Source organism: Polypterus senegalus, chromosome 4 (assembly GCF_016835505.1).
Source record: "Polypterus senegalus isolate Bchr_013 chromosome 4, ASM1683550v1, whole genome shotgun sequence".
NCBI lineage: Eukaryota > Metazoa > Chordata > Cladistia > Polypteriformes > Polypteridae > Polypterus > Polypterus senegalus.
Window position 1 is genome coordinate 232,825,485 of NC_053157.1, and position 117,753 is coordinate 232,943,237.

The 117,753-nt window shown below is 43.0% G+C and overlaps 3 protein-coding genes across 3 annotated transcripts in view; 1 reads left to right on the top strand and 2 right to left on the bottom strand.

The window, feature by feature from the left end:
• The window catches only part of LOC120528146 (zinc finger protein 239-like), a 30,969-nt gene extending 10,635 nt beyond the window's left edge, over positions 1–20,334 (bottom strand). The window contains exon 1 of the mRNA XM_039752207.1: positions 20,218–20,334. The gene's annotated coding sequence lies outside the window, so the exon portion shown is untranslated. The remainder of the gene's footprint in view (positions 1–20,217) is intronic.
• Positions 20,335–32,564: 12,230 nt separating this feature from the next.
• On the bottom strand, positions 32,565–90,748 carry LOC120528895 (zinc finger protein 420-like). Its single transcript, XM_039752971.1, has 5 exons — positions 90,646–90,748; positions 69,451–69,993; positions 56,624–57,511; positions 41,499–41,939; positions 32,565–34,942 (listed from the first exon to the last, which is right to left on the bottom strand). The coding sequence occupies exons 2-5, from the start codon at positions 69,869–69,871 to the stop codon at positions 34,032–34,034; spliced, it is 2,661 nt and encodes an 886-aa protein (XP_039608905.1). The 5' UTR covers positions 69,872–69,993; positions 90,646–90,748; the 3' UTR covers positions 32,565–34,031.
• Positions 90,749–93,184: 2,436 nt separating this feature from the next.
• Positions 93,185–117,549, top strand: LOC120528137 (zinc finger protein 501-like). The gene is made up of 3 exons (XM_039752195.1): positions 93,185–93,221; positions 107,952–108,490; positions 115,190–117,549. Exons 2-3 carry the CDS (start codon positions 108,097–108,099, stop codon positions 116,278–116,280), a joined length of 1,485 nt encoding a protein of 494 aa, XP_039608129.1. The 5' UTR covers positions 93,185–93,221; positions 107,952–108,096; the 3' UTR covers positions 116,281–117,549.
• The last annotated feature ends 204 nt before the right edge of the window (positions 117,550–117,753 follow it).

Sequence of the window (117,753 nt, forward strand, 5' to 3'; positions counted from 1 at the left end):
CGAACCTGTGCTGCTTGAGCCTCCTCCATGTGACTTTTAAGGACAGGCGAATCTTTCCAAATCTATCGCGAACTGCGATATACTCCAGTATGTTAGTGGTGGGAAGAGCCTCTTCTTCCCAGCCTTCTTTCAAAATATCCAATTTGCCCCGAGGTTGTCGCCCATACAGTAGTTCAAAGGGGGAGAACCCCGTGGAGGCTTGTGGGACTTCCCGATAGGCAAAAAGGACGAGGGGGAGGAGCTGATCCCAGTTCCTTCCATCCTCGCTGACCACCTTACGTAGCATTTGCTTGAGAGTTTGATTAAACCTCTCTACTAATCCGTCGGTTTGAGGATGATACACCGAGGTTTTAAATGCTTTATTTTCAGTAATCTGGCAGTCTCCTTGAACGTCTCCGAGGTGAAGGGGGTCCCCTGGTCTGTCAAGACTTCTTTGGGGATCCCCACGCGCCAATACCCCTAGTAATTCCCGTGCGATGGCTTTAGAGGTAGCTGAGCGCAACGGAACAGCTTCGGGGTATCGTGTAGCATAATCCACGAGGACTAAAATGTACTTGTGTCCTCGGGCTGAGGGCTCTAGAGGTCCCACCAGGTCGACCCGATTCTGTGGAAGGGAACGCCAATCAAGGGAATAGGAACAAGAGGAGCACGGTCCCTCCTAGGAATCTGTCGCAGTTGACACTCCGGGCAGGAAGCGCCAAAGCGGCGAACCTCCTCATTAATTCCTGGCCAGTAAAACCGGAGCTTGATCCGCTCCAGAGTTTTTTCGGTGCCCAGGTGGCCACCTAGGAGGTGGGCGTGTGCTAGCTCGCAGACCTGCCGCCGAAGGTACGCTGCACTAGCAGCAGCCTCGTCTCCTGCCCGTCATGCATTGCTACACGGTAAAGGAGGTCATTATCTAACACAAAGTAGGGGCCCTGTGGCATCGACTGACTAGTGCGCTGGCCATTGACAAGGACCACTGCATTTTTTACAAACTTCAGGGAGTCGCCATTCCATTGCTCCCTTTGAAAGAAGCCGGCGTCTTTTAAATTGAAACCGCAACACGGAGAGAGGGTCAGCGCCGACCTCAATGGGCGTGGTTTCCTCCCGCCGCCGCGGCGTTGGTGGATGACGTGTCAGCCTGCGGCGCCGGAGTTGCCACGTCAGCCAGGGGCTGCTTCACCTCTCTGCCGGCTGATTACACGGCGTGGAGGCAGCTTGAGACGGTTCATCTCCGTCCATAACGAGGCCCAACTTAACCCCGGAGTGGTATGTGTCTCACCGCTTTTAATGTCAGACCAGTCCCGCCCTAGTATCACCGGGTGTGGAGGATCAGGAAGGATTGCCACGGTTACTTTCTGGACTGATCCTCCGTAGCTAATGACACAAGCGGCGGTGCTGTACCAGCGGGTTTCCCCGTGGACACAGGTTATACTGGTCTTGAATTTTAGCCATTGTCGCGTAGCACAAAGCGGCGGGCAACAATGGAAATGTTGCTGCGGAATCGAGCAGAGCGGAAGTTTTAAACCCGCTAACGATCACCACGCCTGTATGCGGGACCGCCAACGGGTTTGTCAGAGCACACCAAGCCCTCCTCCCCTCCACCTGCATTCCTCCTCGCCTCCAAGCGGTTTTGCGTGCCAGCGCGCGCGACGCCGATGCAAGCTCCGGGTTATACAGGGAGGGGCTAGGTCTTGGGACATACCCGGCTGAGTTTGGCAGAAGGACGGTTCTGCTCTCCCAGAGTGTGAGGCCGCCTCTGTGTTTCCAGAAGCTCTATGAGCCCTGACATGTTCAAACTGCACGCCCCAGACCGGCTGGGTGAAGCCCTGGGGAAGTGCTTTCAGGAGCAGATAGCAGCTACCTGCTCAATGACCTGGTAGGGCTTGTTTTCCAAGGGCCGTAGCCACTGCCATACTTTTGCCCATAAGGACCAGGCTTGTTTACTGGTCGGCCTCTCAGGGTCCAACCTCCACTTCGTTCTTTTACTCACCTGCCCGTCTGGGGCACCCCAAGGTGGTAAAGGGGCTGTGGTTTCACTGGGGGCAGGCACTCTCCCCAAGAGAGCATACTGAGTCCCTCTTGTCTCCCCCCAGGGCAGCCCACTGGTGAGCCCCACCCGCACACTCCCTGGCCTCTCTAGATGGCCTAGTTCTGCGTGCTGGGAGCGGAGCCCGCACCGGTCTCGCCGAACCACGGGCACCCTCCCGCCTGAATACTCGGCCCGCACGCTCCCACCTGGGTGTTTTGCAGGTCCTGTCCCCTTCTCTTCTGGGACTTCTCCATCCTGCCGACTATGCCACTGTCACAAAACGAGACAAAGACAGAAAAAGGTTTGGGGCAGCCACCCATGTAATTCGGTATCCTGGCTGCAACTTCGTTTTTCCTTTAAATACCAGCACTGAAGTGCTTACAACAGAGTCCAAAACAAGACTGACACAGAAGGGAAAAGGGAAGGCTTTTAAAGGGGGAGACAGGAAGTGAGGTCATAAGGGTCGGGCACGTGTTCATCGTTCATTGGTTTAGTCCCGGATGTGACATCAGGGGCGGAGCTGGCAAGGTCTGTCTCCATTGGCTCGGTCCCAGAAGTGACGTCCAGAGAGACAGGTGGAACCTCCCGGGTTAGGTCTACAGGGAAGTGAGAAAGAGAGTTAGTGCGCTCTGCCACATCCCGGCATGGCTCAGAACTGCCTTCACTCGAGCCCTTTAGCTGCCTCCCATGCGCGTGTGTGACAATATATATATATATATATATACTCACCTAAAGCATTATTAGGAACACCTGTTTAATTTCTTATAAACAGTTAATAATTTTATATATGCAGTGGCTTGCAAAAGTATTCGGCCCCCTTGAACTTTTCCACATTTTGTCACATTACAGCCACAAACATGAATCAATTATATTGGAATTCCACGGAAAGACCAATACAAAGTGGTGTACACTTGAGAAGTGGAACGAAAATCATACGTGATTCCAAACATTTTTTACAAATAAATAACTGCAAAGTGGGGTGTGCATAATTATTCAGCCCCCTTTGGTCCGAGTGCAGTCAGTTGCCCATAGACTTTGCCTGATGAGTGCTAATGACTAAATAGAGTGCACCTGTGTGTAATCGAATGTCAGTACCAATACAGCTGCTCTGTGACGGCCTCAGAGGTTGTCTAAGAGAATATTGGGAGCAACAACATCATGAAGTCCAAAGAACACACCAGACAGGTCAGGGATAAAGTTATTGAGAAATTTAAAGCAGGCTTAGGCTACAAAAAGATTTCCAAAGCCTTGAACATCCCACGGAGCACTGTTCAAGCGATCATTCAGAAATGGAAGGAGTACGGCACAACTGTAAACCTACTAAGACAAGGCCGTCCACCTAAACTCACAGGCCGAACAAGAGGAGCGCTGATCAGAAATGCAGCCAAGAGGCCCATGGTGACTCTGGACGAGTTGCAGAGATCTACAGCTCAGGTGGGGGAATCTGTCCATAGGACAACTATTAGTCATGCACTGCACAAAGTTGGCCTTTATGGAAGAGTGGCAAGAAGAAAGCCATTGTTAACAGAATACCATAAGAAGTCCCGTTTGCAGTTTGCCACAAGCCATGTGGGGGACACAGCAAACATGTGGAAGAAGGTGCTCTGGTCAGATGAGACCAAAATGGAGCTTTGGTGAAAATGCAAAATGCTATGTGTGGCGGAAAACTAACACTGCACATCACTCTGAACACACTATCCCCACTGTGAAATATGGTGGTGGCAGCATCATGCTCTGGGGTGCTTCTCTTCAGCAGGGACAGGGAGGCTGGTCAGAGTTGATGGGAAGATGGATGGAGGCAAATACAGGGCAATCTTGGAAGAAAACCTCTTGGAGTCTGCAAAAGACTTGAGACTGGGGCAGAGGTTCACCTTCCAGCAGGACAACGACCCTAAACATAAAGCCAGGGCAACAATGGGATGGTTTAAAACAAAACATATCCATGTGTTAGAATGGCCCAGTCAAAGTCCAGATCTAAATCCAATCAAGAATCTGTGGCAAGATCTGAAAACTGCTGTTCACAAACGCTGTCCATCTAATCTGACTGAGCTGGAGCTGCTTTGCAAAGAAGAATGGGCAAGGATTTCAGTCTCTAGATGTGCAAAGCTGGTAGAGACATACCCTACAAGACTGGCAGCTGTAATTGCAGCAAAAGGTGGTTCTACAAAGTATTGACTCAGGGGGCTGAATAATTACGCACACCCCACTTTTCAGTTATTATTTGTAAAAAATGTTTGGAATCATGTATGATTTTCGTTCCACTTCTCACGTGTACACCACTTTGTATTGGTCTTTCACGTGGAATTCCAATGAAATTGATTCATGTTTGTGGCTGTAATGTGACAAAATGTGGAAAAGTTCAAGGGGGCCGAATACTTTTGCAAGCCACTGTATGAGAGGGAAGAGAATTCCCAAGTTGAGGAGCACTAGGAGAGACGCTCGAGCTCCCATAGTACAGAATTTGATGTGTGGTACAGAAAGTCGAGCTGCAGATGAGGATCTGAGTGAACGAGAGGATTGTCAGTCTGGAGGAGATCAGTGATGTATGGAGGAGCTTTAAATGTTCAGAGCGGTATTTAGTATTGTATTCTGTAGTGAACAGGGAGCCAGTGAAGTTGAGAGAGAATCGGTGTGATATGTTCAGTGGGTTCAGAACAGCAGGTTATTATCCTGGCAGCAGAATTTTGAATATGTTGTAAGCCATGGATACATTTTTGTGGGATGCCAGATAGAATAGCATTACAGTAATCTATACGTGAGGTGACTCGGGCATTAACCGATACTTCGCTATGCATTCATGTGCTCAAGTGAGCCTCCAAACAACATTTTGGCTAAACGTATTTAGTCATTAACTATGTAGATTGTTGTTAGCTGTTAACGTTTCTCAAACTTGATGTTTTTTCTCTCAAGGAGCACATCGAGGAAACAGTTTGAAATTGACAACCATCATTTTATACTCATGTCTTCAGTTGTGTCTGTCTTCTACAAACTAAGGCTGCACCATATTGCCAGACTGAATCCTCTCAAATTACAGGATCTGAGTGAACAAGAGGAGTGTCAGTCTGTAGGAGATCAGTGAGGTTGTGGAGAGCTTTAAATGTTCAGAGCGGTATTTAGTATTGTATTCTGTAGTTAACAGGGAGCCAGTGAAGTTGAGAGAGAATCGGTGTAAATATATTCAGTGGATTTAGAACAGCAGGTTATTATCCTGGAAGCAGAATTTTGAAGAAGTTGTAAGCGATGCTTGCGTTTTGTGGGATGCCAGATAGAATAGCATTACAGTAATCTATACGTGAGGTGACTCGGGCATTAACCGATACTTCAATACTGTGTTGTGTAAGAACAGGACAGAGTCTAGAAATGTTTCAGAGATGGAAGAAGGCAGTCTGAGAAATGTTACTTATATGGGAGGAAAAAGAGAGAGTACTGTCAAGAATAATGCCCAGACTCTTAACTTGGGAAGAAATATTCGTGTTAATATTGTTAATTAAAAGAGAAGAATGGTTAACCTTAGCAAGTGTAGATTTAGAGCCAATGAGGAGCACCTCAGTTTTATTGCTGTATAGTTGGAGGAAACTGTGAGTCATCCATGTCTTTATGTCTTGGAGACATGCCATAAGGCTGCGGTGGGTTGGCACCCTGCCCAGGATTGGTTCCTGCCTTGTGCCCTGTGTTGGCAGGGATTGGCTCCAGCAGACCCCCGTGACCCTGTATTCGGATTCAGCGGGTAAGAAAATGGATGGATGGACATGCCATAAGGGCATCTGGAGGGAAAACAGAAGCAGATTTAGTGGATAGATATAGCTGTGTGTCATCAGCATAGCAATGAAACTTAATATCATGGTGCCGAAAGATATAAATGAGAAAAAGAAGCGGCCCCCAAAACAGAACCCTGCGGATCTCCCTGAGTAACGACTGCGTTCTCAGATTTAAAGCTTCTCAGATTTAAAGCCCTTTATTTGAAAAAAATTGCTTCCTATCAGTGAGGTAGGAAGAAAACCACCGAGAGTCCAAGACTAGCTAGATGTTTCAAAAGTATCTGGCGAGATATGGTGCCGAATGCAGAGCTGAGGTCAAGAAGCACAAGAATTGATAAAAGTCCCATGTCAGCTGTCTGGAAAGGATCATTTGCGATTTTCACCAGGGCAGTTTCTGTGCTGTGTTTAAGGCGAAACCCTGATTGAAACGGTTCAAAAAAGGGTATTTTTTGAAAGGTGGGACTGGAGTTAGGAGGCAACTATCCTTTCCAGAATTTTGGACATAAATGGAACATTTGAAATAGGCCGATAATTGTTAAGAATATTTGGGTCTAAACTACAATTGGAGTAATTGAGGCTGTTTTTAGTGAGAGGGGGACCGTGCCTGTGGTAAGGGAAGAGTTAACTATAGTAGTTATCATGGGGGATATAGGAGACAGACAAGACTTAACAAAGCTTGTAGGTATCGGATCTAATTGGCATGTTGAAGAATTAGATTTTGTTACAAGCTCCGAGATATTATTTTCAGCTGGTAAACTGAAATCTGAGAATAGGGTGGTTGGTAAGTCTTTTTTTTTTTTTTCTCTAGAAGCTCTTATATATTAATAAAGAAACAACATTTCTGAACGTACTTCATACAGTTTTAAACATTAAACTGACATAAACGGTTGCCTGAACACGTGAGTAAAGCATGATTAAGAGCTTTATCATTACTTGCAGAATAACGATTACATTTCTAATAAAATTAACAGCAAAGCGTATAACTTACAAACGGACGCGCACAAAGTCAAACAATTGAAAAAATGCGGCAACGTGCAGACTCCTTCTGCGTATCAGATACAGAAATAACACGTGCGCATGCTCACGCATAACCTGCGAGCGTGATGACGCAACAGACACAGCGTGATGACGCAACAGACAGAGCGCTCCGACTTTTGCACACCTTCTCTTCCCTCCCCCGCTCTCTGTTCACGAGGCGATGCGCTGCCATCCAGTCCACGATCTCCGTATCTCAGAATTAATTCCTGTTTGCTGTGGCGTGGAATGGGCAGTGGCACAACACGGGGTTTCATTCGGTGCAATCCCGGCTGGGTTCATCCGGTTTCAGTCATGGCGTTTTTTTTTAACAAGATCCTACGAGTCGAGCTTTGATCAAGCAGGGGACTACCAATCTGAGAAACAGAGTGTCAGCAGAGGAAGACGTGCCGGTGGCAGCGCATGAAGATCAATGGCATATCGGACAAAAGAGGAGCAACAGCACGGGCAGCAGCTGCCAAGGAAAATTAGACCAGTGGTGGAATATCTCGGGTACAGCAAATGTGTAAAACACTTAAAACAGTGGAATCTGTGTAAACGTTGTGTGGTAAAATTGTTGCATTGTGCAAGAAATGTTATATGCCCTCAAGTAAGCGTTGTATGCCATTTTGAATATCGATGACGGCAAAAAATAAGTGTCAATAAGTGTTGCCGTTGTTATTGTGAGAGGCACTGAATGTCCACCTACTTTGTGACGTCCGATAATTACAGGCCCAAAGAAACCAAACATTTATGGCTTTCATGTAATAATAATAGTACATTTTATATAGCGCCTTTCCCATGCTCAAGGCACTTCACAGAGTTTAAGAAGAACGGCAGGGTATACAGTATATAGCATTGTACAAACCAAATAAAGTGCAGGATTAAGGCGAATTCATGTACAAATCTGCCCCGAAGATTTCCAGTTCCCACTCTCTGAATGATAAGTTACCCTGTTCAAACCCGACACCCTGGATATTTGGCCTCAACACATGAGGTTTGGCGAGCATGCACTGATACTGCACCCACGGCACAACGAACCAGTTCAGGGTTCCAAATTAGAACCTGAGTTTAGCCGTGCAATGGATGACACCTCAGCACCACACTACTTTGAATGGAGGTTTCTTGCAGTGGCTGGAATGCCATTCCTGCCACCTACCCTACAGCCACCGTGCCGACTCAACATATGTACAGTAATTATGTGTGTGGCATCTCAGTATATCATAAGAAGGGATGAGGAGGGCACACTGACATTTGTACATACAAATTTGTGAAAACCATTAGACAAATGAACTACAAAACAATCCTGTTCATCTCTTTTGGGTGCCCGGTATATCAAAGTGGCCAGCGATCTCAATTCACGTCTTAGCATTAGGGAGGCGGAGGTGCACTGCGTGGACTCTCATACATCCAATCCATTCGCTAACGGCAGCAAATTCTAAAAATATAATGAAATATGGCCAACACACGAACTTGTTCTTCAGTGTATTGCACTTCTTAGGTTTAACACAAGGTGGAGCTACTGTCTTGATCAAGGCAGCGTCTTCACAAACAAGCACAACCAAAGAACAATTTTACAACGGGTGACCAAAAATGGCAGAACCAAAGAAACGCACGACAGCAAGTGAGTGCAAAAAATTGCGGACACGGTGGGAAAATGAAGTCAAAGGCAAGTGTGTCTATTTGATTTGCAATGAAACTATTGCAGCGATGAAAGAGTATAATGTGTGTCGACACTACGACACCAAACATCCGACCTACACCGGTGCCGAGCGAGAACACAAAGTTAAGCAAATGGCAGGCAGTCTGCTAGCTCAACAACTGGATTTTTTTATCCATTCTTACAAAAACACAAGAAAAATGAAACTTTAGCCAGTTACGAGGTCGCGCAACTCACTTCCCGTCACGGGAAACCTTTCTCAGCTGGTGACGTCATAAAACAGCGCCTCACTAAAGTCGCAGGAATAATGTGTCCGGAGGAAATGCAGCAATTCAACAACGTGCGCTTGGCCAGAAACGCAGTTGTGCGACGAATTAAAGATTTGTCAGCTAACTTAAAACATCAAGTGTCAGATAAAGCTTTTGCGCAAGCACTTTGAAATACAATAAATGAAAACCCGTTAATGGTGAGCTGTGATGTTGATCTTTAAGCATATTCAATTATGAAGCATAATATATTTGATTAGTTTTGCTAGCTTAATACACGAGGTAGGGCAATATACTGCAGCTCACATCTAGTGGGTGGCCTAGCCCTTCATAGATTGCTCTGTATGTGGCCCCCAGTGTAAAAAAAACTTTGGACACCCCTGCGCTAGGACGACGGTGGGGGTTGGGGTTGTTCAAGAACTGCTCTCAGTCCAGCTGGTGCGAACTAATGATAACGTGGACACTAACGGTCAATAGTTTTAGAAAACCTCAGTTTTTCTTCAAACATAATCAGCCCAAATGCAATCAATGACCTGAAATGGTGAAAAGGTAAGCAGTATATACCTTTGCCTTCAGTGTGACACAACACTCCTCATGAGGTTAGGGACATTACAAATTGTTACATATTTCTAGAGCAGGGGTCCCCAACTCCGGTCCTGGAGGGCCCAGAAAATAGTGCCGAGCAGCAGCAGGTACAAGAACAGAAGAGGTCCCAGGGTGGAGCCCTGTGGTACACCCTTAGAGGTGGAAGTAACATCATCAATGCTGACACAAAAACGTCTACCTGAGAGATAGGTTCAGCTCTCCAATGGTTTAGGTCCTGTGATGCCCACCCACTGCTCCAGCCTGGAGATGAGGATCTCATGGTCTATAGCAGGGGTCCCCAACTCCAGTCCTGGAGGACCACCATCAGTGCAGGTTTTCATTCTAACCCTTTTCTTAATTAGTGACCTGTTTTTGCTGCTAATTAACTTCTTTTGAATCAGTTTTAATTGACTTGCTTTTTTAAGATTTGTTCCCCTGAATTTCTTCATTTCTTTCCTTAAACAGAAATGAAATGTGAAGTGAATGAGCCAACTAAGTCAGGGCCTCAAACACCAACCAATTTCACGCCAACCGGTTGCTTAATTAGGTGCGGATTCTTGTCATTAATTAAACCCGTTCTTAATTCCATGGCTTGTTGCTGCTCTCATTATGCAAAAGGCATACATTTCTGAAATTGTTGATTTTCTTTTTTCTAAGAGCACTGTTAAAATGTTTTTATGAGACCTTCATCTTTCTTTATTTTCAGATATAGTATGATGGACACACTTTGTTGGTCATGTTTTGGCTCATTTTGTATCTCATAATTGTTTGGCAACTAATTAAGGAAAAATAAACAATTAAGGGATCTAATTCTTCGAGAGCAAGTTGATTACAATGAATTCAAAAGAAGTTCATTATGAGCAAAAAACAGGTCACTAATTAAGAAAAAGGGTTAGAATGAAAACCTGCAGCCACTGGGGCCCTCCAGGACCGAAGTTGGGGACCCCTGTTCTAGAGAACGTTGAGTGAAAGTCATACTTAAATAAAGAAGCTAAATGGACCCTATAGTTTCATATTATTATTTTTGAGTAAATAAATATGAAAAATTATCATCTTTAAAAAAAAAACACTTGCTTAGGGTAGATGAGGAAGAAAGTGCAGAAGAGGACAGTGGCACTGGCACACTCACCCTGTAACATAACTGTTTAGTTAGCCTGTATGAACCCTGCAAAAACATGAAATCTAAACAAGTGGAAAAGTATTTATATCAAGACATTAAATCTTGCTTTGCTTATTGTATTGTGTTGTATTATTAACTTATACATATTGTCATGGGTGACCGGAGCCCCTGCCCGGCCCTTACGCCTCTGCCTTGGAAAGACCGGGGAAGCAAGTGTGGACAGAGCATCACCTCCCCCGGAATGCTAGATGGCAGCAACACCTCAGACTCCTGCAGTGCTTCATGGGAGTTGGAGTTTGTTACAGCCCTGTTGAGATCCCGGGGTGCCACCAGGATGTGCTGCAGCTGTCCCTTAGCCTGTGTGAGCGGTTCATCTGCCACACCCAGAAATGCTGCCATTAACGGGTCGACGAGCACTTCTGGGTGACCTAGCTAAGGGACCAGCAGATACTACTCTGGAGTCGGGAGGACATGGACTAAGCTTGCCAGAGAGGAATGCAGGAGGTGCTTTGGGACTTTGTTGTACCTGTGGGAACAGGGAATGCATTGCCCACAGGAGAGGAAAAATAAAACATTTATTTGTTTTATAAGTGTGCCTCCTGTGTCGGGTCAGGCATTGATACAGCGCCATTGATACCATATATATATATATATATATATATATATATATATATATATATATATATATATATATATATAAAATGTATTGATGATTATTTAGCTTCCTTTAAGAAATCTTGTCAAGTAAATTTTGCTTACCCCGTTGACAGATTTGTTTGCTAAATGAAAGCAAAACAACTCCCATTTAAAGCTTTTAAGTCTAGTTTTTGCAGTGTACCCATATTTCTATTATGCCCAGAATTATTTGTAATAAATACTCTTCTTAAAAATATATATTACTCCTGCATAAAAACTGACAACTTAAAAGAATTTATTTATATAAATGTAAAAGGTCTGTTCCAACTTTTATAGTTACATTTAAAACGACAATTTAAAACAGGACCTCATATATTCTAAAACAATCTCTCTTAAAATTTAAGATTAAAACCATTAAAAATGCAAAAGGATTTTTTTTTTTTTATTTAAATGTCTACGTGTCTGTCTGGCCTAGAAGTGAGAAGTGGAGTCGGGGTAGAAGCTCCACCTCCGAGGAAACAGAAAACTCACTTAGCCAATAATGACAAGAGCGAGGCGAGCACATCGGTAAAAACGAAACCTCCGAGGAGACAGAAACTCAGCCTCTAATGCACAACTGAGGCAAGCATGTTGGCATAACAAAAACTCCGAGGAAAGACACAGTCGCTTAGCCGCGAATGCACAAGAAATGCCGGCACATCGGCAACACTAATCCTCCTAGGAGAGAGAGACTGAGACAGAGACGCCCAGAGTAGTTCCTTTCAATTACCGGACATCTCTACGTTTCAATTTTCTTTCCGACGACTCCAAGTGTGGAAGCCGTCACCGTGAACTCCCAATATGAGGACCAAAGAGCTGCCCATGCAAATAAAAACAGGCCATCATTAGGGGGAGAAGATAAAATAAACCCATCACAGAGAGAAACAGCAGAGACACCAGGGGCCTCATGCATAACGCCGTGCGTAGAACTCGCACTATAATATGACGTAAGCACAAAAGCCTAAATGTGCTTACGCACAGAAAAATCCAGATGCAGGAATCTCTGCGTACTCCAACTTCCGCGTTCTTCCGCTCCATAAATTCCGGTCAGCGTGAAAAGTAATGCACATGCACGCACCTTCTGTCCCGCCCCCAACTCCTCCCAGAATTACACCTCTTTGAATATGCAGATCAATATAAATAGCCCTTAAGCTCAGCCTTCTGTGAAAAGACAATGGGAAAAGCACGAAGGAAAATGGAAGAATTTCAGCGAATACCAAGTGGAGGCAATGAAAAACATACTATTTGTTGGTTTAAAAAGTGGTATAAACAACAAGAGGAAGCCGATCGCCTGACATAGTCGCACAGTGCCCAAAATAAAAAAAAAGTTGTCACATATCAAAGTCGCCGTGAAAAGGCGAGTTGTAGCCCACCGTCTAAGTGTCGTATGAAAGCTTATTAGGGTACAGAGAACAAAAAAAACAAAAAAGGCACAGTGGGGGAAAAAAGCACGAAATGTCAACTTCAATCTCAAAATTTTTTACTAAAGTAGAATATCATACACTTCATCTTAAAATGACTAGTTTCTCAGATACCCATCGTAACTAAAGTAGCACGTTAAATGCTTTGTTTTGTATTTGATCTTCTATGTGTCTATGTGTGTGAATCACTACGTGCTTCTTAAACCGGCTTTCTCTTCCTCCGACAGGACACAGAATCAATTACATTCGTGATATTACAGCTGTCTGCATAATTAAAATACTGAGATGTATACGTGATATCTTTTTCATGATGATTGGAATGAAAGCATGTTATTAAACAGGGGAACACGGTGCGTGATTGTGCACAATCTTCGATGAGATTATTGTAGCAGTGCTGTCTCTTTCAAATGTACTAAACTCCAATTCCTGTCCTTCCTTTTCTTTCTCCAAATACTCAATCGCCACACAATCAGCTCTAGTTAGAGACGTTAAGCCATCTGTAAGTTTACAACGATGATTCTTGAGAACTTTTAAGGAACACTGAAATCTCTCCGTAGTACGTGTTTAATTATTCTATCCATCTATCCTTCCAGTGTCGCATCAGCCCCAGAAAGAATACAGCGCAAGGTAGGATCAATCTGTGAACTTGCTAGCACTGCAGAACCGCGTCCTCACATGTTTAATTATTAACAATACAGATTATTTAAATGAAGTTAAAGTTTTATCTGTATAATATAATAAACATATTTTGCTGCATTTCATCTTAAAAATGATATTGTCATCATATGTAAATACGCGCTTTATAACTGTAGTGCAAGTTTACAGTGCTGCAGTGGGTTGGCACCCTGCCCGGGATTGGTTCCTGCCTTGTGCCCTGTGTTGGCTGGGAATGGCTCCAGCAGACCCCCGTGACCCTGTGTTCGGATTCAGCGGGTTTGGAAAATGGATGGATGGAAGTTTACAGTGAGGTGATTGTACTTATAAGTACAAACCGTTCTACAAGGAGCACTTGATGGACTGATTGACTGTTTATAGTTCCTGGGATGAAACTGTTTGTGAACCGCGAGGTCCGTACAGGAAAGGCTTTAAAACATTTTGCAGTGGCTGAGGTAGCTTGTCCTTAAAGCTGTATACCGATAATTCTCTTTCCGATCAGCTGCTGCTGTGATTCACACTCAGATACAGTGATATAAATACTCTGAGTGGTGCAGCGAGAGTAATATGGAAAAAGATGATCCGCTGTGGCAACTCCTAACAGGAGCAGCTGAAAGAAGAAGAAGAAGGTGCAGTGAGAGTAACAACGCTAAAGCAGTTATGGTATTTGAATACTATGGCTATTCCCTGGACCATTATATTCTTACGAGTTAATTACAATCAGATGCGTTACACTAATAAACAATATGCGGTTAGTTTCGGTGTATTTATAAAGCTGCGTCAGGAAAATAAAAGAGTAACCACACAGGAACAGTAGCATTGCTTTGACGCTGGGTGCCGCCAGTCTGCAAAACCGAGCGGAGAACTTGCGTACGACAAGGCATGAGGTACCGTGGAAAAGTGCGTGGCTTTACGCCAAGTGTAGGTTTTATACATCGCGATTTGAACGTGGAAACGTTCTTACGCAACATTTCTGTGCGTACGCACCGTTTATACATGAGGCCCCAGGAGTGGTCAACTCAACCATCTGGTAGATTCTTAAAGAGAAGGAACACACAGGTGAGCTCAGCAACACCAGAAGGTCTGGACAACCACAGAAGATGACCGTGCTGGATGATCACAGAATTCTGTCCTTGGTGAAACCGAACCCCTTCATGACATTTAGCTAGCTAAACCAAGACCAGTCTCTGGAAGGAAGACCTGTCATTGGCAAAGTCTACAATCAGGAGAAGACGCCATGACAGTAAAAGATAGAGGGTTTACCACAAGATGCAGACCACTGCTGAGTCTCAAGCATAGAAAGGACAGGTTAGACTTTGCCAGAAAACATTTTTTTAAAAACCTGTCCAGTTCTGTGACAATTTTCTGTGGACAAATGAAACTCAGATCAATACGTACCAGAATGGTGGAAAGAGAAGAGTATGGAGGAGAGAAGAAACGGCTCATGATCCAATGAATAGCACATCACCTGTGAGACATGGTGCATGTCGTCTTATGTTCTAATCATCATGGCTGCCAATGGAAGTCGCTCACTGGTGTTAATTGATGACGTGACTGCTGGCAGAAGCAGCAGGATGAATTCGGAGGTGTGCAGGGCGCTATACTGTCTGCTCAGATTGAGACAAATGCTACAAAACTGAGAGGACGACACGTCACAGTACAAATGGACAAGGAGACAAAACACACTGGGACAGCAAACCAGGGGCTTTACAACACAAAGAAGTGGAATATTCATCAATGGCCAAGTCAGTCAACTGACCTCAACCCAACTGGACATGCAGTTCACTTGCTGAACACAAAACGGATGTCCAACGAAGAAGCAGCACCTGAAGCACTTGGAGATGGCCGTGGGTTCAGACTTGAGGCGGTCACTGACTGGAAAGGACTTTCAATATTGAAAATAATTGTTATATATTTATGATTGTGTTAGCTTGTCCAAATACTTTTGAGCCCATGAAAATAGGGGGTCGGTGTATAAAAATGGCTGTCGTTTCTAAACAGCTCAAACAATAAAACTGCAAGTCTACACTTCAATCACGTGTGGATTGCTTTGTCTCAGATCCATTGTGGTGCCGCACAGAGCCAGAGTTATGAAGATTGTGTCACTGTCCAAAATACTTATGGACAGAACAGTAACCCCACCCCAGTGCAGATCTCAGGAGCCTGCTGGTTATTTCTAAAAGACTTGGACTCGTCTGCCTCTACGTCCCTCCACTGCTCTAACAAAACATTTCCTCATATCCTTGAGATCTGATGATTGAGTGGGATGGCAACTACTCAAACAAGATCTAAAAGTTACACATCAGTGAGAATGTAGTTATTTTTTAAGATATGCTCTAGATAGGAGAGGAATGAAGGTCAGCAGGACAACCAAGACAGAATACATGTGTGTGAATGAGAGGGAGGTCAGTGGAATGGTGAGGATGAAGAGAGCAGAGTTGATGAAGGTGGAGGAGTTTAAATACTTGGTTTTAAAAGTACAGAGTAATGGGGATTGTGGAAGAGAGGTGAAGAAGAGAGTGCAGGCAGGGTGGAGAAGAGTGTCAGGAGTGATTTGTGACAGACAGGTATCAGCAAGAGTGAAAGGGAAGGTCTACAGGACGGTAGTGAGACCAGCTGTGTTATATGGGCTGGAGACGGTGGCACAGGGGACAGAGCTGGAGGTGGCAGAGTTAAAGATGTTGAGATTTGCATTGGGTGTGATGAGGCAGGATTAGAAATGAGGACATTAGAGGGGAGACAAAGTCAGAGAGGTGAGATTGTGTTGGTTTGGACATGTGCAGAGGAGAGATGCTGGTTATACTGGGAGAAGGATGCTAAGGATAGAGCTGCCAGGGAAAAGGAAGAGAGGAAGGCCTAAGAGAAGGTTTATGGATGTGGTGAGAGAGAACATGCAGGTGATGGGTGTGAAAGAGCAAGATGACGAGGACAGGAAGAGATGGAAGAAGATGATCCACTGTGGCAACCTCTAATGTGATTAGCCAAAAGAAGAAGACCACCACAGCTGTCCTTTTGTCTCACTGCCTTGTCTCTCTTCCCCCAGACATTCTCTGCTCCGGTGGTGCACCCCTTTGAAGAGGAAGATTTTCTGTTCTTTTGATTGAGAGTCAGAGTTGTGGTGTCCGGGTTGACACTGGGCCCGGATCACACCTGAAAGAGACTAATGTTTGTTTGAAGTGTTTGAATAAAGTTTTTCGTCTCTGGAAATCCCCGAGTGTATCTGTGCAACTTTGTAGCCTAAGCGTGACACTATACGTCTGTATTTGTCCAGTTAAGGCGGAAGAGAATTAAGACCCTTTTTTTTTTTTTGGACAATTACCACAACTTGCCTGTGTGGGTTATTTTTCCACCAGGAAAAGGACTTTACAGTATACACAAATGCCTTTTTAAAAATTCACGTTGGCAAAATGAGCTGGATGGCCATGCCGCCGATACTGGCACACTTTTGAGTTCCAGCGAGTCCAGTCACATGACATAACAGCAAACAGAGTTTAGGTGAGCATTGCGGTCTATGAATACAGCACGTGTTAAAACTGGGCGACTGTTCTGGTGCGACATGTTTGTATTTCCAATTAGGCAGTGATGTTACTGTGATATATTGTGAATTAAGCTTTTAAATAAAGGTTTAATGAACCAAGACCCAGGTTCGCTTCCCAGGTCCTCCCTGCGTGGAGTTTGCATGTTCTCCCCGTGTCTGCGTGGGTTTCCTCCCAGAGTCCAAAGACATGCAGGTTAGGTAGACTGGCGATCCTAAATTGTCCCTGTGTGAGCGCCCTGCCTGGGGTTTGTTCCTGCCTTGCACCCTGTGTTGGCTGGGGTTGGCTCCAGCAGACCCCCGTGACCCTGTAAGTTAGGATATAGCGGGTTGGATAATGAATGGATGGATGTGAATATATTTGAAATGTTCACCAGATATAAACAGTATCTGTGGTGGGTTTGTGTCCTGCCTTGCGCCCTGTGTTGGCTGGGGTTGGCTCCAGCAGACCCCCGTGAACCTGTAGTTAGGATATAGTGGGTTGGATAATGGATGGGTGGATGTTATGAACCAGATAACCAAGATAAATATATGAATAAATAAGGAAAGTGGTTATTAACAGAGAGTAATGGAGATGGGCATTTTTTTGTAAAGTTCTGTTTCATGTGCTCTAATAAATTAAATGCTTTTCCGAATTAACCATCTGCCTTACACTGAATCATTTACGGAAGCTTCCAGAGCAAAATAAAGAATATTACAGTTACACTTGTTTATTTAATCTTTGCGATGTGCAGTGAGAAGGTGGATGTTGCGGACCCTCATCTATGGACCTACTGGTGTTGTAGGCAGATTTGTTGATTCAAGTGTTTTGGGTACGGAAATCTTGCATCTCCTGTGGTTCTTCGTCATCAGCTCTCTTAACCGCAGTCCTTTTGACGGAGTGGAGCAGACCGTTGTCGTCAAATGCATATTTTGCAGTTGCCATTTTCATGAATGTGGCGACCAATTATGATTCTGACACCATTGTCGTTACGGTGAACAACAAAGAGCACACACTGCACCTGCGACAACCTATCATTCACATTTACCACTCGTCCATTGATTTCGAGAAGTGCCACTGGACAGTCTGATGCTACACAAGGGTTCTTCCCTTGCAACCGTTTGTTCATTTTTAAAACCTGCAAAGTACTGTAATATTTTTTTAGGAGGCTGCTCAGCTGAAAATAGTTCATCGGAACCACTTTAATGTGCGCACCTCTGAACTTTGTGCGTTCAAAATCATAGGCATTGAATAACTAGACGCCTCATGACCAGCAGAATCGCACTTCAACGGCGCCGCCATATTGTTAGTGGCACTGCTGTGGAGTGAAGTAATGGATAAGATGCCTCACACATGTGCTGCTTGGGATTGTGCAAACCGCTGTACGCTCTAAATCAGATCCCGGGGGATTACAATTCATAGGTAAGGTTGAACAATTGTTTTGGTTATAGTTGACCATTAGAAAATCCTGTTTTATAATCTTAACTTCAGCTACGCCAGGCTAAGATAGCAAAGCTATGCATTCATGTGCTCAAGTGAGCCTCCAAACAACATTTTGGCTAAACGTATTTAGTCACTAACTATGTAGATTGTTGTTAGCTGTTAACGTTTCTCAAACTTGATGTTTTTTTCTCAAGGAGCACATCGAGGAAACACAGTTTGAAACTGACAACCATCATTTTATGCTCATGTCTTCAGTTGTGTCTGTCTTCTACAAACTAAGGCTGCACCATATTGCCAGACTGAATCCTCTCAAATTACAGGATCTGAGTGGACGAGAGGAGTGCCAGTCTGTAGGAGATCAGTGAGGTTGTGGAGAGCTTTAAATGTTCAGAGCGGTGTTTAGTATCGTATTCTGTAGTTAACAGGGAGCCAGTGAAGCTGAGAGAGAATCGGTATAAATATATTCAGTGGATTTAGGGCAGCAGGTTATTATCCTGGCAGCAGAATTTTGAAGTTGTAAGTGATGGATAAGTTTTTGTGAGATGCCAGATAGAATAGCATTACAGTAATCTATACGTGAGGTGACCAATACTTCAGTACTGTGTTGCGTAAGAACAGGACGAAGTCTAGAAATGTTCCGGAGATGGAAGAAGGCAGACTGAGAAATGGTACTTGTATGGGAGGAATTATTTAAAAATAATTATTATTATTTAATAATTGCCATTATTAGTGTATAAATGGATATAAATAATTGCATGTAAACGATTCGCCAAAATCTGTTGTATGTAAACGATACTGTTTAAAACGTTATTGTTTTTTCATCAGAAAACCCGGTTTCCACGTCTACCAGTGTTAGTTTAAACGGCACTTTTGCCACTCGCAATAAGGCTGACGTATCGTATCGACTGGAAAACGCGTGAATGCGGCGTCTATCTATGTATGTCTATGTTCGAAATCCCTGCCCCTATTGTGAGCTCCGCCTTTATTAGCCATTGGATTGGCTCAGAGATGTGACACTTAGTGTGTCGTCTACGGTTTCCTGGTAGTTGTCGTCTCGCTGATGTCCGCCATATAATATATTGTAATGACCCGGCAGTCAGCGCTGGCGGCATGGTGCATTGTGGGTAATTCTCTAACGTTCACTCTTTGCGCTGGGCAAGCAAGGCAGTCGATTTCCTTTTGTATTGGGAATGTATATGTGTATTGTGTTGCAGTTGCTTGGGGGGGTTGGGACATTTGTAGCCCAAGTATAATAAGTGTAACAGTTACCATCAATGAGAAAGATGTCTTCAGAAATGCCCTTGCAATATGTTGAGCTTTGTTTCTGACTATCTGCTCTAATAAAGAGATACAAAAGGGCAGAGCTGTGTGTTGCTAGATTCCATCTATGCAATTATGTACGGAGACATTTGGGGTCGTGCGGTGTATGGGACACGAGTGTTCGCTTGCTTAATGAGCTAGGTACAGCTGCGTGCATGGCGCTGGCATTCCGCTGGCCGACCAGCTTGGGGGAAGTGCGCAGTAGAGTTCGGCTCCGAGAACTTCAATACTCAACCACGGGTTGCTACAATATGAACCTGGAGACATCAAGTCAGACTACAATTTCAAAATATCTTTACGGTTTCTTTTCACTAAAGCGCTACTGTGTATACTTACATTTAGCATAATTTTAACAGCAAAGCCGTGCGCCCTTCCACTCTCTTATCCAATCGGTTTAAGCTCATGCATTAAACCGGATCTGTTCCTATCTTATGTCCTCCGATGCTCAATTTGTATTGCAAACGCTATTCGGGAGAAAATTCTTGAGAAACCCGGAGTCTCTGATTTTTGCGACTTCCTTCGCATTCTAAACTAGGGCTGAATAAAGAGCACGGACGGGGCAGCTTGGAGGTGCGTGCAGCACCAAACTGGACTTGTGTATACTGCCGCGACTCTCTATCTCTCACGCTTTTCCTCTCTATCATCTTTTTTATGATCATCTCTCCTGATTTTTAAACAGCCCCGTTTTCTATCGCCCAGGTCCTTCTCCACTTTCCTTTCCTCTGCTCTCCCACACGGCCCTCCGTCCCCCACTCGATGACACGTTGCTTACCGACACTCCTCCTCTTCACCGTTCTTTCATTCCTCGTCTGTTTTCCTCTTTTTTCACCCCTTCTTCTGTTCGCCTTTGTCTAAACACCGCACACACGAGTGCCGAATGGCCAAAAGAATCCTGCTGATGACATCATCGGCTCCGCTCCGTAGACGAGCCAATCAAAACGCACGTCTTCTTGGCACACATGAATGACGTCACAAGCGAGAAAAACATTCTGTCAAAATAAAAGCCGTCGATAGCCGTTCACGTTATTTCAGTGAAAACCGTGATAACAAGCAGCTGGCAAAATAACGTACAATTCACACCTGGCACTGCTTTATTCGACTTTTTATTATTATTTAACTATTTCATTTATACAATGGTAAAATACAGAGGATGAAATGAAAATAAATACAACAAATTAAATACGTTTCATATTTTAAACGCATATATTGAACTTCACCTGTTTAAAAATGTTGTCAATAAAGTTGTATTTATAATTGTGACAGTTTGCAAAACGAGAGGATTTCTTTAGCCACTAAATGTTTAAAGAATAGCGAGAGCCGATTTAAAATATATCTCTGATAAAACTACTTGGACAAAAGTATATTCCTAACATAGATGTAAGACCAGTTTGTGTTTAAAATGCTTAGCTCAAATGTTTCCTTTCGTTTTTTACAAGATTTTTAAATTAGCATAAGTTTTATTTCTCTTACATATATATATTAACCATATATTAAGAAGATGGTTAGAATGAAAACTTGCAGCCACCGCGGCCATCCAGGACAGGAGTTTGACACCTGTGTTCTAATACAAATAAATAAAATACATTTGTTATCACCAATTATTTTGTAGTGCCAAACATTTTGTGGAAGAACTGGTGTATTATTTGGAAAACTGTAGCAGCACCAATACATACGAGGGGGAGTCAAGCTAAAGTTAGAAAATGGGACGAACCTTAAGAAAGCTGATGGTGTCATTTCTCAATGTCATCTCCACCCTTCTCAATACACTTGTGCCACCTGCCTGGCAGTGCCAGCAGAATAAAAGGTTCTGTCTCGTCCTCACCACCACTCATGCACCGAGTTCTTGTCAAACACAACATGCCGAGGGGGTCCTCCAGTCACTAGTGCAAGTTACCGTGACTTGCTGGAGACCGATGTGAAGCCTGCTATTCGATCCAAGTGGTGGGGACTGCAGTCTCAAGGAGTCCTTTTGCTGCCAGACAATGACACCTGCACTGCTAAGAACACCAAGGGGCTTGTCTGGAGAAACTAAAGTTTGAGGTGTTGCCACATCCTCCTTAATCGCCAGATTTGGCAACTGTGTGATGTTCACCTTTTATGGAGCACTAAAAAAATAAATAAATAAAAATCTGAGTGGTCATCGATTCAAGACAGATGACGATGTGAAGAAAGCGATGCACAAGTGGTTGGGCGGAGAAGACAAAACCTTTTTATTCTACGGGTACTTCCAGGCAGGTGGCACAGGTCCATTGAGAAGATTGGAGACCACATTGAGAAATGACAGCATCAGTTTTGTTAAGGTTTGTGCCATTTTCTAACTTTAGCTTGACTCCTAGGGCTATCTTAACAGCATTATAGACCCCCGGGTAAAGCAGTGCACTGTGGCCCCCTACTTACACAACCACTTAGCAAGTCACAACAAACAAAGATTAGCATGGGGCCCCTGTGCTCGTGATGCCCCCGGGCAAATGTCCAGCGTCCCCATGTGCTAAGACGGCCCTGTTGACTCGTTTATTTCCCTTGTCTCAATCTACGGGGCAGGGGGGAAGAATGACAATATGGGTTATTAAAATAATCATAAAAATAGAAAAATGTATTCTTCTTAAGAGTTACTAATAAAATCAAAAATAGACTTTGGGGTGGCACAGTGGCCTCAGAGCAAGGAGACCAGGGTTCACATCTTCTCCATGTGAAGTTGGCATGTTCTCCCTGGGCTTTTCCTCCCACTGTCCAAAGACATGTAGGTTAGGTGAAGTGGTGCTGCTACATTGGCCCTGGTGTGTTTTTGCCCTGCCATGAACTGGCACCCTGTCCAAGTTTCATTGCTGGCTTGTGCCCTATGCCAGTTGGGATAGGTTGTGATGGGTGTCTGGTCACACTTATTTGTAATTGAACCTAAACACAGTCTGACTACGCCATCCAGTTTTATTGAGAGTCTGGGAAACTCGTGAACTTTAAAGATAATCAACAACAACATTTATTTCTATTGCACATTTTCATTCAAATAATGTAGCTCAAAGTGCTTTACATGATGAAGAAAAGATACAAAAGATAAAAGACAAAGTAAGAATTAAAATAAGACAACGCTAATTAACATAGAATAAGAGTAAGGTCCGATGGCCAGGAAGGACAGAAAAAAAAAAAAAACTCAAGACGCCTGGAGAGAAAAAATAAAATCTGCAGGGGTTCATGGCCATGAGACCACCCAGCCCCCTCTAGGCATTCTACCCAAGATAAATGATCAGTCCTCGTGGTATTCGGGGTTCTCATGGAAGGACTTGATGATGATGGTCACGTCATAATTAATAATTATAATAATTGATTATTGGAGGGACATCACAGTGCTTTGATCAGGTGGTGGTGGCACAGATCAGCATCACAGAATAACTGGAAAAAGAACAGAAGAGAAAGTAGAGGTGAGTATGGATTGTGGAGCCACCAGGAATGATAATGATAATTACTTGAATATTCAGAGCATCAGGATTAAACTAAAATGAAGCTCTGAGAAAGCCATGTTAAAGTAATGTGTTTTCAGCAGTTTTTTAAAGTGCTCCACCGTATCAGCCTGGTGAATTTCTATTGGTCGGCTATTCCAGATTTTAGGTGCATAACAGCAGAAGGCCGCCTCACCTCTTCTTTTAAGTTTAGCTTTTGGAATTCTAAGGAGACACTCATTTGAGGATCTAAGGTTACGATTTGTAATATAAGATGTCAGACACTCCAAAATATAAGATTGAGCAGATTATTTAAGGATTTGTAAACCATAAACAGTATTTTAAAGTCAATTCTAAATGGCACCGGTAACCAGTGTAGTGACGCTACGACTGGGGTGATGTGCTCAGATTTTCTTTTCCTAGTTAAGATTCTAGCAGCTCCATTCTGCACTTGTTGCAATCAATTGATGTCTTTTTTTGGGTGGTTCTGAGAGGATTGCGTTACAGTAATCTAGTCGACTGAAAAGAAAAGCGCAAACTAATTTCTCAGCATCTTTCAGTGATATAAGAGGTCTAACTTTAGCTATGTTTCTTAAGTGAAAAAAATGCTGTCCTAATGATCTGATTAACATGTGATTTAAAATTCAGGTCACAGTCAACAGTTACCCCTAAGCTTTTTACCTCCGTCTTGACTTTTAATCCTGATGGATCAGGTTTATTTCTAACTAGCAAAATACCCGGGCTTCGCTGCGGCGAAGTACTGCCTTAAAATTTTTATTAAGAAGAAAATTAAACCTTTTTAAACTGAGGGAAAATATACCAATAATTATTTGTTAAGGATCTCTTTGTATACCACATTGTGAGTTCGGCCCTCCGGTTGTAATATGACCAAGCTGTGCGCTGAGCTTACTCTTGAGCATGTAACGTACAGTTGGCCATGTGAACAGTAATCTTGTCTCAAATCTCACAGCTTGGATTGCTGCTGTCATAATCGGTTTGAGTTTCATGGTTTGTTTCAATGACGACAGTATTTGTAGGACTTGTGTTGAAGTGACATTCAGCATCTGTCAAGCGTTGTAAGTATACAACCAGTTTCATTGATAAAATCACATCCAGCTTTTGAGAGTTTAAACATTCATAAATATCAAAGTGTCCACTACTGAAACCGTCACCTGTGAATTTTTTTTTTTTTTTACATTTTTGGTATTGGTAATCTAGTCTGCTAAACTGTTTAAACTTAGATGAGTATGAATTTGAACTTTCATCTGCTTGTCTTTTTTCAAGATTTTTTGGTTGAATTTCACTCTGGTATAAAAAAGAAACATCACAGCTGCTACTCTTGAAGAGACAATCATCTGGCTTGTACCAAGAAAATCACAAAAAAACAAAATGTCTTTTCTACGATAAGTCCCTTTGGAATACGTCAGTTCAACCATACAAACAGTGTTTTAATCCTCCAGTACACACATGCGTAACAGTTTTATATATAGATTTGTTTGGAGGCTCTTCTCTTTTTTGTCTTTCTTGCAGATTCAGATACAATTTGAAACCTATAGATGAGAATCAAAAACACATTACTTTTTTGCACATACTTTTGCATTTGAGCAAATTTTGAGGTTCAGATTTTCATCAGGAAAATTTCTCATTTTAAATTTGAAAACATCACCTTGAAAAACACAACCACACTATTTTGGCAGTTGGCTGTGTCTTTCTTAAATGTCTTCATACCTCATGCAGCCCACATCTTAGAAATGAATGATTAGTATTATACAGTTGTTATTCATTTATGTCGTTAAAATAAAAAGTTTTTTTTTTTAATTATGTGTAAGCAAAAGGCAATTTTTAAACAAGAATAGACCTTAAGTGTCTTTTCAGTGTCTCTTGCTACCATAATTCTTGAGGTTTTCAAGGTTACAGAATTCCTATTTGTACTTGCATTTTTATATATCTTTTCATTTTGAACAAGTTACTTTTAACATCTTATTTATAACATTTTCATTTAATCATTTCCCATTGTCCTTAGACTATTTTTTTTTAATGGCTGTTGGGATTGTTGCTGTTAGTATCACGTGAGGACTGTGCTGCTGTTAAAGTCTACACTAACTGTATACTTGTGAGAAATGCATTTAGTTATTCAAATCTTTATTCAGATTATCTCAATAATGTAGTGAATCTGCGGTGTTTAAAATTAATTTCTTACGATGTGAATGGTTTCTGTTAAATCTATACATGAGATTCTTAGTTATTTTTCCAAGAACATTTCTAGAGTTGTGTATTTGTTATTGGAGTTTTTTTTACTTTTATTTTGTTTACTGTTACTGTTAATCATGGGTGCTGATATTTTGTTATCAACTCAGTTCCGGGTTGCTGGGGGATGAGGCTTTGCGTGTCACAACATCACCTCAGGGATGCATGAAACACTGGCATGGCACATCCTTAACCATTTGTGATTTGAACAGACTAAGAAAACCTTAGTGCGTGTGTATCATTGTCATTCTGGTTTTGATTACTTTAGCAATTCTGTTTTGACTCAAACTTCCAGTAAGTTTTCAGATTTTTGGTGAAAGATGGCTTTTTTGGTCCACTTTGACTTTGATTTAAATTTCTTGGTCCAATGTTTTAATTCTTGAGCTGCTGAGTTCATTGGCAGTTCAACCAAGAAATTACTCTTGGCACTTCTTCTTTTGGCTGCTCCTGTTATGGGTCACCACAGCGGATCATCTTTTTCCATAACTTCCTGTCCTCTGCCTCTTGCTGTGTTACACCCATCACCTGAGTCAACTCCAGATCTGCGGAGATGGTGCCCGATCTGAGGGAGTCCAAGCCGGGGGGTAGAGGGTGAGGACAGGGGAAGAGCAGGTTGAAGCCACTGGTGCGCCTGATCTACGAGACACCAAATCACAGAGCCACCTTGTAGCGGCTCGGAAAACGGACTTGTAATACAGCCCGCATGCAGGCGGGCTTTCAACTTGATCGCGAATCCTCCCCTGCATCCACGTTTCCTCCTGCGTTTTCTCCGAATTGAATTAAGATGTTTAAGAGGCATTGGCGGTTGTCTAAAGGTGTAAAATATTTGGCCATTTCGGTACACTTGAAAGCGACAACCGAACAATTCAGCGGCAGCCATCAACTCACATGCAGATCCATAGGTGAAGGGCTTAAGCATTTCACTCTTCTAGTGCTCCTGTGTAGTCTAATTATCTCCTGTACCGTCATCAGTCCACACCTTGAACCTGTCCCAGTCATTCAATACATAAGACACAATGTTCCTCCGGATATCAAGAGTGAGCCTGATATGGCCGTGCAATATGTAACACAGAGAATGGAAAAGGTAGGTGCCATCTCTGGGCATGGAAACCACTCGGTAAGTGACAGTTCTGTGATCGATGGTGATCACCTCGATAGACCTGTTAATGGGGGTACGGTTGGAACGATAAAGGAAATGGGTACCTGAACAATGTAAAGTAAGTCTAAAATACCTACACAATAACTATAATTGTAATAAATGAACAATAAAACAGCGGAGAAGCCGTGGATTAAATAAAATGGCTGTAGTTACCAGCAGGGAGACGTGAATCCTGTGGCGAAGCAAGGAAGGAAATGTAGAGACTGGAGCGACGGACGGCCTTATATAGGCAGGCAGCCAACAACGTGGGAGGCGTTGGGATGGGGGACCCAACGCCACCTCACACGGTGACTGAGCTGCAGGCTATGGACGTATATATGTACGTAAGTAGGATTCAGTTAGCGTTGGGAACCCGTGTACCAAATTTCTTGAAGATGGGCCCATAAGTAACAAAGACTGTTGGAAAGTTCAATATGGCGGCCGACAGTGGCATCATACCACCGAAATAAGTACATGCATTGGTTTCGGTTAGTGCAGGGAAGCCGCCTACCAAATTTCAAGAAGATGGGGCCATGAAAAAGAAAGTTCAATATGGTGGACATTGTTGACCGTTATGTCCGTTACGCGTAGAATTTCGAAATGAAACCTGCCTAACTTTTGTAAGTAAGCTGTAAGGAATGAGCCTGCCAAATTTCAGCCTTCTACCTACACGGGAAGTTGGAGAATTAGTGACGTTGGAAAGTTCAATATGGCGGCCGACAGTGGCGTCATACCACCGAAATAAGTACGTACATCGGTTTCGATTAGCGCAGGAAGCCGCCTACCAAATTTCGTGAAGATGGGGCCATAAATACGAAAGTTCAATATGGCGGACATTGTTGACCGTTATGTCCGTTACGTGTAGAATTTCGAAATGAAACCTGCATAACTTTTGTAAGGATGCTGTAAGGAATAAGCCTGCCAAATTTCAGCCTTCTACCTACACGGGAAGTTGGAGAATTAGTGACGAGTGAGTGAGTGAGTGAGTCAGTGAGGGCTTTGCCTTTTGTTAGTGTAGATAACCTCATTATATCCATTTTTGCCAATCACTAAAATTTCAGTGTTCTCTTTAGTTTCAGAAAATTACTACTTATCCATTCAGAAACACAAGTAATTGTGTTAGTGAAACAACAGAGTCGGGGTCATCAGGCGCTATTGATAAATACAGTTGTGTGTCATCAGCATAGCTGTGGTAGTTAATGTTATGCCTTGAGATAATCTGACCTGATGGAAGCAAGGAGATCGAAAAGAGCAGCGGACTCAGGATAGAGCCTTGTGGAACACCATATAGAATATCATGTGTCATCGAAGTACAATCACCACAACTATCAAAGAATTTTCTACCTGCCAGGTAGGATTCAAACCCATTTAAGACCCGGCCAGAGAGGCCCACCTACTGACTAAGGCGATTACTAAGAATAGCACACAGATTTCTTTAACTCGTGAGTAAACACACAACGGGAGACACGGCAGTGATTTCAAGAGAAACAGCAGTAACTTGTATTACACCATCCATCCATTATCCAACCCGCCACATCCCAACTACAGGGTCACGGGGGTCTGCTGGAGCCAACCCCAGCCAACTGAAGGGCACACATCCACATACCAAGCACACACTAGGGACAATTTAGGATCGCCACAGTCTCTGGACTGTGGGAGGAAACCAGAGAACCCGGAAGAAACCCATGCAGACACAGGGAGAACATGCAAACTCCACGCAGGGAGTACCTGGGAAGTGAACCAAGGTCTCCTTACTGCGAGGCAGCAGCGCTACCCGCTGCGCCACCGTGCCTCCCTGTATTACACTAGAACATATAACATCCACCGAGAAGATGAAACAAGATAAAGAGGAATGAAAACCTTTTAAAAGGAGAGCAAACAGTCCACAGTTTCAAAGTCCGTTAAAACGTAACAAAGACGGCGCCTGGCTCTGTGTTATCAGAACAATTAACCTTCTGTCTCACTGAAACTCCTCTCTTCACCGAGTGCTTGTTTCCAAACAGAAGTCTTGCTTCTTTTCCACTGGTCTTCCTTGATCCTCTCGTGAGTCTTCTCTCTCTCTCGCCGGACCCAGCGCCGCTCCGGTGTCACCGCCTATGTGCCTTGCATCCTGTCCGCCACATGGCCTCGTCTGCCTGCGAGTTCCTGCGCTCAGTGTGAGTGGTCTTGACAGCGCTCTCGGTGTACCATCTCCCCCTCTCCCAGAAGAATATGACTGTTTCAGTCTCTGCCTGGATCAATATGAATGATTAAACAATGGTATATATCGAGTTCCTTACATTATCAATAGTGATAACGCATTTTCATTGTTAAAAATAATAAAAAAAAAAAAGTATTGTTGTAGACGTCCATATACCACTGTATGACGAGATACAAAAGCAGTTAAATCTTTAAAGCCGGCGACTCTCTTGCAAGCAGTGACGTGCGGTGAGGTTCATGGCTGGTGAGGCACTGAGTCGGATTTACAAATATATGAACCCCAAAGAGTAGCTTACTGACTATTCAACTGGCAGCCAGCATGAACATTGACTACTGGTTATATTTCATATCTCATCAGCATTCTTTACACACACATTTGGATAGGAAAGGACGTTACATTTATAGCGGTGAGAGAGAGAGCGAGCGGAGAGAGCGCATTTGCTCCTCACCCTCCATGTGTTCTAAATTTGCCGTTGCAATTCCACAATTCACACTCATTCAATACAAATGAAAGTATAGAGTGGTGTACATTAAAAAACGGATTTTAATTTCGACCTTAATTGAAATATTTAGTTGTTTTTAAAAGCGTTTAATTCTGATGCTTTAATCATTTTAATAAGACTGTTCAATAAAAGGATAACAAGAGAAACAAAAGAATATTTTATTTAAAGTCAAAATTAACTTTTTAAATATTGGATTTTTTATTTTCTTAGTCTTATTCCGTTTTTTATAAAATTGAAAAACATTTATGGTCTTACCTTTATTTGTCAATGAAGTCCATCCAACTATACGTCCCTTTCTTGTAAAAGTCCTACTTATTTTCCTTTAGTTTTAAAAGTTTTAATCTTCCATTTTGGCAGTCAGTCGGAACAAAAAATAAAAATTAACGGCCCGCTGCAGTGCGCTTGACTTACCGATATCGCTAACTTATTGGCGTCTCTGCGTAGTAGAACAGCAGCGAGCACCTGTTTGGCTCACATGCGCCCCCTACAGGGCGGCACAGTACTGTCTGCTCACCTTGTGCCTTTTCACTGCGGTTTTATGTCCGATCAGCGAGACTCAATCTGTCACACACATTCATTAAAGATATTAGCCCGACTAAGGAGACTCGGGATGTATAATAAAAGTGTCTGCAGACCTTACATTGGCGACATACAGAGAGACAGAAACAGGCACGCACCAATTGCAGGCATCAACCCCGTGTGTGAGGAGAGGCTCGTCGCTACCGCACCTCGCGTTTCTACGCTGTATTGGAACAGGAAATGCGCCAATTCAGTGATTTTGACTATAAAAATGATCAAAATTATTGGAATGATACAGAAAAATGTAGAGCACAAACCAGTGGACACATTTATTTTATCATTAAAGTTTTATTTTCTTACGTTTCATACCTCCCCTGACGCTCGTCACTGCTTGCAAGACAGGTAAACATCTATGTCTTGCAGACAGACCTCAACAATAACCTGTAGCTAGAATTATTCAGGAGATTTGCCTTTTCAAGTTTCACTCCGGTCTCAACAAAGGGTGCCTTTTGTCTCTTTATCTATTGGCTTTTTACAATTATTATTTTTTTGCCTAAGAGAAAAAGAAGACCACCCAATGTACCACAAATGCCCTCCCTATGACATAGGCTCGCAGCACACCGGGACTCTCTGGATTAAGTGGGTTAGAAAATGTCATAAAAGTTTTAAATTCACAAGCTCAAAATGGTTCTCGAGATGTTTGCGTTATTATCAAGGGATAGCTTGCTGGACAATGTGATTTAATGTCGCATATGGCAACATGACCACTTACTGTGTGTGTCAAAGCGGGGTCCGTAGCGCTTGTGTCGTTTTCAAACAAATTGAATTGAAAGCGGCGCGGCCAGGCTACGGCCTTATGGATGCGCGAACTCGTGTCGCGGGGAGTTTAGAGCGCGCATCGAATTGATTGTCGGTTGCGCGCCAGTGCAGTCGACTCAGCTGTGGACTCTCAGCGTCTCGTTAGGCGGAGCACCTGCGCCCCCCACTGGTAGAGAAGAGAGTAGGGAGAGAAAGAGAAAATTCGGGAGTACACTCAGATATGAGGATGGATATTTGAAGGAGTAAACTGCAAAACAATGATTTTTATATTATGTACACTGTAAAAAATACTGCGTTAAACTTACTTAAAAAAATAAGGCAACAAATTACAAGCAATATTTTTGAGTAGATTTAATATACTGCACTATTGAGTAAACTTAATTTATTAATTAACTCAAATTTACCTAAAATAAATGAGTTTGATTAAATATAAGTAGTGGCAAAAATGGTTTCATTTTACTCCGATTTTTATTTGAATTAAAGTACTCAAAAAAAGTGAGTATGCAACGCTGGACAGTAATGACTTAACAAATACATGCTAAAAATCCATATATCTTTATTTGAACATACAGAGATAGTCACAACAACGGAGTTATGTTTTCAAAGGAAAATTAAATCAAATGTCTGAGGATAATTTTTACTGAATTACTGACATTCAAATGTCAATGAAAATTGTCTTTTCTTTTTTTAAACTTTCTTCAAAAAGTATATCTCAATCAAATAATGTCCCAGGAATGAGTGGTAAACGGGAAGGAAACAGAGAGTGAAATCCTGCGGCAGTTGCCGCTCTTCAAACACGTCCTGCATTTACGCCAACATGTCCTCTTAAATGAATGGCCGCCTTTTCACTACTTTTCAGGATGCGATAGCGAAAATCCTGAAATAAAATAGGAAATCAAACATCGCTAAATAAATCAAAATGTTAAAAATTAACCAGAAAATACATGGCCTATGTAGAACACTAATTAAATAAGAGGTCAAATAATACCGTGACGGTTAGGCAAACGTCTTTACACGTTGTTTACAGGTCGTAGTTTAGGACAAACGCCATATCGTTCTCAAACTTATCTCAAAGTGTCATTTTCTTTTTCTGTGTAAAATAAAAGTTTTAAATGATAAAAAAAAAACATATGAACATACGTAACTATCCGAGAAATGTGCTTGCTTTTTAAAGCAAATCAACGAGGTAAGTTGTTAGAAAGACGCTACCTTGCTCGCCATGTTTCCCACATGAAGGGAAAGTTTTCGTGAAAACAACAATGCTTACATCTGTAACTATATGAGATGAAATACTAGTTATTCATTACGGAATTAATATGCTTTATACTTACACATTCGTAGTAAAATAGCTCTTATTATGGATAAGCGTTACAGCTGAATGCGTTGTTGTAAAGACCAGGAAATCAATGTAATGACACGGCACTTCCTCTTACATTTCGATGTGAGAGGAAGTGCCCTGTCATTAAATTTAACTTAACTTAAATGTGTTCAATTCACAGTATATTTTTTTTTACATAGAATAAGTTATAAAAAATGTTTACATTTTAAGAAATATAATAAGTTAACATTATTCTTAATTTTTTTATTGAATTAGAATTAAAATAATCAAGAAAAAGGGTAAAACCCATTTTTATTACTTAAGGTAATGATTATTTTGCGTATAGTTAGCTATTTTTTATTATTATTTTTCACACATGCAAGATTTATTTTTTACAGTGTACATTAAAGAACCATCAACAACAAATTAAATTAATGATATATTGAACAATTATTATAAAAGTAAAGTTGAATAAATGGGACACTGCACCTGCAAGAATAAAAGGTAAAGTACCACTTCCGGTTAGCTGAAATAGCCCAAAAGTTGATAAAAAATCTACGTTATATACCTAATACTTGTATGCAAAATTTGGTTGTCCGAAGTGAAAGCGTACTCAAGTTATTCTGTTTACACACACATGCAGGCCCTCGGACATAATTCCAAAAATGGTGTTTTCAGACTCAGGGAGGTCTAAAATGTCGAGATTCATCAAAAGTTGGACAGCAGATCTTTGGACGATTACAATACTTTCCCAATATGAGAAAGTAAAAAGGCACCCAAAATTGCAGAGCCATCCATTATCCGACCCGCTATATCCTAACATGGGGGTCCCAGCCAACACAGGGTGCAAGGCAGGTACAAATCCCCAGGCAGGGCGCCAGCCCACTGCAGGACACAGACCAAGGACAATTTAGGATCGCCAATGCACCTAACCTGCATGTCTTTGGACTGTGGGAGGAACATGCAAACTCCACGCAGGGTGGATCCAGGAAGCGAACCCAGGTCTCCTTACTATGAGTTACATAGCAGATCCAGTCCACCAGCCAGCAGTTTTCCCATCATTTTGCTGCACATTTGGCACTTCTTTGATTAAGACTGCTGCTTTGGGAGAATTTTCTGCCACATTCAGAAGATAACTGGATGTGAAGAAAACTGGAGAACCTCAGGGCAAACCCATAGAGACAGGACGACAACATGCAATCTCCACACAGACTACAGCTGGCCACAGGAGTGAATGCTGAACCTGCAATTCTGCTACCTCATGAGCCACCACAGCATCCTCATTATCTTATCTTATCTTTTGCTCATTCCAGCTGATGAGCAGATGAAGATTAGGCAATGAGGATGACAACAAACAAAGCATCTGGAAGGGTTTACAACACTAAAGCTGGTATCAGTTGACGTGTCTGCTTCTCCGGTTTCCCTTTGATTCCATCAGTTTGTGAACACTAAATTTAGTATAAATTAGCTCTTGGCTCCTAGTAAGGCTTCCTTCGAGGATCTGGAAAATGGTAGGATACGACAATAGGCCTGACAGATCAGTGGCATTAGTCATGTAGATGCCAACACAACAGACTCAGTTTCACTTGTTGTCTAATTGCATTTCTTATGACTGTATTACTTTTTCACCATTTAGGACTAAAGCTTCAGTTATCAAGGCTTTCTTGGACTGATTTTGTTCAGTAGCAATATGCAATTCCCTGGCGTGACAAAAGATGTGTGGTTGTTTCCCACGTGGTCTGGCAGAAGCAGCACTTATCTGTGGTGACGTTCCCAAAAAACCCAAAAGACGCCTTAAACCGTTTTGTGTGCAGGTCGCTTGTCCTGCTTAGCCATGGTTAGATGTTCCAATATGGATTGGTTTGTGGCTCTAAAGACTACTTAATTATGAGAATCCTTTACCACAGTCCTGACAGCAGTGAGTTTTCTCTCAATGGTTCATTTCTTCATAATGGTTATTTGTGATTCTAGTCGAGAAAGGAGTGACATCTCATCGTATTTTTGTTCTCTTAAACCAGCGTTGTCCCGAGTACTGTCTGCTTTTGTAAACCTCGTGGGCAGACACTAATACACAGGATTGTCAAGATGGCCTTGGTCATTTTTTTTGTATTAGTCCTCTGGATCCCAGCACTATTTCCATTATTTTGCTGCACATTTGGCACTTCTCTTATTAAGAGTGCTGCTTTGGGAGAATTTTCTGCCACATTCAGATGTTCACTGGATGTGAGGAAAACTGGAGAACCTCAGGACAAACCCATAGAGACAGGAGGACAACATGCAATCTCCACACAGACAACAGCTGGCCACAGGAGTGAACGCTGGACCTGCAACTCTGCTCACCGGGTTTTCTTTCCAGTGTGATTTTCTGAGTGGCGGTGAATATTTACTTTTGAAAACCTTTGTTCACATTCAGAGCAGCAATATGGCTTCTCCAGTGTGAAATTTTGTGTGATGCCGAAGACTGCTACTGTCAGAGAATCGTTTGCCACACTCGCCGCACACATACGGCTTTTCTCCAGTATGAATTCTTGTGTGTCTTTGGAGGCTGCTACTGGCAGAAAATTGTTTGCCGCACTCCAAACAGCCATATGGCTTCTCTCCCGTATGAATCCGTGTGTGTTGCTGTAGAGCGATACTGTCGGAGAATCGTTTCCCACAGTCAGCACAACCATATGGCTTTTCTCCGGTGTGAGTTCGTGTGTGTCTTTGCAGGTTACTGCTGCTGGAGAATTGTTTTCCACATTCAAAACAGCAGTACGGCTTCTCTCCAGTGTGAATTCTCATGTGTCTTTGGAGATTGGTGCAGTGAGAAAACCGTTTGCCACATTCAGAGCAGCACTGAGGCTTCTCTCTAGTATGGATTCGTGAGTGGCTTTGAAGATTACCTTTTCGTGAAAAATGTTTGCCACATTTTGGACAGCAATAGGGCTTCTCGCCATTGTGAATGCGTTTGTGCAAGTAAAGACTGTGTCTGCGTGAAAATAAATTGCCACATTCAGAACAGGAATATGGCTTCTGTTTGGAGTCAGTCCACTTTTCATCTGTACAGGCAGATTTGTTTTTGGAAGCGTTTCTGCACTTTCCGCTGGTATGCAAGGCCTCTTGATCTGTAGTAGGTACGTCGTCATCATCATCATCATCATCGATGGCTTCTGTCTGTGTTGGTTCGGAAGCAGGAACAGAATTGCACTGGGAGGAGGCTGCTGTCACATATTCTGATCCTATTGTTTCTATTTGTTTGTATTTTTTCCTCTTCTCATGGTCTTGAAGACAGGTCTGAACAAATGAAGATATGGAGAGACTGCTGTTCTCTTGTGCATCTGAAATAACAGAAACAGTTTAGTTAAATGTTATAAAATAACTGAGCTATTACAAAGAGATGGGTTGGTTGGTGTTGGTGTCTCAGCCCTTGGTTCAGTTACTACTGATGTCACAATGTGTGTGGCCTTCTACGTTCTCCTCCTACCTGTTCAGTTTCTCCATCGTCCTCTCATATCTCACAAATGTGTCTGCTGTGTTAATCACTGTCTGGTGTCACAGAGTGTGGATGTGTGTGCCTCACTGCAGACCGGCGTCCATTTTCCAATTGATATCAAAGCTGATTTCAACGGAAGGATTAGAATGGGATCTGACCATTGAAGCTGGTGAAATCAGCCAGACTTCTTCTTCTTCTTCTTTCGGTAGCTTCTGTTAAGGGTCGTCAGAGCAGATCGTCTTTTTCCATCTCTTGTCCTCATCATCTTGCTGTGTCACACCCATCACCCGCATGTTCTCCATAAACCTCCTCTTAGGCCTTCCTCTGTTCCTCTTACCTGGTAGCTCTATCTTTAACACCCTTCTCCCAGTATACCCAGCATCTCTCCTCTGCACATCTCCAAACCAATGCAATCTCGCCTCTCTGACTTTGTCTCCCAACCGTCCAACCTGAGCTGACCCTCTAACGTCCTCATTTCTAATCCTGTCCATCCTTGTCACACCCAAAATAAATCTTAACATCTTGGAAGATGGGAACCTTGGACTGTAAGAAAGTATAAAGTCTCTGGTAATTGCCCTGAACATTAGAGCTCACCTAAAGATAGATGGAAGCACATCACTCCTGCCCGTACCTAGGAAACACGCCGACTGCACTCGCAAAGTGGCCAGGAACCCCACGACGGCATCGCGCTTCTCTCCAGTAGCTCTCCTTCAAAAATTGTGTTATTGCGAGTGTCCAGCCAATGTTAACAGAAGCCAAGTGTATCCTTTCTGTAGAGTTATTTTTCTTTCTTCATCTTAGATTCACTGCCGTATCACTAGGCAATGATAACATATTTTATATTTATTACATACTTAGTTCTGAATCACAATCTGATTATTTAGGTTGGTTACCTGCCAGGTTATGCTTGTGTTTAGTAGGCCATTCAGCAAACATCCGCCATGTCCTCTCAGTTGCGAGAAGATCATCATACACATGTCATACAGTACCTGCTAAATAATACAAAGAATACACGACATGTGTTTCACCCTAATTGGGGCTCGTTGGGTGTTGCATTTCTGCATCTCCTTACAGGGATTGAACCTCGGATGTCAGCACCTGAGGCGAACCCTCTGATGTTGTGCCACGGCGGCTGGTTCACTTACTCGTCGGGGTGAAGATCGGAGGATTACATTCCTAGGCCTGAGTCACAATCTGATTATTGAGGTGCTTACCCACCAGGTAACGCTTGTGGTTGGTCGGCCAGTCGGCAATCATCTGCCACGTCCTCTCATTTGCGAGAGGCGCAGATTATAGATATGTGATACAGTACCTGCCATATAATACCAATCCAAATAACCAGATTGCGATTCAGACCTATAAATGTAATAGTCCGCTCTTCACCCTGTCAAGTAAGCAAACCAGCCACCGTGATGCAATGTCAGAAGTTTCACCTCAAGATTCGATCTCAGTAAGGTGATGCAAAGGTGCGTACGCCTGACGAGCCCCAATTAGGGCGAAACACGTGTCGTGTCCTCTTTGTATTACTTGGCAGATGCTGTATCACATATCTATGATATTCTTCTCGCAATTGAGAAGATGTGGCGGATTTTTGCTGACTGGCCGACCAACCACAAGCGTTACTCGGTAGTTAATCACCAAAATAATCCGATTGTTTGATTCAGACCTACGAATGTAATACTCCGATCTTCACCTGGTCAAGGAAGCAACGTCAGAGGTTTTGCCTCAGGCGCCGATATCCGAGGTTCAATCCCTGTAAGGCAAAACACGTGTCGTGCACTCTTTGTATTATTTGGTAGATAGTGTGAATGTGTGTGTGTGTATATATATATGTTATAGTAACTGATATACAGTGGTGTGAAAAACTATTTACCCCCTTCCTGATTTCTTATGCTTTTGCATGTCACACAAAATGTTTCTGATCATCAAACACATTTAACCATTAGTCAAATATAACACAAGTAAACACAAAATGCAGTTTTTAAATGATGGTTTTGATTATTTAGGGAGAAAAAAAATCCAAACCTACATGGCCCTGTGTGAAAAAGTAATTGCCCCCTGAACCTAATAACTGGTTGGGCCACCCTTAGCAGCAATAACTGCAATCAAGCGTTTGCGATAACTTGCAATGAGTCTTTTACAGCGCTCTGGAGGAATTTTGGCCCACTCATCTTTGCAGAATTGTTGTAATTCAGCTTTATTTGAGGGTTTTCTAGCATGAAGCGCCTTTTTAAGGTCATGCCATAGCATCTCAATTGGATTCAGGTCAGGACTTTGACTAGGCCACTCCAAAGTCTTCATTTTGTTTTTCTTCAGCCATTCAGAGGTGGATTTGCTGGTGTGTTTTGGGTCATTGTCCTGTTGCAGCACCCAAGATCGCTTCAGCTTGAGTTGACGAACAGATGGCCGGACATTCTCCTTCAGGATTTTTTGGTAGACAGTAGATTTCATGGTTCCATCTATCACAGCAAGCCTTCCAGGTCCTGAAGCAGCAAAACAACCGCATACCATCACACTACCACCACCATATTTTACTGTTGGTATGATGTTCTTTTTCTGAAATGCTGTGTTCCTTTTACGCCAGATGTAACGGACATTTGCCTTCAAAAAGTTCAACTTTTGTCTCATCAGTCCACAAGGTATTTTCCCAAAAGTCTTGCCAATCATTGAGATGTTTCTTAGCAAAATTGAGACGAGCCCTAATGTTCTTTTTGCTTAACAGTGGTTTGCGTCTTGGAAATCTGCCATGCAGGCCGTTTTTGCAGGCCAGTCTCTTTCTTATGGTGGAGTCGTGAACACTGACCTTAATTGAGGCAAGTGATGCCTGCAGTTCTTTAGACGTTGTCCTGGGGTCTTTTGTGACCTCTCGGATGAGTCGTCTCTGCGCTCTTGGGGTAATTTTGGTCAGCCAGCCACTCCTGGGAAGGTTCACCACTGTTCCATGTTTTTGCCATTTGTGGATAATGGCTCTCACTGTGGTTCGCTGGAGTCCCAAAGCTTTAGAAATGGCTTTATAACCTTTACCAGACTGATAGATCTCAATGACTTCTGTTCTCATTTGTTCCTGAATTTCTTTGGATCTTGGCCTGATGTCTAGCTTTTGAGGTGCTTTTGGTCTACTTCTCTGTGTCAGGCAGCTCCTATTGAAGTGATTTCTTGATTGAAACAGGTGTGGCAGTAATCAGGCCTGGGGGTGGCTACGGAAATTGAACTCAGGTGTGATACACCACAGTTAGGTGATTTTTGAACAAGGGGGCAATTACTTTTTCACACAGGGCCATGTAGGTTTGGTAAATAATAAAAACCATCATTTAAAAACTGCATTTTGTGTTTACTTGTGTTATATTTGACTAATGGTTAAATGTGTTTGATGATCAGAAACATTTTGTGTGACAAACATGCAAAAGAATAAGAAATCAGGAAGGGGGCAAATAGTTTTTCACACCACTGTATTTCGTCCAATTGCTTTTGTATTCATGTATTTTAGCATTAAGCAGTGTTTAAATCTTATACAACCCCATCAATGTATAATATGCCAATAATAATAGGATTTTTTTTTTTTTGGGGAACAGATTAATCATTTTTCCATTATTTCTTATGGGAAAAATGTGTTTGGTATATGTCCTGTTTGGTATAAGTCAAAGGATCAGGAACGGATTAAGGACGTATACCGAGGTACCACTGTATACTGAAAAAACTGAGTGATTAATAGTGAGTTTTTTCTGTGACTATTGTATAGTTGTCTGAAGAAAAGTGAGACTCCAGTTCACATTTGAGTAGCAACACGCCATACATGCAGTAGCTGCTATACTCAAATCATATTTCTTTTCTTTCTAAGAGGCTTCCCAGTACTGGCCAAGCACCACATTCAATCAGTCCATGCATTTTCACAAACAAAGCCCACTGTTTATTCCTCTTCTTCTTTATACCGCCATACGCTGTGCTGTGTCAGAAGGCAACAGAATGCCCTCTCCCCATCACACGCGTCTCCTCGGCACCACTACCAAAGGCGGCTTCCTGATGTGCTAAAGCACGGTAAAGATAATGTAGAAAATGTCTCCTACTGGTGTCTCGTTTCTACTGTCCCACTGTGCACCACTAGCATTAATCATTAACTCTTTATGTTTTTGCTGCATCTTTCGAGAATAAAGTATATTTCTTTATTTTATTCATAACTGAGAGAATCTGTTTTGATGTTAATTTTGAGTTGAAAACTTCCCAAGAACACTCATATTTATATAAACTTCTCAAAAAAATTAAAGGAACACTTTGAAAACACATCAGATCTCAATGGGAAAAAGAAATCCTCCTGGTTATCTATACTGATATAGACTGGGTAATGTGTTAGGAACGAAAGGATGCCACATCGTTTGATGGAAATGAAAATGATCAACCTACAGAGCCCTGAATTCAAAGACGCCCCAAAAATCAGAGTGAAAAAATGATGTGGCAGGCTAGTCCATTTTGCCAAAATTTAATTGCAGCAACTCCAAATTGTACGCAGCACTTTGTATGGCCCCTGTGTTCTTGTATACATGCCTGACAACATCGGTGCATGCTTCTAATGAGATGACAGATGGTGTTGTGGGGGATCTCCTCCCAGATCTGGACCAGGGCATCACTGAGCTCCTGGACAGTCTGAGGTACAACCTGGTGGCATTGGATGGACCAAAACATAATGTCCCAGAGGTGTTCTATTGGATTTAGGTCAGGAAAGTGTGGTGTCCAGTCAATGGTATCAATTCCTTCATCCTCCAGGAACTGCCTGCATACTCTCACCACATGAGGCCAGGAATTGTCGTGCACCAGGAGCCACTGTACCAGCATAGGGTCTGACAATGGGTCCAAGGATTTCATCCTGATACCTAATGGCAGCCAAGGTGCCTTTGTCAAGCCTGTAGCGGTCTGTGTGACCCTCCATGGATATGCCTCCCCAGACAATCATTAACCCACCACCAAACTGCTCATGCTGAATGATGTTACAGGCAGCATAATGTTCTCCATGGCTTCTCCAGACCCTTTCACTTCTGTCACGTGCTCAGGGTGAACCTGCTCTCATCTGTAAAAAGCACAGGGCACCAGTGGTCCATCTGCCAATTCTGGTATTCTATGGCGAATGCCAATCAAGCTGCATGCTGCTGGGCAGAGAGCTCAGGGCCCATTAGAGGACATGGGGCCCTTGGGTCACCCTCATGAAGACTTTCTGGTTGTTTGGTCAGAGACCACTGCCTGGTTGCCGGTCCACAGTGCCGGTCGACCGAATCTTTCGTAGCAGCACATCGAGGCCGTTTTTGTTCCAACCTTTCTGTGGGAACTCTTTTATCAGTCGACGACTGCTGTAACCCTTTAGCAGAACCAGATTCTTAATAAAAATTCGGTCTTCTGTGCTGAAACCCATTTTTATCTGCAAATTTAGCAAGGGTCAAACTTGTTTACAAACTTTGTCGTCTGCGTTCGCACGTATCCATGGCAACCAAATTTATAAATAAGTAAGATCTTATACAGCTTTGACACAAGTTTATACAATGTTTTAAATTTTATCAAAATCGGCCGACTATTGTTGAAGACTATTGTTCCACTCACAGTGGAAAAAAGACTACTTTATTAGTCTTTTTGCACAACCTTTTGGGGTCAGATATATTTGTTAGTATATTATGATGTATGGGGTGTGGACTATGGCCGGACATTCATCCCGGCCAATAGCCCCAGGCTGCCAGAGGGAGCCATCCCTGCAACATGGAGATGCCCCGAATTCCAGCAGGGCATCATGGACATTGGAGTTTTCCTGTACAGCCCTGCCGGATAAGGTCGCGGCCGACAGGGGACGCTGCAGGAAGGCTCAGAGACTTCCATTTTACCTCTAATCCGGACGGAAGTACGTCTTAGTCACAGCGGCAGAAGAAATGACGTACTTCCGGGATGAAAAGAAGAGTTTTGATCTGACCCGGAAGTGCTAGGAAGTCACATGGCCTGTGGGTTCAGAAGCACTTCCGGGTCAAGGACTATATAAAGGACTGTGGGAGATCCCAGGGTTGAGCCGAGTCGCGAGGAAGGGTGGTAACTCATCTGGGAGTTGGAGGATTGTATTGATTATTGATTGGAGTATTGTGATTTGTACGAGTATAGTGGAGTGGAGGGTGCTTTGTGCACTGTATAGTACAAATAAAGTCAATTATTGGACTTTTATCTCATGTCTGGCGTCTGATCTGATGGTTCACGGGGACGACAGCGCCCCCTCTCTGTCACAGGGCTAAAAATTATTAGCTTTGAGCAGATTTACACAACCCTGAACACAACTTCATTGCAGAGTCTGTGGACAGGATGACCCAAAAACAAATGGCCCCATCTGAATGAAAGCTGGCACATCAGCATCAGAGTACAACAGAAACTGCAGTACTTACTTTTTCCAATACTACTACCTGACTGCGGTTCTTCTCCTTCACTCATTTCCGATAACTCAGGCTTCAGTTCCATACAATTCCACTGGGTGGCCAGTTGTCCTGTATTGGTGAACCAGGGCTGTGAACTGCAAGGATATTCTTCACCAATATCTGGCTTGAGAATGTTCCCCGTTTCCTGTTTTTGACATTCGAGACTGCCTGAGAAATCTTTTGAATCTTCGAGTTTAATGTCAACAATTTTTACCTCAAATTCCTCCTCTTTAAAAGCTAAATGGTGCTCTTTACAATTCCCTGGTGCACCCCACTCACAGTCCTCTTCTTTAATGTGCGCCAGTCCTTCGTCCATGCCATCCTCTTTGACCGAGGCCATGTTCCGTGTGAAACTCTTCTCTCTCCTTTTCACATGGGCAGCTCTGACCTCGAGGCCATTAGGCACCTCGCCTCATCACCATGGAAACCTCTACTCCCTGTGAAAACAAAAGTGACAGAATTACTTGATAAAAGTCACCAAGAGGATCCTGAGCACATTCTGGGCTTAACTAAGGTTTTGACAACACAGGAAGCTACACACAAACCTTTTATGAGAGATTTGAAATTCTGTGATCCCAACATGTTTAATGAAAGCCGACAGTGCTTGTATCATTTGTTACAAATGTTAATCCATCATCACATTGAGTGCACAGACCTCCAATATCTCAGCACAATGGCTTCCACCATATACGCTCACTACTCATTTTAAGTCATAGATTTGTTCTTATTCTGAAACCGTTGTAAGATCTAGGATGGGTGATTGCTCTTTCTCAATATAAAGATATGTGCATTGTAGTACAAACAGACACTGCTGTTCTCTACTTTGAATTAAATATAATTGCAGCAGATCCTAATGTAAGAACAATACTTTGAACAAAATCCTCCATGTTAGCCTAAGAAGCACATGGCAGATTTAGAGTGAAAGCCTACTTGATCCGGAGACGAAATTCAGCCGATTGAGGCAAAGCCAAGAGCAATGAAAATGAAGGAAGTTTCCTAATTCATACTGACAGCACAGAATCACCAAATGACCAGAGGCTGGGTCTGATCTGAACTAAGGCCACCATTTAAAAAAAAAAAAACGGCCTGTGAGACATTGATGTGCCACAGGAAAAATGACAGCAACACACATTGAGGAAAACCCGCCCAGCAGAAACGCGTTCCGAGTCACGTTTCACTGCCATTAAAACAAACCAACCTTTCAGCCTCAGTGGGCCTACCTGAATGACCCCCATTTATCATGAAAGGCAGCTCATCCACCTCTCCACGGCTTCAACTACTAAAGCACTCCTCTTATCACTCCTCTTATTACTCCTCTCTCTCTTTCTGCAGCTTAGCTCTCCACTTTAGACTAAATATACTTTTGGGTGCAGAGATGATTTAAATGCCCCCCAAAAAAACGCCCCCCCAAATATCCATTCCCCCCGAGCCCCTCTCCCACCGGATTGTGAATTTTTTTTTTAGTGGCTAGACTGTCCAGTGGCTGACCCTCATGTCTCCACATCCATAAGCTTTTACTGAAAAAGCCTATAAAGGGCCAGTGCTGCCTTCGCGCTCCCTTATTTAAAGGTCCCAATAGTTGCGTCTAATTTATTTCCACCTATTGGATACAAAAAAAAAAAAAAAGGGCTCTTTTTAACCTTTTAAATTTCCATAACCAGACACCCTTGTCAAATTAACAAAATTCAGTTAGTTTAGGAAGAAGGTGCTTTGTGCCACCACTTACCTGATGGTAGCTATTAATGCCATCACCACAAGCCTACATTGAAAGTTTAGAATGCCGGCCTCTTGAAAATATTGAGGGGCGATAAAATGAGCGTAGGAGGCCGGATCCAGCCCCCCCGGGCACACAAACTCTAAGAGACGAGAGACGCCCCACCAGTCTGAATGTTTCAATGAAGGTTCTGAAGGCGGCTTGTGTTCCAATATGTTTGCTCACTTGAAAAACCGGGTGGCTTAAAGCAAAACGTGCTCTGCTCTGTGCTGTTTAACACATCCAGATGTAAAATCCAGAGAATAAAAGCGGAAACTCGGATCTCTCTTCTCATATTCATCCTTTGATCTCGCACACAAATGACTTCAGTGCACAGCAAAAACACATTCATTGGCCTTCTGTTCTGTTCCAGTACTTTTAGAGGGGACCGTACGCAAGCATCAGCACACGTGATATTCTCACTGGTTTATCGCACTCAGGAGGCTCATTTCTAACTCTGCTTTGGTCGCTTGTGGTCTCATGTTTTTAATTGGCTCCTTCATCTTTCCGCCAACATCGCAATCACCCGCGTGTCCAGTTCACTGCCAGCTGTAAACTGACCAGCGATGCCCGAGTGTGGCCTGTGATGGACCGGTGCACCCCCTGCAGGGTTGGGTGGTCCCTGCCTTGCTTCCCATTGCTGCCTGTGTCCGCTGTAACCCCGAAACTGAATGAACTGGCTGTCATAATGGAGGGATGGCTAGCAGTTCATAGGGTGATCGATTTCTACCCGCAGGACTGTGGCTCACCTGCCATATTAATACTCACCATCAGAGATGTCAAATAATGAAATACAGCTACTTTGTTACTTTAGTTAAGTACTTTTATCAACTACCTTCAATTTACTTGATTACATTTCATTCAAGGCAACTGTCACTTTTACCCCACTACAGTTTTACATCAAAGGCAACACTTTTTACTTTATTACATCTTCCAGGAAGTCCTCGTTAGTCGTTACACAGACCACACTACAATCAATTATTAAATGAGAACCATCAGGCGTGTTCTCAACTAAGGGATTACATCCTGGCGTTGCTCATACACAGCCGACTGAATGCGTACACCATTCAACAATAAAAGTGCTGTAGCGCCTCCCAATGCTCATTTGGTGGGTCGATCCCCATGAACGTGTCTTTTCCCCCCAAGGGCAACACTTTTTACTTCATTAAATCTTCCAGGAAGTCCTTGTAAGTCGTTACACCGACCACACTATAATCAAATCATAAGTGAGCACCATCAGGCGTGTTCAAATTAACGTGACAACTGTAATAACTGCCATTATAAAATCTATCTTTACTAACTGCGGCATCATAATATAATCAATCTGTGTTGACTTTCAATTCGTTTTTTTTTTTATTGTGTATCTATTTAAGTGATAAGATTTGTGAGATATTCCCTAAACTTTTATTTTTTCCCTTATATTTCAGTGGTAGCGCTACTGCTTTGCAGTAATGGAGATTGTGGGATCGCTTCCCGGGTTCTCTCCCTGTGTGAGGAGTTCCTTGATTAGTGAGAAAAGCACTATATAAATGTAAATAATTATTATTATTTATTTGATTCTTCTTCTTTCTGGAATAGGGGCCTTTCATCTCCCAGTGTAAGTCATATTCCCACCCACCAGTATTGCCACACTTCTAGTCTTTATCCTCGTGACACTAATCCAAGCCTGGGGGTCCCGGCTGTCTGTATACCAAGTATGTGTAGCATGGATGCGAGGGGCATAATGATGAGGGGACAGGGACCAAAGCCCCCCCCCAAATCTTTGGTGTTCCTGCCATTCAGCCATTTTTGGTCATAAATAACCCTACTAGGTGGTCAAAGTGCTGCTCTCTACATTAAAATGTTTTTGTTTATTGATGCGTCTTTTAATTAATGACAGTAATATGCATTTTTTTCTTGAATTGGCTGAAGAATGAAAGTAAACAATCATTTATTCGTTATTATTCTTATCTCAGTTCTCCTGATCTACATTTAATTTGGTTTTGTTTACATGCAACTACTTTGTTGTAAAGCACTTGGAGTGTCATCCTTTGTATGAACATGTGCTATAGAAAGAAATTGTGTTGCTGGTACTTCAGTGAAAATAAAAATTGGACAAAGTACTTCTACTTTTACTCAACTATCACTTTCAAGTATTTTTTCAAACTCTGCCCACCGTGTTATCAGAGTTCCTCAGTGTCATTTCTGCCTTGTTTAAGATGAACTCCTTCATATTCTTCTCTTGTTTAGCATCGTCACTAAAGTCTTCTGGGTGTCTTTTTTTTTAATTTGATGACTCATTTTTTTGGAAGCCCAAACATGAGTGAGGGGGCGGGTGAGCGTGTCCCGTGATAGACTGGCACTCTGCCCGGGGTTCTATCCGATATTACATGGCTGAGCTACGGGCCCTCTACACTTGCCCTCCCCATGCCCACGCGACACTCCCTTCGGTATTCTATTCCTATTCTATGTAACGCTACCGGGCAGCCTTTTTTTTGTGAAACTTCAACGCGGAGTCTTAGAATTTACTTATTTAGATTTGAATATTTTAGAAGAATACCTTTATGCTGGGAGTCCTGTCACTCATTCCGAACAGTGCCGTTGCTCTCACGTTGGACTTTACTTATTTGACAGAATCAAAGTTACCGAGGGTCTCGTATTTATCGCCGCCGCGCCTTATCTTGGTATGTTCAGCTCACTCTGCTAAGGAATGCTCGCACCACTGTGCTGCTTTCAGCTTTTCGGTAGTCTGAGAATTTTGTGAATCCCTACGCACATTAAACACAGGCTGAATGACAATCGGGAACAGGGGTGGCAAGCGGCTTACATGGCAGACTGGAGACCTGGGCCAGCGTTAACATAAACGATGTGCCGCTCACCACTAAAACTGACGGACCTACGCTTTAATTATTATCCCCTATCTTTCTTCTTGTCTCACTCTCTCCTGAATCATCGCCTCCACGCTGCTCGACCTGGGGTGTATTTCTCTCTCCCAGATATCCCTGTGAGGTCCGCATTCAGTTCCCTCTTCTTTTTTCTTGTCTCCCATCCGACTTACTCACCCCTCACCCGATGCTCTAGTTGCTCACCGACACTCCTCGTCCTGTTCGCCTCCCTTTCTACTCTTTTTGCAAACCCGCGCCACGCATGGCAGTCGGGGCAGTCTGAGAGCAGGGAGTCCTACCACTGCGCCTGCGCCGGGGAGTGGGGCGGGGTTACGAATCCTCGTCGCATGCTGATGACGTCTCTTTGTGTAGTTTGTTTTCTTTCTCCATAACGGCATCTGGCTGCTGCTGACTATTATCTCGAGTCTAGGCACTCGCCTCCCGTGCCGGTTCGACACGCGTTTTCAGACTCCTTTCAGACCACAGGCACTAAGAAAAAGTGTGGAAGGCGAGTATGGGCAGGAATCAGGACAGGGTAACGCTTTGACGGGCCTTAGATTTTAGGTGACGCCGGACTTGACGTGATTTGGTGACAAAGAGGGAGACGCGTGCTTCGTGAGCTGACTGAATTTTCTGACTCGATGTTCAGGGTCTCTGTGTTTCATACGGACTAACTGTTATTGCTATACTTAACTTCTTGCTCGTGCACCTTTACGCGCCACTTCTCCAGGTGCCGGCCTCATGCACGCGCAGCCGCTCGCTCCACTGTACGGTCTATCGCCGCAAAATCCGCACGCTGATTCGGCGCGTGGATCCTGTCTCGTGATGACATTAGTGTCCGTAATATTAAATGTCCATTCTCTTCTTTTGACCATTCATGCTGTCGGGGTCACGTCTTTACTCTGGTAATACCGGTAAATGATTTAATTCACTACTCAAAGCGCTTTACACAGTGAGTGTGGAGCCACTTCAGCCACATCCACCCCTATGATACGATGGCAGCCATTTTTTGCCACAGTACACTCACCACACGATCTGCGCTGAACTGGGCACAGGGGATGATTAGAGGGCCAGAATGACTAGGCCATGGAGGTCAGTTTAGCCAAGGAAATCGGGATACACCCTGCTCTTTATGAAGGATGCCCAGGGATCTTTTATGAGCACAGAGTGTCAGGACCTCGGTTTTACGTTTCATCCGAAAGACGGCGCTATTTTTTTTTTTTTACTGCAATGGGGCATTGGAATCCTCATTCAGAGCACAGGGTTGGCGCCCCCTACTGGCTTCACCAGCACTTCTTCAATCAGTAACGCGAGCTTTTCCTGTTTGGACTCCCCGCCTAGTACGGGCCGGGCTTGAACGTGCTTAAGCTTCAGGTGAATGACCTCTTCTGAGATGTATGTGGTATGGCTACCTGCAAAATGAAAACCCGGCTAGACCGAAATGTGGAATATGCACAGATTCTTTAATCCGGTTATTGGCAGCCCTTAAGAACACTTTTATCTCCTCTGTGCCACCCAGCACGTCTTCGAGACGGGACGCTAGTTTTCACAGCCGGAATTTTAACGTGAAAATGTGTGTCCCATTCTGCAGCCTGCAAAACAAATACTGGATGCGTTAAACTAGCCACAATCTTTTTAAAAGGTCACACGCAGTCTTTAATAGTGCATTATTCTGTACTGCTATTCTGTTTGCTAAAGGGGCACACGTTTTTTTCAAGGATGGTCTTTTGCTGTGGATCTGTGTCCCGTGTCTGATGCTTCGATGTTTAGTGAACATTGTATGGGTTGTCCAAAATAATCGTTTAAAGACTGTAGGAGGCCTTTTGTAGCAAGTTCGTGTCTGTTCTTTCACATGGGGGGGCGGGGGCTTTGGGGGGGGGTTCACTCTTTTCTGCGACTGAGCATTGACGAGATAATGGATGCCCCCTGTCTCCTGAATGTAAAGTGAATACTGGGCATAACAAATTGGCAACAATCCACTTTAAAAGCTTTCAGGCAATATTAAAAAGTACATTCTTCAATTTTGCGCCCCTCTTTTCTGTCCACTGGAGGAGGCGGGTGGGCAATCATTCCCACGATTAGGCTAACCTTTGGTATTCTGTTTCCTTTCTAAAAGATTACAATTTAGTGCTGTATGCGTTGAAAATGTGCAAGAGTTTCCAGAGTCTCCAATGCAGTTGTAAACGTCGCGGGAGTTAAGTTTTGTCTTTATTTGGTTTTATCAAATGCACGTTTTACGCTTGAATTACGGAGCAGAAGCACCAAATTATATTCAGGCATCATTAGTTAGGCCAACATTGTAAGAAAAACCATAAACAATAAAAGAATTGGGACACCCGTAAGTGAAACAAAACGCGAGTCAAAAACGTCTTCAGCGACGCGAGTGTCTGGATCAAAAAGGCGGATCTTCTGATAAAATGCACTACTGGCATGAAAAGGCGGGTGCAGGTGGGCGGACACCGGACGTGACGTAAATTGTGGCAGAGCCGTCAATCTGGCAGACTGCGGAGAGAGGAAGAGACGAAGGGGTTAGTAAATAGCGCCATCTAGTGTTGCTATTCGGGAAATTACCATCACCCGAGCCCTTCATGGAATTGTCAATAAAAGCCTTTGAAACTTCTGAAATGTTTGTAATTCTACTTCAGTGTACCATAGAAACATCTGACAGAAAGATCTAAAAACACTGAAGCTTAGTGAAAACGACTGTACCATTGACCAAAAGACCACAGACACCCTTTAAGCCGATGGTATTCCCTGATGACAGTGGCCTCTTTCAGCAGGATAACGTGCCCCAATCACACAGTAAAAATCGCTCAGAGATGGATTGATAAACATGACAAAGAGTTCAAGGTGTTAACTTGGCCTTCAAATCCCCCAGATGACAACCTAATCGAGCCGGGAGAAACGAGTCCAACCCATGGAGACCCCACCTCACAACTTAAAAGATCCGCTGCTGATGTCTTGGTGCAGATACCACAGGGCACTTTGTGGAGTTAATGCCAGACACAAGGGGGTACTACATGATATTTGGCAGGTGGTTTGTTGTGGCTGATCGATGTGTGTGTGGGTGTGTATTAATATAGTGCCCTCCATAATATTTGAGACAAATGCACCTGTACCCTTGATGGTCTCCTCTGCCCCACAGTTTAATAATACAAATCAAACAATTTGGTGTCTCAAGGAGGATCCACACAATATTAGGTGGATGGTTTTAATGTTGTGGCTGATTGGTGTGGGAGTGTGCGTACATACAGTATACGTATTTATATTTAAACCATATATGGCTATTTATGTAAAAAAAAAAACTGCTCCAAAAAATGAAAGGAACACTTTGAAAACGCACCAGATCTCAATGAGATCTCAATGCTGGCTCTCCCTACTGCTATGGACTGATATAATGATGTGTGAGGAACGAAAGGATGGAAATGAAGATGATCAACCTACATAGAGAGGGCTGAATTCAAAGACACCCCGAAAATCAAAGGGAAAAAATGATACAGCGGCAGGCAGGCAGGCAAGTCCATTTGGCCAAAATTGAAGCAACTCCAAATCGTACTCATTAGTTTTGTATGACCCCCGTGTTCTTGTATGCATGCCTGACAACATCTGAATGAGAAGACAGATGGTATCCTGGGGGATCTCCTCCCAGATCTGGACCAGGACATCACTGAGCTAATGGACAGTCTGAGGCGTCAGATGAACCCAAACATAATGTCCCACCCAGAGATGTTCTATTGGAAATAAGGTCAGGCGATTGAGTGGGGGTTTTGGGGGGGCTAGTCAATGGGATCAATTCCTTCTTCATCTCGCAAACACATGAGGCCGGGCATTGTGGTGCACCAGGAAGAACCCAGGAGCCACTGCACCAGCATTAGGTCTGACATTGGGCCAAGGATTTCATCCTGATACCTAATGGCAGTCAAGGTGCCGTTGTCTAGCCTGTAGAGGTCTGTACGTCCCTCCATGGAAATGCCTCCCCAGATATACCATCAGTGACCCCCCACCAAAGCGGTCATGGTGAACGATGTTACAAGCAGCATAATGTTCTCCACGGCTTCTCCAGACCCTTTCATGTCTGTAACATGTGCTCAGGGTGAACCTGCTCTCATCTGTGAAAAGCAAAGGACGCCCTCCAGTGGTGGACCTGTCAATTCTGGTATTCTATGGCAAATGCCAATTGAGCTCCACGGGGCCCACTAGAGGACGTCCGGCCTTCAGGCCACCCTCATGAAGTCTGTTTCTGATAGTTTGGTCAGAGACATTCACACCAGTGGCCTGGTGGAGGTCATTTTGTAGGCTCTGGCAGTGCTCATCCTGTTCCTCCTTGCTCAATGGAGCAGATAGTGGTGGGTCCTGCTGATGGGTTAAGGACCTTCTATGAGGGGCCCTGTCCAGCTCTCCTCAAGAAACTGCCTGCCTCCTCCTGGAATCTTCTACATGCCCTTGAGACTGTGCTGGGAGACACAGCAGACCTTCTGGCAATGGGAGACACGTATTGATGTGCCTGTCATCCTGGAGAAGTTGGACTACCTGTGCCACCAAACTCTGTAGGGTCCAGGTATGGCCTCATGGTACCAGTAGTGACACTGACCATAGCCAAATGCAAAACGAGTGACAAAACAGAGGAGGAGGGAAAAATGTCAGTGGCCTCCCTCCAGGTGTGAAACCATTCATTGCTGTTTTGGGGGTCGTCTTATTGTTGCCCCTCTAATGCACCTCTTGGTCATTTCATGAACACCAAAGCAACTGAAACTGATGAACAAGCCCCTCTGCTACTTAACTGACCAGATCTGAACAGTAATTTGCTCTGATTTTTTTGATAAGTATATATATATATATATTTATATATATATATATATATATATATATATATATATATATACATATATCCATCCATCCATCCATTATCCATCCTGCTATATCCTAACTACAGGGTCATGGGGGTCTGCTGGAGCCAATCCCAGCCAACACAGGGCGCAAGGCAGGGCATCAGCCCACCGCAGGGTGGACACACACACACACTAGGGACAATTTAGAATCGCCAATGCGCCTAACCTGCATGTCTTTGGAGTGTGGGAGGAAACCCACGCAGACATGGGGAGAACGTGCAAACTACACGAAGGGTGAACCCGGGACTCCTAACTGTGAGCCCATATATATATATATAATGTATGCAGTATATATCTCAGGACACCAGAAGTACTTCTGGGTTTTGTATAAGAGGAGCAGGCTTCCTCAATCGGAGAGGAGGAGGAGGACAAAGTTTGCTAACAGGAGTGGACGATGAGTTATAGAGAGTGGAAGAAACAGATTTATGGTCATGGTGTGGGAAACTGTTATTGTAAGAGTTTCACACAATAAAAAAACACATTGTTTCATTTCAACTTGTGTCGGAGCCTGTTGATTTTTCCAAGTTTGGGGATCTACAGCACCCCCTGGGGACCACAGTGGGATTCTAACAGGTTAGATGCTCCAGAAAATGCAGAATCACATATAAAGCAACTGACCAAACCCTGTAGGTGCTCACAGGTGACCAGGCTGAGGAGACCCTGACCACAAGCGCCTTACAAATGGGAAAGGTGCTATATACATAAAATGTATTCTAATACATTGAGCAGTCATCATTAACATAAAAAGGCATTGATCCTCATTCAATGGATTGTCAAGGACAGAGATTTGGGTCATTGTGTGAGTATTAGAGGGGCCCACTTGAAGTAAAAAGAGAAGGCGGCAGCTGGATAATGGAGACAGTCCAGGAGACGAATTGTGACTTGGTCAGTTTAAAGGAAGGCAACGTGTGGGCTTGGACTGAACGTCCATTAAAAGTGTTAAGTGAGGTCAGGATATACAGAGAAGGTGGCTGGAGACAACTGAGGGAGTTCATTTGGGGGGGCACACTGACCTTATTTACCAATATTCACGCTAGCATGGGTGCGATAGAGAGACACAGAGAGTGAAGGGAGTTCAAATAGTGCATAACCAGCAGGACTTTAAGGGTTAAGAACGCGAGAAAACACAAATGCAGCAAACAGATCACCAGTACGCACAGTAAGGAATCCATGAAAAAAAAAAAAGAAAAAAAAAAAATAGGAAGAGAATTTGAGCAGGAGTCAGCTGAATGGGATAAACATGGCAACCACTGAAACATTTTATTAATATTTATAAAAAAAAAACAAATAGAAAGTACAGCATTATAACATAAAGCAGAAGAGAAAATGATTCAACCCTGACAGTATATTGTAATGAAAAGACGATAAACATATTCAGCCTACGCACACTCAGCCCGCGATCTCCTTTAAACCACCGCTGGCCTCAAATCAGACACGTCCACCACGTGTGCTTAGCAGATCCGTGCATCCCTCGACTCGCCGCCAGGACGCTCGTGCAGGTTGGCATCTCCTCTCTCAGCTTTACTCCACAAACGTATGCCATCTGGGGCAGCTTTTAAAAATGTAAAGCAGGGGTGGGCAATGTCGGTCCTGGAGGGCAGCAGTGGCTGCAGGTTTTTGTTCCAACCCAGTTTTTTTAATGAGAAGTCAATTATTGCTACTGAAGCCCTTATTGCTCAAGTGACATATTGATGCTTCATTTTAGTGTTCTCGCTTGTTAAGGTTCCCCTCTCTTAATTGATTATTTCAAACTTAAACATCTGCATTGTGTTTTAATGGCTCCTTAACAGCAATAGCTTGTTTCCATTTACAGCTGTGTGTGTGTTCATCACGCACTATTTGATTTAATAAAACGATTAATAGAAAAATGTGACAGACAGAAAATGACCTGTTATAGGCTTCAAATCATTTGGATGATATCCTTGGAGAGTAAAAAAATCTCTGATATCCATCCATCCATCCATTATCCAACCCACTAAATCCTAACTACAGGGTCTCGGGGGTCTGCTGGAGCCAGTCCCAGCCAACACAGGGTGCAAGGCAGGAAACAAACCCCGGGCAGGGTGCCAGCCCACCGCAGGGCACACACTAAAAACAATTTAGGATCGCCAATGCACCTAACCTGCATGTCTTCGGACTGTGGGAGGAAACGCCACGCAGACCCGGGGAGAACATGCAAACTCCAAGCAGGGAGGACCCGGGAAGCGAACCCGGGTCTCCTAACTGCGTGGCAGGAGTGCTACCGCTGTACCACCGTAACGCCCATCTCTGACATAAGAACTTTCATTTGCAGACGAACAAGCCATACAATTAAATGAGGTCTGGGATTGGTTTCTAATTAAGCAGTTGGGTTGGAATGAAAACTTGAAGCCACTGTGGCCCTCCAGGACCGACATTGCCCACCCCTGGTGTAAAGCCTGGCCTGGCCAGGCCAATAGCATGGAGGGCTGAATACCAAAATGATGCTGAGATGCCCATCAGTGTGTCTTCTACTTGAAGCATTTCCGGTAGAAAATTGTCTTTCCTTATTTTTATGACAATGTTTTCTTATTGAAATAGTCCTGGACTTGTTACTCATCACTGGCTTGTCTTGACTGAGACGACCTCAGACTGTAAGTGTGAATGAATGAAAAGGACGACTGTGGAGCTCTTTTGTTTTTGTTCTGCTGACAATACAATTGGGTGTATAGCCGTTGGACCCCCTCGACATTTAGGAAAGCTGCAGTTGCATACGTGCACATGCATGTCAGGTTATCAGGAAAATAATGCAGGGTCCATATTACTAAGGAGCCACCATCAGGCAGGCAGCACCACATGGGAAGGTCATTTCACAGTCTGTTATAGATAAGAAAATGCATTCCGTAGTACATGGTGGGAAATAAGAAAAAATAAAATACAAGGGGGGAGTCAAGCTATAGTTAGAAAATGGACCGAACCTTAACAAATCTGATATGCCATTTCTCAAAGCACTTGTGCCACTTGCCTGGAAGTTTCCTGCAGAATAAAAGGTTTTGTCTCGCCCTCACCACCACTCGTGCACCCGAGTTCTTGTCGAACATTACGTGCCGAGGGGCACTACAGTCAATAGTGCAAGTTGGAGACCAATGTGAAGCCTGCTATTCGATCCAAGCGGCGGGGACTGCTGTCCCAAGGGGTCCAGTTGCTGCTAGAAAATGAAACACTCTTTGTCTGGAGAAAGTGAAGCTGAAGGGATTGCCACATCCTCCTTATTATCCAGATTTGGCACTGTGCAATTTGCACCTTTATGGACCACTAAAAATAAAAATAGAAAAACATCTGGGAGGTTGTTGATTCGAGAAATATGACGACGTGAAGAAAGTGATGCCCGAGTGGTCACGAGGACAAGACCAAACCTTTTATTCTGCTGGCATCTGGGCACTGCCTGACAAGTGGCACAAGTACATTGAGAAATGACATGATCAGCTTTGTTCCATTTTCTAACTTTAGCTTGACTCCCCCTCGTAATAGAGATGAACTAGCCGAGTTTGCTGGCACTAAGGGTGTTCTACTGTGTTAGCCATTATGAACGTAGATAGATAGATAGATACTTTATTAATCCCAAGGGGGAAATTCACATAATCCAGCAGCAGTATAGTGAAAAGTCAAGCAAAATGACACCTTTTATTGGCAAACTAAAAAGATTACAATAAGCAAGCTTTCGAGGGAACTCCGGCCCCTTCTTCAGGCGAGATGTAAATATTTACACAAGTTGAACTTACTGAGCGAAGCTTTGTAAAACAGCGCCCTCTGCTGGAAATCGGGGGTTGGTGCCGCACTGGCTCCTAACACAGAGGTGCCGCTAATGTTCGGAGATGACGCGTCCACTACGGAGTTCTTTTTTGGACCGTTTATATACTACGTACTGTAAAGTCCCGCTTGTACTTGGGCGCAGACAGCGGAAGATACCGTTGCTCACCGCAGATGCACACCCCGGTCCGTTTATAGCTCAAGCATTTAGTGAGCGACAATGCGCATTTACAAAATCCGTAGACTTTTCCCCTCAAGATTTTTCTTTTCTCTTTACAAAATGTTCAGCTTTTCTCAGGGTCTGGGAGATTCTCGCCATGCACCTATGCACATTTTGGCTTTCTTTGTGTACTGTTGGATTGCATGAATGTGGGAAGAAACGAATCACGTCATGCAACTCTTCCTCGAATGAGCCCTTATTTTCTTGTCTGGCGCGGTTGACGCACACAGACGCCCACGGGGCCGCACCGTCACAATATTCTGAAACTACGCGATCCAGGACTGCTGATAAAATTTATGTCACGCGGAGTACAAAGTATAAAAACAGCAGGTTTACCTTAGCGAGATGTGGCGTACTGATGATAACGGTACCGATTAGTGATGATTAGCGAACCCCATCTCAAGTTGTGAGAAGTCGCAGAAATGTTTCAAAACTTGCCGAACATGGCAAAATGCACCGAAGTCAACGGGGAAGGGAAAACCAAACTCGTTTTGAGTGAATTATAATGGTGCAGTGGTCTTTAAAGTGTTCACGAGAGATAAGAAAACTGGCTGCTAATGATGCTGGACTGATTATTGTGGCCAAACATGTGATCTGAGCCATGAGGCAGCGGTGCTAACTACTGCACCACTGAGCTTCCCTGAGATAAAATGAATACAATTAAATGTTAGAACAGTTAGTTTTTTTTTTTTTTTTGCAGACAGGAAGCACAGATTTACTGAGGCCTACATCCCTCAGATTTGGTAGCAGGTACTCAAACTCTTATGAAATGAAAGCTTAAATTTTCCCCACACTGCTGCTTTTGCACAACATGAAATGCCATGGATTCTTCACTCCTTCCTGTTGCATCAGCTGCACAGCACTCTGGGTAATATTACTCAAGGGGTACGCACAGGTCACACACAAGTCTGTACACAAAGACATTACCTTTAAGACATGAAAGCACTGACACCTTTCCTGTTTCCTTCTGCTTGTTAACATGTATTGTCTGCTAATTTTTAAGTCCACTACTAGGATCAGCATTCTATGTTGGGGTTCTGTGTCATCCACTATCGGCTGTTACACCCGTGTGAAGTCGCGCCAGCCTGACAAAGCATTATGGGGCTCTGGGGGAGGAGTAAAAAAAAAAAAAAAAAAAAGTTTGTTTAAGCCAGCCCCACTGTGAATTTTCAGGAAAACGTTTGGCAAACTCGGTCTATTCTCTGCGAAAAACCACTTTGGTGAATTTCACTCATTGTAAGACCCCCCTCACTTATGAGAGTTTGCTTTGAAAGCTTCCCTTACTCTCTAGCTTAGTCTTTCAGGGTTACTCCATTGTGGCCATTAAGACTCCTGCTGTCTGAGAAACACTTGCCACATCCATAATTGTAAATTATGGTATGGTTATGAAGTCCATTGTCATTTCAGAATCGTTTACCACAACTCAGTATAATAATAACTTGTCGCTCCCTTGTGGATTCTTAATTGTTCATGAACATTACTTAAAAAGTGAGAATATTTTACCTCATTTAAAGCCGCAATAAGATGTTTCCTCAGCATAAATTTCTATCTATTTGCTATGGGAAAATCGACTGCCACATTCAGAGCAGCAGTAAGGTTTTATTTAGGTTTCCCTTGAGTGTGAATTCTTATGTGGTTCTGTAATCTGTTGTTATGGGGGAATCTCTTGCCACACTCAGAACAGCAATATGGCTTTCCTCCGGTATGGACTTGCGTGTGATAGTTAAGAGCACTGCCATCAGAGAATCTTTTCCCACACTCAGAACAGCTATATGGCTTTTCTCCAGTGTGGATTCTTGTATGTCTTTGCAGAGTGCATTTATGGGGGAATCTTTTACCACATTCAGAACAGCAGTATGGCTTTTCTCCTGTATGAATCCGCATGTGCTGCCGCAGATTGCAGACGTTGGTGAACAGTTTCCCACACTCAGAACAGGAATATGGCTTTTCTCCAGTATGAATTCGTGTGTGCTGCTTAAGGTTGCTGCTGTCAATAAATCGTTTGCCACATTCAGCGCAGCCATAGGGCTTCTCTCCGGTGTGGACTCTTCGATGCCTGTGCAGACTACTACTGGATGAGAACTGTTTGCCACACTCCGAACAGCAATGAGGTTTTTCTCCAGTATGAATTCTTATGTGTAATTGAATACTGTGGTTATGGAGGAATATTTTGCCACATTCAGAACAGGCAAATAGCTTTTCTCTCGCATGAATCGACTTCTGGTTTTTGGAGGTTTTTCTGCACTTTCGGCCAGTATACAAAGCCTCTTTATCCGTGTTATGCATTTGTGGCTGGTCAGTGTCGACGGCTTCTACCTGTGCTTCCTTCACAGCAGAATCAGAACTACACTGCAACAAGGCTGCTGTCAAATCCTCCGGTGCACCTGAAGCACTCAACTTCTTCTCCTTGCTCTGTCTTGGTTGCAGTCTGCCATGAAGAGAGGGCTGAGCAAACGGAGGCGGGGAGAAGCTGCCACTTGCTTGGAAATCTGCAATAACACAAAGAGATCAGTCTGATATTTTTATATAAATTCATTATTGTAACGAGAGAGGAGGCACACTGATTGGGGTGGCTGCTGCACACGGAGGTTTAATTCCTGTGTGTTTGGACTTTCATGTTCGCCTGGTATCTGTTCAGTTTCACCATCTTCCTCTCATATCCTACAGATCTCTGTCTGGTATGACAGAGTGTGAATGTGTGTGTGCCAGTGTGTACCCTCCATTATCATGGAGATGTCTACCTTACTTCAAAACCTACCTGAGACCACAGCAAGGGGGGCAAATTGTCAGATGTCTAGGACTACTGTGGTATAGCGCAGGCATGTCAAACACGCGGCCCGCATGACAGGGTTAGCACTGAACTTGTACAAAATGATTACTATCGTTTGTGATTGAATCATTCTGCGTCTTCAGCGTTACTTATTGACTTTTCTTACTTATGCCTTCTGACAAAAGCCCGTTTTCCCATGGCATTACGGTACCGGAAACGTCATCTGCTAGTATAGCCACGAACCTTGACCAAAGTTAATGAGCCGCAATGTCGCAACTGAAGTGCTAGGCTGAAGCAGGGGTGGCCTTAGGCACCTGCACAGGGCCGCCATGCCAATATATATTGAATATAAAACAGAAAGAGAAAATAATGACACAGCTGACGGCAATGTGGCCGAAAAACATTGCGTTTCTTGTTAATTAGTACGCTGTATTTACTAATATCGCGCGAGTCAGAGCAGTAAGCTATATGTAGTATTATAATGTTCTGCCGTAATGAGAATATCATGGGCCGCCACTTGGTTTTCAAGTTACGGATACGTGCATACAGGGAGCGCAGAATTATTAGGCAAGTTGTATTTTTGAGGATTAATTTTAATATGGAACAAACACAGTGCTATCAGTCAATCCAAAATGTTAATAAACCTGAAACCTGAATGTTTCACAACGGAAATGTGAGTGTGAACATCATCAGGGGAATACATATGTACGCACAATTATTAGGCAACTATTAGTGTGCAGATTTATTATGCAACTAAAGGAAAAATGAAAATTTTCCCATCTCACTTGTTTATTTTCATCTGTTATAGTGAGAATAATAAACAAACACCTCAAAATTTACAAATAAACATCTCTGACATTTAAAAAATCAATCAATCAATCAATGACCAATATAGCCACCCTTCTTTCCAATAACAGTCCTAAGCCTTTCCATTCATGGAGTCTGTCAGTTTCTTGATCTGTTGACGATCAGCTTTTTGTGGAGCAGTGACTACAGCCTCCCAGACACTCTTCAGAGAGGTGGATTGTTTTTCTCCCCCGTAAATCTAGCGTTTAAGAAGTGCCCACAAGTTCTCGATAGGGTTTAGGTCAGATGAGGAAGGGGCCATGTCATTATTCCTTCATCTTTAAGGCCTTTACTGGCTGGCCACGCAGTGGAGAACTTCGATGCAAGTGATGGAGCATTGGCCTGCATAAAAATCATGGTCGTCTTCCTGTATCACTGTTTGAAGAAAGTGTCTTCAAAAACTGGCAGTAGGTTTGGGAGTTGATTTTGAGTTCATCTTCAATGCAAAAGGTCCAACTAGCTCATCTTTAAAAATACCAGCTCATACCAGTACCCCACCTCCACGTTGGAGTGGAGCTCTGTGCCCATTACTGATCCACAGGTCCATCCATCTGGTCCATCAAGAGTCACTCTCATCTCATCGGTCCATAAAACCTTTGAAAAAAATCTGTCTTCAGATATTTCTTGGCCCAGTTTTGACGTTTCAACTTATGTTTCTTGTTCAGTGGTGGTTGGGTTTCAGCCCTCCTTACCTTGGCCATGTCTTTGAGCACTGAACACCTTGTACTTCTGGGCACTCCAGGTAGGTTGCAGCTCTGGAATATGAAAGTACTGGAGGATAATGGGTTCCTGGTAGCTTCACGTTTGATTCTTCTCAAATCTTTGGCAGCTAATTTGCGTCTTTTGTTCTCAACACGTTTCTTGCGACCCTGTTGACTATTTGCAACAAAATGTTTGATGGTTCTGTGATCACACACCAATATCTTAGCAATTCCAAAAGTGCTGCATCCCTCTGAAAGACTTTTTACAATTTTTGACTTTTCAGAGTCAGTTAAATCTCTTTTTGGCCCATTTTGCCCGAGGAAAACTAGCTGCCTAATAATTCTGCACACCTTGATATAGGGTGTTGATCTCCTTAGGCCACACCCTCCCTCATTACACAAATACACATCACCTGACGTGCTTAAATCCAATAAGCATTCAAGTTAATACAGCTTGGAGTTGGAATATACGCATTAAAAATGATGATATGGTCAAAATACTCACTTGCCTAATAATTGTGCACACAGTGTATAGAAGTGTGTCATGAGCACGAGGCGACAATGCAGTGTCCGCAACGGACGTTGCCATCCGCCGTGCATAAGATGCCATATTGACATTGGCTGGCGAAGGGGCCACCGATTCTTTCTCTGCCCAGGGCCGCCCCTGCTAGACTACAGTACTGGCTGGGCTGCTGAGACTGGCCACTGGGCAGAACTGGCCATCACGAGTAGTAATAACCCGTATATTTTCACGTTTTTTTGCTCTAGTTTTTATGTAATTATATGCTAGTATTGTAACAAACAGTTAGTGCAGACCACAGCTGAAGATCTGAAGTGGACGCGAGAAGTTGGTGAGTTGTTTATTAACATATTTTTGTGATTTTTGAGTTTGTACAATTAGTGTAGGTCAGGGGGCTTTTTGCATATCGGCTTATTTTACAATATAAACTTTGAAGTAAACTTAGTAAAGTAAAATTCGATTTTTGGAGGATTTGTTTTCCAACCTGAATTAGCGAGCGTTTTCGTGATTTCAGTTCACACGAACAGGACTGCGCCCGAGAATATCCAAATGGAGTGGATTGAACTGCAGTCCGAGTCTATTCTGAAGGCAAAATACAACGAAGTTGGTGTGCCAGGCTTGTATGCTTACCTGCCACCCTCGTATGTGCAGTTGGCATCGAGAGTACTGTCTACGTTCGGAAGCACTTACCTTTGTGAGCAATTGTTTTCGTTAATGAAAGCTACCAAAACCCCACATCGCTCAAGACTTTCTGTCGAGCGCCTTTCATCCCTCATAAAAGTTGCACAAGATTGACGAACTGGTCACTAACAAGAGATGCCAAGTGTCGGGACAAAAGAAATAGATCTCCTATATAAGCAATGAATATAAAATAATAATATAAGGACCTAGCTAAGAGGCTAAGACTCAAATTGTACGCTCTTGTACGGAGAGTGTATGGAAATAAATTGCTTTTCTGTAAACTTTAAGTGTTACATTTTTTAAAGTTTTCAGTATTGGAAAGAAAGCTACAGTAACTTTGTATAATATTATTTGCTACAGTGCGGCCCTGCTGACGCACGTATGGCAGTCGAAGCGGCCCACCAATGGTGTGAGTTTGACATGCCTGGTATACTGGGACCGCGGCTTCAAAAACAAAGGCCAGGTTTTAAATCCGTAGAGCCGTGTCGTTCTCCGTGGGCGCGATTGCACGGCCGCGGGAAGTTAATGAGGTGGTTGGAGCGAGTCGCACCTGCACGTGTGGGTGCGGTCGTCCTCGATTGTCTCATTGGCTTCCTGCGGCATGTAATTAAGGCGCTGCGCCCACGGAGACGCACGGAGGTATGTATATATATATACAGGTCAACACCGGGGTTTGGAGAGGAATCGAAAGGAGCGATGAACAGAGAGATCAAGGAGGAGGAGGAGGAGAAGAAGTTGTTAAAAGGACATTTACCATCACTATGGTGGAGTAACAGAGAAGACCTGGGTGGGCAAATGACCTACAGGAATGACAATCTGGGCCTCAACCCTTTGCTGTGATTTACTTGATAAAGTTGGAATGCTTTTAAAACCCAATTTATATTTAAAAATAAATCCATCCACCATGCTGTGAAAACGTATTTGCCCCCTTCCTAACCTGCACTACTTTCACGGCACTTGTTTCTGATCTCCTTGCAGAATTTACAGAATTCAAAAGACAACCCAAGTAAGCACAATACACGTTTTTTTCACATGATAATTTGGATTACTGAAGGAAAAAAAATAAACAGTCTACCAAGATCTTTATCACCCTTGTGGAAAAGTACTTACTCAGACAATGAACCACCATTCAGTGATAACGGGTGAAATGAGACTAGATACAGCGCAGCTTGATGGCTGCCAGTCCTATGGAATAATCTGAGCATCACTTCAACAGAACAGTTCCAGCAATGTCAAGTTGGAGAAAAGGTCTCCACAAGCAGCACTCCATGCTTCAGAGAGAGAAGTAAGGAGCACACGCTGATAGAGCGCACTGCCTCACCCACCACATGACAAAGCAACTCAGGATCCCAGATTAGGACCCGAGTGCAGCCAGCCATACAATGGGTGACACCTCAACACCACACTATTGTGAAGTTTTATATGGCGGCTGGAGTGCTAACTCTGCCATCAACCCCCAGGTTTTTCACTGCAGGTTGGACGGCCTACATGCAGGGCTGGATGCAGATTAACGTCATACCCGGGACACAGCAATTGCAGGTTAAGGGCTTTGCTCGAGGGCTCAAAAGAGTAGACTAGTCACTTTTGGTGTTTACGAGGATTCGAGCCAGCAATTCTTGCCAGTGCAGATCCCAAGCCTCACAGCCACCACTCCGTGCCTCGAGCAAAAGAAATTCTAGAAGACCCAAGAAAGAAAGTTACTGAAACACAGCAGTCAGGACAGAGCCACAAGGCAACCTCCAAAACCCTGGGGGGGCTCCAGTGAACCACCATGAGTGGCAATAGTCTCCAAATGAATAAAACTAAAAGCAGTTGGAAATCTGCCCAGGAGTTGTTGGCCTAGAACAGGGGTGGGCAATGTCGGTCCTGGAGGGCCACAGAGGCTGCAGGTCTTTGGTTCCAACCCAATTTCTTAATGAGAAGTCAGTTATTGCTCAAAGAGACCTTCTGATGCTTCATAGTAGTGGTCTCGCTTGTTAAGGTTGCCCACTGTCAGAGCCATTTGCTAGTTATTGAGGTTATGTCAAGTTGATAGAAGGATTTGCTTATTTGTTAAGCTGTGTAAGCTCGCGTTGTAGAAAGCCCGGGGTCCTAAAAACTATTGAAACCGTAAGAAGAAAAAAAAAAAATCGAAATGTCAGGTAATTGAAAGGAACTCCTCTGGGCGTCTCGTTATAACCGATGTGCTCGCCTCACTTGTGTTATTAGCGGCTAAGCGAGTTTTCTGTTTCCTCTTACCCTGACTCCGCCTCTCACTATCGGGCCGGTCAGACACACACACTTCCACGTGTAGACATTTATGTAGAAGACTAGGGGGCTCCGCTCCCTGCCTGCTTCACTCGCCCACCCCAGGGTTTAGTTAACCGCATATACAATTTAAAGAGATTGTTATTTTCATGGGAATTGTTACATATACATTATGTCCATTTTTACTTTAAAACTTTAGTAAAAACAATACTTGGAATTAACTTTTCATCAACATCGCGTCAAATTCTGATTCCGTGTTTGGACTTACATCGTGACCACGCAATGTATAACTGCCCGTGAGTGCATATCGTTTATTTATCTCTAATAAGTTACCCAAATTTTTCGAATGTTTGTCCATGCTCTTTTATCTTCGCTTAGTCGTTGACATGTCATCTAGAACATATAAAATGATGGTTCTGATAAAATTTATAAGAGCTGAGAGCGCAGGAAGTGTGTTTGCCAAAAGTGATAGATAAGTAGATAGATTACATACATACACACAGTCCCTGACAAAAGTCTTGTCGCTTGTGTAGAAATTGACCTGAAGTGCTGCTAAAATATATTTCTAATCAAGATTTTTTTACAATAAATGGGTCATTTCAATCCCATCAGCTTTTGTAATAATGTTTCAGTGCAAAACGAAACTGACAAAAAGTATTCTAATATTCACAGCTTGGTAAAGCCCATTGAGTCAATTTTTGGCAGGACATAAGTGTTGTCCCCTTGTCATATGAGCTTCACCTGTGACTAATAATGGATCAATTAGGTCTCAGGTGTGTATAAAAAGAACCCCAGTACACTAGACCTTCACATCAACTGCAACTAGACCTCTGCAAGCATGCTTAAGATTCATCCTGAGACTAAAGTGTTGATTATCAAGAGGCTGAAGACCAAATCCACTGCTGATGTGGCAAACACCTTCAATGTGTCTCAGCCTCAAATTCAGAGGATAAAAAAAAAGATTTGAAGAGACTGGAGACGTTTTTGACAAGCCCAGGTCAGGAAGACCCCGCAAGACAACTGCTCGAGAGGACCGTTTGTTGGCTCGAAAATCCAAGGCCAGCCCATTTTCCACTGCAGCAGAGCTTTACGAGACCTGGTCACCTGAAGTCCCTGTGTCAACCAGAACAGTTTCTCGGAACAACAAGGGGAAATTCACATACTCCAGTAGCAGCATACTGATAAAAACAATATTAAATTAAAGAGTGATAACAATGAAGGTATAACAGACAATAACTTTGTATAATGTTATTGTTCATCCCCCAGGTGGAATTGAAGAGTCGCATAGTGTAGAGGAGGAGCGATCTCCTCAGTCTGTCAGTGGTGCAGGATAGTAACAGCAGTCTGTCGCCGAAGCTACTCCTCTGTCTGGAGATGATCCTGTTCAGTGGATGCAGTGGATTCTCCATGATTGAAAGGAGTCTGCTCAGCGCCCGTCGCTCTGCCACGAATGTCAATCTGTCCAGCTCCGTGCCTACAATAGAGCCTGCCTTCCTCACCAGCTTGTCCAGGCGTGAGGCATCCCTCTTCTTTATGCTGCCTCCCCACCACACCACCACGTAGAAGAGGGCGCTCACCACAACCGTCTGGTAGAACATCTGCAGCATCTTATTGCAGATGTTGAAGGACGCCAGCCTTCTAAGGAAGTATAGTCAGTGAGAACACTGTGGTCTTGTTTGAAAATGGTCTTAAGTTGGGCGTGACTTGAAAGAATCTTATGTTAAAAGTCTCCGTCTCGTGGGACTTCCTTTCAAAAAGTCACATCTCCTCCCCAAATTTTTTTATTATAATAGAGAGATGTTTGCCTATAGATTAGTGTATAGTCTAAGAGAGGTCCTTATAACCCACAAGCCGAATTGAGTTAGTGTACTCTGTTTCTTGTCCCTTCGACTACAGTTAGTGACCTGCCTTCCTGAAAGTAAGGCATGGAGGGCACACGGTTTCAAAGCGCGCCTTACCGTGCCCAGTTGCATGTAACTTAACGTGCTCTACTGAACGTGCAGCGCCATACGTTTAGCACGTATCGAAGGGGAAGTAAAGCATCCTTTAGTGCAGATAACAACTAAAGTTGACCAAGAAAAGGCTACGTTTAAGGAAGAGACTTTCCCCCCAGAAGCAGAACAGTAAGACCACGTGTTAATGGCTGAAAAAGATGGTGTATCGGCCCAGTTAAAGTCTGGACATGGACCCTGTCACACACGTGCGAATGGGAGGCAACTAAAGGGTTTGAATAACGACAATTCCATGCCAGTCCAGGGGGTGGCGAGCTGCACAGACTTTCTCTCTTGATCCTCTGCAGACCATTCATAGGAAATCTCACAAGCGCCCACGATGATGTCACTTCTGGTTTTGGGCTTTAAAGCCGACATCTTTATGAAAACTGCTCATAAAAAAAATGAAAGGAACACATTTTAATGAGAGTTTGGCATCAAGTCCATGAAACTTGTGAGCTGTTGATCTGGTCAGTGAAGTAGCAGAGGGGCTTGTTCATCAGTTTCAGCTGCTTTGGTGTTAATGAAATGACCAAGAGGTGCACTAGAGGGGCAAGAATGAGACGACCCCCAAAATAGGAATGAATGGTTTCACACCTGGAGGAAGGCCACTGACATCTCTCCCTCCTCATCTGTTTTGCATTTGTCACTGGTCAGTGTCACTACTGGTAGCATGAGGCCATACCTGGACTCTACAGAGTTTGGGGGCACAGATAGACCAACTTCTCAATACGTGCCTCCCATTGCCAGAAGGTCTGCTGTGTCTCCCAGCACAGTCTCAAGGGCATGGAGGAGATTCCATGAGACAGACAGGCAGTTACTCTAGGACAGCTGGACATGGCCCTTCATAGAAGGTCCTTAACCAATCAGCAGGACCTACCGCTATCTGCTCCTTTGGGTGAGGAGGAACAGGATGAGCACTGCCAGAGCCTACAAAATGACCTCCAGCAGGCAGGCCACTGGTGTGAATGTCTCTGACCAAACAATCAGAAACAGACTTCATGAGGGTGGCCTGAGAACCCGACGTTTTCTTGTGGGCACCGTGGAGCTTGATTGGCATTTGCCATAGAATACTAGAATTGGCAGGTCCACCAAGGTGGGCGCCCTGTGCTTTTCACAGATGAGAGCAGTTTCACCCTGAGCACATCTGACAGACATCAAAGGGTCTGGAGAAGCCGTGGAGAACATTATGCTGCCTGTGACATTGTTCTGCATGACTGCTTTGGTGGTGGGTCAGAGATGGTAAATCTGGGGAGGGAGGCGTATCCTACAGGCTAGACAACTGTACTTTGACTGCCATTAGGTATCAGGAAGACTTCTTTGGACCCCTTGTCAGACCCTACGCTGGTGCAGTGGCTCCTGGTGCACAACAATGCCGGGCCTCACGTGACGAGAGGAATTGATACCATTGACTGGCCCCCACGCTCACTCGCCAGACCTCAATCCAATAGAACAACTCTGGGTGGGACATTATGTTTGGGTCCATCCAACGCCTCAGACTGTCCATGAGATCAGTGATGTCCAGATCTGGGAGGAGATTTCCTCAGGACATCATCTGTTATCTCATTAGGATATTGTCAGGCATGCATAAAAGCATGTTGGCATACAAACTACTGAGTACGATTTGGAGTTGCTGCAATGAAATTTCGTCAAAATGGATGCGCCTGCCTACCTGCCGCTGTATCGTTTTTTCCCTTTGATTTTCAGGGTGTCATTGAATTCAGCCCTCTCTCTCTCTGTCAGTTGATCATTTTCATTTCCATCCTTTCGTTCCTAACACATCACCATATCAGTCCATAGCATTAGAGAGAGCCAGCAGTACTTCATCCCCCCAATCTGACGTGTTTTCAAAGTGTTCCTTTAATTTTTTGAGCAGTTTATTTGAATCATTTCTATTTTGGACTTGAACCTGGACACAACTCAGCAGAGATGTGCCCATTTTGCAGCCAGGGCATATTATACGGGTGGCTGCCCCAAACCTTCTTGATCTCTCTTGTTAGTTCTTGTTACAACCCCCTTGGAGATGCTGTGGCAGGACCCTAAACAGGCAGATCATAGTCAAAAACCTTCCAATGTGGCTGAATCAAAACGACGCTGCAGAGACGAGTGGGCCAAAGGTCGACTTCCTGTTACTAGAAGCTTTAGCGTGCATTTACTGCTGCTATTGGATACATTTTGGAAGGCAATTACTTTTTCACACGGGCGTCACAGGTGAACTTTTCTCCTTCAGATCAAGCACATGACCATTTAAATTTGACTGGAGATCAGAAACATTTATGTGGTTTTATGAGCGAGCAAAAAACAGAGGAAATTGGGAAGAGGGAAGAGTTTTTCACAGCACAGTATCTTTTCTCATCCATTAGTAAAGCATGGTGGTGCAATGATTAGCACAGCTGCTCTTGGTTCCAGGTGGGGGAGTATGGTCTGCAGTGGAATCTGAAAAGTCAAGTTTGGTCTTTGATTGATTTGATGAAATTTAGATGCTTTAAGGACCTCAAGTTTATAAACAGATGCCTATGCATTAGGGTAGCATAGCACCAACCATCCTTAACCCTGCACCCAGACGTTGCCCACATGGGTTCTGCAAGGTTCCTACAAGGTTTCTCCATCTCTCTCTGTGATTTTCTTAAGAGACTCCAGTTCTTCTGCCACATCTCATAAAGGTGCCATGCTGGTGAACTGGTGTGACTAAGCTGGCACTGTGGGGCTGAATGTGCCCTGAAATGGACTGGCACCCTATCCAATGGCATCTTGCCTCTTTTCACTGCTGCTGAGCCCAACTCTGGCCTCTCACACATTACCCTGAATTGGACAGAGCGTGTTTGAGAATATTATGGTATGTCGCATTTACATTACAGTCCTGTGTGCATGGCTTCTGTAAGCGATTTGGACGTTACGAAGAGGTGATGAATCAACCTTCGGAGTAAATGTCACGTCAGAAGATATTCATGTGATGGTGTGTTATAGTGGGTCCACAGCTCGCTCAGCAAAGGCCAGTTGTTTTAAATAAATAATCACCGCACTCGCGGCGGCTTAACGAGGGGGCGTGGTGGCTGTAGCGAGCCGCAGGGCGATCTGCGGTGCGGGCGTTTCTCACCCAGTGCACACAGGTGAGGGACTGCCCGCATCCGTGATTGTTCCTGTGGCCAATGTGCTGCAGCTGCTATGTCCTCTCTGCATATATAGAGAAGTGCGAGTCAGTCAGGGAGAACGGAGTAAAAAAAAAAGAACAAGGGAGAGAGAGAAAGACGGAGATGGCTGGAGAAAGAGAGAGACGGTGCGAGTGGGTGAGCGAGCGAACAAGCACTCGCAAGCAGCTGTGTGGAAGCCTGGGTGTTAGGCCGACACCGGGAGTCGAAGTAGAAGTCGCTCCCGCTGAGTGATCATGTAGCGGAAGTGACCAATGAAGAAGTGACTGTCCACATAAGGCCAGGGCGGCAGCGGGAGTCGGGAGGCTTGGAGGTGAAGTCCTTGGTGTGGGCGTCCTGGATGCCAAGGTTTCCAAGTCTCGGGCCTGGGATGAGTGCCAGACCGAAGCCAAGATCGGGAGGACCCCAGATGTGTGTGTGTGTGTGTGTGTGGGAGAAAGAACGGGCAGCTGCTGAGAGAGCGTCTCACCTGCTGTAAAGCCCAACCGGAAGAAGCAGGTGAGACGCTAGTTGAAAAGAGGCACCGGGCTAATTGATTTTAGAAGACTGCTTCCAGCGATGTTTTAACCTCTGGTTTTTATTTTTTTAAGGATTGTTCTATTTATTGATTTTTTTTACCCCCTGGTTTTATTAGATTATTTATTTAATGACTCTTAATGAAAACGACTTTGGGAACTACTGCACCATTTAATTGAACACTTTGTTTTTGTTTTGATAATTTTAATAAAAGCACCGTGCACTTTTATACATCATCCCCTTGCTCTATTGCTATTGTTGCTTCACTGTCTAGCTCACCTCGGTTATATCTATCGACGGTGTTGGGTTCAAGGGCTCCCGAACAGCGATGGGAGCATGGAGCTGAACCCACATCGTCACAGACAGTCCTCGACAACAAAATCACGGGGCCCCTTAAGGAATCAAAACTAAAACAGTGGTGAGCACGATAAAAATTTGCCCATAAAACACCACAGCAAGGATGTTGCAAAACAAAAGACAAATGTAAAACTACAGATAAATATTGCTTTACGCAAATTTGCAAAACAAAAAAATCAATTAAAACAGATTAGAGGGACAGCTCAGGTTGCACGGTTGGGAGACAAAGTCAGAGAGGCGAGATTACATTGGTTTGGACATGTGCAGAGGAGAGATGCTGAGTACAATGAGTGAAGGATGCCAAGGGTAGAGCTGCCAGAAAAGGGGAACATAGGAAGACCTAAGAGAAGGTTTATGGATGTGGTGAGAGAGGACATGCAGGTGATGAGTGTGACAGATCAAGATGACAAGGACAGGACGATATGGAAGAAGATGATCCACTGTGGCGACCCCTAACAGGAGCAGCCAAAAGAAGAAGTAATTGCTATTACTTTTGTCGAGCCAAAAAGAAGTTGGGTCTCTGTTAGATTTGAGTCAATCCTACATCCCATTCCCAGTTCCACCTACTAAAAAAACAAGACCAGGAAACCGTAACAGAATTGTGGATGTTCTCACCGTTACATTCTCCTATATATAATTACATTACTTACTCAATCCCACACTCCTAGATGACTTCTGCTCTTCTCCTTTACTCCCGTTTCCTTCACCGACTCTCACGTCAATTTCAGAGAACTCCGATTTCATGTCCATAGAATTCTGCTGGGAGGCCAGTTGTCCAATGTTAGTGAACCAGGGCTGTAAACTGGAATGAGATTCTTCACCAACATCTTGCTTGAAAGTAGTTCGAGCCTCATGCTTTTGCAGCTCCAGACTGACTGACAAATCCTCCGATTGCTCGACTTTAATGTCGACAGTACCCTCCTCTAACTCCTCTTCTTTAAAAATGGAAATTCTTCCCTCACAATCCTCCGCCTTCACGCACACATCTGCTGGCGCCACCCACTCACAGACCTCTTGTTTAATGTGTGCCAGCCTTTCACCCATAGCTTCATCATCGACGGAGGCCATCATCCATGTAAAACTCTTCTCTCTTCACTCGGGTGTCTGCTTTTCTCTTCTACAATTTCCCTCTCACGTGGCCATTAGACATCTCACTGAATGGCCATGTGAACTGGGAAGGAGGATCCTTTGCTCTGTGAAATAAAAATGAGATAATTACTTAAAATAGTTGTTAAAATAACTGGAGCACATTCCAGGATTCATGACTAGACAAACATAGAAAACTACCAAGTACAATATTAAAAGGTGCCAGAATGGTTCTTCAGTGCAATGACATAAGAGAACCATTTTTTGTTCCCAAAACACCCATCCAGGCGAACTTTCCAGAAAGAGCCTTTATGTATGTACATCTTTAACAAAACCATCCAGTAAATAACCATGAAGAGATGGTAACAGGCGGGTGAAATACCAACGGCTTCCGGGTTTTTGCTATTAGGTACCCTACTATACACAGATGGATGGATAGATAGATAAAGGCACAGATAGACAGATAGATAAAGGGACAGACAGACGGCACAGACAGACAGACAGACAGACGGCACAGACAGACAGACAGACAGACAGACAGACAGACAGACAGACAGACAGACAGACAGACAGATAGACAGATAGATAACTTTATTAATCCCAAGGGGAAATTCACATAATCCAGCAGCAGTATACTGATACAAAAAAATATATATATATAAATTGAAATAAAAATGCATGTAAAAGCAGACAATAACTTTAAATAATGTTAGCATTTACTCCCCCGGGTGGAATTGAAGAGTCGCATAGTGTGGGGTCTCCTCAGTCTGTCAGTGGAGCAGGACGGTGACAAGTCTGTCACTGAAGCTGCTCCTCTGTCTGGAGATGATCCTGTTCAGTGGATGCAGTGGATTCTCCATGATTGACAGGAGTTTGCTCAGCGCCCGTCGCTCTGCCACAGATGTTAAACTGTCCAACTTTAATCCTACAATGGAGCCTGCCTTCTTAACAAGTTTGTCCAGGTCTGAGGCGTCTTTCATCTTTATACTGCCTCCTCAGCACACCACCGCATAGAAGAGGGCACTCGCCACAACCGTCTGGTAGAACATCTGCAGCATCTTACTGCAGATGTTGAAGGATGCCAACCTTCTAAGAAAGTATTGTCTGCTCTGACCTTTCTTACACAGAGCATCAGTATTGGCAGTCCAGTCCAATTTGTCATCTAGCTGCACTCCCAGGTATTTATAGGTCTGTACCCTCTGCACAGACACCTCTGATGATCACGGGGTCCATGAGGGGCCTGGGCCTCCTAAAATCCACCACCAGCTCCTTGGTTTTGCTGGTGTTCAGGTGTAAGTGGTTTGAGTCACACCATTTAACAAAGTCTTTGATTAGCTTCCTGTACTCCTCCTCCTGCCCACTCCTGATGCAGCCCACAATAGCAGTGTCATCAGCTTAACTTTTGCACGTGGCAGGACTCGAGTCATATTGGAAGTCTGATGTATATAGGCTGAACAGGACCAAAGAAAGTCCAGTCCCCTGCAGCGCCCCTGTATTGCTGAACACAATGTCAGACCTGCAGTTCCCAAGACGCACATACTGAGGTCTGTCTGTAAGATAGTCCACGATCCATGCCACCAGGTGTGAGTCTACTCCCATCTCAGTCAGCTTGTCTCTAAGGAGCAGAGGTTGGATGGTGTTGAAGGCGCTAGAGAAGTCCAAAACATAATTCTACAGCACCACTGCCTCTGTCCAGGTGGGAGAGGGATCGGTGTAGCATATAGATGACGGCATCCTCCGCTCCCACCTTCTCCTGGTATGCGAACTGCAGAGGGTCGAGGGCGTGTTGGACCTGTGGCCTCAGTTGGTGAAGCAGCAGCCGCTCCATGGTCTTTTTCACATGTGACGTCAGAGCAACAGGCCGGAAGTCATTCAGCTCACTAGGACGTGATACCTTTGGGACTGGGGTGATACAAGATGTTTTCCAAAGCCTCGGGACTCTCCCCTGTTCCAGGCTCAGGTTGAAGATGCGCTGTAGAGGACTCCCCAGTTCCAACACACAGGCCTTCAGCAGTCGTGGCGATACACCATCTGGACCTACTGCTTTGCTGGCATGAAGTCTCCTCAGCTCTCTGCTCACCTGGGCTGCTGTAATTGTGGGTGGGGATGTCTCACCTATGCTGGTATCAGCAGAAGGATGGTTGGAGGATGCAGTACTCCAAGGTGAAAGTGGGTTAGGGTGGTCAAACCAGTTGAAGTGGTTTATCTGGTTTGCTCTCTCCACGTCTGTCTCGATGGCGGCACCCCGCTTCGAGCTGCAGCCAGTGATGATCTTCATCCCATCCCACACTTCCTTCATGCTGTTATTCTGCAACTTCTGCTCCAGCTTTCTCCTGTACTGCTCTTTCGCCTCCCTGAGCTGGACTCGGAGCTCCTTCTGCAGGTGCTTGAGCTCATGCTGATCACCACCTTTAAAAGCCCTTTTCTTCTGGTTCAAAAGGCCTTTGATGTCACTTGTAATCCATGGCTTGTTGTTAGCATAGCAGCGTACTGTTCTTACTGGAACTACAATGTCCATACAGAAGTTGATGTAATCAGTTGTGCAGTCAACAGCCTCTTCAATGTTCTCACTATGTGACCCCTGCAGTATATCCTAGTCCATAGTTCCAGTCTCTCAGAGCCTGCTCTGCCTCAGGGGACCACTTCCTGAATGATCGTGTGGTTGTAGGTTGCGCCTTCACTCTTGGTTCGTAGTGAGGCTGAAGCAGAACCAGGTTATGATCTGCTTTCCCAAGCGCAGGCAGCGGGGTGGCGCTGTATGAGTTTTTAATGTTTGCATACAGTAAGTCAATAGTCCAATTTCTCCGGGTGTTACAATCCACATAATGGAAGAAGGCAGGTAAAGTTTTGTCCAGCATCACATGGTTAAAGTCTCCAGAGATTAGCACAAGTGCCTCAGGGTGCTGCGTTTGTAACTTAGCAGCAGTGAAATGGATGATGTCACTCGCTAACTCCGCGTTCACTCGAGGGGGGATGTAAACAATAACAACAATCACGTGTCCAAACTCTCTGGGCAAGTAATAGGGACGCAGACTTACGGCCAACAGTTCGATGTCCCTGTAGCAATTGGAAATTTTAACGTTTACATGTCCTGAGTTGCACCACTTGCCTGACTTAACGACGTTCGACTATCTCTTGTGGGGTCATTAACAGGGCTGCGTGTATGAGACAAATCTGCGGACGGCAAATGAACTGAAGTTGAACACTGAAAATGCGATACAGAGAATCGATCCCATGACATTGTAAAGAGTGTACATGAACAGGTTGAAATGAGCACAGAGACGTATTGACGCACTTTTAGTCAAAAGTTTAAACTGTACTCCATGACAAGACAGAGATGACAGTTCTTTCTCACAATTAAAAGAATGCAAATAGATCTTCTTCTCTTCAGGAGCAGAGAATTTCAGAGGGAGAGAGAGAGAGCCCGCAAAGAAAAGCAAACAATCAAAAATCAATACTTGTGCTTTTAAGTTTGCAGCGCATTTTAGAGGAGCGCCAGTATCTTCTAAGCAAACAGCCTCTGTGCAAACAGCCCCTCTGCTCACATCTCCTCCGTCAGGCGCAGAGAATGTCAGAGAGAGAGAGAGATTAAAGCAACAATCAAAAAATCAATACGTGCTTTTAAATATGCGAGCACAATAAAGCGGCATATTTTTAGAGGAGCGTCAGTATCTATTAAGCAAACAGCCCCTCTGCTCACACCCCCTCCGTCAGGCGCAGAGAATGTCAAAGAGGGTGAGAGAGAGGCAGAGACAAGCAAACAATCGAGCTCCGCGCGGGATGCATATCTTATAGCATTGAGGAGTTTTACTTAATATGTAATACTTGCTCTGATTGGGTAGCTTCTAAGCCATCCGCCAATAGCGTCCCTTGTATAAAATCAACAGGGCAAACAAATTGAGGAAGCGTGTAACATAAATTAAAAGACCCATTGTCCACAGAAATCTGCGAACCTGCGAAAAATCTGTGATATATAATTAGATATGCTTACATTTAAAATCCGCGATAGAGTGAAACCGCGAAAGTCAAAGCGCGATATAGCGAGAGATTACTGTATATATATACTGCTCAAAAGAATGAAAGGAACACTTTTTAATCAGAGTATAGCATAAAGTCAATGAAACTTCTGGGATATTAATCTGGTCAGTTAAGTAGCAGAGGGGGTTGTTAATCACTTTCAGCTGCTGTGGTGTTAATGAAATTAACAACAGATGCACTAGAGGGGCAACAATGAGATGACCCCCAAAACAGGAATGGTTTAACAGGTGGGGGCCACTGACATTTTTCCCTCCTCATCTTTTCTGACTGTTTCTTCACTAGTTTTGCATTTGGCTACAGTCAGTGTCACTACTGGTAGCATGAGGTGATACCTGGACCCTACAGAGGTTGCACAGGTAGTCCAACTTCTCCAGGATGGCACATCAATATGTGTCATTGCCAGAAGGTTTGCTGTGTCTCCCTGCACAGTCTCAAGGGCATGGAGGAGATTCTAGGAGACAAGCAGTTACTCTAGGAGAGCTGGAGAGGGCCATAGAAGGTCCATAACCCATCAGCAGGACCAGTATCTGCTCCTTTGGGCAAGGAGGAACAGGATGAGCACTGCCAGAGCCCTACAAAATGACCTCCAGCAGGCCACTGGTGTGAATGTCTCTGACCAAACAACCAGAAAGACTTCATGAGGGTGACCCAAGGGCCCCATGTCCTCTAATGGGCCCTGAGCTCTCTGCCCAGCAGCATGCAGCTCGATTGGCATTCACCATAGAATACCAGAATTGGCAGATGCACCACTGGTGCCCTGTGCTTTACAGATGAGAGCAGGTTCACCCTGAGCACGTGACAGAAGTGAAAGGGTCTGGAGAAGCCATGGAGAACATTATGCTGCCTGTAACATCATTCAGCATGAGCAGTTTGGTGGTGGGTTAATGATTGTCTGGGGAGGCATATCCATGGAGGGTCACACAGACCGCTACAGGCTTGACAACGGCACCTTGACTGCCATTAGGTATCAGGATGAAATCCTTGGACCCATTGTCAGACCCTATGCTGGTACAGTGGCTCCTGGTGCACGACAATTCCTGGCCTCATGTGGTGAGAGTATGCAGGCAGTTCCTGGAGGATGAAGGAATTAATACCATTGACTGGCCACCACACTTTCCTGACCTAAATCCAATAGAACACCTCTGGGACATTATGTTTTGGTCCATCCAATGCCACCAGGTTGCACCTCAGACTGTCCAGGAGCTCAGTGATGCCCTGGTCCAGATCTGGGAGGAGATCCCCACAACACCATCTGTCATCTCATTAGAAGCATGCACCGATGTTGTCAGGCATGTATACAAGAACACAGGGCCATACAAAGTGCTGCGTACAATTTGGAGTTGCTGCAATTCAATTTGGGCAAAATGGACTAGCCTGCCACATAATATTTTCGCTTTGATTTTTGGGGTGTCTTTGAATTCAGGGCTCTGTAGGTTGATCATTTTCATTTCCATCAAACGATGTGGCATCCTTTCGTTCCTAACACATTACCCAGTCTATATCAGTAGAGATATCCAGGAGGATTTCTTTTTCCCATTGAGATCTGATGTGTTTTCAAAGTGTTCCTTTCATTTTTTTGAGCAGTTTATAGATATATATATAGATATATATATATATATATATATATATATATATATACTAGCAAAATACCCGCGCTTTGCAGCGGTGAAGTACTGCATTAAAATTTTTATTAAGAAGAAAATTAAACCTTTTTAAACTGAGGGAAAATATATCAATAATTATTTATTAAGGATCTCTTTGTATACCACATTGTGAGTTCGGCCCTCCGGTTGTAATCTGACCAAGCTGTGCGCTGAGCTTACTCTTGAGCATGCAACGCATAGTTGGCCATGTGAACAGTAATCTTGTTTCAAATCTCACAGCTTGGATTGCTGCTGTCATAATCGGTTTGAGTTTCATGGTTTGTTTCAATTACGACAGTATTTGTAGGACTTGTTGTGTTGAAGAGACATTCGGCATCTGTCTAGCGTTGTAAGTATACAACCAGTTTCATTGATAACTTCACATCCAGCTTTTGAGAGTTTAAACATTCATAAACATCAAAGTGTCCACTACTGACATCGTCACCTGTCAATCTGAGATGTCTAAGAGGCATTGGCGGTTGTCCAAAGGTGTAAAATATTTGGCCATTTCGGTACACTTGAAAGCGACAACCAAACAATTCAGCGGCAGCCATCAACTCGCATGCAGATCCATAGGTGAAGGGCTTAAGCATTTCACTCTTCTAGTGCTCCTGTGTAGTCTAATTATCTCCTGTACCGTCATCAGTCCACACCTTGAACCTGTCCCAGTCATTCAATACATAAGACACAATGTTCCTCCGGATATCAAGAGTGAGCCTGATATGGCCGTGCAATATGTAACAATGAATGGAAAAGGTAGGTGCCATCTCTGGGCATGGAAACCACTCGGTAAGTGACAGTTCTGTGATCGATGGTGATCACCTCGATAGACATGTTAATGGGGGTACGGTTGGAACGATAAAGGAAATGGGTACCTGAACAATGTAAAGTAAGTCTAAAATACCTACACAATAACTATAATCGTAATAAATGAACAATAAAACAGCGGAGAAGCCATGGATTAAACAAAAAGGCTGTAGTTATCAGCAGGGAGACGTGAATCCCGTGCCGAAGCAAGGAAGGGAATGAAGAGACCGGAGCGACAGACGGCCTTATATAGGCAGGCAGCCAAAAACGTGGGAGGCGTTGGGATGGGGGACCCAACGCCGCCTCACACGGTGACCGAACTGCAGGCTATGGACGTATATATGTACGTAAGTAGGATTCAATTAGCGTTGGGAACCCGCGTACCAAATTTCTTGAAGTTGGGCCCATAAGTAACAAAGACCGTTGGAAAGTTCAATATGGCGGCCGACAGTGGCATCATACCACCAAAAGAAAGTACATTGGTTTCGTTAGTGCAGGAAGCCGCCTACCAAATTTCGAGAAGATGGGGCCATAAATAAGAAAGTTCAACATGGCGGACGTTGTTGACCGTTACGCGTAGAATTTCAAAATGAAACCTGCTTAACTTTTGTAAGTAAGCTGTAAGGAATAAGCCTGACAAATTTCAGCCTTCTGCCTACACGGGAAGTTGGAGAATTAGTGATGAGTCAGTGAGGGCTTTGCCTTTTATTAGTATATATATATATATACATACGTACACTCACCTAAAGGATTATTAGGAACACCTGTTCAATTTCTCATTAATGCAATTATCTAATCAACCAATCACATGGCAGTTGCTTCAATGCATTTAGGGTGTGGTCCTGGTCAAGACAAACTCCTGAACTCCAAACTGAATGTCAGAATGGGAAAGAAAGGTGATTTAAGCAATTCTGAGCGTGGCATGGTTGTTGGTGCCAGACGGGCCGGTCTGAGTATTTCACAATCTGCTCAGTTACTGGGATTTTCATGCACAACCATTTCTAGGGTTTACAAAGAATGGTGTGAAAAGGGAAAAACATCCAGTATGTGGCAGTCCTGTGGGCTTAAAATGCCTTGTTGATGCTAGAGGTCAGAGGAGAATGGGCCGACTGATTCAAGCTGATAGAAGAGCAACTTTGACTGAAATAACCACTCGTTACAACCGAGGTATGCAGCAAAGCATTTATGAAGCCACAACACGCACAACCTTGAGGCGGATGGGCTACAACAGCAGAAGACCCCACCGGGTACCACTCATCTCCACTACAAATAGGAAAAAGAGGCTACAATTTGCACGAGCTCACCAAAATTGGACAGTTGAAGACTGGAAAAATGTTGCCTGGTCTGATGAGTCTCGATTTCTGTTGAGACATTCAAATGGTAGAGTCAGAATTTGGCGTAAACAGAATGAGAACATGGATCCATCATGCCTTGTTACCACTGTGCAGGCTGGTGGTGGTGGTGTAATGGTGTGGGGGATGTTTTCCTGGCATACTTTAGGCCCCTTAGTGCCAATTGGGCATCGTTTAAATGCCACGGGCTACCTGAGCATTGTTTCTGAACATGTCCATCCCTTCATGACCACCATGTACCCATCCTCTGATGGCTACTTCCAGCAGGATAATGCACCATGTCACAAAGCTCGAATCATTTCAAATTGGTTTCTTGAACATGACAATGAGTTCACTGTACTAAAATGGCCCCACAGTCACCAGATCTCAACCCAATAGAGCATCTTTGGGATGTGGTGGAACGGGAGCTTCTGCCCTGGATGTGAATCCCACAAATCTCCATCAACTGCAAGATGCTATCCTATCAATATGGGCCAACATTTCTAAAGAATGCTTTCAGCACCTTGTTGAATCAATGCCACGTAGAATTAAGGCAGTTCTGAAGGCTTAAAGGGGGTCAAACACCGTATTAGTATGGTGGTCCTAATAATCCTTTAGGTGAGTGTATGTATAGATATATATCTATATATATAGCTATCTATATATATCTATATCTATCTATATAGAGATATATATAGAGATATAGAGATATATATATATATATATATATATATATATATATAGATATAGATATAGATATAGATATATAGATATATAGATATATATAGATATATAGATATAGATATATATATCTATATCTATATCTATATCTATATCTATATATATATATATATATAAGTTTGCTTAGCCCCTACCCCCACGTAAGTTTTGCTATATGAAATGGTGCCTGGTCAAGCAATAGTTCTATGAAGAACTACACAACCCAGTTACGAACCATACATTGACATTAAAGAACCAACATTTTTAAGAGTGTATGTTTATTAAGATTGATCTGAAACGTAGTGAAGCCGGCATGTCAGCCTAAGAAGCTCTCAACATATTTAGAACAAAAGGTAACTTGACATGGAGGCCAAACATTTCAGTATTACAAATGTCCTGTCTTGGAGCTACGATGCTGTGCAGTCTGATTGGTAAAGGAAGCCCACCGATGACTCTACTTCATGAAGAGGCTGGTCTGTGCCCCTCTATTCTGGTCTCCTTTTTACAAGTGTGTGGTGGAGAGCTCCTTCAACTTCCCTTCTGGTGTGGTACGGCAGCAGCTTGGCTGCAGATAGGGGTGAGGGGATGGAGGGGTGGACTGCAACAGATGGTGAAGTCTGCACAGCGGATCATCGGCAGCAGTCTACCCCGTATCAAGGACATTAACACCAGCAGGTGCAAAAGTAAAGCCTCCTCCATTATGGAAGACTGGACCCAATCCTTTCCAGCACCATAGTATTCTCTGCTGTTCTTTTGTTTGGTTTGTCTGTGTTGGTGTTCTGTGCCCCCGCCACCTGATCAGGGCACCATACAGTCCCTACATTGATGGATTAGTGTTAGATGGGCCAGATATCCACACAACCAGCATCACCTTTCACGTGAAGCCTGAAATCCATGGGGACAAAATTTAGATCATTGATGTTAGTTAGAAGGTCCAGGAGGGCTGGGTGGTCTTATGGCCTGGAACCCCAGTAGATTTTTTTTTTTGGTTTTGTTTTTTCTGTCATCCTATCCATCGGACATTACTTTACGCTAGGGGTCTCTGACTCCAGTCCTGAAGGGCTGCAAGTTTTCATTCTAACTCTTTTCTTAATTAGTGACCAGTTTTTGCTGCTAATTAACTATTTCCCTTTATTTTAAATTGACTCTTCTTGAGACTCTGACTGCTAAATTGATTCTTTTTTTCCATAAATTTGATGTGAAGTGAGCCAACAGATGACCAATTAAGTTGGGACCTCAAACTCCAACCAAACTTCACTTTGTTCAGTTTCTTCATTTGAAGTCAATTCTCGTTGTTAATTTAACCCGTTATTTAATTCCATGGCACTCGCTCATTCTGCCATGGCAGACATTTCCAAAACTGTTGATTTTCTTTTTTAAGAGCGCTGGCTGCCCAAATGTTGTGTGGACCTGAGCAGATCAACATTACTTCACCTTTCTTGATTTTCAGTTATTGTGTGATGGACGCAGGTTGTTGTTTATGTGTTGGTTCATTTTGTGTCTTAATATTGTTGGGTTGATAATTAAGGAAAAAAGAAATGCGTCTTAAGTTGTGCATCAATTAAAATTAAAGCAAAGAGTTAATTAGCTTCAAAATCAGGTCACTAATTAAGAAAAGGATTAGAATGAAAACCTGCAGCCACAGTAGCTTAGAGACCCCTGCTTTTTGCTTTGCTATTTAGTATTCCCTGATCTTAATTTTATATTTATATATATATATATATATATATATATATATATATATATATATATATATATAAACTTCATATTGTAAAGCATTCTGAGCTACATCATTTGTATGAAAATGTGCTTTAGACATGAATGTTGTTGCTGTTCATGTGGATGGGACTTTTGGGAAACAAAAACGGTTCCTCGTTGGCATCGCGCAGTAGAACTAGGCTGGCACCATTAGTTTCAAGAGTGCAGGGAAAGCACAGCTGCGAAAAGGAGCTCTTTGCCCACTTAAAGTTAGTGAGGATGACAAAAGAAAGAAGGGTGAAATGACACCTTTAATAGGCTAACTAAATAGATTTCAAATGCAAAGCTTTCGAGGCAGCTAAGGCCCCTTCATCAGGCAAAGATGTAACAAAGAAACTTAAAAATACTCTCGCTTATTTTGGGACAGCAAAGTGATTTTTTTTTTTCCTTCATGTTAACCTTATTTGTTCAAATTTTAGCAAAATTAATAAACCTTAGATTAATTAACCTTGAAAGAAGAGAACAATGAACTAATAAAATGTAGAGATGCAGTTGTGCTTGAAAGTTTGTGAACCCTTTAGAAGTTTCTATATTTCTGCATAAATATGACCTAAAACATCAGATTTTCACTCAAGTCCTAAAAGTAGATAAAGAGAAACCAGTTAAACAAATTAGACAAAAATATTATACTTGGTCATTTATTTATTGAGGAAAATGATTGAATATTACATATTTGTGAGTGGCAAAAGTATGTGAACCTCTAGGATGATCAGTTAGCTTGAAGGTCAGGTGTTTTCAATCAATGAGATGCCAGTCAGGTGTGAGTGGGCACCCTGTGGTATTTAAAGAACAGGATCTATCAAAGTCTGCTCTTCACAACACATGTTTGTGGAAGTGTATCATGGCACCAACAAAGGAGATTTCTGAGGACCTCAGATAAAGAGTTGTTGATGCTCATCAGGCTGGAAAAGGTTACAAAACCATCTCTGAAGAGTTTGGACTCCACCAATCCACAGTCAGACAGATTGTGTACAAATGGAGGAAATTCAAGACCATTGTTACCCTCCCCAGTAGTGGTCGACCAACAAAGATCACTCCAAGAGCAAGGCACATGTCTAATAGTCGGCGAGGTCACAAAGGACCCCAGGGTAACTTCTAAGCAACGGAAGTCCTCTCTCACATTAGCTAATGTTCATGTTCACGAGTCCACCATCAGGAGAACACTGAACAACAATGGTGTGCATGGCAGGGTTGCAAGGAGAAAGCCAGTGCTCTCCAAAAAAAAAACATTGCTGCTCGTCTGCAGTTTACTGAAGATCACGTGGACAAACCAGAAGGCTATTAAAAGAATGTTTTGTGGACGGATGAGACCAAAATAGAACTTTTTGGTTTAAATGAAAAGCGTTATGTTTGGAGAAAGGAAAACACTGCATTCCAGCATAAGAACCTTATCCCATCTGTGAAACATGATGGTGGTCGTATCAGGGTTTGGGCCTGTTTGGCTACATCTGAGCCAGGATGGCTTGCTTTCGTTGATGGAACAATGAATTCTGAATTATATCAGAGAATTCTAAAGAAAAATGTCAGGACATCTGTCCATGAACTGAGTCTCAAGAGAAGGTGGGTCATGCAGCAAGACGACGACCCTAAGCACACAAGTCGTTCTACCAAAGAACAGTTAAAGAAGAATAAAGTGAATGTTCTGGAATGGCCAAGTCAAAGTCCTGACCTTAATCTGATCAAAATGTCGTGGAAGGACCTGAAGCGAGCAGTTCATGTGAGGAAACCCACCAACATCCCAGAGTTGAAGCTGTTCTGTACGGAGGAATGGGCGAAAAATCCTCCAAGCCGGCGTGCAGGAATGATCAGAAGTTACCGGAAACGTTTAGTTGTAGTTATTGGGGGGGTCACAGCAGATACTGAAAGCAAAGGTTCACATACTTTTGCCACTCACAAATATGTAATATTCAATCATTTTCCTTAATAAATAAATGACTAAGTATAATATTTTTGTCTCATTTGTTGAACTGGTTTCTCTTTATTTACTTTTCGGACTTGAGTGAAAATCTGATGATGTTTTAGGTCATATTTTGCAGAAATACAGAAAATTCTAAAGGGTTCAAAAACTTTCAAGCACAACTGTAAGATAACCATCACTAGAGAAAGTCTTGTAAGGTTTTCTTTGAAGTGCATTGTCTGTAAGATAGGCCTCTGTATCAATCTATGGCTAACACCGTACAACACTCTACTGCTATAAGTAAAAATAAAAAAGCTTACATTTCACTTTAAAAAAAAATGCTACTATAGAAAATTTTAAATTGTGAAACTGAATTAAACAACACAGACTTAACGGAGGAAATGTTTAACAGTTAAATAAAAATACAGATCTAAACGAAAACAATTAGCAGAATAACAAAAGAAGAAAAAACAAAACAACAAATGTAATACGAACAGTAGCGTAGCGGGCGGGCAGGCGACATTATTGGCCGAAATGCTCAGTACAATTCGTGTGTAAGCAGCAGGGTTCGGTAAAATATCGTTCAAACTCTCTGATTTTTATCCACAAATGCTTTGAAAATAATTTCACGACTGTGCCTCTGTGACAGCATCAGATACAGCAGTTGAAATTTATGAGGCAATAACAAAAATAAAGATAAACATTACACCAATAATTTCTAGGAAGATAAACAACTAATTTACAATTTCGTTATCAATCTGAATGTGTCCTTGCTCTGCGCAGAAAACATCCCCACCTATCAATTGTACACTACACTGGTTCTGGTTTTCGCAGCTTAATTATATTAAACTAATAATTAGAACACGACTTATCAGGGCGTCTGTACTATATTCTTGTCTAGTGAAAAATGATTGCTGTTTCTCTATATGAATAAATCTATGCAAAACGTATCTAATTTTTTCTCTATACGTCATTTTAATTTTCTATTTAAACAGGTTAGCATATGTTGGAGGGCGACAAATTGAAGCACCGCCCTGCCCCGAGCGGCACGAACTCGAGCTAAGCCACTGAATAAGAAATAATAATTTAAGCGGTACTTGTGTACTAAACGGTAGTGATGGGCGGAGTGAAGCCTCATGAAGCATCAAAACGTTTGAAGCAATTGTGTCGGAAATCGTATCGAAGCTTCGAAGCATTTGACACTCACCTCTTTAGTGACCCCTCCTGGCCATTTTCATTAACATTACACAAACTCATGATCCACTTCAATGACGTCTGTTATAACTCTTATTGCTTTTATTTTTCGCTGCTACAGACTGACAACGAAGAGAAGGGTTCGTCAGCAACTTCTAGTGTCTGATGTCTAAAAATATAAATATATATATATAACTAACGCCGACAAGCAGAATGCACTATACGATAGCAAGAGTTAAAATAAGACGCCTCACGCATGGATTCCCGGCTCTTTCAATTAGTATTTACCTTTGCACTGTATCATTATAATCGCTCCTGTTATTAGTATTAGAATTAACCCTCATCTTTTCTTGAGATCACATTTAATAGCCTTAAATGTTTTCCTTGGTTTGACTTAATTAAAATGGAGTAGACGGAAAATAATGGTTTATCCCTGTACTTTGCCATGATATAGGTAAGCACATTTGAGAAAGAAAAGGTGAAATCCTTAAATCAGTTGTTATTATTCGATCAAGTATTGAAATATTTCATTTATTAGTACTTTACAATATTTTGTGGAGCACGAAAGTAACGAATTAGCTACAACGAAATGACGCCGTCAATGGCACAATTAACTAAGGTGGTTGCTTTTCAAATTCTGAACGTAGTGCTAGCCCGAGTTCGATCCCACTTAAAGACTCATCAAAATTAACAATAATAAAAAAAATGATCAGAATTGAAATCTTTATAACCAATTTGAACTAAATAATTTTGAGAGATACTGTGGAAGGATCGCATAAGAGATCTGTTCGGGAATCACCAAAATCACCATCAAAATGCGATGTCTAATTGCGGATGGCAGCTCACATATTTACATTAATCCATTTCTATTCATTGCCATTTGACATCCATGAACCCTCCATTGAATAAGGCAGTGGTTCTCAACCTGTGGGCGCGAAGTAACAAAAGGGGGCGAAGATGTGAAAAAAGAAAACATCTGTTGGAACCAAAACAAATTAACTTAAACTACATTCTGATAATAGAACAATAAATACTGTATAGAGTTAGATAAATGTCGATAAAAGTTAAGTAGGTATAATCAAATATGCATCTACATTTCAAAAATGTTGGGGCGCGATTAAAACTGTTATGAAAACTCTGGTTGCAAATACTTAAAGGTTGAGAAACGCTGGAATAAGGTGATAACAAAGCCACTGTGGTAGATCAGGTTGAATTTGCTCTGCTGCACCAAACATTCAAAGGTGTCAATCCAGAGCACATCAGAGAGGCTGAGAGACACGCGCAGATCAGTCACCGGCACAGACACACACGGGCACTCCAAGGTGAGCAGTGCACATATCAAGGTCGGCATTAAAGATTGAGTGCTGAGGCAACAAAAGCAGCGGATAAACACATCTGGACCTGCTGTTGAAAATTCATTTGCTTTTAACAGCAGCATCCCTCCCTGGTGATCACATCTTCAAGGTCCGGACAGGTGATCAGTAAAAGTTTTTAGTCACAGCACAGTGCAATAATAAAACATTTCCTAAAACACATAGTTGTCCAGTCTGTATCATTCCTAAGCAATCTTCCAGTAATAGAGGCGCAATCCCAGTTACTAACACATTAACACTCAAAGCAAGAACACATTCCACCTTATCAATTTAATATTTAAAAATTTAAACCGCTAAACCCGCCATCAACAACTACAAAAACAGTTGAAATCGTTACTCAAATATTTTTTGTTATAGACATAAAACAAGATGCACGTTTCCATTTGATATATCTTTACTAGTGTTCTCGCCTTGTTCGCTCCCGGTCCACGCTGGAATTTGCTGTTTAATAAAAAAAAAGAAAATCAGACTCTTTTGGGTCATAATTTACAGGAGTGGACGTGGGACCCGAACCCACGTATGCTTTAGTATGAAGCGGTAACGCTACCGCTGCACCACTACTATTTTCAGGAGGATGGTATATAATGTATGTTTTTTAATGTATACATGTATGTATGTAGTGAAGACGAAAACAATTATATATAGATGTATACTATATGACATACCTTCAGTGTTGCATGAAAACGTTGAGGCGAAGAATGGATATTTAGGAGAGTATTATAGTGAGAGATGTGTCGTCACCCGTATTGCTAAAGCTCTTCTTTGCAGCATTATGCATTCAACAAGTCGGCGTTTGTATGATGTATAATTTATAATTTTATTTTTTGCCACAACGTATAATCGGGCACGATCATTTAACATGTATTGATCATCTACAAACTTTCATTTCAATGGGAATTCTGTTGAGTTTTTTAACTCTGTTGATGCCATATGTAGCCTACTTCAAACGGGAGCTCGTTGAACAAATAATGAGTGGAAGCTTTGCAGAGTACTGAGATTGCGTCATGACGAGCTTTGAACGGGTCTCCGAAGCCTCAGACATGCGTGCTAGTTAGATGATGACGGAGCTACGAAGCCTCAGACATGCGTACTACTGAGATGATGACGAGGCAACTGAAGCCTCAGACATGCGTACAAATGAGATTGCGTCATGACAGGCTTTGAACGGGGCACTGAAGCCTCAGACATGCGTACTACTGAGATGATGACGAGGCTACTGAAGCCTCAGACATGCGTACAAATGAGATTGCGCCATGACAGGCTTTGAACGGGCACGAAGCCTCAGACATGCGTACTACTGAGATGATGACGGGGCACTGAAGCCTCAGACATGCGTACTACTGAGATGATGACGCGCTACTGAAGCCTCAGACATGTGAAAATACGAGATTGGATCATGATAGGGCTTCGAGCAGACATGGTCACTGGTTACTGAATCTTTGTAAAGCCTCAGCACACTGAAAGGCATTGACCTCTTAATTTTGAGAGTCTATCTGACACTTAACTCTCTAGTTATATTTTGTAATTGTATTGACATTACACATTTCAGTTGATATGGTTAAGCTACAATTCAGGTAGTTGCTGAGAATTAATTATTGTTCTTGTGGATTGCTGTGATTTCCTTTGTCTGATACATAGTGTCAAAGATATATTGTCATATATTAACTTTATATATATATGAAAAGATTAGGTAAATCGTTCAACCTTTTTATGGAACACTTAATTTTGTTCAAAACCGTCGTCATATAGTATACATCTATACATATAATTTTTTCGTCTTCATTAGGAGAATACAACAATGATACTCTCGTATCAATTAAACCATTTTAACGTGCATATGTCAAACAACATATTTCATCCGCCGCAGTAAGAACAGTAGTAGTAGTTCAGTTGTGCAGAGCTCGTTAATTATCCGGATTAGGTGGCTCAGTGGTGTTGTCGCTCAGGTTCGTGTCGCTGATCCTCCTCTTGTGAAAGTTTTTTTTCTATTCCTCCATTTAACAAGCTTGGACGGATAGTGAGCGAATCGAGCTATCGAGGGAAGGTTGGGCCACCGTAGTCGGGCAGGTGGCACACGCCCCTAATTATATTGTGTATGTAAAGAGTTTCACTGTAAAATGTAATAAGCTTCATATTTGTGTGTTTGGAGACCCAGGTGTCGTACTGAATTTGTATTGTAGAAAAATATACTACTGTCCATTATGCCTAAATGTGTCTTTTCGTGTCTGATCGCTATATGGCACTTCCAACTTGGGACAATTCGCTATAAACAGTTTCAGCCAACCTTCTAAACATGCAGAACGACAGTGTGAACCTTAATTGTTGCGGCGCAGCATCTTCGTTTCAGTCAGTCATTGTCCTGTTAGACTATTTACTGTTAAGTGCTGCTTGAGCTACCGTTTATAGTACAACAGGTGGCCTACGTAGTTCTTAAATCGATATTGAAATGCACACACAAGTCTCCTAAATTATTTATTGAAATGCCTACATTTACAGTGTCCGTTTTAGGAAGTCGTAGTTTTACTTGTTCCCGTTATTAGGAATTATAATTTCTCAGTGTCACATATTATTCGTTACTACTCGCGAGTCCCGTATCATTGAGATTCTGTTTTATATTCTGTATAAGGAAATTTTTAAAAGTAGCGTTGATTAAACTGACTATAGCAGACTTGTCATCTTCTTAAAATGATTTTATCGATTTGATATTGACAATTAATCATTAGGTCAAACATCAAGGAGGATTTGAGTTAGCATGGACTGCACTGTTTCTTTTTTTTCGTGACATCGTGTCAGTAGAGAGTGCGTCACGTTAACAATGCATTCTGTCCTAAGTGACAGCGCACACACTTTTTTATATTTCCTAAAGGCCAATGTGTCTCAATTTTCTCATTAATATATTTTGACAGTGTCTTTTAGTGAGAATGATTATAAACATATTACCTGTGTTCATTTCCCATGTAGATCTGTAACGTTTGGTGAGTATAAATAAAAAGTAACAACACATATAATAGTTATGTTGCATTGTTTATGATTAACAAAATTCATCGTTTATCTGAAATGTTCTACGTATACAGTCGATTTATTCCACTTCTGAAGGTGTACATTGTCGGTATTACTTTATTACATGTTATTACTTTAACATGGCCTTTTAATAACTTCACTTTAACTTAATACTGATACTCTGTATGTTCAATTCTTCATAATAACTATTCACAGTGGCTCCAAAATCCGTACTGACCCCAACTCTCTCTTCTGTTTCTTTTCCGGTGGCCTGCGCCACCACCACCTACTCAAAGCATCCTGATGCACCAACATTGATGGACTGAAAGCCAGAAGTCTACGTGACCATCATCATCAGGTCCTTCCATGAAAACCCTAAATACAAAGAGGACTGTTTCATTTATGTTGGTAGATTGCCCAGAGGGGACTGGGCAGTCTCGTGGTCTGGAACCCCTACAGATTTTATTTTTTTCTCCAGCCTTTGGAGTTTTTTTTTTCTGTCCACCCTGGCCATCGGACCTTACTTATTCTATGTTAATTAATGTTGACTTATGTTTATTTTTATTGTGTCTTCTATTTTTCTATTCATTTTGTAAAGCACTTTGAGCTACATTTTTGTATGAACATGTGCTATATAAATAAATGTTGATTGATAGATTGAATGATATTCTCCATTGCATTTGCTCCGAGTGTAACGTGTGCCAGTGTAACCGAGGGATGGCAGACGAGCTCACGTATGGGTGACAAGGCACATTCTCATCCTGATGTCCAGGCTCTTGTCATAAATATTCCCATCTTGTGCTTTTCTCGTTCCTGCAAGTTTACTATTATTATTGGACATGTAGAGGAAATGTGTTTTATTTTATGTCTATGAAAGGAAGGACGGTAAAGCCTTGAATGAAACTGAGTGTTGATGCTTTGGGTAACAAGACAGGTTAAGGAGCAGAGAACATTGAATGTGATATTGACTGCGGGGGATTGTGTAACTGGAAGATGGTTTAAGAATACAGAAACGGCAAAAACTTAGTCTTTCAGTAATTCTATTTACATCAATTATTTACTCTGTTGTGCTGCACTTCGGAAGATTACTTATTTACCCCCCCAGCGCAGCCTTTGATAAGATGAATTCACAACTAAAGGAATGTTCATGACAAAGTCAGGTGCTTTTTTGAAAGTTTGGCTCCAGATGTGCTTATCCAGCTTCTCCTTCTTCTCAGTACTTGAGTGATCTTTACGTTCACCTTTGGATGAATTTGCAAAGTTTCTTTACAACTTTTTTGTCTCATTAACGCAGAAATCCCAAGGCTTTCCTAAAATTGCAGAAGACACTGTTGATGGCGCTGATTCTGTTTTAAAGACAATTGTGATTAGTTATGCAGAACACGCTTTTACTCACATTGCTTTTTGGAAATCAATAATACAAATCGGCAACAGATCTGGGAATCACTGAATAGTAAAACGTTTAATGAGGAATGTCTTGCGCATATACTGGTGTAATGACCACGTCGGCTTTAGTGAAGCATTTCTTAGCCTCTGTGATATGATCGACATGGGGTAGAATAGATTCTGGATTGTTACAATACGTGCTACCTTACGCAAAATATGCTCATCGATTTGTTACAGATTCTTGGTGGACACAATTCCACACCGAGGAAAAAGGTGCCCCATGTAAATCGTTCATAATGTCTCCAAAATATATTTGTTAACTTTCAAACAAGTACTACTTAACTGTTTTATACAAAATCCTTATTTCAACATATGCGAGCCCCAACTAGGATTTGAACTCGGTTAGCGTATTTTATCAATATAACACAGACAACCGCTATTTACGCTTTGAGCCAAAGCACTTCAGCAGACTAGTTACTGACCAAATCGACTGCTGACTGCGCGGATATCAATGACGTCATTACGCTAGCGTGCTCAAAATCACGTGACGGGCGCATTTGAAGCAAGCCTCGAAGCGGTGCTTCGATCTCCAGTGCTTCGATAGCTCGACACAGTGTCGAAACCTGAGTATCGAGCGGCCCATCACTACTAAACGGACGGCACGGACCCTTTTCTATAAACGTAACGAGAATCGGATTTTCGTTTTTAACATTAGGCACCCAAATGAAACATCAACATTACGGACCTATAGGCAACTATGCTCCACCCCCACAAACTTTAAGGTTAGTATTTGTGGTCGGAGTAGGTCAGTCTAATAATTTAAACTCCAAAAAACAAGCAACCGGCCATTCAAACTTTTCAGTAGAACAATGAAACTTCCAGTGGAAATATTTAAAACAAAGAGTGACTACGAGTAAAGTAAAAGTAAAGGCCTGCGGTTGTTATCCGTCATAATTTGCGTTTTTCTGTGTTAATGAGGTCTCGTTGAGGAATTTAGTTTGTTACTAAAAGACCACAGTAGACGCTTCAGCCGCTTGTACATAAAAACAGAAGATGTTCATTTCTGAACGCCCCTTTAAGAAAGATCACCGTCCACTTTTCCAATAGACACATCCCCCTAAAACGGCAAAAAAAAAAAGGCAGTCCACCGGGAAAATCTAAATGCGGATTTGACGACTGGGCTGCGCGGGATTGCAATGAACTTCACCGTCAGGCATGACAGCACAATGCTTGGGTTAAATAGAAACGAGAAACGGAGAACAGGTATTTATTTGAGCAAAGACAATCACGATTTAATTCGCCTGCGCTAAACCAGATGGCACACTGAATCGCACGCTACGCTACACGGATCATCTTAACATTCCCACGTTAATAGTCCACACCAGCTGGAAGCGAGCATACTCCGTAATTGACTTCAAACTCATTGAATAACGAGGGCGCGATTCGCTATGACTCCAATACGCTAAAAAAAGAGATGAAAACTTCGCGTGTTTTGTCTAAATCCCCACAGTACCAGACAGCTTCTAAAATATGTAACCGCTCATCGTATCGTTTCCCACATCCCCCTTAAATTCTGACCCGTATACGACCTCCGCGTCCGACTTGATCTCACCTTCCGCACTTTTGCTCGTTTCTATGTACGTTGATGAAGTCTGAACACGATTGTCCTGCTCGAGTGAGACCCGTGAGCTCGGAGACAGGAAACATGAACATAATGTACGTCATCTGTCAGCGACTCGGGAGACTTGGCCACGCCTACACATTTTGTAGGAAGTGTCAATACAGAACCGAAAAGAGGAAGGGGCGGGCGGAAGAACTGTTCCCGTCAACCAGAATTTAAATGCAAGTCTTCTTCAGTCTGACGTCTGTGTTCATCAATGGGGAAAAAGGCCTTATTTTAGGATCGTATTATAGACACCACAATGCAAACAATAATTACAATATATACCTCTTTAGTAGTATTAAAAAGGCAAGTTTGCAGGGGGACTTTAACTATCCGAATATTATCTTGGCTAACCTTGAAAATAACGGAGTTTTTAGACCTGACTAAGGGAATGTTTTATAACACAGCACAGTCGTGGCCAAAATTTTTAAGAATGACCCAAGTTTGGGTTTTTACTAAGTTGGCTGCTTCAGTGTTTTTAGATTTTTTGTCAGATGTTTCTATGGTATACTGAAGTATAATGACAAACGTTTCAGAAGTTTCAAAAGCTTTTATTGACAATTCCATGAAGTTTATGCGCAGAGTAAATATTTGCAGTGTTGGCCCTTCTTTCTTTTTCAAGACCTCTGGCAATCAACTTTTGGGCCGAATCCTGACTGATGGCAGCTGCCCACTCTTGCATAATCAATGCTTGGAATTTGTCAGAATTGGGGGGTTTTTGTTGGTCCACCGCCTCTTGAGGAGTGACCACAAGTTCTTAAAGGGGAGTTTCCTGGCCATGGACCCCCGAGCCACTTAGTTGTCACTTTTGCCTTATGCCTCGGTGCTCCCTAATGCTGGATTGTTCATTGAGGATGAAAACTAGGAATGCTCAAGTCAAGGTTATTCACAGCTCGTGCAGTGTGTCGTTACTGGTTATAATACGCTACCGTGGCTGTTTGTCTGTCTGTCCAGGATTTTAAATCACTTGTTGCTCACAAACCGTTTGACCTATTGACCTGAAATTTGGTACACATATACTATGTGACATCTACTATCTGCTTTCGGGGTGTTGATTGACCTATACGGTTATTCCTCTCTTTGTTTTATTGTATAGGGTGGTCCAGATGTAATAATGCAATTTTCATTACGTTATAACTTATTAAATTTATTACATAGAAAATCACCCAAAAAATCCCGGACCATCGAGAAGTGTGTAAACTGACGACATGAAGAATCGTCTTCGCGCCAAACTGGAATTGCCCCCACATAAATCAAAGTCATCAAGACGATCTGGACCACCCTGTAGAAACGACTCTCAGCAGGGCAGGCGTGTGGCGCATGCGTACGGGCGCCATTCTCATCCCTACCAACTTTGCCATCACTTCTTCTACCTCTTCATATCTTAAATTATTCTTCAGGCAAATTGAAGACTTAAGTGCCAGCTTAAGTGAAAAATGAAAGAAATCATACTAAGTAATTGCAGTTTTAACAAAAAGAGATGCCGACAAAAGAAGTGAAGAAGCGATCCGCTAGGGTGGACAAAACAAGAGCTGCTCAGCAAGCAGCAAGCGCATCAAACTCTGAGCAAACCAATGCTAGGCGTAGAGAGAAAGAGGATGGAAATTATAAGTCAAGTGGTAACGTGCAGTGCGCCGTTACTGGTACAGTATATTAAGAACAGCAGCGGACTCGGCACCGACACCACTCTTAACGTTGACTGGACCATTTTTTTAGCACTCTTATATTTCTTATTTTTAGAATATTTTTGCGTCGTTATTTGTAAAACTCTTCTTAGCCTAACATACTTTTTGTATATGTCCATACAGCCATCCATCCATTATCCAACCCGCTATATCCTAACTACAGGGTCACGGGGGTCTGCTGGAGCCAATCCCAGCCAACACAGGGCACAATGCAGGAAACAAAACCTGGGCACGGCACCAGCCCACCGCAGTTTTTGTATATGTGTATCAACATTTTGCACAACAGAGTGTGTGAGTATGTGTGAGAGAGAAGAAGAGAGAGAGAGAGGAGTGTGTGTGTGTGCGTGTTGGGGGTGTCAGAAAGAAAAATCAGATGTCCATCGCTGCTTGTTATCAATTCACTGGCCTGTAAACACCTTACAGTAAATATTCTGGAGATCAAAAAACTCATTTATACGAGTGGCCTCACATTTCTGACAGCAAGCGCCAGTCCAGTTGTCCTGCACAAAGCAGCTTTGGGGGTGCTACAGCTGGACAACTGGCTGGATCTAGCAGTGGGCAGTATGCCAGTCCTTCGCGGGTCCAAATTAGTCAGTTGTCTTGAGGTATTCAATAGAAGCAGGTCTTAAGAACAGAGAGAGAGAGAGAGAGAAAAAAACACGTTTTAAAATAACATTCCCTCCTTCCAATAGATGGCAGTGTTTACCCACGTAACATCGCTTTCCCCTGGCGTTGCTCTCTAACGACTCATTGTGTTTCTCTTTGTTTATTTCTTCCCTCAGACTGCATATGGAATAAAAAAAGAAAGAAAGAAAGAAAGAGAGCGACGGGAGATGAGAGGTAAGAAATTGTAAAAGGATAGAAAAGACAGTGGAGCAGCAGTGCCGGTGAGGCGGAAAAAGCAACAGCGAAGTGGTGGAGGTGAATGAAGTGTGTGTGTGTGTGTGTGTGTGTGTGTGTGTGTGTGTGTGTGTGTGTGTGTGTGTGTGTGTGTGTGTGTGTGTGTGTGTGTGTGTGTGTGAGTGAGAGATTGAGTAATTGATTGAATCATTGAGGGGTCCTCAGTGGTTGCAGGCTCTCCCTTTAACTATTTTCTTAATTAATTAAAACCTATTTGTTTTACTTTTTTGTTTTGTTTTTACGAGGTTTTAGTTAACTCGTTTGTTTGCGATTCAGAGCTCATTATGGAAATGATAACGAGACTACCAGCTCTCTAGGTAACGTGCTTCCATTTAAACATCTGTACATCAATCAATCAACATTTATTTATATAGCACATATTCATACAAAAAAATGTAGCTCAAAGTGCTTTACAAAATGAATAGAAAAATAGAAGACACAATAAAAAATAAACATAAGTCAACATTAATTAACATAGAATAAGTAAGGTCCGATGGCCAGGGTGGACAGAAAAACAAAAAACTCCAAAGCTGGAGAAAAAATAAAATCTGTAGGGTTCCAGACCAAGAGACCGCCCAGTCCCCTCTGGGCAATCTACCTAACATAAGTCAAACAGTCCTCTTTGTATTTAGGGTTTTCATGGAAGGACCTGATGATGATGGTCACGTAGACTTCTGGCTTTCAGTCCATCAATGTTGGTGCATCATGATGCTTTGAGTAGGTGGTGGTGGCAGGCCGCCACCACAAAAAACCGGAAAAAGAAACAGAAGAGAGAGTAGGGGTCAGTACGGATTTTGGAGCCACTGTGAATAGTTATTATGAAGAATTGAACATACAGAGTATCAGTATTAAGTTAAAGTGAAGTTATAAAAGGCCATGTTAAAGTAATGTGTTTTCAGCAGTGTTTTAAAGTGCTCTACTGTATTTGCCTGGCAAATTCCTATCGGCAGGCTATTCCAGATTTTAGGTGCATAACAGCAGAAGGCCGCCTCACCACTTCTTTTAAGTTTAGCTTTTGGAATTATAAGGAGACACTCATTTGAAGATCTAAGGTTACGATTTGGAATATAACGTGTCAGGCATTCCGATATATAAGATGGAGCGAGATTATTTAAGGCTTTATAAACCATAAGCAGAATTTTAAAGTCAATCCTGAATGACACAGGCAACCAGTGTAGTGACATCAAAACTGGAGAAATGTGTTCGATTTTCTTTTCCCAGTTAGGATTCTAGCAGCTGCATTCTGCACTTGTTGCAAGTGATTTATGTCTTTTTTTGGGTAGTCCTGAGAGGAGTGCGTTACAGTAATCTAGTCTACTGAAAACAAAAGCGTGAATTAATTTCTCAGCATCTTTCAATGATATAAGAGGTCTAACTTTTGCTATGTTTCTTAAGTGAAAAATGCTGTCCTAGTGGTCTGATGAATATGCGATTTAAAATTCAGATTACAGTCAACGGTTACCCCTAAGTTTTTTACTTCCGTCTTAACTTTTAATCCTAGTGCATCAAGTTTATTTCTGATAACCTCATTGAATCCATTATTGCCAATTACTAAAATTTCAGTTTTCTCTTTATTTAGTTTGAGAAAATTACTATTCATCCATTCAGAAATACCAGTAAGACATTGTGTTAGTGTATCGAGAGAGTCGGGGTCATCAGGTGCTATTGATAAGTACAGCTGTGTGTCATCAGCATAGCTGTGGTAGCTCACGTTGTAACCTGAGATAATCTGACCTAACGGAAGCATGTAGATTGAGAAAACAGCGGACCCAGGATAGAGCCTTGTGGAACACCATATGGATATCATGTGTCTTTGAGTTTTATTACCACAACTCACAAAGAATTTTCTACCTGCCAGGTAGGATTCAAACCAATTTAAGACACTGCCAGAGAGGCCCACCCATTGACTAAGGCGATTTCTAAGAATATTGTGATCAATGGTGTCAAATGCAGCACTCAGATCTAAGAGGATGAGAACAGATAAATGGCCTCTGTCTGCATTTACCGCAAGTCATTTACTACTTTAACGAGTGCAGTTTCTGTGCTGTGATTTGTTCTGAAACCTGACTGAAATTTATCAAGAATAGCATGTTTATTGAGGTGGTCATTTAACTGCATAATGACTGCCTTCTCTAGAATTTTACTTAAGAAGGGCAGGTTAGAGATGGGTCTAAAATTTTCAAAGGCAGAGGAGTCAAGATTATTTTTCTTGAGCAGGGGTTTAACTACAGCAGTCTTAAGACAGTCGGAAGACCCCGTATCTAATGACGAATTAACTATGTCCAGAATATTGTCAATTAGCACGCCTGATATTTCTTTGAAAAACCTTGTTGGTATTGGGTCAAGGACGAGGTGGAGGGTTTCAGTTGAGAGATTATACTATGTAATTCAGGTAAATCTATCCTGGTAAAAGCATTTAATTTGTTTATAATGGAGTACCGGGGCTTTGGAGGTTCTGCAGTGTTGGGGAGATATACTATGTTATCTCTAATATCATTAATTTTTTGATTGAAAAATACAGCAATGTTCTCACAGGTTTCACTGGAAGTATTCTGGGGGCATTCCTTTGTGTTACCTGGTTTAACAGACGATCAATTGTAGAAAATAAGACTCTGGGATTACTAGCATTGTTATTTATAATATTAGAGAAATAGCAGCCTCTCAAGGCGGACAGTGTTATTGTATTCTGTTATTTTAACCTTCAATATCTCATAATGGATAGTAAGTTTAGTTTTCCTCCATTTACGCTCAGCTCTACGGCATGTTCTTTTAAATCAGACACTCTTTGGGTCTTCCATGGAATAACAATGCTAGAAGATTTTTTAACTGTCTTTTCAGGTGCAACTATGTCAACAGCAGCTCTTACTTTAGAATGAAAGTTTTCCACTTTACTATTTACATTATCCTCGCTATTGTAGTTATATGAAGTTATATACATGTTTTTTTTTATACATATGCACACACGGGCTGAGCACCTAAAATGAAACTCTTAAATATGATATATTTCATGTTGTTTTTCAAACAGTTGTGTTTAATATTGGTTTATAGCTTTTGGCAACGAGAATGTTATATTAAAGTTTAAAGGGGACGGGATATATGTGAGGGGGTTGGACTTCGCCTCCCACCACTAACCGATACGGCCTGGTGTGTGTGAGTCCCGGTATCGGAGCTAAGCAGGAAAGCTTAGTTTGAATTTTGTTGCAATCACGTTATTTGATTAAACAACTCTTACCAGTATTAAAAGAATGGGCTTCCTTTATAAATCGAGTGTGTCTATTTGACACAATTCCATACAGTGGAATGCAAAACTTTGCCCCCAAAACCCAAAGACTTGTCCCCTGTGCCACTGGCCGCCACACAAGCCAAAAGCCTGATTGATCCTTAATAGTCAGAGACGTGATCTTTTCCTGTAGTTCGGCCCCCGGTTATCTCCAAACACACCTTTTTGCACGTTGTGGCCAGTAAGTTCCATTTTGACTTCGTCAGTCCACAGGACTTGTTTTCCAAAACGCATCAGGCTTGTTTAGATGTTCATCTGCACACTTCAGGTCCTGAATTTTGTGGTGAGGACACATGCAAGGTTTTCTTCTGCTGGCTTTATCATGAAGGTCCTATTTGTTTAGGGGGTCGCTGCACAGTAGAACAGTGGACCACCACTCCAGAGTCGGCTAAATCTTCATGAAGATCTTTTGCAGGGGTTTTGATTTGCCTTTCTAGCAATCCAAGGAGCAGTTCTATCAAAGTTTGACTTCCACCGTTCCTGTCAACTTTCATTTCTTAATAACATTAGAAACCGAGGAAACGGCAACCTGAAAACATTTTGCTGTCTTCTTGCTGCCACGTCGTCCTGCTTTATGAGCCTCAATTCTCTGATTTGTCAGAGTGCCTGGCAGCTGCTTAGAAGAGCCCATGGCTGCTGATTGTTGGTTGACACGGTCTGAGGGGTCTGGGAATTTATACAGCTGTACACTTAACATCACCGGGGGTTTCCTAATGATGAGTATTGTGAATTAAACAGCTTCGACACACAGAAAAAGGTTTGGGGCAGCCGCCCGTATCCTTGAGCCCTGGCTGCAAAAAGCAAATGAAGTTGCAGAGTTATGAACAGGTATGAGTTCAACATTCGACTGACTAGAAGCAGGAAGTGGTGTGGGTTTTAAGCTGTCTGCCAGGAAGTGACGTCTTCAGCGCCTGGAGAGGAAGCAGGCAGAATTTCCCATTTTTGATCCTTTGAGATAACGGAGAAAGGATTGGCGCGCCTTGGACCTTCCAAAAAGGATTGGACCTTCATTTGGTCCTTTGATCAGCCTCCTAATGGCACATGGGTGACAGTGTGAAGAAGCCAGAGTCCTGACGGGCTAATGAAGGTCTGAGACCACCTTGAAGAAAGCTATCTGGGACCTCAAATATTTTGGGGTGCACAAACTTTTGCATGGTGCTCCTTTCCCTTTTTCACTGTACAATTGTACACAACAAACACAATCCACTAATCTTACATCAGAGGCTGAAGAGAAATGTGAGATGTTGAGCTTTGTGCCTTTTGGTGATCAGTTCATCTTCTGCTGACTTAACTATTCACAGGTACAGACATTTGAAGCAACGGGGGGCCCACACTTTTGCATGCCACTGTATACAGGTTAGTCTCATTAAATTAGAATATCATCGAAGAAGTTCATTTATTTCAGTAATTCGATTCAAAAAGTGAACCTCCTATATTCTATAGACTCATTACACACACAGTGATATATTTCAAGTGTTCATTTCTTTTCATTTTACTGATTATGGCCAACAGGTAATGGAAACCCAAAATTCAGTATCTCCGAAAATTTGAATATTGGGTAACACTTTACATTAAGTGTCCATAATTACACTGTAACTACTACAGTATGTAATTACCTGTATAAGTACAGTAACTATGAGTTATTACTTACTGTGTAATACAAAATAACGCTGTAGTTAATTACTCGGTTGTCATTGTTATTCCACAGTTTATATAATTACAATGTAACAATTTATCACTCATCCAAAAACAAGTCAATTCTCCATTAAAATTGCCCAGACCATGGAACATCTGCTACATAGTTGTACTTACATACCCTAATGTTTTTATTACATTTTGAAAGTACAGATACAATGTAACTACAGTCTTATGAAAAGTTTGTGAACCCCTCTTAATTCTTTGGATTTTGTTTGTCATTGGTTGAACTTCCTTTTAATATACGACATGCCTTATGGACACAGTAGGATTTCAGCAGTGACATTACGTTTATTGGATTAACAGAAAATATGCATCATAACAAAATTAGACAGGTGTGTAAATTTGGGCACCCCAACAGACATATGGCATCAATACGTAGTGGAGCCTCCTTTGCCTCTCGACGCTGTCCTCCTATAGCCTTTGATGAGTGTCTGATTCTGGATGGAGGTGTTTCTGACCATTCTTCATACAAAATCTCTCCAGTTCAGTTCAATGTGATGGCTGCCAAGCATGGACAGCCTGCTTCAAATCATCCCATAGATTTTCGATATTCAAGTCAGGTGACTGTGACGCCATTCCAGAACATTGTACTTCTCCCTCTGCATGAAAACCTTTGTAGATTTCGAATTGTGTTTTGGGTCGTTGTCTTGTTGGAATATCCAACCCCTGCGTAACTTCAGCTTTGTGACTGACTGCTTGAACATTATCCTGAAGAATTTGTTGATATCGGGTTGAATTCATCCACCCTCGACTTTAACAAGGGCCCCAGTCCCTGAACTGGCCACACAGCCTCACAGCATGATGGGACCTCCACCAGATTTGACAGGAGGTCGCAGGTGTTTTTCTTGGTATGCGGTGTTCTTCTTCCCCATGCAGAGTGCTTTTATTTATGACCAAATAACTCCATTTTTGTCTCATCAGTCCAAAGCACTTTGTTCCAAAATGAATCAGGCTTGTCTAAATGAGCATTGGCATACAACGAAGCGACTCTGTTTGTGGTGTGAGTGCAGAAAGGGCTTCTTTCTCATCACCCTGCCATACTGATGTTCTTTGTGCAAATTGCAGCTGAATTGTAGAACGATGTACAGATACACCATCTGCAGCTTAGATGTTCTTGCAGGTCTTTGGAGGTGATCTGTGGGTTGTCTGTACTCCTTCTCACAATCCTGCCCATATGCCGCTCCTGTATTTTTCTTGGCCTGTCAGACCTGAGGTTTAACAGCAACTGTGCCTGTGGCCTTCCATTTCCTGATTCCATTCCTTACACTTGAAACTGACAGTTTAAACCTCTGAGATGACTTTTTGTAGCCTTCATCTAAATCAGGATACTCAACAATCTTTGTTTTCAGATCTTTGTAGAGTTGCTCTGAGGATCCCATGCTGTCTGTCACTCTTCAGAGGAGATTCAAAGTGAAGGAAGCACAACTTGCAATTGACCACCTTAAATACATTTGGACACTCCTGTCTATGAAGTTCAAGGCCTAACCAGCTAATCCAACCAATTTGGTGTTGCAAGTCATCAGCACTGAGCAGTGACAGGCATTCACATCAGCAAAATGACAAGGGGACCCACATTTGTGCACAGCCAGTTTTTCACATTTGATTTCATTTCATACAACTAAATACTGCTTCACTAAAAATCTTTGTTCGGAAAACACCGCAGTACTCCGATGTTCCTAGAAAATGAGAGACATGCCACTGTTATCTTTTTTTGTTGAAAGGAGAGTCAATTATTATGCAGGCTGAGAGGGGTTCACAAACTTTTTCATATGACTGTATGTAATTCTCTCCGGAGAATCCTTGGGTACCGTTGGTTTAACTTTGTGTTGCTCATGTAGTCCCAAATGAGGTACGTGACCTGCATTGTGAGGGAGCGTCGGTTATGGCACTTCGGCCATGTGGCGTGATTACCCGAGGGTGATTCATTGTTGTGGACCCGAGTGGCTGGACCAAGCCAAGGGGGCGCCCACGTAACACCTGGCTGCAGCAGATAGAGGGTCATTTGTGGGTGGGACTGGGGGGTTGCCAACCGGGATCCCGAGTTGTTTCGTTGTGTAGTGGGTGCGGCAATGCGCTGTACCAGTTCATGCTCCCCAACTTGACATACAAAGCAATGGTTTCACACACAAATCAGCAGAAAATGTCTGTTGCCGCATGCTGTGCCTGCCAATTAGGTAGGAATGCACGGTAGGCTGGCTGCCAGGCAGTCTCCACGTGGTGTGGCAGGGGTGGCAGAGCGGTCACAGTTCGCAGTGCATCGTAATCTGGTTTGTACCTCTTGTCGTTGGACTGTAAGTGGCGTCCCTCCCGGGTAAATGTTGTCGTACGCGTGTCGGCTACACAAACCTGTTCAGCATCTCAATCGGCTGGGGATCGACCTCACATTCGTTTTTTTGATCACTTGAGTCTGACAAGTCAGAATCCAATTCAGCGAGAATATACAAAACGTCCTCCACAGAGTATTTTGCTTTACACATTCACTTCTATCTCTCGCCAGAGGTGGATGCCGCTTTTGCCGTTATTTGCTGCTCACACAGGGAATCTCAATGTAGCCAATGAAGCGCACTTTCCTTTTAGCAAAGTGAGGCCAACTAAAACATAATGGACTAAAACATTAAGACTTTAGGGATTTTCAGAATTTGATAGTTTAGTGTATAGGACTGTACGAGCTTTGTTAGGCTGAATGGCCTGTTCTCATCTGGATTGTTCTAATGGTCTAACGGTGGTATTTTGTTACCATTTACAGTTGATTACCACCGTCAAACCCTCCTTTGGACAGAAGTCGACATCCACCCGGAAAGAGTTATAAAATTCAATGAGGAGGCAACAAAAGGATCTGATCAAAGTGGAGCAGATGATATTATTGATCTGGACTTTCAGAAAGCATTTGATGAGGTGCCACATGAGCTGCTGCGGCCCCTTTCGTATGTCGTAGGTCGGATGTCCGTAACCTGGGGACTACCTGTATAACTGACTTGGAATTGAATTGGTGTTTTAGGAAGTGGGATTCAGTTCAAATTAAATTTATTGCTGTTTCTGAGTATAGAACCTCGGTTCACGCACCATAATTGCTCCAGAACTTTGGTCGTAAACCGAGTTGGTCGTGAACCGAAGCAGTTTCCCCCATAGGATTGTATGTAAATACAATTAATCTGTTCCAGACTGTACAAACTGTATGTAAATATGTAAAAATATGTACAGATTAAGCACAAATATAGTTAATTACACCATAGAATCCACAGTGTAATAGTAAACTAATGTAAAAACATTGAATAACACTGACACAAAACACCCAGGCTCCCTGATCAGCTACACGAGCTGGCTCGCCACGCTCTCTGTCTCTGTGTAGCGAAGCACAAACACACACACACACACACACACACACCTATCCGTCCCCCAATCCCTTCCCTGTCAGCTGCCCGCTCTCTAATCTCTCTGTAGCACGTGTCACAAGCAGCATTTTTTAAAATGACTTTTAAGCACAGCAGAAAAAATTCCAAAGCGCTTGCAAAACCAACTCACAAGCAAACAAAAAAGTAAGATTACAGGAGATCGCGCTATTAAACCTAAAGCCTGATCGCTGTAAACAATGTTTTTAAAATGAGTTTTAAGCACAGCAGAAAAAACATTGCACAAATCCAACTTCATTTAAAACCAACTCAAAGCAACCAAAAATTAACATTGCAACAAATCACACGATGAAGTCCTCCATGTAAACAATTTTAATGAGTTTTAAGCACAAGGAAAAAGCTTAACATTTGAAAAGAGAAATGTAACATCGCACCTAATCGCTATGAAAAACTCCATCTGTAAACCTTTCATGAGTTTTAAGCACAAGGAAAAAGCTAACATTTGAAAAAGAGAAAATAACATTGCAACAAATCGCATTATGAACTAAAAAATTAACTTTTGAAAAATCCGTAATACAAAAACCACCAAGAAAACTAACCTTGCATGAAACGAGTTCTGGCATGAAGTGTTTTCCTTCAGGCGTTTTCTCTTGTGATTTCTTGGGTTTCTGGTGCTTTTAGCTGTTTAGCTGGTGGGAGTGAAAGCCTCATGCAGCCATTCCAAAAGAACGCTCTTGTGACCCTCCACATTACTGGCAGTCTGGCTTTGTTTACATTATGATGGTTGAAAGCACGAGGGTTCTCACATTGGTAAATGAGTAAACTGGTAAACATTTTTTCCACCTTTTGTAATTTCTTTCTTTACTTGATTTCAATTTTCTTCAAAACTTTCTTCTGACAAATCTCCACTTGCTTAGAAGCCATAGTTAACTGCAAAAGCACACGAAATACTGTAGAGCACAAAGAGAGTGCACGCCTCATTGAAAACAATGAACAAGGAGCTGCTTTGCTTAAATGAAAAAGCATGGCGCTCTCTTTCTCTCTCAGGCTGCCTGTGGGGAGGGGATGGTTTCGCTTGCACTACAGCCTACAGATAGGCAGGCAAACCCGTGCAGCAATCTCCTCCTCCTCCTTCCCAGCAGGCACGTGCTCGCTAGCCCTTTCTCTCTCTCTCTCTCTCTCTCAACTGAGGGCGCAAGGGAAACTGGCTTGTTCAGCAAACACGCAGCAATCTCCTCCTCCCCTTCCCAGCAGGCACGCTCGCCGCCTTCTCTCTCTCTCTCTCTCTTTCAGCTCAGCTTGCAGGCAGGCAAAGGGAACCTGGCTTGTTCAGATACCGAGTGTGTGGTTGTGAACCGAGGCAAAAGTTTGGCGATCTTTTGGTCGTGAACCGAGTTGTATGCGGAACGGGACGTTCGTGAACCGAGGTTCCACTGTATTTATTAGATACTAGCTGTCCTCTGCGGCTCTGCCCACGTAGCAGTGAAACAGGACAAACTTTAAAAATCAATAAACAAACCGGTGGCGCTAGTTAAGCGGAGGCAAGTTGCACTCCAAGACGTGGCCAGAGGTGGAGTGACTCGACCGGAGGCTGGCGCGTGAGTTAGGAGGCCCCACCCCCACTTCTGACGACACGCTGCCCCCGCCCCGACCCTGCTGCATCTCTCTCGGATTCGCTCAAATAAATCGCTGCCGCTAGTTTAACTATGATTCTTAGCGTGATGAGACAAGTCGCAAAACCAACCAGAATGTTCAAGCAAATTCTGAGAAAAAAACCCAAAAAACTATCTAAATCCTTTAAGTAGTTCTTTCGTTTGCCAGCTTAACAGAGTTAAGGTACATGCCCTGAGACTGGCTTGTGAGGGTTGGGCCACAATTCAACCGGAATGTTCAAGCAAATTATAAAAAAAAAAAAACGATCTAAATCCGTTAAGTAGTTCTGTCTTTCGCTAGCTAAGTGGAGGCAAGGTCCTCTCCAACACGTGGCGAGAGGTAGATCGAGTGGAACAGAGGCTGGCGTGTGAGTGAGGAAGGCCCCGCCTGGCCCCCCACTCCTGATGTCACGCTTCCCCCTCCCCTCGGCCCCCAGCCTCTGTCTCGGTTTAGTGCGAATATATCAAGTGAACTATGATTCTTAGTACGATGGGAGAAGCAGAACGACAGACGTTGGATTTTATTTATATATATATATTGTAAGCTGGAGGGGAGATCGCACCCCGAGAGGACACAGACGCCCCTGGGAATACCCCTGAAACACAGTCTACCTTCACTTTGCTCCTTACCCTTCTCACTCGCGCTATAACGCGTAATAAAGACTTCGCACGCCTGTCAGTTTTGGAATTGATTGTTTTGCTTTTATCTCTCTCTCTCTCTCTCTCTGACATTCTCTGCTCTTAGCGGAACTGTCATCGCTGACTTGTCATGGAGCACGTTTAAGCTTTTGAAAAAGAAACAAATGTTTGTTTGCAGTGTTTGAATAAAATTCCTGTTTTCTACAACCTCTTGTGTCTCTGTGCAAATCTGTGACCCCAGCGTGACAATATATATATAAATATATATACATAAAAATATATACGTACGAGATAGGGACTGTAGGTTTGTACTTAAGTTGAATTTGTATGTAAGTTGGAACAGGTACATTATTTTAATAAATGCTATTGATGACTGACTGTAACCAAGTGCTCTGCCAATGAATGCAGGAGTTTCACCTCTCTGTGACCTTTTTATTATTTTTACTTTATTTTCCATGGTGATGGTTTTTCTCTTCTTTACTGTATCACCATCATCTGCATCAGATTTGTGTCTTAGGGACATTCTTGAAGGGTGAAGACAAAAGGTTAAGATGAGCTCTTCTGCACAGCACTGTCCACGCAATCACAGCAGGAAGGCACCCGTCGTCAACATGTCTGATGTACTGAAGAGAGGCAACTTCCTGCTATGTGTGTAACAGTACAAGCAGGTTTGCTATTGAGAATGAATGGGGGCAGCGAGTGGGGGGTTCATCACCAGCCCACCTCACATTCACCTCCACTACAGTATGCTGCATGCAGCGTCCGCCCACCGAGAATGAACACAGTGCGGCCAAAGGCGGGTAGTGAATCGCCTTCATTCAATAGGCAGCCATCCGAGGCACACTACAATGATACCCCCTGCCACCCCGTTCACCCTCAATTGCCTCCGTTCAGCCACAACAGGGTCACTGCTTGCCGCATTACCAGCCGTGTATGGTGGGCAGGCAGTGAAATCGCTTGCTGCCAGGAGCCGCCCGAGGGACACTACACTGCATGAGCAGCAAAATCACCCCCCTCCAGCTTCCGTCCAGCCACCGTTTGCAGCGTCCCCAGGTCGAAGATGACAGAGTGGCAGTTACGGAGGCGCATGGGTCACAGCTGGGGCCCCGTTCATATGTCATAGGTCGGATGTCCCGTAACCTGGGGACTACTTATGTGTGTGTGTGTGTATAAATACTGCTCAAAAGAATGAAGGGAACACTTTTTAATCAGAGTATAGCATAAAGTCAATGAAACTTATGGGATATTAATCTGGTCAGTTAAGTAGCAGAGGGGGTTGTTAATCAATTTCAGCTGCTGTGGTGTTAATGAAATTAACAACAGATGCACTAGAGGGGCAACAATGAGATGACCCCCAAAACAGGAATGGTTTAACAGGTGGAGGCCACTGACATTTTTCCCTCCTCATCTTTTCTGACTGTTTCTTCACTAGTTTTGCATTTGGCTACAGTCAGTGTCACTACTGGTACCATGAGGCGATACCTGGACCCTACAGAGGTTGCACAGGTAGTCCAACTTCTCCAGGATGGCACATCAATATGTGTCATTGCCAGAAGGTTTGCTGTGTCTCCCTGCACAGTCTCAAGGGCATGGAGGAGATTCTAGGAGACAAGCAGTTACTCTAGGAGAGCTGGAGAGGGCCATAGAAGGTCCATAACCCATCAGCAGGACCAGTATCTGCTCCTTTGGGCAAGGAGGAACAGGATTAGCACTGCCAGAGCCCTACAAAATGACCTCCAGCAGGCCACTGGTGTGAATGTCTCTGACCAAACAACCAGAAAGACTTCATGAGGGTGACCCAAGGGCCCCATGTTCTCTAATGGGCCCTGAGCTCACTGCCCAGCAGCATGCAGCTCGATTGGCATTCGCCATAGAATACCAGAATTGGCAGATGCACCACTGGTGCCCTGTGCTTTTTACAGATGAGAGCAGGTTCACCCTGAGCACGTGACAGAAGTGAAAGGGTCTGGAGAAGCCATGGAGAACATTATGCTGCCTGTAACATCATTCAGCATGAGCAGTTTGGTGGTGGGTTAATGATTGTCTGGGGAGGCATATCCATGGAGGGTCACACAGACCGATACAGGCTTGACAAAGGCACCTTGGCTGCCATTAGGTATCAGGATGAAATCCTTGGACCCATTGTCAGACCCTATGCTGGTACAGTGGCTCCTGGTGCACGACAATTCCTGGCCTCATGTGGTGAGAGTATGCAGGCAGTTCCTGGAGGATGAAGGAATTGATACCATTGACTGGCCACCACACTTTCCTGACCTAAATCCAATAGAACACCTCTGGGACATTATGTTTTGGTCCATCCAATGCCACCAGGTTGCACCTCAGACTGTCCAGGAGCTCAGTGATGCCCTGGTCCAGATCTGGGAGGAGATCCCCACAACACCATCTGTCATCTCATTAGAAGCATGCACCGATGTTGTCAGGCATGTATACAAGAACACAGGGGCCATACAAAGTGCTGCGTACAATTTGGAGTTGCTGCAATTAAATTTTGGCAAAATGGACTAGCCTGCCACATCATTTTTCACTCTGATTTTTGGGGCGTCTTTGAATTCAGGGCTCTGTAGGTTGATCATTTTCATTTCCATCAAACGATGTGGCATCCTTTCGTTCCTAACACATTACCCAGTCTATATCAGTATAGATATCCAGGAGGATTTCTTTTTCCCATTGAGATCTGATGTGTTTTCAAAGTGTTCCTTTAATTTTTGAGCAGTTATATATATATATATATATATATATATATATATATATATATATATATATAATATAAATATATATATAAATATAAATAAATAAATATATTCGTATAGAACTATAGATTTATATACATATATACATTTTTATAGATATAGATATAGATAAAGCTCATGTGTATGTCCCTACGTGTAATGTATTTGTGATGCCTTACAAATTCTAAGTAATGCGTGAAAAGTAGTTGATGAAATGTAAGTAAATGAAAGCGTGATCTGTACATTAATTGTTGATAAATGCTGAGTGACACTGGCCATAAGTATCTGGATAGCTGAGTAATATTGTGACTACAATCAACGATTTCATTCAATTAAATAACGGCAACTGGAAAGGCACCTTTCTGGGACTCTGCATTGTTGCATGACAAACACATGGGAAAGTGGAATACAAATGCCAGACTGGTTCATTGGTATTACTTATCGATTGCATTGAGTCATCTTCTCCCATACACAATTTTTATACGTGCAACAACGTTAACAAAAGCAGTTTTTCATTACACTGGGAAATAACCAAACTGCCACATTTATTAGCGATGGGTAAAAGCCCATGTGCGTGATTCTTTTGTAGAAGAGTTGTCCGTATCTACGCAAATCTGCTGAGATACATTTTGGCTGACCTGGGCAGTTCTCAGCATTTCAAATCTCTCATCATAAACTTTGTCAATAATCGCCAAAAAGCCACAAAAAGGTTTGGGGCAGCCCACCCGTATATTATTTCCTGGCTGCAAATGGAATAAATAATCACAATAGAAGCATACAGATCAAAGTCCAGAACAGAACTGACTTGCTGGCACCAAGATGGTGGTTTTAAGGAGGAGTGGAGGAAGTGACGTCATCTCTAGGGTCAGAACTGGAAGTGATGTCATTGTGCCCGGGACCAGAAATAATGTCATCACTATGGGAGGAACCATGCCCAGGGCCAGAAGTGATATCATCTCTGGGGGCTGAGCCGGAAGTGATGGCATCTCGAGGGCCGGAATCGGAAGTGATATAATTGGGACTGGAAATGTCATCATCTCTGGGGCTGGAACCGGACGTGGCGTCACTACACCCGGAAAACTGGAAGTGACGTCATCGGGGCCAGGCGGAATTGCCCATAACTGGTCTGCAGAGGTATGAGAGAAAGAGTTAGTGCACTCTGCCACCCCCTGGTCTGGCATGGGATTACTCTCATTCAGGCCCTGTAGCTGCCTCCCAGGCGCACGTGTGTGACAACTCGGACATTAATTCTGTCGTGTTGTGACTTTATGAAGTAATTCTATCCCTGTTTCTGTTTACAGATAATAAAGTGCCGCCTTCCCAGCTCACCTAGTTATGCAGTGAGGTGTCTTATGATCTCCAGACCGGAGCTGTCCATGTGAAGAAGGAAAACTTAGAAGAGAAGAACAGACACTTGGGGGGGAGAGAAGAGTTTAACACGGAGAAATGGCTTCGGCCAACAGTGACGACATGGAGGAAAAACTGGCACACATGAAGAAACGGGAGTGTGAGTGGGGTGACCCAGGGGATTTGTGTGTAAAGGTGGAGGAGTGTGAAGAAAGAATTTCAGTGTTTAAAGAAGAGCAGCCTAAGGGGGAGACTTGCGCCATTAAAGTTGAGGATTCAGAGGATTTTCCGGTTAGTCTTGGAGTGCAGACGCATGAAACTGGGCATATTTTCAAGCGACATATCTGTGAAGAGCCTCCTTCCTGTTTACAGCCGCAGCTCACTAATACAGCACAGCAGAATTCTCTGGAAGTGAAATCGGAGTCATCGGAGTTTGAAGAGAAAGTCAGTGAAGGAAACAGGAGAGGAGCAGAAGAACAGAGTGCTGGGATACGTAAGTAATGGAATTTAACATACAAGAGAAACTGAGCACATGTACAAGTTGTAATGGTGGTTGTGTTGACTTTTTTAATGAGTGAAAATGAAAGCAGGGTACTCGTTTGATTAAAATTAAGTGGCGCTCATGTGCAGCAGGGCTGGAAGACTAACAATTGCTGACCTAATTTTGGGGAGAGGGGGGGGGAGTGGTTGCCAAAAAAAGTGTCCAGCACATGACTTTCACTTATTTTATTTTTTTAAATCTTATAAAGCGCCTTTTACAGACAGAGTCACAAATTGCTGTACACCATAGAAAACAATTAACACGCATAGTTACAAATGGTATAACAACTACAAACCATTTCAACAAAATGAACATAAAACAGATGGACCAAAAATGGCTACCCATACGCTAACCTGAAAAGGTGCCTCATCGATTGTGTCAATTGTATTAGCAGCCCGTAAAGCACAAGGAAGGCGATTCCACCATTTTGGTGCAACGGACTGAAAAGACTGATACCCGCGGGTCTTTAGCTGAGTCTGCATATCAATAAGAAGGCCCTGGTTAGATGACCTAAGTGGGCAACTGGTAGTATAATGTTGTAAAAAAAAAAATATGAAATATATTGTGGTGTTTGACCATGCAGATTACTAAACGTTTAAAACGGATTTTAAATTCCACTAGAAGCCAATACAGTAAAAATATAATTGGAGTAATGGTAGGCCACTTACTGGAACGGGTTAACAATCTAGCAGCAGCCTTCTGTATAGATTGAAGACACAGCAGCGATGTCTTGTTCAAATGTTAGTAAAGAATTCCAATAATCAAGACGTGAAAAAATAAAAGCGTATGTTAACGTCTCCATTTGAGCCTTCGATACTTCGAGGAGATTTAGTCGAAAGAAGCCCCCGAATATTCTGTTGTAACACCCATTAGGATGAAGCAATCTGACCCAAACAAACACGCTCTACGCCTTGATGTCTGTGTCATCGATTGCATTGCATACGATGCTGGAAGTGGTTTCCATTTTCTGTCAGACACATTACAAAGCGGCACTCCATGTTCCCGAACGTGTTGGCAAGTGTCTCGGGGATATGGGGGTAGCAGCAATTTCACGTTGGATGTTTTCCTTCCAATCTTCCACTAGTTACGAGGCTTGTCCCAATAGACTTTACCTTTGAGCAGACCCCAAAGGAAGACGAAGTCTGGTGGTGTCAGATCCGGTGACTGTGGTGACCAAATGACCCTGTTGCTGAAGGAAGACTCAATTTCTGCCACGCTCCTCGCCGATTTGTGCGACACGTTACTCCATCTTGCTGGAAGTCGCCTTCATCCAGTTGATTCTGACATTGCTTAAAAACGAATTGGTGACCCAATATGTTCGCACCATGAGGACGCACTGCTCCATACTGTACTCCACCATCCTGATGAGAAGTTGAGTAGTGACTGAGTGATGGGGTACGGGCGGTATGCACCCAGAAGTTGCAAATGGAGTTTAAAGGTCGTGACGGCTGTCTGCTCCGATGCAGGGGCATCTCGGCTTGTTTGAAGCTCCATATACCGAGGAGCACATTGCACGTTGCTTCATCCTAGCGAGAGAGTAATTACAGAATATTCGGGGGCCTATTTCGAGTGAATCTCCCTGTATCATTCTTAACTTGGGTTACTTCATGGACTTGATTTAACTTGTGGTTTTGAATTTCCCCATGAGATTAAGGTGTTGTACCGTGGTAGCCATTATGGGTGTAATGAGATGTCCAGCAAAATGCCCCCTTTCATTGGCTAACTAAAAAGATTACAGTATGCAAGCTTTTCGAGGCAACTCAGGCCCCTTCTTCAGAATTTACCTATAAGCCAGCCTAAAAAGAAGGTGCCTCCTCAACTGTTTTTTATATGTATCAATTGTATCAGCAGCCCATAAAGCACAAGGAATTGCATATCGTAATCTGTTCAGTTAGCCAATAAAAGGGGTCATTCTGCTTGGCTTCTCATTACATTCACATGATTCATAAGGCCTTATCTAATCAAATCCATTTTTAGCAATTAAATAGCATAGGCCGATACTGTATTATGTTTAATGAAATGAAAAAAATCATAGCTGTCAATTTTAAAAGAACATCTTGAGACGAGCCTGTTCCCAAGAGATTTTTTCAAGCCCCGCTTTCCTCTCCACCATTTTTGAAACACGCCCACGGTCCTCTCACCTCTCATTGGTGTGAATGCTTTTGTCAGACACAGTTCCTGCTCTCTCAGCTCAGGGAAACAAAATTACAAAAGCAAACCCTTGGACATTGATTCGATAGGAACGGCCTACTCGGAATCACTGTCCGAACAGTAATTATGTGGTGGTGTACGAGCATTTCTGCTTCTGTCCGTTCACAGTCCGTCTAATTTTCACGACGCTGTCGTTTCCTCTCAAGATGTCTTCTCAAACTTTCTCCAATCTCACAGGTTGCTTTGTGGCAATCCAAAGAGTAAGGCAATATACACGGAGCAATGGTTATAAAAGGGGGACACATAGGTATCCAGGCTCTTTAAAGCATAAATAGGGATCACTTCACTGACATGTGAGCAAGCCACGGTACAACTGTGAGACGCGCAGCACTCGCCGTCTACAACGTAACAATAATAATTTCCGGAACGTGCGGTCACGTTGTCATTCATTTTACCCACTGTCTTTCTTTCATTCATATGTTACGTAGGCACGTACCTTTTATCTTTAGCAATCTCATTCTCTAACCAGGCCTCAGGAGCTAACCAGCGTAACACTGTCCACCACCCCTCTCGTTATTCAGGCACATCGTTGACATCCGTGAGTAACAACAACGTACTAAACTAGAAGGTGGTCTACGCACGCGTGGAATTCGGGGACAAACAAAGATCGAGATCTAAATGAAGATCTCTTTAGTTAATTTAAAGCACAACAATCTGTTTAGTTTGAATGTCTGTGTTTTGAGGTGTGACTGGCGTACTACAGTCTTCAGTAGTATAAGCCTGGAGGAGATTCTTAATGCAATGCCTATGTTTTAGCTGTCTCTCTACTGCCATCTAGTGCTTCTTCTTCTAAATCATTCATGGACAAACAAAGATCAAGATCCAAATGAAGATTATATAGAGAGATTGAGGATTACTTGTGTTTTGTTCTGTGTATTGTATTGACACCCACTGCACTGCAGGGGTCTCTCTGTGAAGTGCCTTTCCCAAGGTTTCTTCCATTTTTTTCCCCTACAAGGGTTTTTTTTGGGATTTTTTTCCTTGTGTTTTTAGAGAGTCAAGGCTGTGTTGGGGGGCTGTCAAAAGACAGGGCCTGTTAAAGCTCATTGCAGCACTGCTTGTATAATTTTGGGCTATACCAAAGTAAATTGTATTGTATTGTAATGTAAGGGCCGCATGGTCACTTGTCACCACCACAGAGAACCGGAACAATAACAGCAGAGAGAGTACGGATCGCAGAATCATGAAACACTAACCTGTTTTGCAAGGGAGACAGAGGAGCACCTTGCAGGTGCTGCACAGTGCCAGGATGGCCATTTCATATGCACTGACATGTTTTATCTTTCAACCAGAAATGGTGGACTGCATGATAATGTGCAGTGAATACACTTGACTTGAACATTCATAGTTTTCATTCTCTTTCTCTGTAAGTTTATCATTCGTTTGCTCAGAGGTTGATGCACTTGCAGCTTCCTGAGCAGCTCTTCTTCTCTCCACCCTAACAGCCCGCTGGTTCTCTTCCTTTGTTGGCATCTTTTTGCGTTAAAACTGATTCAGTCAGTGTTTGTGTTGCAATTACTTAGTATGTTTTTCTTCATTTTTCACTTAAGCTGGCACTTAAGCCTCAAGAATGATTTAAGATATGAAGAGGTAGAGGAAGTGATGGCGAACGTGGTTTGGATGAGAACGGTGTCTGTACACATGTGCCACCCTGCTGCCGAGAGTTTTTTCTACAACCCTCTTCTTCTTCCGGCTGCTCCCATTAGGGTTTACAACAGCAGATCATCTTCTTCCATATCTTTCTGTCCCCGTCATCTTGCTCTGTCACACTCATCACCTGCATGTCCTCTCTCAGCACATCCATAAACCTCCTCTTAGGCCTTCCTCTTTTCCTCTTCCCTGGCAGCTCTATCCTTAGCACCCTTCTCCCAGTATACCCAGCATCTCTCCTCTGCACATGTCCAAACCAACACAATCTCGCCTCTCTGAATCTGTCTCCCAGCCGTCCAACTTGAGCTGACCCTCTAATGAACTTCTGAACCTCAATATGTGCGTCTTGGGAACTGCAGGTCTGACATTGTGGTCAGCAGCACAGGAGCGCTGCAGGTGACTGTACTTTCTCCGGTCCTGTTCAGCCAACATACATCAGACTTCCAATACAACTCGGAGTCCTGCCACGTGCAAAAGTTCACTGATGACACTGCTATTGTGGGCTGCATCAGGAGTGGGCAGGAGGAGGAGTACAGGAAGCTAATCAAAGACTTTGTTAAATGGTGCGACTCAAACCACTTACACCTTAACACCAGCAAGACCAAGGAGCTGGTGGTGGATTTTAGGAGGCCCAGACCTCTCATGGACCCCGTGATCATCAGAGGTGACTGTGTGCAGAGGGTACAGACCTATAAATATCTGGGAGTGCAGCTGGATGATAAATTGGACTGGACTGCCAATACTGATGCTCTGTGTAAGAAAGATCAGAGCCGACTATACTTCATTAGAAGGTTGGCGTCCTTCAACATCTGCAATAAGACGCTGCAGATGTTCTACCAGACGGTTGTGGCGCGCCCTCTTCTACGCAGTGGTGTGCTGGGGAGGCAGCATAAAGATGAAGGACGTCTCACGTCAGGACAAACTTGTTAAGAAGGCAGGCTCTATTGTAGGAGTTAAGTTGGACAGTTTGACATCTGTGGCAGAGTGACGGGCGCTGAGCAAACTCCTGTCAATCATGAAGAATCCACTGCATCCACTGAGCAGGATCATCTCCAGACAGAGAAGTAGCTCCACTGACAGACTGAGGAGACCCCACACTATGCGACTCTTCAATTCCACCTGGGGGAGTAAATGCTAACATTATTTAAAGTTATTGTCTGCTTTTACATGCTTTTTTATTACTATTTAATTTAATATTGTTTTATGTATCAGTATACTGCTGCTGGATTATGTGAATTTCCCCTTAGATAGATAGATAGATAGATATGAAAGGCACTATATAATAGATAGATAGATAGATAGATAGATGGGATTAATAAAGTATCTATCTATCTATCTATCTATCTATCTATCTATCTATCTATCTATCTATCTATCTATCTATCTATCTATCTATCTATCTATCTATCTATCTATCTATCTATCTATCTATCTATCTATCTATCTATCTATCTATCTATCTATCTATCTATCTATCTATCTATCTATCTAATGTCCTCATTTTTAATCCTGTTCATCCTCATCACACCCAATGCAAATCTCAACATCTTTAACTCTGCCACCTCCAGCTCTGTCTCCTACATTCTGGTCAGTGTCACCGTCTCCAGCCCATATAACACAGCTGGTCTCACTACCGTCCTGTAGACCTTCCCTTTCACTCTTGCTGATATCCGTCTGTCACAGATCACTCCTGACACTCTTCTCCACCCCCCCCTGCCTGTTGTTTAAACAACTCGAGAGTTGTTTCTACAATAAAATAAAATAAAAAATGAAAAGAGTAATAAAAAATCATCACCCTGAAAGCAGACAGTAGACGTTACGTAGTATATGTGTACCAAATTTCAGGTCAATTGGTCAAACAGTTTGTGAGCTACAGGTGATTTAAAATCCTGGACAGACAAATGGACAGCCACAGTAGCGTATTATACTGTATAAGAAGATACTGTACTGCTTGAAATGTCATCCTGGGAAAATCAAACTACTTATATCCAGCAGTGCTAATCCTACCTGTTGTAGGTGGAGACAATGTGAACATGCTTAAAAAGAGTGCTGGAGATTTGGTTGATTTTATTTAATGCTCAGAAGAAGTTGCGGAACGTTAATGTGCTAAACATCTACATATTGGCTTGATTTTCATTAAATATCGAATCAAATACAAAATTCAGTATTTTGCCCAGCCCTAGGTGACACATCTGTGATGTTTCAGAGGAAAATGGAGAATTTGCATATGGAGTTCTTACACAGACCAGGAATTGAAACTTAGTGAAAGCTCGGGTTGCTGTTGGAAGAGGTTTTGGGAGAGGCAAGTAGGGGGCATTAACCCTGTGGTCTATGCATGGATCCCAATGCCCCAGTGCGGTGACAGGGGACACTGCACTGTAAATATGGTGCTGTCCTTCAGATGAGACATAAAACTGGAATCCTGACTCTCTGTGGTCATTGAAGATCCCTGGGCATCCTTCATAAAGAACAGGGCGTATCCTGATGTCCTGGCTAAATTGCCCTTCATCGCCTAATCATTTTGGCCCCTTAATCTCTAATTGACTATTTCTCTTACCCCTCTCTCGTACTGCCCTAGCATCATCCAGGTGTAGGGTGCTACACATTGGTGGTGGCTGAAGTGATTCTCCTCTGTCTAAGCACTATGAGTAGTGAAAAAGTGCTATATTGATGCAATTAATTGATTAATATTACTAGTGTGAAGCAGCAACTTCAACCAGTTATCCACCTGTCTTTTTACAATAATGTATTTATTTAAATCAATTTAATAATCTGTTTGTTTTATTGCAGATTCACAGGAGAATGGCAGCTTTTCCACATCATCTTTTACCCAGCCCTCTCTTCACTGCAGACAGCCACACAAATGGGACAATGAGAAGATGGAGAAATCAACAAGTGGATCACAGAGCATAACAGCACTCTCTTTGCAGAGCAGTTCATTTCCTGATGTTAAACTAAGATGGACAGAGTCCATCAACACTGATCAACAATTGCATAAACACTTCATTCACCCTGGAGAGACGCACTATTGCTGTTCCGAATGTGGAAAACAATTCCCTGACAGTGGAAGTTTTCAGAGGCACACACAAACTCATACTGGAGAGAAGCCATATTGCTGCTCTGACTGTGGCAAACGATTTCTCAAAAACAACAGTCTTCAAAAACACATAATAATTCACACTGGAGAGAAACCCTATTACTGTTCCGAATGTGGAAAACGATTTTCTGACAGTAGCAATTTTCGACAGCACACACGAATTCATACTGGAGAGAAACCATTTGGTTGTTCCGAATGTGGTAAACGATTCTCACAAGTAAGCCATCTTCAGAACCACACAAGAATCCACACTGGCGAGAAACCCTTTTGCTGTTCTGAATGTGGAAAACGGTTCTCTGGCAGTAGCAGCTTTCAGAAGCACACACAAACACATACGGGAGAGAAACCATTTGGTTGTTCCGAATGTGGTAAACGATTCTCACTACTAAGCCATCTTCAGAGGCACACGAGAATCCACACTGGCGAAAAACCCTATTGCTGTTCTGAATGCGGCAGAAAATTCTCTGACAGTAGCAATTTTCGACAGCACTCACGAATTCATACTGGGGAGAAGCCATATTGCTGCTCTGATTGTGGCAAACGATATTCCAGTAACAGCAGTTTTCGTAAACATAGAAGAATTCACACTGGAGAGAAACCTTATTGCTGTTCAGAATGTGGAAAACAATTCTCTGACAATAGCGCTCTTCGACAACACACGCGCATTCATACTGGAGAGAAGCCGTATTGCTGCTCTGAATGTGGGAAAAGATATTCTAGTAATAGCAGTTTTCATAAGCATACAAAAGTGCACACTGAAGGAAAACCTTTATTGCCGTTGTGAAGGTGATAACAGGATTCTCCATTTTGTAAGGGCTGCCTAGAAACCAAAGAATTCACTCTGAAGAGAAAGAGAACCTTGAAGGCGGGTCTTATAGAGGGGGGAAAAAAAGGAGTCAAAACCTCACCTGCCTATATACTCAAGTCTTGATGAGTACCTTCACATGGTGGGCTTTATTACTGAGCAAGTCTCATCAAGGTAAAGCCATCTTAGAATGAAATCATCAAGAATTAAAATTCAGTAATGGCTGCACATCTTTCAGATGAAAAGATACGGGAATGTGATAATGGTAGGGATTATGTGACTAGGAGAAGAAGATCTCCACTGTGGTGTCAGTTCAGATGAACAGCGGTGCTGGCCTCACCATAATGGAACAAACAAGACCACAAAATCGTATCATGGGAAAGAAAATAAGATGACTGGACAAAGTTCAGTGGTCAACTGAAGACAAAGAGGAGGTCAAATACTGAGTTTCTTTTAAAGGGATATGCCTGGTGGGCTCCCATAAACCTGCAATCCAGAAATTGAGCCTCCTGTTCCAAATTAAATAATATAACAGACACAGACTTGAGATCCCTAATTGGAATAAAGCTATTAAGCAAACAGAAATCTGAATATTTTCAAGGAATCACAATGTATGATTAAAAAGTCAAGATCCAGCAGGTATGAAAACAGAAAGGGAGAAGATCTGGGATGAAGAGAAGAAAAGAGGGACCTCATGGTGTAGTATTTTTGAAAACTCAAAGCATCAGATGGAGTAAAAACAGACCTGTTTGGAAACAAATTTGGAAACAAACCCCTAAATATGAAAGGACATGATGATGGATCAGCCAAAAGTGCAAAGTCCTCAACAGCAATCGATTCTCAAATAGTGAGATTCTAAAACAGTAAGGAAAGGTTCTGAAGAAGCTTAAAATGGAAAGTTCAAAATTGTCTCCCTGCAAAAATCACAAGTGAACGCCAACCCAGTGATGACGTGAGTTCAAGTGTTAAGAGAGACATCAGCAAGAAGTTAACCAAACTCCAAAAAATAGAGCAGACCAGTTCAAGAGAATAACCCAGCTATACTGTCCCATAGAGGACAATGAAATTCAAGAAATGAAGGTGAAGCTCCTGGAACAAACGGGCACTGACATCCACAAAGCGAGAGACGTTAGCAAGAGTAACATGAAAGCTGAGCCATACAAACTCCTAGGCGTTAGGTGAACATGGCCACGCTGGAATATGTCAGATGGCCTTTGCTTGTCCATGATGGGAAGGTCTGGATTTGAGGCAGGTGATGTTTTTCTTTTCTCTAGGCTGCCTGCAGTTCAAATACGAGGGACGTTCAAAACGTTTGTGCACCTTTATTCCTTCGTTGGAAATGGTGAAGGTGGGAGGAGGAGTAATTGGGCATTAAAAAGTTGGTACGATGCTGGGAAATTTGCGTTGCAAACAAAGGTTACTAGGTAGAAAAGTAATGTCATTTGTTTTTGA

What these genes read in the sequence shown, in the direction of transcription:
- LOC120528137 (XM_039752195.1), top strand. Translation starts at nt 108,097, where the DNA reads ATGGCTTCGGCCAACAGTGACGACATGGAGGAAAAACTGGCACACATG. An exon ending in AGAACAGAGTGCTGGGATAC is followed by an intron (nt 108,491 to 115,189) that starts GTAAGTAATGGA and finishes GTTTTATTGCAG; the next exon opens with ATTCACAGGAGAATGGCAGC.
- LOC120528895 (XM_039752971.1), bottom strand. Translation starts at nt 69,871, where the DNA reads ATGATGGCCTCCGTCGATGATGAAGCTATGGGTGAAAGGCTGGCACAC. An exon ending in CACTCAAGGGAAACCTAAAT is followed by an intron (nt 41,940 to 56,623) that starts AAAACCTTACTG and finishes CATGGTGATGAG; the next exon opens with GCGAGGTGCCTAATGGCCTC. An exon ending in AGGTAGTAGTATTGGAAAAA is followed by an intron (nt 34,943 to 41,498) that starts GTAAGTACTGCA and finishes CTGTTATTTCAG; the next exon opens with ATGCACAAGAGAACAGCAGT.